The sequence below is a fragment of the Lepidochelys kempii genome, chromosome 4 (genome assembly GCF_965140265.1).
Source record: "Lepidochelys kempii isolate rLepKem1 chromosome 4, rLepKem1.hap2, whole genome shotgun sequence".
Classification (NCBI taxonomy): Eukaryota; Metazoa; Chordata; order Testudines; family Cheloniidae; genus Lepidochelys; species Lepidochelys kempii.
Genome location: NC_133259.1, coordinates 30,642,808 through 30,786,986, shown reverse-complemented (window position 1 = coordinate 30,786,986; position 144,179 = coordinate 30,642,808). Strand labels below are relative to the sequence as shown.

The following is a 144,179-nucleotide window of genomic DNA, read 5'->3' as shown; positions in this document are numbered from 1 at the left end:
AAACTTTCTATCAAAAGAAAACCAGCTAATAATTCAACTGGTCAAAATCCAGCTACGAATATAACATACCACCTGTTGACAGTTGCTTTGACAACAACTCTCTTTGTTTGTCTGTGTGTTTGTTTTAAATAGCGGTTCGGCATCTGTCATGGAGTCCCTGGGCGATGCTCTGGAACTGCTCCCTATGAAGCCAGTCAGGACTCTGGGGAAGTTTCCTTTCTGTGAGCAGACTGTCTGCAGGGCAAACAGCTCACACAGCTTCCACCTTCCTAGGTCTGACCTCGGAGCATTCAGCATCCTCTGCCCCTCCGTGCGCTTCCCACAGCAAGTCCGCTCAGACGGGGCTCCTGGGGAAGCCAGAGGGTCCTGCACCCCAACTTCGCAGTCAGACGTGACTCTCAGCCAGCCAGTAAAACAGAAGGTTTATTAGATGACAGGAACATGGTCTAAAACCAAGCTTGTAGGTGCAGAGAACAGGACCCCTCAGCTGGGTCCATTTTGGGGGGGCAGAGAGCCAGACAACCACGTCTGCACTTCACTTCATGTCCCCAGCCAGCCCCAAACTGGAACTCTCTCCAGCCCCTCCTCCTCTGGGCTTTGTCCCTTTCCCGGGCTAGGAGGTCACCTGATTCCTTTGTTCTCCAACCCTTTGCTCTCACCTTGCAGGGGGGAAGGGCCAGGCCATCAGTTGCCAGGAAACAGGGTGTTGGCCATTCTCTGTGTCCAGACCCCTGCACACACCTGCTCTCTAGGGCTCTGCAACGATCATACACCCTTATCCCACCACCTAGATACTTAAGAACTGCATAGGGGAAACTGAGGCACCCCCACACTATTCAGAGGAAACATTAAGAACAGTCCTGCTTCATCACAGCATCACAAAAGACTAAAATATCTCCTGATTAGAATGTTATTTTAGTTCCTGTTTGTTTTTTAAATAAAGAATGTCCCACTGAAAAGAACTAAAAGGAGAATGAAAAATTCTCTGTTTGCGGATTCACCATTCCTTCCTTCCTTCCTTCCTTCCTTCTACATACTCATTCTTATTATCAGCCTGAAGGGGGAACATATTAGGCAACAAGCCCACAGATCTTCACCTCTTACCATTCCAAACTCACCCACGGCTACTTATGACCTACCATGATACTCTTCTCCCTTCCACAAGCTCACATACTAAGAATATTCACCCAGGTTATAATAAGCCTTGCAAACTTTAATTAGACTTTATGTAGTTTATACGGGTTTTTCTGAATCACTCTGACCTATCATTTCTCTGTAGTAATTTTGAGACCTAAAATTACTATTTCTACATTCATAGACTTTAAGGTCAGAAGGGACCATTGTGATCACTTAGTTTGACCTCCTGCACATTGCAGGCCACAGAACCTCACCCACTCACTCCCAAAATAGACTCCTAACCTCTGGATGAGTTACTAAAATCCTCAAATCATGGTTTAAAGACTTATGTTACAGAGAATTCACCATTTACACTAGTTTAAACCTGCAAGTGACCTGTGTCCCATGCTGCAGTGAAAGGCAAAAAAGCCCCAGGGTCTCTGCCAATCTGACCATGGGGGAAATTCCTTCCCGGTCCCAAATATGGCAATCAGTTAGACTCTGAGCATGTGGGCAAGAGCTGCCAGGCAGATATCTGGGAAAGAATTCTCTGTAGTAACTCAGAGCCCTCCCCATCTAGTGTCCCATCTCCAGCAGTTGGGGATTTTTGCTACTGGTCATAGCTGGTGGGCCACATGAAATCTTCAGATCAGTGTCAGTTAATGAGAATTTTAGTAGCCTAGCCCTGAACATGATGAGGCTTTTGAGTGGTTGATAACTGCCTTCTTGCTGTTGTTTTGGTGCTTGTTGCCTTGGCCTCTGTTATAATAGAATCCAACTGGCTCTAAAAAAAATAAATTCTGTTCTCAGATTCAAATGAAGCCTTGCCAGCTCTTTACAAGTCTCTCAGGGATTTTATGGCTTTACATAGGACCCTTAAACTGTGTCTTTTAGAGGCAACTGCATTTGCCATAGTTAGCAACCATTCCTATAATTTCACTACTTGTGCCAAACTAAACTCAAACACCTCTGACACTTTTTCTGATTTTTCTTTCCACTCCAGATAAGGCCAATATGTATTTCTGGAAAAAATTTTTAGAGCGGTTGGTATAATTAGGCTGTCTTCCTTTTATTTATTTGTTTGGCAAAAGACCATTTTCCACATTGATCTGAGTTCTGAGAAAACAACATTCCATCTGGCCTTGGGCTCAGCATTCAGCCCTTTCATCAGATTTAGGGAATCTTTCACTGAATGTAAAAACTGAGCCCAGTTTTCCTCTTTCTTTATAAATAGCTGCTTTCCAGGCAGTGAGTAGCAGAAGAATATTTCTGGACACTTCACATACATGTACAAAAGATGACTTTATTGAGAAGCAGATTTATTATCAGCTCTTCTCCTACAAACCAGGTTATCCCTATTGTTTGCCCATTGGTGGCAAGGCGTTAGAGCAGGGTGAACTGATTAGTTGAGTTTCCATCTGGTGGTTGGACTCTGTGTGCGTGTGTCCTCAACAGTGCCTCAGCTAAGGCTCAAACCACAATCCCTCTAATCCAAAGGCTGTTCTGGGTGAGATAAAAAGGGGATTCCCAACAGCTAAAAAGGTAGGCGACAGCAAAGGCCACTACTGATGGCCTTTATAAAAACTCAGGGTTCAGTCCATGAGTCTTGTATAAGGGGCAATACATTCTTTCACTGTCCAGGAGCAGCCAAGAAAACCGACGGTGACTTTCTGAAACACAAACTGCCTACCAGTTTTCCTCTGTTCTGAGAATCCTTACACTCGGCCCAGTTCCCTGGTGCACCCATCACCCACACTCTGCCCTAGAGAGGAGTATGCCCTCTTACTCCTCTGCACAGGCACACAAGATGGGCCACCATCTAGCCCTAATTTGTGTTTCCCCACTCTGGGGAGCTAATATAGTACAATATGGAATATACTGACCACAGAAAAGCACAGAATCAAATGTGGTGAAGCCAGACAAAATTTGGCAACCAGGCCATCTTTTCTCAACTATGCTGACTGAAATAACTCATTGATCCCACTGTATGCTAATGAAATTTATTCTTTTTTCCCTGACTGTGCCACTCCATCTTTCCATAGTTCTGTGATTGTAAGTAATACCTTGCTATGTTCAATGACTACAGCCTGTTCCATTTTCTTCAGTGACTTTCTTTAAAAGCAGACAAGTCAACTGGGAATACTGAAGAGGATGGAGTGCCCAAACTGCTGCTGAACTGGCAGGTTGACACTTTGCAGGAGAGGGGAACTTTCCGCTTTTTTGCTCCGCCTCTAATTTTTTCCACTCCAAAGCTGCTTCTGTTTTCGCTAGGTCAGGCATTCAGATGCTGCACAAGATTTAAACAATAGTTAAACCACAGCCAGACTTAATTCCCAGAGGAATCAGCTACTCTTGAAACAAAAAGAGGCAAAAGAAAGTAACCTATAAAAGGAAAAGGTGGTGAGAAAAGGGAAGCCAAAATGGTGAGGGACGTACTGACCCAAATAGTATAAGGCCTTGCTGAACATACACAGGGTTCCAGAACTGAACTATCCCAGACTCTATTTAAATGGAACCTTGGCCAGAGAGCAAGAATAAGTCAGCTTATTTCCTTTACTTTGGAAGAACACTAGGGGAGAGGAGGTCACTCATATTTTGGTTCTAAATTACTAAGACTAACATTTTCAGACATGCTTAAAATTACAGACCTAAATAAATGGCCTTACTGGGAGCTTCAAGTACTCAACACCTTTGGAAGTCAGACCATTAATTAGGTGGCTAGTTGTGGATTTGGGTGCCTAACTTAGGCACATAGGTATGAACATTTTTGCAGATAAAACCCTTGGGCCAAACTTTAATTGAGTTCAGCTCAATGAAAACCAGCACAAAATGCCAAGGGAAGGTGTTATTAATTGCCAATAAGCAAATGGTAGCTTCATTTTTCAATTTCTGCAGCCTCTGGATCAATTTAAAGTGAAACCCAATTATAAATGAATTATAATAATCTAGCCTGGAGCTGACATAAATGACCATTGCAAAGTCTGTATTATATGGGAAAGGGCAGGCTTTCCAGAGAGCTTGGGAAAAGCCATTCAAGAGTACTATTGCTACATGGACTTCAAAAGGAAAACTTTCTATATGCATGGATAAAGAAAAGTGCACTTCAGGTATTGTGTATATAAATCTAAAATACAAAAGGTTTTGTTAATGTGGTGTTAAGGGCATGGAAAATAGGAAAGGTTCAGATAGGAATATTAGCTTGACCATGTTATTTATGTATCCATTGCCAAAGGTGTCAGGTCAAAACTAGAATCTTCTGGTCAAGTGGCTGCAATTTCATTAAATCTTAAATTTCAATTTCAAACAAAATAACTCCTAAAGATCTGCAGTTGACTCTACCCCTTCTCCCCCACTGTTGCCCAACAGATGCCCCGCACTGTAACCAGCCATCCTTCCCATCCATGCAAACTACTGCACAGGGCAGTTATTGAATCTTCCACAGGACTTTAGGCTTCTCTGTATACCCTACCATTGGTATACTCCCACTTCTATGGGAGTGCAAAGCAGGAAGAGGCCTGCTTCTACCCATTGGTCCCTTATATGGGCAGCTTCCCATCACCAGATGGCCAATCCCAGTATTTGTCAATCCCAGGGCTTCTAGCCAACAGCAGCTCTCTTAACTAGAGGTGGTGACCTTTGGGAGGTATTCACTATAATGCCACCTAAGGGTGTGACCCACTCCTTGTACCTGCCCTGCAACCTGGGGCCCCTTTGCCTTGATTTATTCATTTCCATTTTTAAAAATGTGCTGCTCCTCCGTCTAGGTACCTGTTATATGGCCTTTAAAATGTTGTTTAAAAGTGTCAGGAACTTTCATGGTGCTATATAACTCATAACAAAGTCTCAGAATAAGCTAATAGCTCTTACGAAAGTGCTGTAACATGAGGCAGGGACTATCATCCCCACAAGGATGCAGGGCTCTCCTTTTGACCCCTCATATTAGCAGGAGTTAAAACACTGCATAAGGCTTATGAGTGTATCTGCTTCTCCCCTGCCCTACTCTCCTCCCCCCACACCACACTGGCTATCTTCTGCTCATACCCCACCCTTTTTTCCCCCCTGCCCTGCACACCTTCCAACCATAATTCCTCACTGCTCAGCCTAGCTATTTCCCCTATCCTCTCTGCATGGCTCTTCTTCTTCCCCTATCTTCCTTCCTACATTCTTCCTTCCCTTTTTAATGCCCAATTCCACATGCTTCCTAATATCCACCTGCCCTGGCCTTCTCCTGCCTGCCTGCTTTCCTCATCCCCCAGCATTGTGGTGGTAGGAGTGTATGCATAGTTGGGGAATTGGGTACCCAGGCTGGGCAGCTCTGGGAATGGAAGCAGCTAGCAGAACTTGACAGTTTGGTCTGCGTGTCTTAGCAGAACTCAATTAGGTTATGATGAATAAGGAGAATAAATCATTACAGATCAGATGGGACCTAGACTAAAACCACTCATGGTTTGGTTTTCCAAAATCACAACACCACTGTGATGCCCTGGAACTGCAGGGATTAACTGGGTTGAGGAAGCCACACTCACACATCCCTACTGGGCATGTTTGAAGTGTAGTACCAGTATAAGAGGGAGCAGCCCAGCTCAGTCTGGGCTGACTGCTGGAGAGAAAGGAGATGTGTTATAGGCTCCTGCTGAAGGACTGCTAGTACTTCATGATGTGGAGGCCAGCCAGATGTCAGCGACCCACAGGCTTTGGACACCACAGAGTGAGAAGGGACCGGGGGAACTATGAGACCACAAGCCACAGAGAAGTGGGTAGGAAGTAACCCAGAGAGTCTTGGTGGGGAGTTGGTTGGAGAACTGGAAACTAGCTCGGTGTGTTTTGGCTGGATCCCTGCTATGCTGGTAACGGGCAACCCTACCACCAACAGGGCTCTGGGTTGGGATCTAGTGGAGAGGGAGGGCCTGGGTCCCCCTATGCTGGCTGCCGCCTGCCCTGGGGCAGCAGCCTGCCTCACCAGATCTGCTGACTGGCCACTTGGCCACACAGCCCTGATTGCGAGGGTGGCCCTACTGGCTCCAGCTGCTAAGCAGCACAGCCCTGATAGAGAGGGTGGTGATAGGGACTCTGTTAGGGCAGAGTGATCCAACAATCAGAGAAGGCAAGTAGATTGACTTTGGCTGTTAGGCCACATCACTCCAAGACCGAAAGGGGTCATGCAAACTTGACCCTTGGCCCACCCCAAAAAGGGATGGGGCATGCATGACCTGTGACAACCACCAACAATATTTAAAAAAAAACAAAATCAACCTGTTTTGTCCAGTTCTAATGTTCTTCATTTTCCCCTATATAACACATTCCTTTAACCACACCCCTTCATTGTCTAATTTATATTGAGACACAATAAAATAACAGTGTGTACTCACTTCTATTAAGTGGTATGGCTCTGATTTTTTTTTTAATGTTGGACAGTTGTTGGAGTCATGCTCAGTGTTTGATTATTTATTTTTGCACTTATGGCTTTGTTCTTTTCTTTGGTTAACTATTCTCGACATCACCCATTTACTAGTCTTTGCAGATTAATCCATTCAAAGAAGATGCTTTGTATTGTTATAGCAGCTGTTCTGCATATATACATTTGTCCTAGTCAGAATGAAAACTCCAGTAATGAGCAAATAACATGTAGCCAGATTATTTTACAGGCAACATGCATCTCTTTCATATATAGTGGTCATACAAATGATAGATAGACCTCATTATCCTGAAATACTGTTGTACTGTAATGTTACCAGATGGTATCCAATGGAGTGTCATGTTGTTACTAGGGGGAAGTATTCAGAAAATATCCTATGTCACTTGTTAATGTACTGTGCAATCAATGTTCTGATCTTGTGGTTTGGCTTTATTTAGAAAAGAATCTATCCATTCAAATAGATCTTTACTCGGCATGTTATATCACAGGCCTGCAGGCACCCCACTTCATTGTATTATCCCATCACATCTTGTTAGCTAAACAACATCAAACATGGTCAATACTCAGAGGGAAGAACATCAAGGAAAACACAGGCACTGCAGGAAATGTTCTTGGTGAATCAGTAGGTGGCACTCTTCCCTTTATTAGCGCTCAACCTGTGCTCCAGCATTGTGCTAAAATATATCCCGCTATCAGAGGTGCTTCCTTTTTTATGAAAAACAGCCATTGCCCTAACTTGTGGTTGTTAAGGATATCAACAGCTTGGTGTTTGTTTGTTTGTTTGTTTGTTTTTAAGTAGACTAGCCCTAGATACCATGGTAGTGATTGGCATATTGTACACAGACAACTGTGTTTCCAGACAGATTCTACTATGAGTCAAAGCAGACAGAGAGATGTTAACTAGAGCTATGTGAAAAATAGTGGTTTAGATCCAGAATGTGTGCTGTGATCTTTGTTTGTTTGCCCCCTCAGTTTTTGCTTTGAGTTTTGGTTTCAAATTAATTTATACTCAGCAGAAATTTATACTCTGCTTTCTTTGGTTTTGGACCATTCGGAAGCTCCGGATCCCAATGCAAAATCACAAACCCCAAATTCCCTTAAAATGCAGTGTTTTGCCAATTCTTGTGATTTTAACATAAGTCTGGTCATATTTAGTGTGTGGGGGAAGCTTTATTTTTTTTAAAGCTTCAGCTCCTGGTCTTTCCTTCCCCCCCAAAAGGAGTTTCTAGTTCCTATTTAGAGAAAGAAGTTTTAATCTTTGCTTGTGGCAAAAATTGAAAACATGACCTGTGTACCTTACAGAGTCAAACCAGAAGACAAAGAAAAAGAACCCAAAATGTATTTTGCAAATCTCTTTGAACATTTTGTAAATCTGGTGGTAATTTTAGACGATCTCATAATCATGGGGGCTTGACTCATGATTTTCAAATACTTGGGGTTGTCTACACTGAAAACAAGACCAGGAAATGTCTAAAATTCAATCTAGGTTTGTAGAGCTCTCGGTGACCCTTGCTTGAGGTTTGTAATAATCCTATGTTCTGAGTTTCTATGCTGTACATTAAAATATACAATAACATGTTCCAGTAACTGTCAATTCTGTGCCATCCATACTGAAATGCCATTGTTCAGAAATGCCACTGTTCAGAACTGAAAGTAGATTAGTATATTTCTTATAAGGATGCTTTATCATCTTCATTTACCACTTGGCTTAGCTTGCATCTGGCTCGGATTCACTGCTTTAGACTTTGGCATCTCTGGATAGGGCACCACTAAACAAAGGCATCCATTCATTTAACAACTGGACACATGATAGAAAGTTATTAACACTACAGGATTGATCGGATACTCTAATGGATTGGTGTAGACTTGCCATCCACCTTTGGATTAGCCCTGAATGGTTTTATGATGGTGCTGTTTTACCACAAAATTATAGTTACTAGAGATGACATCCTGACTCCATTGGGAGTTTTGCCATAGATTTCAAGGGGGCTGTGATTTCATCACGAGTTGAATAACACATGAGGACTATTGAAGCCCAAAGGCCCAAAATTATAGTTTGTAATTTTTCTGCTGCTGTGGAGGGTTTGTAATTCAAGGAATCTACAAGTAGTAGTTCATAATTATAATTAGTGTGAATTTTTTCATCAATTTGTTTTGTGTCACAATTTCTTATTGAGGCTACAGTGTCAATATAATAACTTGTGCCTCACAAGGTCTAAGAAATGTTTGGCTTATGTATGTTTCTTGGGATTATTAGCATAATTTAACTTGCTAGCACAAAAAGTTCCATCGAACTATAAACATTCTTCTTTCACTTGTTGCTCAGTATTATTATGAAATAATTTATTTGCAGCTTTCCATGCCATTGTGAAATTAATTAATTGATCATATTTTAGGTAGACCTTTTAAAGGGCACATTTCAGCTGTAGTCTGTCTTCCCTTATATTAGCAACTCAATTTATCTACTTTTGGGGGGGGAGGGGGAATTGCTGCAAGTGTTACTCTAGGTAGTTTTTGTCTGAACTGAGGGTTATAGTACTATTGAAATGAAAGTGTAGTAGAGAAAATATTTGTGAACTGGTGTGGCTGAGAGAAGTGATGATAATGGGGGAATTCTTGGAAATGTATATTGTTTACTTTTGTTTAGTTTGTGCTGTTGTGAGAAAATATACCCGAGAAAGCTTTAATTCTAAATTAAGAGGGTTTTTTTGTGAGGTAATAAAACTGAGAATAATGTGACTCAGATCACAAGTGAAATGTCTTAGGTGATCTTACCTAGAAGACGCATGTATGCATCAAACAAAACCCTGCAACATCTGGAAAACTTGTTTTGCTGGAAGTGGATAACTTTAAGATAATGGAAACTGATTACACAAGCTGAACTCAATAAATAGGATTTTAATTTATAATATTTCAATATTTGTGTTTTGAATATACTTCTGTGCGCACAAACTACTTCAAATTCCACATAAATTTTCTGCTTCATGAGACATTTCCCATTTCTTATTTCCTTAGAAGTTTCTTAAATTCAGAACTGCCTTTCCTCCTAACCAGTTGGGGACAGATGCTGATCTTATTTACACTGTTGTAATAAGATTGAATTGGCCTTGTTTTCTAATATTATTTTGAACTTAACTGGTATATTACATCTGTAACACAAAATGAATTTTGTGTGGTATTTCAGCATTTCCAGTATGGCTGAGATAACAAATAACTGATGTTTTTTAAAATTATTATTCAAACACTTCAGAATCTCAGAAAAGTTTCAGCTCAAGATCAGCTCTAAAAATGAGGGAGAACTTGTGTGGGGTTCTTATTTTATCCAAACTAGTTCACCTCTCACAAATGGATTGTTTTCTCCTGGACTGAGCCTTTAATACCTTTCTTAAGAAGGCTGCTGCTGGGTTGGTTGAATTCCCTCTCCATGGTCTTTATCTTTTCTGCTGCTGTCCGTGCCCTCTTCGGTTCTACCACTGGTTTCTGCGTTTGCAGTAGTACTGTAATATTTGTATCTTGGCAAAGGCAATATCTTTTCTCCCAGGCATACTGAGCTCTCTGATTCCCTCTGGAGCTAGTATGATCAAGTCTGGGAGCTGCATTGCAGCTGTTACTCTTTAAGAAATACTGAATATAAAGAATATGAGATAAAGAAATATGATTAACTACATTCTGGGTGGTGGCGGTGGTTTGTGATATACAGGAAGTCAGACTAGATGATTTAGCGGTCCCTTCAGGCCTTAACCTCTGAGTCTTACAGGTACAGAGTTCAAGAAATTAGATATAAAAATAGTAAGATGTTTAACAAAAAAGACTGCGTGTAATAAACTAGAACTTCAGGAAGAATACACTCTCCTCTCTCTTGGCCACTGACTATTTACAATTTATCATCTCACTGAGAAAAATAAATACACCAGTATCAATGGAATTTATCAAATCAGTGTAAATAGAGATCAGAATCAGGCACAAAGTTATTGTGATACATATTTTCCAGATAAGAGAGGCAAATAATAAATGTGAAAATACGTTTTAAAAGACTGATATTGTTTGCCAGTTAAGGCCATTTAATTTCCATGAGATGTAAGATTAGTTTATCCAGAATCATCTGTGTGGAAATATTTCCCCTTATTTTAGATTTCTTTTTAAGATAAGCAAAAATAATTGTTTGTTTCTAAATTCAACCATCCTTATCTCACATTTCTATTATTTGCTTGGGCTATGTCCTGTAGATGATCTTTTGTAATATTTTCCAAAAGAACAAAGGAGATACTCTTATTCAGGGATTAAAGAATACATATTCTGGGTGAAATCCTCTCCATCTGCAAAATACCTGAGTAATCAGGGTCTATGCAGGTGGAATGCAGAGGAATAGTGGGGATGCTGTAGGCTAGAATAGCAGCTGAAGATCATCTGGGCCTGTTGAGTCCCAAACATTTAAAAATGTGGATCCTGTGGCCCTTCTACTGGCCCACCCCCAGCTCACCCCTATCATGACTTTCTCCAATTGCTAATGTAGAGACTCTTTCTGCATCACATAGTGGGAATTCAGGTGCCTCTAATAGACTTTAAGACTAGAAAGAACCATTATGATGATTTAGTCTGAACCCCTGCACATTGCAGGCCACAGAACCTCACCCACCCACTCTCAGACCCATACCCTCCTGCTGAGCTACTGAAGTTCTCAAATCTTTAAATAAAGACTTCACGTTACAAAGAATCCACCGTTTACACTAGTTCAAACCAGCAAGTGACCCAGGCCCCATGCTGCAGAGGAAGGCAACCCCTTTCTCCCCACCCTCTACATCTCTGCCAATCTGACTGTGGGGAAAATTCCTTCTCAACCCCAATTATGGCAATCAGTTAGACCCCAAACATGTAGGTGAGACCCAGCAGTCAGATACCTAGGGAAGAATTCTCTGTAGTAACTCAGAGCCCTACCCCTCTAATATCTCATCTCTGGCAGTTGGAGATATTTGCAAGGAACAGTTGTGGAGAGTCCAGATGCCATTGTAGGTAACCTCATCATACCTTCCCCTCCATAAACTTATCTAGCTCAGTCCTCAGTCCTCAGTTTGTTTTAACTAGGATTTTTGCCCCATCATTCCCCTTGGAAGTCAGTTCCAGAACTTCACTCCTCTGATGGTTAGAAACCTTTATCTAATTTCAAGCCTAAACTTATTGATGACCAGTTTACATCATGTGTCCTTGTGCCAACATTGGCATTTAACTTAAATGACTCTTCTCCCTCCCTAGTGTTTATCCCTCTGATGTATTTATAGATAACAGTGATATCTCCCCTCATCCTTCATTTTGTTAGGCTTCGCCAAGCTCCTTAAGTCTCCTCTTGTAAGGTAGGTTCTCCAGTCCTCTGATCATCCTAGTCGATCTTCTCTGCACCTGTTCCAGTCTGAATTCATCTTTCTTAAACGTGGGAGACCAGAATTGCACACAGTATTTCAGATCTCACCAGTGCCTTGTATATATGGTATAACTCTTCCATATCTCTACTGGAAATACCTTGCCTGATGCCTCCTATGATTGCACTGCCTTTTTCACAGCTACATCACATTGGCAGCTCATAGTCCTCCTGTGGTTAATCAATACACTCAGGACTGTCTCCTCTTCTCTGGTGCTTGCAACTAATAAGTTCCCAGCTTATAGCAGAAATTCTTGTAGTTAATTCCTAATTACATGACCTTGCACTTTGCGCTATTGCATTTCATCCCATTTCTATTACTCCAGTTTTCAAAGTCATCCAAATCTTGAATGGTATTCTGATCCTCCTCTGTACTGGCAATACCTCCCAACTTTGTGTCATTCACAGACTTTATCAGCACACTCCCACTTTTTGTGCCATTCCACTCTTGTCTTCTTCCACAATGTATTCTGGAGAGTTTTTTTATTTTGGTGTCCTTCTTCTGAAACATCAGAGATGGCCACAACTGGAGATGGGACATTGGACATGGAGGCCTAGGGCTGTGAGGTGGCACTAAGCATTTGCTCTCAAAGTGCTTGGCTGGCTGATTCTTGCTCACGCACTCAAGGTCTAACTGATAGCCAAAAGTGGGGTCGGGAAAGACTGTTTCCTTAGGTCAGATTGGCAGTGACCTTGGGAAGTTTTTGCCTTCCTCTTCAGCTTGGGGTCCAGGTTGCTTGCCAGGTTGATCTGGGTATATCTCACAAGATCAATTTCCTGACATTGGAGGGGCCTTGAGCATTGGTGCACCTCAGTCTCTCCTATTCTTTGCCTGTGGCACATAAATAGTCTAGTCTTCTGTAGGCTGTAATAACTTTGGTCTAATTTTGGTAGTTGGGTTTAGTGTGGGGGAGCTGGGTGGTGATTGTGGCCTGTGATATACAGGAGTTCAGACTAGATGATTTGGTGGTCCCTTCTATCCTTAAACTTTGACTCTATGATACAACCCCTATGTGGGCCATAAGTGGTTTGAAGCACCTCTGAACTACGGCTAATTTTTCAATTTATTTGGCTCTTATTTAGCAAGGTACCATACTTTAAGCATATGTGTAACTTTAAGCACATGAACAGTCCCACTGAAGTCAATAGGACCAACTCACGCAAGTATTTAAGTACCGAGCTGAACTGGAGCCTTTGAAAGAGTACCTTATTGATGCAACCTTTTAATTACAATGTAAAGCACGTTTGCAATATTTATAGATATTTTTTCTTGCATGAGCAGAATTATCTGATTTCTAGACACTTACCTGAAGAATTATAATTGCATATATCTTGTTTAAAATATTTAAATAGAAAAACAAAAAAGCCCCCAAAACAATTCAGTAAAAGCCATTTAATTCCTATACAATAAAAAATATTTTGTGAAACAAATAATTGAGACCATTTTAGAATTGCTTGTGTAGCCCCTCCCCAGAGGTGTGGTTCAAACCTCTTCCTTGGTTCTTGCTTTTGGGAGTGAGTTTCTCCTCCCTCCTCACATAGGTTGTGTCCTAGGTTTTTGCAACACCTGATGCCTCCACCCAAAGTGACTACTCTCTCTGCCTGGGATACAAGGGATGCTGTCGCTTGAGAAAATAACTAATACTGCTTTTAACAAGGAGTATGATCCAGTACACAAGAAATAAGATTATTATACTATGACTGTAACAAATGAAACACCACACCTAAAATAACACTGTAACAAAGGGGGACTTTACTGGGGACAGAAAACAGAGGCTCTAGGGAAGGAAAAGGTTAAGGTCAACTAATAAATATTATAACATTAATATCAACAAATTCCCCTCCTCCACTATTCATAATTGTACCATAACCCCTGGTTCCCTCCTTGGCACTTTTTCAGGCAGATAGAATGCTTGGATGAGTCTGGAGATGGGTGTGGCAGTTCTGCAATTATTGCCCAGCTTCAAAAAAAAGAGAGGGTCTCCAGATGGGGCAGGATCCTCTCCTGGTTCCCTGGTTATGAGTCCTGTGGAAGTCTCATCTGGTAGTCAATGCCGGGTTGGATCTCTGCCTCTCTGGCTGCTAGTCTCTGCAGTGCTGGAACTGTCCAACCACATGCTAGATCCCACAGCAGTTCAAAGACCCCCTTTGAGGGGATTGGGAGTCAATCAGATTTCCTGAGCTGTTTTGCTTCAGGTTTTATTTTCCTAATCCCCTCTCATGTATTTTTGAGAACAATCACTGCTTGAGAGAGCCCCAAACATATAAACAAAGGGTGATATTTATGCTGTGACGAGGGCTAGAATGAATCTATGCAGCATTTCAACTTCACTTAAGCCCTGTATTGGGGGATTAAGTGCTGCAATATGCGGCATGCCTTAGATTGATTTTCTGTCCTTAGATGAATTTCACCCAGATTGAACAGGAACCTAATGCATTTACACATAACTAGCATAAACTAACAACATATCGTAGAGGTAAGGGAAGTAAGCAGAGGATATTGAACTTATTAATATGTAAGTTCGCTTTATCACAAAGTGAATTTATCTGGTTTCTTTTGAGGAATTTAAGCAACTTCTCTTTTGTTTCTCATTTAGTTGCAAAGAACTTTAATTTCTTTCAATGTGCAATGGAAGAACGAAGACCCTAGGCTTCAGATGTTGCCTTCTTTATTTCATTAATGTTAATACAGGAAGCCAAAAAAGATCACACAAACATTCAGTCTCATTATCAGGATGTTCCTTTTGATCCTGAATATACCAGGAAAAGAATGTTTGATCCAGCAACATCAAAAGCAAAAGTCAGTTGGGCTTAGTTGGTTTGCCTTCCAATTTTTTTGTGCAAAACAGAAGGATTTAGCTATTTTTTCCCTCAGTTGTACAGTTGCAGTCTCATGCTTACATCTTATTGTATCTGTACTTTATGAAAAAATATTATTTGGTGTTCAGCAGATGGACTCATTTTCATTAAGAGCGTGTTGACAACTTGTCTCTTAAATAGTGCTAGATTACACTACCTATACATTTATTAATTACAGGCTCTTGATACTAATTTTCCTGCATAGAAAAAGATGGTTGTCATCTGGGCTGGATTAATGCCTTCTCGGGATAAATGATTTTGCATTCAAATCGTACTCAGAGCCCTTTTCCCCAAGCTGCTGCTGCTGTTCTTATTTTCAAACATTTTGAAAACTCCCCATTGACTTTAAAGGGAGCAGAGTTAGGCTGTGTGCTATTGATAAACTATGTCCAGGCCCTCTCAGAGGTCCAGAGAGGCCCGGGCCACTTCCAGCTTTTGAGGCCCCAAGCCATAATAAATATAAAAAATGATGACACATGAAAACAAAATAAGGCACCAAAAAAAAAGAGTGATAATTTGAATATTTTTTATTTAACAAATGCTTTTCTAGCCTTTCTGTGCAAATGCACTAATTATTGAGGAAAAATCTAGCTTTTATGCAATGTCACAGTTGATATTAAGTATGGCAAGCCCATTCAAATGCTCTTGTCCCATAGTTGAATGGTGATAGTTCTTTACCTGCTTCAACATGTTGAAGTAGCCACTGATGCAGGCAAACTGACAAAAATACACAATGCAATTGTGATATTAGGAAACACCCCAGAGAGTCTGAGTTCGAGTATTTCTTGAAGCAATTCCTTTGGGTTGCAATCCAATTTAAAGTTTGTGGAATATATTCATTTGAGGAAGATGACCTCATCACTCAGATCTTTTGAGACGACTTTGTGGTACTGTTGCTGAAATTGTTTAGCTGCATGAAGTAGATCTTCATTACTCAGTCTGTTGAACTGCCAAAGAAACCCAAAAAGGGTACAAATTAGTCGCAGTGAGTCAAATCGATGTGTAAGGCCATCATTAGAGTCAATGATGACAAGGAAGACATTGACTGTATAATGCTGCTTGGCATCCAATTTAGTAGATAAGTTGCAATTGGTGGAGAACTCAGATAAAATGCCAATATTCTGTGCTACTAATTTGGGCTCAGTCAGGATCGCATCCCATTGTTCACAAATCTGTTGAATGTCATTGATAAGACTTTCAGTGTTATCCCTCTCAACATCAAGTGTAGCATTGCATGCTTCAGTTACCAGATTAGTTTGGTGGATCACTGTAAGTAGCTTCATCCACAAAGGTGACATCAGAATGCATTCAAATTTGGACATGTGCTTCTGAATAGACTGAAGTTCAGTTTGAGCCTGTGCAGTGAGATTGAGAGATTCAAGCTCATTTAAAGCCTTTCTCAATGAATTCAAATGCTCTGCAACTGGTTGAACTCCATCAATCCATGCAGACCATCTAGTTTTGGATATCCCATGCAGTGAAACAGGAAGATACTGCTTCAGAATTTCCCACCTTTGTACAATTGTTGAACAGTTCCGAAGTAATTGCCTCCTTGCATGGTTCAGCACAGTCAACACCTACAAGGTTTAATGTGTGGTTTCTATATCTGGAGAAAATACAGTTCGAATTATGCTCAAGCAAAACTGCTTGTACACTGTTGTACTTCCCAGCCATATTAGATCCATTGTCATAGGCTTGACCAATGCAGACTTGAAAATTTAACTTAATACCTTCTAGAATTGCTAGTACTCGAGCAGCAATTTCTTTTTCAGTTTTTCTCATGAAATTATCAAACAAAATAAACCTTTCTTCAATTGAAAATTTTGAGCTGTCTACAGTCTTAACATATCAAACAACCATAGTAGTCTGTTCCTTGCGAGAACAAACTGGAGTGGCATCAACAATAATTGAAAAATACTTGGGTTTTCGGATCTCATCAAAAATTGTTGTTTGTACAAATGACGCACATAGCTCAAACTTGTTTTGTATGCATTTGGAGAGATAATGGACTTGCATGTGCTTTTGACTCTCTTGCGATTCGTTTAACATGCTCTGATAAAAGTGGGTCACATTTGCTGAGGAGCTTAACTGTGCCTAAAGTTTCCATTTGCATGATCACCAATACATTGACTGGAACCAAGGAAAGCCAATCCCTGCTCAGAAAGAAAAAGGATGACATTCAGGATGTGTTCAAATTTTTTTCCAGTTATGAGTTTCTGTAGAGGGTTCAGTCAAGAGTAAATTCTCAACTGAACTTTCAGCTGATGCTGCCCTATTGGCTGATTTCCATGCAACATAGTTTTCTTTGTGTGACACTGAACTTTCATGTGATGGTATTCGGTCTTTCAACTTCCTCCAACCTCTGATGCTCCATCCTGATTGATCGGAGAGAACTGGTGCATTTGCAGCACTTTTGTTCAAAATGTGAAGCAGGGTGCACAGTACAGAGATTATTTTTTCATACTCCAGCATAACCAGTCTCTTGTGCAGGTCTCACCATTTGGAAGAGTTTTTGTCAGCAGACGAGTAGGGAAAGCATGATTATCAGCATCTTGTTGAATGTTACTTGGAATTTCAAAATAACTAATTTGAAGAAAAGATTGCATTTGGGCAGCATTGCTTTTGTCAATAATTCCAATGTCAGTCACAGTCAAACCTTTAGTACTCATGCATTGCTCTTGCTGTGTAAGATCTACATCTTCCTGTTGCTGTTGACTTTCTTGATCATACACAGGATCTTCTGCTGCATCTGTTACTGTTGACACGTCTCCTTGACTACTGTCCTCATGTTCAGGTATTGGCATTGAAATATCACCTGTTGCAGTTGCAGAGTCTTCATTATCTGTAACACTGTTTGTTGGGTAAGGTGTGCTTTCTGGTGGTTTGAGAAATGACGTTATTGGCTTTGAGCTCTTAGCTGCTGCTTCACCCAGTTGTTTTCTCAGTCTCTTGCTTGCACCACTTTCAAATCTCCTCTTCATAGTGATCTATCTGGTCAATATGTAGCCTATCCACGCTTGAAATATTCTGCTGTAAATAAGTAGCTTATCTACACGTGAAATCTTCTACTGTAAACATGTACACAAATGCTGAATGGTACACAAATGCTGAAAAGACTTAAAATGAAGGAATACTAATTAAGAACACAAAATGAAACAGTCAGACAGGTTATTATCTTGATCACTGAATCAAAACTCAAGCACGCAATGTATAATATAACAGGCTGAGCTGAAGACAAAGGGATGACATATATACATATAGTAAACACGGATACAGACCAAGGGATAATGTCCAAAATTTTCAGACGTGTGTCCTAACGAAACTCTCTGTACAAGATGGTCCTCACAAGTTTTCACCTTGAATCTGGGCCTATAGACTACGAAAGCCTATGATGATGGCAAAACTATCAAGCTAGGGTTCAACCAACCAATCAGTCACCTCTTTTAGCTACCATATGAAGATGATGATGAGGAATTCTCACACATAAAAAATTCCTTAGTCAACTAGATGTAAAACTATAAAGACATTAAAATGTAGTAATTCTCTACCTTTCAACATGCACTTGATCCAGCAGCAGCCACTAGTAGTAGTTTTTCTTTATGTAATCAGCTGATCTGAAAGGACACGTTCACAAGTCTAATCTTGTGCCATCAGAACTGATATATTTTTATTAATATTTATGAACATTTTTAACTCTTTAATATGACAAAATCTATATCAGTTAACAAAAAAATTGTCTTTTACCAAATCACATCTCTTATTTGCTTAAATTTGCAGCTCTAAACTGAGAGTGTGTCATATTTTGGTCAAATAGGGATGCACATAAAAACAAGTTGCGAAATATATCAAATGCCAAAAAATTAACAAGTGTCTAAATTTGAGGCCCCCTTTGAGCTTGAGGCCCGGGGCAAATAGCCCTTCTGCCCACCCCCCAACCCCCTCACGTGCGACCGGCCTTGGCTATGTCTGAGGGCTTTTAATATACTGGATCCTTTAATAAGAAAATTAAGACATATAAGGTCTGAGGAATCACCTATTTTTCTTCAATTTTCTCTTTTGACAACAATAATAACTATATTAGGCATAGATGCTGAATCTACTATGGGATTGAGTGGGGCCAAGGGGTGGTAATAGCTACTGTATTTCAAAGTTTGTCCAATTGACCTTACTTACAAAATTTGTTCCAGTGATTCTAGTAGCTCAGTAGCTGTCAAATTCCATATCAGGTTTCTGCCAATCCATACTCATTTTATTAAAACACAGAAGAAAGTACTCAAACTAGTACACTTAAATGTAAATTTCAGCAAAACCTGTGATGTACTTTAAAGCGGAAGCCAATGGTGGTGTTTCAATCTTCAGTCACGCAGCAATATTGGTATTACTGTAGCTGAAATATATTAGGCTTTTGCATACAAGGCATAAAATGTTTGAGATTCCAGTGTACAGATCTGATTGACAGTTTGCAACAAATTCATATCTCAGAAATGGGTTGATGGGTTTATCACTTCAAAAGGTTTATCACTTCAAAAGGTTTTCTCCCCCTACCCCACTCTCCTGCTGGTAATAGCTTATCTAAAGTGATCAAACACCCATTTTTTCATGGTCTGTGTGTATAAAAACATCCTCACTGCATTTTCCACTTTTATGCATCAGATAAAGTGAGCTGTAGCTCACGAAAGCTTATGCTCAAATAAATTGGTTAGTCTCTAAGGTGCCACAAGTACTCCATTTCTTTTTGCGAATACAGACTAACACGGCTGCTACTCTGAAACCTGTCATTATGCAAGGCATTGCATTTAGCCGTATGGAGTGGAAATCCATCAACTGCATGAAAAAACTTGTACAGATACAGACAGACATCATCTTCCTCTCCAAATGCAAACAGATGGACATCGTACCAAAAGGACTGAAGGTAAAAAATCCATTACAATCTACATACCACACAGACTATGCTGACAGCTTGTGCCACACGCTCTCAAAGAAACTGCAGAACCACCTGATCAATATCCTCTACAGCAAACAGGGAAAGATTAAGAATGAGCTCTCAAAACTGGATACTCTCATAAAAAAACAACCTTCCACACAAACTTCCTCATGGCTGGACTTTACTAAAACTAGACAAGCCATTTACAACACACACTTTGCTTCTCTACAAAAGAAAAAGGACACTAAACTTTCTAAACTACTACAAGCCACAAGGGGCCACAGCAATGGTTCCCTCAACCCACCCAGCAATATTGTTAATCTATCCAACTATACTCTTAGCCCAGCAGAAGAAGCTGTCCTATCTCAGGGCCTCTCCTTCTGCCCCTCCACCCCCACGAACATGATACAGTTCTGTGGTGACCTAGAATCCTATTTTCGACGTCTCCGACTCAAAGAATATTTCCAACACGCTTCTGAACAACATACTAATCCACAGAGACCTTCCTACCAACACTACAAAAAGAAGGATTCTAGGTGGACTCCTCCTGAAGGCCAAGACAGCAGACTGGACTTCTACATAGAGTGCTTCCGCCGACATGCACGGGCTGAAATTGTGGAAAAGCAGCATCACTTGCCCCACAACCTCAGCCGTGCAGAACACAATGCCATCCACAGCCTCAGAAACAACTCTGACATCATAATCAAAAAGGCTGACAAAGGAGGTGCTGTTGTCGTCATGAATAGGTCAGAATATGAACAAGAGGCTACTCGGCAGCTCTCCAACACCACTTTCTACAAGCCATTACCCTCTGATCCCACCAAGGGTTACCAAAAGAAATTACAGAATTTGCTCAAGAAACTCCCTGAAAAAGCACAAGATCAAATCCGCACAGACACACCCCTGGAACCCCGACCTCGGATATTCTATCTACTACCCAAGATCCATAAACCTGGAAATCCTGGGCGCCCCATCTCAGGCATTGGCACCCTGACAGCAGGATTGTCTGGCTATGTAGACTTCCTCCTCAGGCCCTACGTTACCAGCACTCCCAGCTACCTTTGAGACACCACTGACTTCCTAAGGAAACTACAATCCATCGGTGATCTTCCTGAAAATACCATCCTGGCCACTATGGATGTAGAAGCCCTCTACACCAACATTCCACACAAAGATGGACTACAAGCCATCAGGAACACTATCCCCGATAATGTCACGGCAAACCTGGTGGCTGAACTTTGTGACTTTGTCCTCACCCATAACTATTTCACATTTGGAGACAATGTATACCTTCAAATCAGCGGCACTGCTATGGGTACCCACATGGCCCCACAGTATGCCAACATTTTTATGGCTGACTTAGAACAACGCTTCCTCAGCTCTCGTCCCCTAATACCCCTACTCTACTTGCGCTATATTGATGACATCTTCATCATCTGGACCCATGGAAAAGAAACCCTTGAGGAATTCCACCATGATTTCAACAATTTCCATCCCACCATCAACCTCAGCCTGGACCAGTCCACACAAGAGATCCACTTCCTGGACACTACAGTGCTAATAAGCGATGGTCACATAAACACCACCCTGTACCAGAAACCTACTGACCGCTATTCCTACCTACATGCCTCCAGCTTTCACCCAGACCACACCACACGGTCCATTGTCTACAGCCAAGCTCTGCAATACAACCACATTTGCTCCAACCCCTCAGACAGACAAACACCTACAAGATCTCTATCAAGCATTCTTACAACTACAATACCCACCTGCGGAAGTGAAGAAACAGATTGGCAGAGCCAGAAGAGTACCCAGAAGTCACCTACTACAGGACAGGCCCAACAAAGAAAATAACAGAACACCACTAGCCGTCACCTTCAGCCCCCAACTAAAACCTCTCCAATGCATTATCAAGGATCTACAACGTATCCTGAAGGATGACCCATCACTCTCACAAATCTTGGGATACAGGCCAGTCCTTGCCTACAGACAGCCCCCCAACCTGAAGCAAATACTCACCAGCAACTACATACCACACAACAGAACCACTAACCCAGGAACCTATCCTTGCAACAAAGCCCATTGCCAACTGTGCCCACATCTATTCAGGGGACACCATCACAGAGCCTAATAACATCAGCCACACTATCAGAGGCTCGTTCACCTGCACATCTACCAATGTGATATATGCCATCAAGTGCAAGCAATGCCCCTCTGCCATGTACATTGGTGAAACTGGACAGTGTCTATTTAAAAGAAATAAATGGACACAAATCAGATGTCAAGATTTATAACATTCATAAACCAGTCAGAGAACACTCCAATCTCTCTGGTCACGCTATTACAGACATGAAAGTTGTGATATTCCAACAGAAAAACTTCAAAACCAGAGTCCAGCGAGAGACTGCTGAATTGGAATTCATTTGCAAATTGGATACAATTAACTTAGGTTACCTTGCATGATGACTTAGCCACTCCCAGTCTCTATTCAAAGCCTATTTCCCCTTGTTTTTTCTACACCCTTCCCCCCCTCCGTTCCTCAGACGTTCTTGTTAAACCCTCGATTTGTGCTGGAAATGGCTCACCTTGATTATCATACGCATTGTAAGGAGATTGATCACTTTAGATAAGCTATTACCAGCAAGAGAGTGGGGTAGGGGGAGAAAAACTTTTGAAGTGATAAACACCCATTTTTTCATGATCTGTGTGTATAGAAACATCCTCACTGCATTTTCCACTTTTATGCATTAGATGAAGTGAGCCATAGCTCATGAAAGCTTATGCTCAAATAAATTGGTTAGTCTCTAAGGTGCCACAAGTACTCCTTTTCTTTGTGCCTTATAAGATTCACTGAGGCCTAGATATAAGACTCTATTGGCTGCATATATTTCCTTCTACTAAAACATATTTTTATCACACTGTAAAGATATCAAAATTGTTTGGGCTTTTTCATTTGTGGTGGTTTTGACCCTGAATAAAGCTTTACATTTGTTTGATAGGATTACTGCAGCTAATGCTAAATCAGTGACCGGTGACAGTGAAATGGCATTGAGAGACACCTGAGGTCAAGTTAAGCGTGATGAAGTGTTTTGTATATTTTACCACTTTGGAAGTTTATAATTCACCTCATACAATTTTTTCCATAATATTCAATATTTCATGACAAATCCAAGGTGACAGTTGGAAGGCACCCTCTATTGTTGCATGCTTTTCAATATGGTATGAATGGATTAAACTGGTAATGAGTTCCAGAAAACCAAAGAGAATTTTCATTGTGCGCAGTATCAAAAGATCAGGCTTAACAAGAAATACAAAAATAATATAGCCTGTGGGACTGAATAGCACAGGGGATTCATAATAGGATATAGAGTGTATAGTTCACCTTTTAAAATCTAGTCCAGGTGAAGTAGTAACCAAAAGTTGACTGTTTAAATGCTATTGGGTGGCTTATGTGAAAAGAAATTAATCTCAGTCCTGTTTCCAGTGAACAAAAGTCCACATTAGAAAAAGCACTAATTGAAACCAATTCTTTGAAGTTAATGGGAGTTGATGAATCGGGCTCTTTAATTGCAATCTCAGCAAGAGGCTAAGGATTAAATCAGCCTACTCACAAAACTATCTTGTGTCTCCAAGAGGTAGTCCCTTCAGTTCAAGGTATGTAGGAGGGGCATGTACTGTACTGAATCTCTTTGGATAAAGATGTGGCTGCTCTGAAATCATTGTTTAAACCATCCATTGTTCATGGGGATATTCATTATGTTCTTATCAGCTAGGTGTTTGAAGTATATCATTATGTTTTATCATGTGTACTTTCAGTTTTTCAGGTCTCTTAGATCCTGGACTGAAGCCCATGGGAATCATTGGCAGTCATGTCATTAGTTGTTTGACATACACATTAATTTTGATCTACCAGAACAGTGGTGAACCTAACAAAATATAAGTGGGAATATCTTGGTGTTTTTTGAGAAGTACGGTATCCCTAAACATCTTACCATACTTGATGTCTTTTAAGATATCTGCCCTCCTCAGAGATTTTCCTGACATTGGCTGATCACTTATTTTATATCTGAATAAAAAAATTGCTTGAAAATATAAGGATATTTTAGTAACTGCTCTTATGGGATATGAAATTGTTGTTCCTTTTTCATGGAATTGCTTTCAAAGAAGCACACAGGAGAGGTAGTAAGTGCCCTACTATAGCATTACATGGACTCAATTGTTTACATCCACTAATTTAGGTGCCTTGGTTTTGGGGTGCACCACTTGAGATCTATAGGTGTGTATCCAAAATTAATAGAATACTTTTGAAAATTTAAGTCATAATTTTTAAAAAGCAATGCACCTTCTGTCTGTTTTCTTGGATATTTTGAGGATTTCACCTGAAGTTCTTTAGTTATGGGATATGTCTTTTTAAGCACAAGTTCATTGTAGCTAAAGAACTGACAAAGGAGCTAGTTTAAATAACAATATACCAAAATGCGGTGGGGGGCGGGGAGGGTAGAATTACTTCCTCTATGTAAGATTAGTTACAAGAGTTGAATGAATTATTCATAATGAAGTCTGAAACCAGGCTAGAGTCACCCTGAATTTGTTTTTAATTGTTTTTAATTACAAACTCAAATCTCAAACTAACTTTCTTAAAGTTCACTAAAGTTCCTGGGCAAACTTTATGGTTTTACATAAAATCAAGCTAAATTCACACTTTCCTGTGGTTGTGGCATCAGACCAAGTGAAATTCAGTATTTTGGATTGGTCAGGATTAAATACATAAGTGAAGCATTTATCCCTGTGGAGTCAGAACTAAAGAAAAACTAGGTTTGCCTGAACCCTTGTGATTTTTGCACAGTTCTGCTTGCTACAAAAAGGATGGGTGGCTTCGTTAGCCACAACTATTACACGTACAAATAGACTGAGTATATTTCTCTGAATATATTTCACAGAAATATACTATCAGAAACAGTAAATATAAGTTAGGGTTACAAACATCTCACCGTCCTATGATGGCTTTCCATGTAAAAGCAAATTTTAAAGAACTGCAGTGTGACAGGCTATCTTTTTTCCCCCTCCAAGTACAAATCTTTATGCCAACTTATCTTGTACCCCGCCGTTCCCTGGGGAACTTGGGTTCACTTAAATATTGCTGGACAAGAGATAAAAAGGATCTGTTGAACACATGTAGAGCAGCTGCTTAGGGAGAAAAACAATCTTCTTGTTCAATGGCTGTATTACTCATTTCCGCTGTCTCACTGTCCACGCAAGCACTGACCTATATGGAGCTAGTCTTTGGGATTTTCTCATGTCAGCAGCAAAAAGCCCACCCAGGAGATCATTGCTGTAAACATTCATGTGTCAAAGAAGTTGACACCTGCTTCCATATAGAAAGAGGGCTATGCAGAGAAACAAAATGTGAATAGAATCAAACAGTGAAAGGGGTCAATCCTGCAAGATACAGAATAGGGTGTGCGGCAGCACAGAGGTGAAAGGAGCACAGTTGCTCAGCACCAACATTGGCTCAGAAGGGCGCTCGGAGTGGTATGCATCTAGGTGCACCATGCTGAGCAAGACTTGCTGTTGCTTACTGCTACACAGGAGAGTACAGGGTTGCTCAGCAGCCAAAGTGGACATTCCAGTGGGTGGAGTTGGGAAAGGGTTAGGAGTCACATACTTATGTGATGATCTTAGGCATGCATGTAAGGTGCTCAGCATTGGCCTAAAAATAACTTATTTTTTCAATGCACAGTGACTTCTTAGGCAAGTGTCCTCAGCTACAGGACTTAGTGATTCTGAAGAGCACAGGCAATACTTCCTTACAGAAAAAAGTAATTAGGATGTGAAATACCTGAAGGTTAGTGAGGGATTGTCAAGTGGGAGGGGGTCTTCTTGCTTGGTATTATGAGGGAGGAAGTATACTGCTAGATACAGTTTTGTAGTTTGCCTCAAGGTCCTTATTTGAGAGGCCAACTGCAGCATCTGTGGCTCTTTAATAGCTATCTCAGTAGGGCTTAGATGGTGGAACAAAACTGGCGTGCATTGGTATATGGAAACATGGATTACAATTGGTTATGAGGACTGTGATCTCTGGGGTAATAAAGATGAGGCGAGAAGGCAGGAAGAAATTTTATGAGGCATAAATGAAGACTGAGATCTTGCATTTTGATTACATTGGTTTCATCTGTACACTCCTGCAATAATGACTGAAAAGCAGAGTTTGGCCAATTTCTGCTGCTAATTAACGTATAGAAAACAATATTTAATTTATTGTGTCACCTCAGCCAAAGCAGCAAATACTCTCTCCACTGCAAAGCACTATAGTATCAAAAACTAAATCCAAATGAAAACACAACCCACTGTTACATATCATTGGTTCCTAGGCACAACTCACACACCTAATCAGTGGAGCAAACAGTCAAACCAAAAAGATGGTGAAGAAGCCGAACCACTACCTAAAATAGCAATATATGAATCACTTGGAAGAACTAATCAAAAACATCAACGAGTAGACTGCTATAGATCCCACTGCAAAACTATCGTATTAGCAGACTACTGACCAGAGTGGAATATGCAAAACTAAGGTTCTAACCAAATACAGAACCTGGGAGGCACAAAGCAAAGATTAAATCCAGGAAAAGTAACTATCTACTCAATGTGACAAAGGAGACTATACAAATGAGGTCTCAAAGACTCAAGTATGAAGTCACCTGATTTCTCTCAGGAGGGCGAGATGTTAGTGGACAAGATATCTGGTCTTTGGTCCATGTTGGTAAATGTAAGGTTACTAGTTAATTTTATTTAACCATGATTTTATTTAAAGGCAAGACCCTTAATTCTGCAGATATAACCAAGATCTAATTGGATAGCACTATGGTATGAGGTTTGGCACCATTGCCCCAGCTGGGTATTTGTGCAGCATGATACATAGCAGCCATGTGACTCCTGCCCCAAAGATAGATCTAATAAAGTGTCTGTCTTGTGTTTATCTTGTATGTGAGTAGTCCTGTTAAGTATGTGAGTAATCCATAAAGGTTTAGTAGGACTACTTTGTCCTCAGCAATTGACACAGTGGACAGCTTTTTCCCCTGATGTAGCTTTCACAGTTCATCCTGACTCATGGATGACCTATGGCAGCTGAAGCAAGCAGAAAGATGGCTGGATAGCTGGTAGCTAAATTTTTGTGTTGAAGCTGATTGATGGTAGCACAATTATTTCTTGAGGAGTTATGCTGTGTAAAGAGGTAAGGAAAAGTTCTGGATCCTTTTCTGGTGGGGGTTGCCAATGCCTGTTTGAAGGAGAGTAGTGTCCCGGTTAGGTTTGAGGAAGTACTTGTTTGGTCTTTACTTTGCAGTTAATAACTTGTCCAGTTTTTGCCCTATCTCTAATACTGTATTATATTTTTGGTTACAATGATAGAGAAGGATGAGTCAAGACAGCTTCCTCAATATTTGCATACCTTGGAATTCCATGACCCATGTCAATCTGGGTTCAGGTTTGCGTAACTCACACAGACTGCACTCCTTGTGGAGCTTGAGAGACGCTTCCTGCCAATGGATAATCAGATGTCCGTACTGTAACTGTTAGCTCTATCTGCTGACTTTGTTACTGTAGGTCACAAGATGGTGTTGACTTATAGTGATCTAGATGGGAGTAAGTGAGAATACTTTCAGGCAGTTGCATTCCTCTCTTTCTGAGATATCCTAAAAAGTAATGTTGGATTGCAGGTCTCCTATCCCAGTCATGTTCTCATGTGCCACTAGATTCCATCTTGTTGCCAAAAGGGCCATGTTAGGTGCTGAAGATTTCTGGGGAGAGGGAAAGTCCTGGCCATATTTCCTTTCCCCAGTGACAAAGGCAGCAGGGAGAGGCATTAGCACGTAAGGTGCTTTGCTGGCACAAAATCCTTAGAAGATCCCTTTGTGCTCATGTGGCCAGTTACCCAAGCTTTCTAGCTACCTTGCACTAGCAGCACCTTGCAAAGAGGTCTCAATGCAGGGGAAGTTTTGGGTCATATATTTTGCATGCAAACAGCATTTTAAATAACGCACCAGCAGATCAGGTAGCTGTCTTAGTCAATTAGCTTGTCAGAATAGTAGTTGACATGTGCAATTTTTGCTTTTTGTGGGCACAAATATGGACAAAATTGCAGGCATAAGTGACAGTCCTTCAAAGTGTGACCATAGTAATCTGGTGTATTCAGTAGCAGTGAAATAGTTTAAAAGAAGCTGTATGTCTTCAGATGAATGATGTAGTCCAACAAATATGCCATACTGCATGGCTGAACATCATATTTTATTGCTTCCTGTTAAGTGACTTACATTTGCTTGTCTCAAGAAAATGAAATGTATAGTAGCTATAATGTTGTGATGAAGATCTTAAATATAATATGAATAGTTCCCAAATCAAGTGACCAAATGGCAAAATAGTCCAGGTTCAGACATGAACACATTACTGATGACTTTGGTATCTTTTTCTCTCCTTCCCTCACTGGCACTGAAATTGCTTACTGCTTATCACTGAAAATGTTAGTTACTAAGTTGAGTTTATTTCCTAAAACCATTTCAAAAATAAACTTGTTTGTTTCTACAGACATCTCTACATCACTGGCTATCATCAACCTTTTCAGACTAATGTACACCTTTCAGGAGTCTGATTTGTCTTGCTTAGCCCCAAGTTACACCACACTTAAACTATGTGCTTACAAAATCAGACCTAAAAATACAAGTGTCCCAGCACTCTGTTACTGAAAAATTGCTTACTTTCTCCTTTTTACCATATAATTATAAAATCATGTGGAATATAAATATTATACTTACATTTCAGTGTATAGTATACAGAACAGTATAAAGAAGTCATTGTATGAAATTTTAGTTTGTATTGAATTCACTAGTGCTTTTTATGTAGCCTGTTGTAAAATTAGACAAATATCTAGATGAGTTGATGTACCCCTAGGGGTCTGCGTATGCCTGGTTGAGAACCACTGGTAAAAGAAAATAATAGTAAGGAGATAATGACAACTGCAACAGACATGGCTAACGAAAATGGAAAGAAAAGCTGTAATATGTCAAGAAACACAGGTTGCAACACCCACATTTTGTTGAACACAAAGGAACCTTATAAACTCATGGCATAGATGTATATACATGTGCATTTTTCTGAAGACACTTGCATGGAATAAATAACATGGTCAAGTGGCTTTACTTTTTTAATAGTTTCCAAAACGATTGCTATTTTAGAGAGAATAGTTCCACTTAAGTCCCAAGTTTCCTGTTTTTATTATCCACACTTCACATGGTGGTTTAAAGTAAATTACCCATTGCAGACTTTGGAAAGCATTCTCTTCAGCCCAGTGTAGTGTATTGCTACTTTTCATAAAAATCTCTCTGGGTTTACATTTTGAGAGCAGTTATTTAGAAACATAGGTTTTAGATCAGTCTGTTCTTCTGTGCATATACATTCAGATGCTGCTTTTTGCTACATCCTGGAATCGTAGAGCTATTCATTTCATAATGTCTAATTCAGCTTTGTTTTCAAAAAGAAAGTAACCTCAAGCACAATCATTTGAATACAGAACTTGGTCCAGATTGAACAAGGTACTTAAAAGAATACGCCTAACTTTAAGCATACGACTATTCTCCTTGACTTCAATGGGGGTACTCACATGCTTAAAGTTAGACATATTCTTAAGACCAGAATTGGGGACCTCTGTTGTGTTCCTAGACATTTCACAAACTTCATATGCTACAAAATTTTCAGATATTTAATATCAGTTATTCTTTTCTATGGTTATGAGTACTCATATATCACCTACCTTTTTATAGTATATTAGTTAATTTAATGCAATGAAAATATATATCTCAAAGAACCCTGTTCATACACGGAGATTCTAGACAGTCAATATTTTTAGTACATTGTGGGGGGGGGGAAGAGGAGGTTAGCATAATTTCCTTTGTTCTTTCCTGCACTCCTGCTGTATTGTAAGTGGATAGTAATGCACGATAAAAATGTAAAAAGAAAAGGAGTACTTGTGGCACGTTAGAGACTAACAAATTTATTTGAGCATAAGCTTTTGTGAGCTACAGCTCACTTGACTGAATGCATCCGATGAAGTGAGCTGTAGCTCACGAAAGCTTATGCTCAAATAAATGTGTTCATCTCTAAGGTGCCACAAGTCCTCCTTTTCTTTTTGCGAATACAGACTAACACGGCTGCTACTCTGAAACCTGTTTAAAATGTAGGAATTGTTAGAGATCTGAATATATTTTCTTTAGTATGGCTGTGAAAATCCCTCCCTCACCACCCTCTTACCTCAAGGATTAAAAAAAGGTTAATCTGAACCTAAAAATCTAAATGAGATTAAAAGAAAGAGATGGATTATCCTATCATCTACAAAAGCACTACAATATATGAGCTGTTATGCTGTTTAATGGGAATGCTGTGGAAATGATAATGTGTGCCATCAAACACTGAACACAGATGGTCATCAATATTTTTTTCCCACAATGAGATGGTGAACTATCAATGACTTTTACACATTTGATGTTCGTGTTTAGGTAGGGCTGAGACTGAATTTTCTGTATGCATTTTGTCTTCCCATTTCTTATTGTTTTTGTTCAGTAACAAGTGAGGCATCCTTGTTTTAATAGGTAACAAAAAGAGAAATGGCACAGAATAAGATAAAACCCATTTTTAGACTCGTTTTATTTCTAAGTCTCTTAACATAACAATTTTTCTCAAATTTATACCCCTCTTGTATGGCCATCCCAAATTTGGTTTATTTAGTGAATGTTCTTCAGCTATCATGCCCTTTCTCTTCAAGAACCTCTGCTCATTTTCTCTTGAGACCCAGTTCTCTGTTTTCTGGGTGATGTCTCTCTCTCTCTCTCTCCTCCTCCTCCTCTCCTTTCAGGTTATTGTCTCTTTATTTCCTTCTCTTTCTGACTCAGTCCCAGATGGTGGTTCCAGTCTTGCCTTTCTTTTCCCCAGTGAAGACTCTCCATTCAGCTGTGAGAGGATGTATCTTGTTAACCTTAGTTTGCTGCTAGGTTTTAGTGAAAGTAGCATGGCTTTAATGGTATGATGGAACCTCTCAAATGATGTGATCATATAATCTATAGACTGAGCATTTCAAAGTCATAGCGCCAAATTGTTGCCCCCATGGTTTGTCAAGTCAGTGGGGTTAGATAAATGCAGCAGGGGGAAGGAAACATTTTATGTGGGTGCACAATGTACTACTATTCTGACATCCTTGTGTTTTATACAACAGTCTGTACCATTCTGTAGTGCAATAACAGTGTATAATTACCTACACTAATATAATTCTTGGGGTCTAGATCAAGTAATGATTTATCTTTCTCTTGATGGTTAAAAATCCTTATCATGCACCTCAGCATATGGTAATATTCTTCCCAGATTCTCTTACACGTTTTCTTTTCATGCATTTATCATAGTATTATACATATATTCTTACAACAGGTATTACTCTTAAAAATAATTTCAACTCCAGCCAAGGGTGTCCCTCTCCTCCTGTATATATTTCCATCTACTTGTTACACACATAGAAGTGCTCATTGGTTCTTCACCAAATTTTGATTTCACCTCAGATTACATAAGCAATGTGAAATCTCGTCCATTTCGGGGGTTAGGGTATATTTAACAACAAAAATCACAAACTGGATAAATGTAGCAGTTTACATTAATTTAATATCTGAATTTAATCATTTAATTTAATATCTGGGGCTGTCTCCTGATTGGCAAAAATGTTAATCTTCATCTGTATACATTCACACCAACTTAAATCTAGAGTTGGTAGAAATGTTGTGAATTTCAAAGTTTCAGTGAAAAATTTTATCCATGTTTTAATGAAAAAATGACAAGAGTTTAACACAATTTTCTCAGTCCTCTCTATATGTTCGACCAGTTCTACGTAAATCTTCTCCACCTCCGTTCAAAACTGTCACCGGATGTCTGCTATCTGAACAAGACAGAAGGAGGGAATTTAAGAGCACTTTTCATCCAGACTTGTAGATGGTATTCCATTGCACAAATGTGCATGTATTGGCACAATGCAAATTTATGTCACAGAGAAGGTGATGTAATATGTGGAAATGTAACTTAGTTTATATATCCGTAAGTGATCTCAGTATATGCTGTGATTTTGGTACCCCTGCTAGATATCCTGCAGTCATGTTCTTGATATAATAGAGACCGGTGAAGTGCATTAAAAGGGAGGTGGACATTTTCATTAATAACATTTGTCTTTATAACGTAACTTTCGGGTTTGAAAGAAAAGCACTGAATCTTTTTCATCTTATTAGTCTTTGTAGTAAGCTTTGCTGTCAAAATTGTTCAATTTTGAATTTTATTTTTTAAATGGGCTGTTTGCCTTCAGTCCAGATATTAAATATAGCTTGATCAAACTCTTGTTAAGTATGTGTCTCAAAAATAGTTCTCTGCTTGCTTTATATTAGGATATAGAGACATGTCTCCCCAAGTAAGCCCAGACACAGTCATAGAAAGCTCTATATTATACCAGGATTTGACTTACTAGGAGAACGACGTTATTAATAGAAATAGAAGAAAAATGAGGGGGACAAGCTATGCTTCTAATGGACAGAAGAAGAAAGAAAGAGAACTTTGATTTAATCTATTGATTTGCTGTTAAGTAACAGAACAGATGTTTTCTGTTATGTCCCTGGCTAAAATTCAGTAGGTGCCAGTAATACTTTTGGACTGGTGGCTTCTGATAAGACTGAAAATTGACATCTGTTCTATTGTTACTAAATGGATATGGCAGGTTACTCTGCTGTAGGTGGCTCATTTCATGGTATTTTTAATAAAGAAACAATATCTCTCTTTTCCTAGACCAAGACAAAACGAAAGAATATTTAGCCAGGAGTTTTTTCACTCCAAAGACATGTCAGACAGGATTTGAAGTCTTCCCATGAAAAGTTTAACATTTACAGTATGTAGTTTCACACACAAATTTGTTTTGCTCTAAGGCTGCATCATTCCTGGTGCCTAGAGAAAGAATAGCTTATCTTTGTTTGCCTTATTTCTACCTGTCAGCTACCTCTTTGAATGTCGAATTCAATAATTATCTATAGTGGTTCCCAAGGTTACATGATTGAAATGCTAAGGTGTTAGAATGAGGTTGTATTAACATTGTCTTAGTTTAACCAACTTCCTCTCCTTCCTTCATACCCAAACATTAACCAGATCACCATTTAATGGAAGTTCAAAGGCTTCCCCAAAAGGTTCGGAAGGCTCTGTGATCTCTAAAAATACATGAGTTTTGTTCACCTTGGAAACCACTTGAAGCAACGTAATTCCAGAACTCAGACTGTTTCCTGGTGCTTATGTTTGGGCCTGATGTAATGGGCTTTAGACTGAGCCCTATGGGGAAAAAATTAAGCTGAATCATCCATGTACACATGAATGAGACACAGAATACAAATGCTTATATATATTTACACATATAATTGATACAAAGAGGATGAATTTGTGTTTTAAGTGCAAAATACAACTCAGTCATAACTCCATCATTCCAGTCTGTCAGTATGTATCTAGTGTGGGTAACCTTGCTGAGGTGTCACAAGTGACTCTATAATGAAAAAATATATATATTATAATTAATATAATACAAAAGCAACCTTAAAGCAGGATTAAAATTCCTGTTTCGTGTATTGATGACAAAAATTAGCTCCCACATTTGGTAAATTTTCATAGGTAAACTGAATTTTCGCTGTAACTCTTTAGTAAAGAATTTTCTAACTTTTTTCAGAGGAAACATTTGAACATATTCCCAATGTTAAGTTTGGCCCCATTTTCATCACTTTTTCTTTGAGTGCCTGTTGCTAAACAGTCCCAGTCCCCAGAAATTGCAAATTTTAAAACACACATTCTTGTATCACCTAGGAAATTGGCCACTTTTGAAATTTTGAACTTAAATGCATAAAGAATTATGCTCCTCATTCATGATAACCTAAATGAGCTATGTAAAGAATATCCTTGAGAATAGCTGATAAAACTAGAACTCGAAGAGGAGTGAAGTAGTAAGGTGGTTTGCTCCCGTAGCACAAAGGGGCATAAAGCTGCCCTCAGTGGGCTGCTGCTGGTTCCCCTGCTGGCATTCCCTGACTGATACAAGGCTAGGATATCCAGCTCTGCATGACTGGGTAATTGTATAGTTGAGGATAAACTGAGTTTAACCACTTCTGATTTGGGGAATATGGAGTTTAGTTTTTTTAAAACCACTATATGACTGGATCGCTACTGTACTCCAGTACTCCCAAATTTACATAATGGTCCTTTGAGGGCCTTTATAAACTGTCATACTTTAGAATAGCCCTGGACTTGCTCTAACTTACGTTGAGGGCAGAACCAGTCTATGGATATCATGGGGATCAGGGAAGCTCTTTCCATCCAATAGGCCCTCAAAACCCATTCCCCATCACTTCTATCTTGTTGCTTTCTTTCAGGGAAGGACTAGAGGCCCACTTCTCCTTCGTTGATGTTAGGTGAGTGTCCCACTTCCCATACCTGTCAGAGCAAGACAGGAGGAGGGGAAGATTTGTGCCTTAGATGGGAGTCTCTAAGTCACAATGCCTCCCAAGGCTACTCCAGAGTCAATGCAACGTATACACCAGCAATTGCTCAGGGCTGTGCACAATGAAGGCACAATCAAACCTTGTATCTAGGTAAAAGGCAACACATAAAATCACATTGTGAGGCAAACCTTGAGACATGGTAAGAATGGCAATGGAAGGAGTTAATTTTGAACTAAACGAGGAGGAACCACTTGGGCAACCTTGTCTGTGCAAAGCTGGAATTTGAATAAATTCAAATGCAAATTCAAGCAATTTTAATTTCACCGAGATTAAAAAGTTAGTCTATGAAAGAGCCCCAAAGTACTACAATTAGATTTCTAATAAATATCAGAAATTTTCATTTTTTAAAGGAAACTAAATTTATCCCTGATTTTAGCTGAAACAACCCAGTTAAATCTTGGAGTGCTGACACCTGGGATTTTTCCACACTGTACTATCACCATCTATAATGTTACAAAAATTTAAGAGGAAAAACTATGCATAAAACAGTGGTATTTCACCTATTTTTTTAACATACTGTGAGTTGTCTGATTCTCAATATGGAAAATAAGCATGTTGTGTAATGTCTTTTGTGGTATTGGAAAGAACAGATTTTTCCCAGATGTGGTGATGTGTAGCAAGCAATTAATAGGCTCCCTATTTTACATGTTATCATAAGGTCATTTTGTCCTATGCTGAAAGCACAGCTAATTCCATATATTGTACTATATTCAGAAAAAAACTCAGGATGATGAAGAACTTAGCAATAAGAACTGGGCTAAAATACAAATACTATACTTGGAATGCAGCCTTGACACTGTAGTTACTCCCTGTGGGTGAAGTTCATGGCAGTGCAGACAGCTCGTGAAAGGTCCTGCACACTACCTTAACCCCTTGATGGAGGATTTAAGTGGCAAGACAAGAACTACTTTCCATTCTTGGAAAGAAGAAAAGAGACTGCAAGCAGAACAATACAACGTTTGAAACCGTAGCTTGTTCATGATCTTGTTTGTGTAACCATCACTGATGATGCATTAGGGCAAAAATTATTTGGCCTCCTATGCCATATTATTGGGCCCACCTGAGTTGCCTCATTTAAGTCACTGAGATTAGTGAATGGAGATCTATATTTCTAGATTTCAAGGCCAGAAGGAAACTACTGTGGTGATCTTGTCTAATTTTATCCATAATTCAGGCCACACAATTTCACCCAGTAATTCATGCATTTAACTCAGCTCTTGTTGAGCCAGACCATATCTTTAAAGAAGATATCCAATCTTGATTTAAAGACTTCAAATTATGGAGAATCCACCACATCCTTAGAATAGTTGTTGTACTGGTTAACCCTCACTGTTAAAAATTTGGCATCTTATATCTAGTCTGAATTTGTCTATCTTCAGCTTCCAGTCACTGAATTTCGTTATGCTGTCATCTGCTAGATTAAACAGACCTATTCTATCAGAACTCATTTCCCCATGTAGGTATTTATAAACCAGGATTAAAACATCTCTAATCTTCTTAGTAAATAGACTAACCATTTTAAATCTCCAATGGTAAGGCTGGACTTCCAGACCTTGAACATTTCTTGTAGCTCTATTCTCTATTCTTTCCAGTTTTTCAACACTTACATATACTTAAGTGCTTTTCTGAATTGGAGCCATTCTGCCTAATCTGAATCAGCAAACTTTCTAAAATGGTAGCACCCTATCAAGCCTCAGAATGTTCAAAAATTTGATTTGGCTAAGAACCCAAAAGTCTGGTTTCTTAATCAACCTTATCCAAACTTTCCACGCATTTTAAGTCTGGAAAGCCAGGCTAGAAATGCTCAAGTGAACAGATTTTTTTTTTTAACATAAGATTTGTGATGCTTCAGGGGAGACCTTGGAAAATGTCAATGGAAAATGTTATGGGAGAAAAATAAATATATCAGAATGTCTAAAGTCACACACATACATCCTCTTTTTGTAAAAGAATAAATTAAGGTTCCTGCCCTAGATGTGGTTAAATCCCATCAACTTTCATTGACATCAGGAGAGATTGAGGGCATACAGCAGCTTGCAAACTGTGCCCTAGGACAGCAACAGATCTAAAAGAAAAAGTGGTTGCTTTAAGGACTGGGATAGGAATCCATTAAAAATGTGCATGCTAATCTGTAAGCATTTGTTTACTACCTATATCTGTGTAAACAATATTGCTGAAATGAACTCAGTCACGTAACTTTGTTTTGGTATGCAAGGTTAACGTGGGACAAATCGAACTATCAGCATCCAGATTCCAGAATGGAGATTTCAACATGCAGACATCCAGGCAATCCTTACTATCTTTAGAGTTTTTTCCGTGGAGGTCACTTAGACTATTTATATCACATTTTCACTAGGCACTAGTTGAACTGACTCTGCATGGTAGAAATATAAATAGATTATCATTAAGGCTATTAATGTTCCAACCAATGGTCACAATTATAGATTTGCTTATCTGACCAGCTGAGGTTCATCTTTAAATCAGTATCAACCTGGTATATTCCTTGGGACAGCTACAAAAATATACAGTGGTGATTCACCTAACCTACCACTGGATGTCAGTGTTTACTGTACACAAATACAAGTGTATTAAAGTCTACAGTCTGGCAGTAAAAAAATGAACTCTTAAAGAAATCAGCTGAAATGTTAAAGTTTAATTCATTTAGTCGGTGGTAAGAATTTGATACTTTCATGATGATTAAGATCAGACCTTATGGTAGTGCTTTGTGTCAGAGTAGCATCATCTGTGATACATGCAAGGTGAACATAAATCTCCCTATCCCGTTATTCCTCGCATGAAAAGCTGCAGATCCATGTCATCAAATCAAAGAGTCACATTATAATGATGTCATCATGACATAATGGTGGTTGGTAGTGTGATGTTGCATCAGCAACAACTCAATATTGTCTCATGCTGATTGAGCCTTAAGCATCAGAATGCAGATACCAAAGGGACAAAGCCTTTGAAACATCTAAAGATGTTTAGGTAGATAATGTTAGGAAGTTGTGCCATGACTGTTTTGTAGCTCTAGGTCCAGGACAATATCTCCCACCCTCTCTCCCCATCTTTCCTACTCCTCCTAGCTTCTGGGAGGGAATTAGGGGAGGTGTTTCTTTTCTGTCTTCCTTCTGGTTTTCCCATCTCCTTAATTAGCTGCTGGGAAAGATAAGAAGGGTTTCTGGATGTCCTACTCTTTTTTTACTCAGCACTTCTTTCACAGCCAGGCAAATCAAGAGTAGCTCTTTTTGGATCCACAGATTCATGAAAATGGCACGTGAGACCTCAGCGAGCTACATGGCCAGCTCTACAGTCAACAGGTTGAGTATTGAAGCTCTAGCAAATGTACTGGCCTATAACTTATTCTTGTTTAATTCATTCTGTAAATGTCTGGAGACAAAATCTGCAATGATTTTAGAAAGATTACAGAATGACAATATTCTGCTGGGAAATTAAGAGGCTCAATTCCATGAATGCTCTCTTTGATTGAAGAAAAATCTTAAATTGGGGTGGAATGAATCATTTAGGAAAAACAAGTCCAGTGGCAGTCATCTAGTTTGAGACTGACGAATCCCTGAAGAGGACTCAAAGAATTACTGTGTATAGGCTAGACTGGGAACATACTACCCTAATGAAGTATTTACAGACTCCCTAACATTTAGTTGGTGATTTTAAAATACAATCTTTAATTTCTTGATTTCTATGTATTTTGGTTTTAATTAAAATGTTTTACCAGAAATCTATGCAAAAACTTCTTAACTATCTTAAAGTTCTTACTCTGGGAATTTCTGTATTGTTTCCAAAAAGGAAAGTAAAACATAAAATGTTTTATTTATATGTCTGATCATGGAATGCTGGATACGGTTACCTTAACTACAGTCTGTACTATAGCTCATGTTATTTTTTTACCGTTAGTTTCATGGTATAAACCATTAAGAGTTTATTAATGCCCATTTTGCACTTGGTGACATAGTTTGTAATTTTTCATAGGGAGAAGCCCCCTTTGGTTTATGTGAACAATAAGTTATATGTGTGCATTTTTCAATAAAATTATCATTTCAATTCCCCCTTTAAGACAATCCAGGAACTTTTTGGAAAGTGTATGGGACAATTTCCTGGTGCAAGTGCTGGAGGAATCAACTAGGGGCAGAACTCTTCTTGACCTGCTGCTCACAAACCAGGAAGAATTAGTAGGGGGAGCTGAAGTGGATGGGAACCTGGGAGGCAGTGACCATGAGATGGTCGAGTTCAGGATCCTGACACGGGGAAGAAAGGAGAGCAGCAAAAACGGACCCTGGACTTCAGAAAAGCAGACTTTGACTCCGTCAGGGAACTGATGGGCAGGATCCCCTGGCAGAATAACATGAGGGGGAAAGGAGTCCAGGAGAGCTGGCTGTGTTTTAAAGAATCCTTATTGAGGTTACAGGGACAAACCATCCTGATGTGTAGAAAGAATAGTAAATATGGCAGGCGACCAGCTTGGCTCAACAGTGAAATCCTTGCTGATCTTAAAACAAAAAAGAAGCTTACAAGAAGTGGAAGATTGGACAAATGACCAGGGAAGAGTATAAAAATACTGCTCAGGCATGCAGGAGTGAAATCAGGAAGGCCAAATCACACTTGGAGTTGCAGCTAGCAAGAGATGTTAAGAGTAACAAGAAGGGCTTCTTCAGGTATGTTAGCAACAAGAAGAAGGTCAAGAAAAGTGTGGGCCCCTTACTGAATGAGGGAGGCAACCTAGTGACAGAGGATGTGGAAAAAGCTAATGTACTCAATGCTTTTTTTGCCTCTGTCTTCATGAACAAGGTCAGCTCCCAGACTACTGCACTGGGCAGCACAGCATGGGGAGGAGGTGACCAGCCCTCTGAGGAGAAAGAAGTGGTTCGGGACTATTTAGAAAAGCTGGACAAGCACAAGTCCATGGGGCCGGATGCACTGCGTCCGAGAGTGCTAAAAAGGAGTTGGCGGATGTGATTGCAGAGCCATTGGCCATTATCTTTGAAAACTCATGGCAATCCAGGGAAGTCCCGGACGACTGGAAAAAGGCTAATGTAGTGCCCATCTTTAAAAAAGGGAAGAAGGAGGATCTTGGGAACTACAGGCCAGTCAACCTCACCTCAGTCCCTGGAAAAATCATGGAGCAGGTCCTCAAGGAATCAATTCTGAGCCTCTTAGAGGAGAGGAAAGTGATCAGGAACAGTCAGCATGGATTCACCAAGGGCAAGTTATGTCTGACTAATCTAATTGCCTTCTATGACGAGATAACTGTCTCTGTGGATGAGGGGAAAGCAGTGGATGTGTTCCTTGACTTTAGCAAAGCTTTTGACACTGTCTCCCACAGTATTCTTGCCAGCAAGTTAAAGTATGGGCTGGATGAATGGACTATAAGGTGGATAGAAAGTTAGCTAGATTGTCGGGCTCAACGGGTAGTGATCAATGGCTCCATGTCTAGTTGGCAGCCGGTATCAAGTGGAGTGCCCCAAGGGTCGGTCCTGGGGCTGGTTTTGTTCAATATCTTCATAAATGATCTGGAGGATGGTGTGGATTGCACCCTCAGCAAGTTTGCAGATGACACTAAACTGGGAGGAGAGGTAGATACGCTGGAGGGATAGGATACAGAGGGCCCTAGACAAATTAGAGGATTGGGCCAAAAGAAATCTGATGAGGTTCAACAAGGACAAGTCCAGTGTCCTGCACTTAGGATGGAAGAATCCCATGCACTGCTACAAACTAGGGACCGAATGGCTCGGCAGCACTTCTGCAGAAAAGGACCTAGGGGTTACAGTGGACGAGAAGCTGGATATGAGTCAACAGTGTCCCCTTGTTCCCAAGAAGGCCAATGGCATTTTGGAATGTATATGTAGGGGCATTGCCAGCAGGTCGAGGGACGTGATCATTCCCCTCTATTCGACAATGGTGAGGCCTCATCTGGAGTACTGTGTCCAGTTTTGGGCCCCACACTACAAGAAGGATGTGGAAAAATTGGAAAGAGTCCAGCAGAGGGCAACAAAAATGATTAGGGGACTGGAACGTATGACTTATGAGGAGAGGCTGAGGGAACTGGGATTGTTTAGTCTATGGAAGAGAAGAATGAGGGAGGATTTGATAGCTGCTTTCAACTACCTGAAAGGGGATTCCAAAGAGGATGGATCTATACTGTTCTCAGTGGTAGCTGATGACAGAACAAGGAGTAATGGTCTCAAGTTGCAGTGGGGGGAGGTTTAGGTTGGATATTAGGAAACACTTTTTCACTAGGAGGGTGGTGAAACACTGGAATGCGTTACCTAGGGAGGTGGTGGAATCTCCTTCCTTAGATATTTTTAAGGTTAGGCTTGACAAAGGCCTGGCTGGGATGATTTAGTTGGGGATTTGTCCTGCTTTGAGCAGAGGGTTGGACTAGATGACCTCCTGAGGTCCCTTCCAACCCTGGTATTCTATGATTCTATTATTTGGCTGTTCCTTACTGGGACAGTGTGTACATGTCCCAAAAATGTAACTGAGCATGCTGATTTTAGGTGTAAAATTGCACAAGTATTTTTGCATGTGCACCTTGGGCCTTTCTGAAAATTTGAACTGCTTTATTCAGAATTTAGCTGGCAATTTTGCTGGGGTGATATACAAGGCAGAATAGAATTCAGTTATCTTTTTCATACCTGTATTTACACTTCAGGGCTAAAGTTAGTAAAAATACTTAGCTCCTAACAGGTAGGGCCCTACCAATTTCACAGATGTTGAAATAAGCCCTTCCCTGTGAAATCCGATGTCCCTTTGTTCCTAGTAGCGCCCAAGCAAAGGAGGCTCCTAGCTCCAGCTGGGCAGGGGAGGGATTGGACTTGTCTATCTCCTACACTGCTACTCTGGAGGAACGGAGGAAGGAGATCAGACCCACTTCCATCTCCAGGAACCTCCTGCGGCTGCAGGAAGCTCTGCGGTTGCTGCTTTCGGAGTCCCGCTCTGAAGGCAGCACAGAAGTCAGGGTGGCAATTCCATGACTCCCCTACAAAGGTTTGCAACACCCTACCCACCCTCAATCCCCTTTTATATGGGACCCCCATGGTTACAACAATGAGAAATTTCAGAATTAAACATCTGAAAATGTGAAATTTACCAATTTTCAAATCCTATGGACATGAAATTGATCATAGTGGACCATGAATTTGGTAGGGCTGTGTCTCTGAACTGACTTCTTGTCAGCAACATAAGAAAATATGAGTAGAAGACATACGAAAAGCAGATGTGCTAAATATTAAAGTGCCAATTTTACACAGACATTTTCCTGACCATAACACACTAGAAAAATATTTAACGCATTGAGTTTGTGGGGAAAACTTTTCAAAAAGAATGCAGAACATATACTGACAAATTTAGAAGGCTGGCTAAAGCTGCTTTGAAAATTTGGCCCACAATCTTTTTTGAAGTCAAAGTGGGATATTTCTATTTGCTTTAATTTCAAAATCCCCAAGATACTTAAAATATAAAAATAAATCTTTTCCCTCTTCCATTTTTAAATACCATATTGAATCAATTTTAGTTAGTTGCAAAATCTTATAAGGAGGATGTCCTTAGATCTCCCTTGAATTAGTTAACATGTGAATCATGCCAACATTTGGTTTCAGTTGTGTAAGCCATTTGATGAAAGCTAATGAGTAAAAGGAGAAAACTGAAAATTCAGATGCATTTCTTAACACTATTGTGAGTAATTAAAACTGGGAATAAAGTAATGATTATCATGAGAATCAAATGCTCAGAAACAGTTTATTCTCTTTGTACTTTTGAGCACTCAGTAAATTAAATGATACATTCCATTTTAATATGCATTTAATTTAGTTGCAGTTCACACTTGTAATAAAAATATTTGAAATTGAACTAAATGTTTTTGTTGTCTCATCACCTCTATAGATTTGTTATGTCTGAGTGAAAGACTGTCATGTTGCACGGTTTGCCTTAGCCTGTTCTAACCAACATATGTGTGATTCATTTAGGGTCCAATCCAAGTAGGGTAGTAAGTAAGAATAGATAAACTATTTGGATAAAATAAGAATCCATCCTACCCTTAACTTTTGTTGAAAACCTCTCTGAGGCTTTTTGAGTGTCAAAAATTTGGCTCTCTTCCTAATACAAATTTTTAGCAATACTTAAATAATAAACCATTTGTTCATACAACTCTTATTAACTCACCCTTAACTAAAGAGGTAAGATATATTAAATACACCTGTCTAATGCCAGAATTTATTTAATGGATAACAAAATTATTACCACAGATATATGCATGGGAACCTTATTGAAGGACTATCATAAATCACATCTTAAAGGATGGTATGGCCTACACAGTTCCCATACACACTGGCCTTTTAGGGGAGATATGATTCTTCGTTGCTCCTTCCTGGTCCAGGGGTTAAATTACATACTTTGGTCCATTGTGACCATGGTTGCTGGGAGACACCACTCTGAGAATGCCCAATCAGGGCAAACTGCCAAAATAGGGCAGATGATCCCCAAAAATGGTGGTTTATTCTATAATTAGATTCACCAAGCCAGTAACAAAACAGCTTCTGGAATACCTTACTGGTTACCAAGAAGTTAAAATACAGTTCCCATTAAGCAATCCAGCCTTTGGCTACCATCCAGACAGCCAGTCTAATATAGTGAGGATTACTTAAAATCTTATTTATCATATATAAAATTTGACCAGTCTCAAGAGATCAGACACATTACCCACCAGATCAATGAATATTTTGGATCTTACCCGAATGCAGACTTACAGCCAATTCTTATTAACTAATTTAAGTTTTATTTTAAAAAGAAAAGAGTTACTATGGTTAAAAGATCATTATACATACAGGTATGAATAAAGTTCTTGGATCAGTTCCTAACAGAGATGGTGAACTGATTTTATAAAAGTCCTTTCAGAATCAGCTTCACAGGTTATAGTCCATGTGAAGAGTTTATTCAAATTCTTCCATGAGAAATAGCAGGGATACTCCACATGGACCTGCAGACCTCAGTCTTGTGGCTTGAACTTCCCCTGACAAAATTTAAGCAGATCTGAGATAAAAAAGGATCAGGCCCTTTATAGTTCTTAAGCAAGCTATGCTAGCCTCTCGACAACAGACATCACAGCAGGCATTCCTTGGATGAAGACTAGGTAACCTACATTGTTGCTTTGAAGTAAATCTCTGTTTCCTAGGCACTCACCAGTAACTAGCTGCATTCATTAGCATATGGTAATTAACCATTCAAGCGGTTCATAGAGAGTTTACTACAAACTTCAAAGAGAAAAATAGACAATGATATTATTACATCCCAAGTTTCATCAAGATGTTAATATTCCCTTTTGATCTCTGAATCAATAGAATATAGTAACAGGAACAGAAGTTTATCAATGCAATCTAACAGATATAGGTAAACACAGACTAATACAATTAGTATCTACTTGTTGTTCTCTGACAATACAGGTTTAGATTTCAAAGAATGTAGTGTACTTAATATGGCTTCAATAACTCTACTAGAAATGGTCCTGTTTACCATTTCAATACTTCTCTAATGTCTTTAAAGGTTGATTTTGGGTCACTTAGCCTGCTGGCTCAATGTCACACCTATAATGGAGCATACTGTTAGAACCAGTAAAATCACAGAGCTCTATAGAAGGTAGACTCTTTAAAGGAACCCACTGTTGATGCTTCAATACCATTGTGAAGGGCACTGTAGAAGAGGCAAGATAGACAGGCATGGCACTGCTAAAGATGCACATTCTTAATTGGCCATGTTAGGATCTGAAACTGCTGACACATGTTACTAGTTTCATTCTTTATTATTTCTACTGAAAACAATAGCTTCTAATTACCACAGCATGAAATATCATGTAACATCTTGTGCCAGCTCAGATTAGTTATGGAAAGGGGATCAAATAAAGAGAGAGTACATAGTTCAGTCAACAACATTTGATGTTATTAGTCTCTCTTAATTCTTCACTCATCTTTGTTTCTCTTCTCTTTCGTTGTCATTTGGAAGTGGTACTGAATGCTGATAAGACCATTTATTTTGCTTTGTCAAATCCCAGCCAATCATTTTTAGGCAATTAATTTAGTTACCAAGTATTTTCTGAGGTACCAGATGTTAGCTGCCAATAGGACAATAACATATTACAAGGCTGGGTGCTATTTCCTTCCTGCTGTGTGAGGTTGGGCAAGTCACTGTGTGCCTCTTTCTCGCTCTCTCATGTCTAAACTGCAAGTTCTTCAGGGCACAATTTATGTCTTTATTGTATAGTTTGTTCAGGGCCTAATGCAATGAGGTCCTGACCTTGACTGGAGTCTCCAGGTGTTACAGTAATACAAATAATAATAATTACTTACATGTATTCTATTTTTGACTCTAGCCCATATTGAATTATTGATCCTTTAGCGATCATCAGTTTGACTGACGTATATCAGCTTTGTTCTGATAGGAATTTCAGTGCAGGCTTGTTATTTTAAGTATCTTCATTGAGTTTCAGTTTCCAAAACATCATTACAAGTGCATTTAGTCACCCACCTCTTGCTGTACTTACATGTTTCTTAGCCTTCTGTATGGCTGAATATATTTTTCAGGACCACATAAAAATGCTACTGTAAACTCATTTGCCCTTCAGCTCATAGTTTATGCAGACTAAGCAAGACTTAAGGCATCCAGAGTGTTGAGGTGGGTTTTTCTAAAGCATTTTTTAAACATTCAAGTACTGTTCCATCTTTAGCTCTGTTAGAGACAGCATGTTGTTTAAATAAAACAGACAAATTTAGAAAGCGGGATTTTTGCTCTGGAGAGAGCTAATTTGATCAGACAGCTTCGCATATTGTAATCGGTATTCAGTTTTTCCAGCTGTCAGACATGTTATCCCTTTGAATTTAACCTAAATTTAAAGATATTTTTCCCAAAATTAATCATACCAAAATAGCTAAATTTCTGAATTAAGTCTTATAGAACCTTAAGCATAAAAGGAGAGTGATAGGATGTCGTGCATGAAGTTATTTCCTAATGAAAGACACATTGCTTGTATGATGGAGTGATGGTTAACGTTTAAGACAATTTAATATTTCTGTTACTAACAAGTACCACCTATACCAATTACATTAGTTTGATCCCCTAGCTTACTATTAAGTGTACTATTTAGCCACAGTGTCAATGTACAAATTACTAATACTCTGAATTTCAGTCTAGTCTTAAATGTTTGGATCTGGAATTTTGATTCTGCCTCATAAAAAGCCCATAGGCAAACTTTCGATCTGTTGCAGGTTCAGATGTAGAACACTTGATGTAGGATTTAAATTTGGGCCTGTCTCTATTTATTTGGGCCAAATCTAATTAACTGTAGCATATACTATCTCTTTGAAGTGAATAGAAAAAAATGCTATAAAACTGCTTAAATCAACCTACCAGTGATTTTTTCAGCTGTGTGTATAGGCTGACTGAGTCTGGAGAATGATTCCAATATAGACAAATCACATTGCTCTCCCTCCCATTAATTTATGAGAATTTAAGATTTTATTTAGCTTTTCTCTACACATCAAAGTTAATTTTATTGTGAAGTGGTCCCCTGGATTAACTCTGCCAATGACATCCACCTTGATCACCCATTTTCCCCACAAGCATCTGAGTGCTTTTTCCTATGCCAGCCCCTCTGGGAGAAAGTAAAAAGCTGCTTTTGGTACAAGTCCTTTTTGATTTTGCTTATTGAAATTAGACAGTTTTATTTGGAAATAACTGTCCACACAGACACTTTCAGTAAGATACAAAAGATGTGGATGAAATCTGATTTAGATATTTCAGTGCGAATTTGCGTGTGGACCAGCCTTGAATATGTTGAGACTTGGTTACCTCAGAAGCCACCTCATTCCTTGAGTGAAGTGGCTGCTATTGTGATGTCAGGATGAAGGTGTGGTTGAAAAGACCAAAGACCAACCTCCATTTTGGAAGGTGGGCTCTAAACTACAGGGAGCCCTACAGTCAACACGAGGCTCTGGTTGCTGTTATGTTATATAATATTTAAATAAAAGTAATTTAGGTGCTAAATACAAGGTCTCCCTACGTTAATATGAATAGCAATACACTCTTTGTATGATAATGAGGAAGCTTGAGATCATCTCCAGTGCTGAGCTAATTAGGAGGGGGCTGGAAGCAGGACATACTCAGTGAGGAGGCCTTTAGTTGTGGAAATTGCATCATTCATCATTTTGTCAAAGCCCATGTTGTCCTTTGGGTCACTGCAAGGCCAATTTGTTATCCAAAGCTTTTCCTGGAAGGGAAAACATAGTTACATTTTGAATGTGGAGATGTGGTAGATTTCAGAGGGTTCCATTGGTTACTGATTGGACGTAGCTATTTATAATTTATATTTATAGTGAATACACTCAGAACTCCTAACTGGACACACATTTATAAACTGAAATAAATATGCTTCTATTTCCTTAACATAGGAAATCTCTGTTTTAGCCCTAAGAACTTCTTCATCAGAAGGTTTGCAACAGCATGCATGCTCCCTCCCTCCCCAAACCTAAGGGCTTGTCTCCACAGCGATTTAGTGGAGCAAGCGGGTGTGCTATTTGAAACCGGAGTACATCAAAGTGCACTACAGAATTTTTAATGCACTGTAGCAGTGTCCACATGTTGAGTTAGCATATGGCAAGCTAGTGCACTGTACAATTATACTCTGGCTTGTCATGCACTAACAGTAACCTGATGTGTAAACAAGCCCTAAGAAGGCTTTTCTCGTGTATATCATGAGACACCTATGGAATTAGTGGCAGCTTTGCTTATAGACGTGTTATTTCACATATATAGAAATTTCCTCCATGAGCCCTATATGCCTTTTTCTGGCTTCACCATTGCTTCCTGGATATTGAGCTGAAACATATGAAATGTAACTAGATATGGCATTTTATTTCTAAATATATATAACTATATTGGTCACACTTTATCTTAAGGTTCCATGCATAAACAGTTTATAAAGGATTTATAAATGGTTAATCAATTGTTATAGATTCTAGCAAGTCAATAGGTTGTTTATAACCATAGTTTATAATCATCTATAGCAGTGGTTCTCAACCTTTCCAGACTACTGTACCCCTTTCAGGAGGCTGATTTGTCTTGCATACCTTAAGTTTCTCCTCACTTAAAAAAGACTTGCTTACAAAATCAGCTGTAAAAATACAAGTGTCACAGCACACTATTACTGAAAAATTGCTGACTTTCTCATTTTTATCATATAATTATAAAATAAATCATGAACCCACCCCCAGGTTGACAAACACTGATAGAGCATTGACAAAACATGTCATTGTATGAAATTTTAGTTTGTACTGATTTCACTAGTGCTTTTCATGTAGCCTGTTGTAAAACCAGGCAAATATCTAGATGAGTTGACGTACCCCATGGAAGACCTCTGTGTACCCACAGTGTACACATACCCCGGTTGAGAACCACTGATCTATAGCACCTTTAACTGATCTACTTCTAACCATCTGTAATACATACTACTCATGTCAATAACATGCTTAAAACAGCTGTTGATAATTTATTAATTAATTTATAAACCATTTATTAATGGAACTTAATATGAAGTTTGGCTGATATATAATTATAGCTGCATCATTTATATTAAAACATAGTGTTTATATGTTGAACTTTATGAGCTATTGTCTATATTGTGTCTTGTAAGAATTCAGTAAAAATACTATTAAAAATAAGGCTATTGCAGTATGGATAAGTTTTGTTGCAGAAATATATAGGGGATGCTTGACTGGCATCTCAGTCACATCATGTGCTCTGAAATCAGCCTTTGAATGGACAATCAGTGGGTCCAATAGTTTCTGAACAACAAACCACAGTGATGGAGAATGGGGAGTATTTGGCCTGTCAAATATTTTCTCAATGAATGTCAAGCAAAGGTATTCTTAATCCCATTCTTCAGCTATCACCACTTAACAGGTGTTGCAGAGAATTAGAATGACTGTATATAGCAGCATGTTTGTTCATTTATGCCCAGATGCTATATTCACACACTATATGCAATGGCAAAACTCCAATTGGCTTCAGCAGAAAGGGATCAGGGCTATATTACCATTAATTCTACAGACAAACACGTTACCTTAGGCCAGATTTTATCCATATATCTGGATGTGATTTGAGGCCTGTAATTGGTGCTATGAAAGTTTATACATAAAAGGCAAATAATATTTATTATGTGAGTAGCTGAATGAATGAATTTTGTTATGCAACATAATGTGTACTGGGTATGTTCTTTTGCTGGTTCCATTTTGACAGAGGTATAATGAGTCAGGGAACTCTGTTAGATAGAGTGCAGCACTGTTTAGTGATATTGAAGATTTAGGATTTGATCTTGCATTGAGAACTGTGCTGACATATCCCTGTGCCCACTTAGTTCTCAATGCTGGATAGAGGCCTATAGACAGTACTTGATTACATAATTATCCATTAAGTCACATGAAAGGCATTTTATGATACTGGAAAATGAGAAGACTGAAATCATTTATCCTAAATTAATGTTTTGTACCAGCTCGGTCCTGCAAAGTACGGAGAACTCTGGTCCCAACTGACCAAAGCACTTAAGTATGAGTTTAGCTTTAGGTACGCTGGCTCTGCCTAGGCATACCCTGTGCCTGTTCAGATGCCCATTGAAGTCCACAGAACACCACACGAGTGCAGCCGTCCATCAGCATGAAGATCATTGCAAGATCCAGATGTAAATCTAAAGAAACCAAGCTAAGTTCATGTTCCATGCTTCAGAAATGTTGTCCTTATACCCCCCAAGCAAGTGTGTTACCCTTGTCTTCAAGCAGGAATTTTCCATTTTGAGAGAGCTGAAAGAGATGATTGTACTTCTCTGGCATATTTTCCCCAAATGCCATGCTAGGAATGTATTAATATCTCTTTGATACCACAGAGGAATGTGGAATGTGAATTCTGACAGGATTTCCTGTGCTCATTGGAGGAGAGGGCAAATGGGGAGAGAAGCTGGAGTGATGGAATCTCTGCTCCCTGTGGGAAGTAGAAATGGAATTTACTTCATGCCACACTTTCATGCTGGGACTCCTCACAGTTCTGCCAGTGGCATCACGGCATGATATTAAATCATCTGTTCCTAACCATAAGCCAATGCTCACATCTTTCAAATGACCTTGGGACAGTTATGAGTAAAAGACAACCAGGATTTGAAGATATGATGCTCATAATAAATAATAAAAATAGAGCAAATATCACATCAGTTTGGGGTTAGTATTAGGTATGTTCATTTTAACTATGAGCATAGCTTTCATCTAATCTTGCTTAAAACCTCATTGTATGATCACATTTTCTTACTGGTAATTTTGAGCTTCTTAAATATTATGGTCCAGCTAATCATGTCAATTATATGCCACTGCAAAACCCAAAGGTTTCCATTTTTGCCAAAGGAAAATTCAAGTTGTGCTTTGTAATCATGACCCTTTATGACTGGCAAAACAGAGATTTTATGACTGCCTGAGTTGCAGGGGTATTGACCATTGACCTCAGTGGGAGCTGAGGTACCAGTGCCTTTGAAAATCAGGTTATTTTAAAATGTGTATCTCTTATTTTGCTGACTGTGGCAATCCTTGAATTTCAGTTGGGTGAGTGCTATGGGGTGAAAGGTCCTATAAAAGTTTGATTATTATTATTTTGTTTATTATGACTGTCACACAACTGGACAATTTAGCAATTACCTTAATTCTTGCCCTTTCCTTCCCAGGACCCTCTTGTGCTCCCATTCCTTCTTTGTGTATCCTTCTCTACTCCCAGGGTAAACTCACATGCGTATGCACAAATACACACATATACATATACAAACACATATGCATGCTCTCTCTTTCTATCTAGCTTTATTAACACTTACCAAGTACTGACATTTCTATTTATAAGAATCAATCTCTGTGACTATGTTTATAGTCTCCATTAATTCTAGCTCTTGGTGCTTGTCCTTTGCTTCTTTCTTTAGTGTACAGACACTGTAGTAAATTAATACTCTTCCTATTCTTTGTCTTTTGTTTCATATGTGGCTCTGTGCTGTACCTTATTTTGTATGTTGAAAGCATGCATTAGTTTTGAGTGAAGTGAAAGCTCCCTTTTCCCTTCTTTCCTACTTAAACAAGCCATTTCAGTTTTAGATAATGACAGGTTTCAGAGTAGCGGCCATGTTAGTCTGTATCCGCAAAAAGCTGTAGCTCATGAAAGCTTGTGCTCAAATAAATTTGTTAGTCTCTAAGGTGCCACAAGCACTCCTTTTCTTTTTCCAGTTTTAGTATAATTCTAGATCCTTCTGCTTCGGTGGAGTCTGTCTCTGAGATGAAGACGTAGCTGTACATACAATAAGAAATAACTAGGGTGCCTTAGTAGTTATGTCATGCTCACTGTCAGTAAATATTTACTTTTTAATGTAGATAAATAATACAGCAGGGGAGATGGCTTTTCAATATATGTAAACATGTAACAGTGTAGATGGCATCACTCATGACTAGATGTGGGCACATTTGTCTTTGTCAGAGGGCTTCCACTAGAACCCATCTTAAATACTGTGGAAACCTCTTAAAATGAATTTTAATGGAGTTCCCATTAGCAATATCATTGTGGCCCTATTTCAGCCAGGCATTTAAATGCATGCTTAATTTTAAATAATGGGGTTACCCATGTGCTTATTGATGTCAGTGGGACTGCTTGCGTGCTTAAAGATAAGCATATGCTTAAATGCCTTGCTGAACTTGGGCCTAAATCGGGATTTGTTGCAGTATAACTCTGAAGAGGAATGGTTTTTACACTTCATTTTAAAACATGAGAAAAACATAACAGATTCATGAGCCCATATGCAGTATTTGGTTTGCTGGAGTCTGTCCCCAGACTTTCCTGAGCGGCAGTGCACTTTTTCCAGTAATAATACATCAGCTGAAGCCTTTACTAAAACCTTTCCTCAGGTAAAATCCCATTGACATCAATGGGATTTTTCATTAAAAAGGAATTTTCAGGATGTGGCCTTATGACAGTATTTGTGAACCAGTGGTCCCTTTATTCCAAACTTGAATGCTGCCTAATTTCATAATTTTCATTCCCCTCTGAGAATAATGGGTACTAGAAACTTTATATACTGTTATAATATAATTTATCCAAAATTTTGGACGGTCACAAACCTTGTGAAGCCAATTCAGTATCTCATCTTTCCGCAACATGACTTTGATGCTATTACTCTCATGTTATTACCTTTCAGCATAACTCAAGCTCCTTAATGCACCCACCCCTCTCTGCTTTTTGGAACACACCTCAACTCCTCAGACCTGTGAGTCCCTCTATCCCACCTACCTTGGAAGAACTGCTTTGAAATAAATTTTCTACATTCTGGCCTGTTCTGGGGCTTCCAGGCTGAGATGTCTCCCCCGACTACACTACTACATACAAAGTTTGAAATTTGAAAATTGTAGTTCCCAAGAACCCAGGAGAAGGCAGCCAGATTGTGAAATGGATCCTCAAGTATAGAAGCTACAAGCTTTAGGTAGGCCTGGTCAAAATTTTTCCATCTAAAACTGTTTGACAGAAAATTGGGTTTTCGGCTGAATGATAGATGGCATGTTAGAGGGATTGTCTGACGGAGAAGCAACCCACAGCGTAGCTGAGAAGAACTTTTTGTTCTCTGGGGAAGGAGGCTTGGGGCTGGGTTGTTGTGGCAAGAAACTCTCAGCATGTTGAGAAGTCACATGATAGGAAGCTGGCACATAGACAAGTTCTCCTTGACCAAACTGGCCCTTAGGAAGGTTTGATTTGGAGAAAGAAATGAGGTTTGAGCTAGCTACTGTATGATAACAGATTAGCTATCCTTAGAATTCTTTTCCCTTCTCCTGCCATGGGAGAGGGGTTGGTGAGGGGGGAGAGACAAAGGCAGCATTTTCCTTTTAAGTTTGAAATTATAAAAGAAACTTTTGAATGAGGAATTTTAAGCTGTTGGCTTCACCCACATTAGTGGTACAGGAGACATAACTGTAAGTGACTGCTGGCCAGCTGAATGCTGTTTGTTTGTTTTTACAGCACTGGAAGCTCTTTGAAAACTCTAGGAGTAGGGATGTTTCTGAAGTTTTATTTCATTGTTTAGCTATCTATCTGTCATCCAGAAGTGCAGTGTTTACTTAAACATTACAAGTTCAGTGTTGTAAATTAACAAATCCTGTTGTAAATTAGAAGTCTTGGCTTTAAACTGTTGGACTATTAATATTATAATTGAAAACAGCTCAACAAATGTTTAGCTTTTGAGAACTAACTTTACAGAAATACCTATGCTTTATAAAAGAAATATGTTCCAAAGGAAGTTTTCAAAGTGTGTAAAACCATATATATTTATATATATATACATATATATATATATAGTCCCTCTAGCCAAGTATGCTGTCTTCCAACAGTGGCCAGTGTAAGATGCTTCAGAGGGAATGAACAGAACAGAGCAATTTATTTAGGGATCCATCCCTGCTGTCCAGTGCCAGCTACTTTAGTGATCAGAGAAATTTGCCACGTAAAGGTTTGGGATATCCAGAAAATCAAGGCTTTGATGTCAATCATCCTCTTGAGCTTCTGTCTATGCTGCTCAAACATAGGGTTTTGTTAATACTATTAAATGTTGACATGTTTCCAAGAATTAGACTGCAATTTACAGAGTATAGTTAAAACATATTCTCTGCTCCAAGGAGCTTATGAGGAAGGCAGATTAATTGTGTGCTAGTCCTCAAGAGCTGGGCAGGGACTTAATGGTCACTCTGACAGTCGCAGTTCAGGTCACATTTCTCCCTTGTTCCATGAGAGAAGAACCCAATCTAAATAAGACAAGGCAAACTCATGGAATGTCAATTTGGGAACAACAGGTCTTGGGTTAACCAGTACAGAGAAGAAGGGAGGAGGGACTTTCTGAAAAGGTTTTTTAAAAGCAGGGACTTGAAGGAGGAGAGGGCGCTTGGCAGATCAGAACAGTGAGACTGTTCCAGGCATTATAATAGAGGGCACTTGAAGAGCGGAGACAAAAAAAAATGACTAAGGTAAGAAGATTGGGAAATGCTTAGGAAGTGGGAAAGGAATAATGGGAAATGAGTAGGAATTTAGACGAAAATGAGCTTATGTATTGATGTATGGATGAGCAGTTTTATGCATAACCAATAGAGGGATTTATGGAGGGTGGTAATGAAGTATGGAGCAATGAGAGTGAAAATGATATTAGCAGTAGCAGGACACACAGGAGTTTCACCACGTGGACACCTCTGCTGCAGTACAGACAGAGTAGCAGCTGTTAAGAACTGACACTTCAGGCAGGCGGTTATCAGGGGATGCAATGAGTCCATCATACATGAAGAATAATACCTCAAAACAGGTACCTCCTCCATCCTGTTGCGCAGGTCACTTAAACAAGCAGCATCACTGCTAGGTAGGTCTTGTTAGGGAGAAGGGACTCCTCTAGGTATATGTCTGATGGGGTTGACAGACCCCATACTAAGATAAATGGGGTGGTGGAACAGTGTGGGGCCAAGAAGGCCCTGCCCCTCAGCAGCTGCCAGGCATGCTCTCTATGGAGGGCCTGCTTAAAAGGAACTCTGGCAGTCTTGTGGGAGGAGCATGGAGGAGATAGTGGCTGCAAGAAGGCAGGCAGCACAGTCTACAGAGGAAGTATTGGGACTGTAAGTAAGGCTTGGCTGGTATCCCCCCTTGCACCTGACTAAGGGAGTTTGGGAAAATGGACACGGAGGGTGGGTAGGTAAGCATTCTTCACCCCAGCTGAAGCCCTGAACTACTGAGACTGTGTAAGCAGAAGGCTCAGGCCACTCCCCAAACTGAAGGAAAACCGGGAAGATAGGAAGTGGCTCAGGAGAGGCTGATCTGGAATGGCAGCCACAAGGGACTGAGCTACCCCGTTGCCTCTCGCTTCTTGAGCTGTGGGCTGAAAGTCAGAGGGCAGGGAGGGCCTGGATCTCCATATCCTTCCCCTTTTCCCCCAACCTACTGAGAGATTCTAAAGGACTCCACGGGGGCAATGAATGATGGACTGGCTGCCAGGGCTCCGAACTGCCCAGAAGAGCGGTGTCCAAGCCCAGAGACAGTATTTGGCTGTGGCCTGACAACGAGGCATGCTGGCCCCAGAGCAAAGCTTGCAACAGGTGGGTTTTATATTTTATCCTTTCCTCCTGAAGAAATGAGTTCCATATCCATGGCCCCATGTGCTCTGTGGCAAGCTGGAGGTAAGTTCTGGGGCAAGAGTCCAAGCTTCTAGTATTGTCAACCGGAACATCTGCAACATCAAAAATCATGAGATAGACAAAAAAAATGTTTTAAAATCCCATTACTTTTTGGTTAGTTTTTTGATATTTGAACTCTCAGGGGGAATTGACTCTTTTTTGGGGGTAGGGGGAGGATGTATTTCAAGAAACTCAACCAGAAATGTATAGAACATACACATAGGGTGTGACGGGGATCACCTCTTTTTTTACTTTTCACCGATGGGAAGGACACTTTCCCAGCACCTCCCAGGGTCTAACACCTCTCTTCTGGCTGCATCTCAGTCACTGTCCCCACCTTCCATGCCTGAAAACTGGGTAGTTGCTGTCAGTCTCAGAGCAGGAAGTGGCTTTTGATATAGGTCAGGCCAAATCCACTGATGGTTTTGAACGTCGGGATCAGGACTTGGACGCAATTGGCACAGATATTGCCTAACTATAGCAGGAAAAAATGGTTCTCACTAAACGTTGGCAAATGTTGATTTTTTTTAATGGTGAATATTTGCACATTGGAAATTCTGATTCATGACCATAAATAAATAACAATAACTACAAATAACCAATTTTTCAGTTTGGTTTGGTGCAAAGCAATATTTTTGAACTTTTTGGTGAAAAGCAAAAGTAAAAAAAAAATTCATTTTAGATCAAATGTAACATTTAGTTCAATCCAAAACGAAACATTTCATTTTGATTTTGAAATTTTAAAAAGTTATTTATTTATTTTAATAAAATCAAGAGGAATTCCCAAGTGAAATATGTTTCAACTTTTCATTTTTCAAAAGATTTGAGCATTTCTGATTTTTTTCCCAACTGAAACAATTTGTCAAAATTGACCCAAATTCACGACCTGTTTCAGTTAAGCCAAATCTTCCATTTTCAGTGCAAAAAGTATTTACACACAAATTTTTTCCTGGTTCTACTGAGGACCTCAAAGTGATACAGAATTTTTATACTGTTCCCAAGCAAGCTACTCTTACATCATTTCTGACTTTCTTGTTTTTCTTTGTGTCGTGCTTGGGCCTTAGGAGACTGAGAAATTCAGTTTTCAAAAGCTGTTCATTGTACTGTGGTTTGATATATTATGCAGCATTTATGTGACCTCTTACATTAATAGATCTGCTGGTGACTTTATTCCACGGCCAAGGACGCTTTTAACTTCTTGGATGCTAGTGTTTACACCACGGTTGACCTTTTTAGACCACCATAAACATTTCCATTGCCTTAATTCTGGTTAGCAAAAGGGGATAGCATGTTATGGAATAGATTAAAGGGCAAGAGTATGAATTTTGCTCAACCTGAGTCTAAACTTTAATTAGGTAGAAAGATTACGACCATTATAAAGCTGTTACACTGTTCTTGGTATTTTAAGGGTTTATTTTAATTGCTTTTGACTTTTCTGAGACAGTGTTGTAAGTAGCCCTCTTGCTAAAAAGTGATGTCATTGCAGTAAGGGACACTAGTAATCAAGTGAATCTGCTTTTAATGTTTTAATAGTGAGAAAAAAACATTTAAATATTATACATGTTGATTGTTAAATCCTTACTAAAGCAGGTTGGAAAACTGTTTGTAATGCTGGCTCCACAAACTTAGATTTCCTTATTCTCATACTAGGCTAACAAACACTACAGAATGAATTTTTAAAAAGTGTTTCTTACTGTATGGGCTGCTTTGCTGATCAAAATGGGTTTTATTTTCCTATACTCAGTTACTGAAATATATGCACTGTTGATATACATGCCCAGATTGATTGTACTTGGGGCCTGATCTAGAAAAACACTGTATGTGCTTATCTGTGGTCAATGGGATTACTCGTGTGCTTTAATTTGAGCCTGTGCTTAAATGCTTTACTGGATCAGGGTTTTAGAGCCTGAATTTCAGAAGTACTGACCACTCACCACACTAATTGAAGTCAATGGGAGTGGTGGTTGCTGATCACCTAGAGTTTCATCCTGCAAGGTGTGCCTTTTGGGAGGCGCTGAGCATCAAAACGTCACAATACTCTCAGACCTGCTTTCGGGCCCTGATCCTGGAAAGCACATGGGTTTTGATTCAGCATGTGCTTTGCTGAATCAGCGCCATAAATCAAGTAATAGCATTCTGTGCATTGACACTTCATTTTTCTTAACCACGTACAAGCTCAAAGCTGTAACACATTGAATGCCCTGGCAGCGACTGTCACCCTCATCTCTCAATGACTCCAAGGATCTGCTCCTGGAATAGGTAGTACCTGTCTCACTAGGAATCACTAGGATACCGTTTTCCAGTGTTATTGGTGGCTGAGCTCGTGACAGTACTTACACCTTACAGTGAGTGAGTGTAGCACTTTAAATTGATCTGCAGGCCCCCCACCCACCCTCACCTTGTGTGCATCTTTCTGATTTGACTTTTCTGTCTTATATCAGGCTCATATAGATCTTGAAATTTAAGTGAGACACATTACAGACACCCTCTGTTATTGTACGTTGCAATAATATAGGTGGGCACTTGATTTATAGTTCTGGTGCACCTCTACTCTACTGTTTTGAGCTGTTGGTTTACTAGTGTTTGTACTTTTATCTAAGGGTTAGAAAGTTCATGTATATTTTGTTGAAAAACAATCTAGTTTCTAACCTAATACTAGGTATTGACATTGACCATTTCAGCTCTTTGACATTGCCCAGCTTTGTTTATAGCTGAGGAACAGCCTATGTATGGGTGGAGGATCTTACATTTCTGAATGCTTATATTAACCATTGGCTCCAAATCAGGAAACATGTGAACAACATTTTCTAAATCTGATCAACTGCAGACGCATAAGTTCATGTCACTTATATGAACATTCTTCCATTTAAACTTAGTTCTCCCTCTTGTGAGTCAGGATCTATAAGATATCATAACCCTCTAGCATTTGTATATTTATGATATTAAAGAGATTTGGGACTGCTTAGGGTACAGATGGTCTCAGACCAGCTCAGGAGATCCCAGCCTGTCCAACCCATGAACAATGAGGGCATTCAAATCACGAGATGAACTTTGTGGTTGGGATCATTTTATAGTAGGCTGAACTAGATCATCCCTGCTATTTTGGATAACTCAAGCCCATCTCTAGTTTAAAGAACTATGGAAAACTTTATAAATTCTTCTCTGTAGAGTCAGTTCTCCTTAGATATCTATCTTCTTGTACTTTCTGGATCTCTCTCCATTTATTACTAGAAATGTCTTCATGGAAACAGGATCTTTGTGTCTTCAGGTGAGGACTAAACAGAAGGAAAAGAACTTTGAAGTCATAACCCTCTCTACAGCAGCTAGTAGTGATTTCACAAAAAGTTATACGGCTTCATGTGAGGAAAAAGCCAGTGAAAGCAACAAACTTTTAAACCAAACAAAAAATGTAGAGCCCAGATAGTGCTTGGGTATAATGTGGGTGGATGTGCCAGGGGAGCAAGGACACAAGTCCCTCTGCCACCCATCCATCCCATGAAGAGCAGCTGGGCACAGCTGCAGTCACTTTTTGTGCTCTCAGAGTATAAGACATCCCAAAGGAGACTGAGAGAGGCAGAGTCAAGGCAGAACTAGCCAGAGGTACAGATGTCAGTGGTTTGAGCATTGGCCTGCTAAACGCAGGGTTGTGAGTTCAATCCTTGAGGGGGCTGTTTAGGGATCTGGGGCAAAAATTGGGGATTGGTCCTGCTTTGAGCAGGGGGTTGGACTAGATGACCTCCTGAGGTCCCTTCCAACCCTGATATTCTATGATTCTATGATTCTATGTGAATGCTGCATTCTCCCAAAGGGATGATGTAGTGGGTGCGCTTCCCCTGTAAGCCAGAGACAAAGCCCCGTTGGGTAGCATGGCTCTGCACTGCCCTCCATGTGGGCCAGTCGCTAACATTCACAACAGAAACTATAACATACAGTCAAATGCTTTTTTAATTTTTCAAATTCTCCAGAAGGTGTTGGCTGCTCTTTTAGCTCAAACAATGTTGACAGGTCAGTAATGAGAGACAAAGGACAAATTCCTTTAAAAAAAATCCAGATAATTTAATACAAATAAAGAACCAGAAACATCAGAGCAAGCTGTATACATTGCACAAAGCATCAGGAGTTTCTGGTCTCTTTTCAGAATTTTGACACGTTATATAGTTCGGTTACAGCTATTAAGAAAATACAGTGCAGAGATATTTCCAAGCAGTCCTCTTGCCATTTAAGACAATCATTTATGTCTTTTTGAAGCTGCACATGCACATGCAGCATGGGTCTCAGTACAGGTAGGAAGGATGCTTCTGCCTTGTACTAGATTACACTAAGTAATAGTGAGGCTACCTCTGAGGACTAGGCACGGACTAGACATAGGTGCAGTGAGAACTTTGTGTATGTAGTAAACTTTCTATTTCTAATTCAGTATGCCTAAAACTGAGAGAAAAACACATTGACTGATAATAACAATGGAAAAGAACTAGAACTTATTTCAAAAACAAAATGATGGAAACAAACACAGGATCATAGGTAGGGCTGGGAATAGTTCTAGGAAGTCACAGGTGCATAATCAGGCTGTTCTGTGGTTATGTATGTTAAGGTAAGAACTTAATTCAGGTATATTCTTGTAGGTTTGTTGGCTAGAAAGTATGGAAAGGCCTGTAGTTATGTGGTATATTGCTTTAAAGCTGGTAGTATAAAATAATATACATTCTATGACAATCACTTGGACTCCATATCTTGGATGCAATTTTTTCTCATTTGTCACAAACATTTCAATTAACATTTCAAAAAGGCATTTTATGTTTTCTCATATGAGACAGAGTCATATTTTAATTTTCAGCTTGGCTGTCAGAAGCTAATTTGAGTCTGATGTATTGTACAGTTTTCTGAGCCAATCAAGAGAAACCAGGATAAGATTTAGACTTTCTGTATCTTTGTTGGTTTCAATAGACTAATAATGCATTTATTGATTCTTTATATACAGAAATGTAGTGTTTTGTATGAGTTTATCACAAAATACTGAACAAGTGCCATTGATGTTTACTCTGAGTAACAGAGTAACTTTCATAGTCCCAGTGTTTCTCTTCACTCCAGATACTGTTCATCACACTGAACACTCATTCCACTGAATGTATAGGCCAGAACATATGATCATTTAACTTAAACCTGCAAAATAAAGCTTTCCTGGGATTTAAGTGATGCATAGGACTTCTGCTTAACATGCATGAAAGAAAACTGTCTGTGAGAGTAAAGAAAGAAAATGTTTCTTTGTAAATATGCACCTCTTCAATTTTTAGAAATGTGTTTAAAATTCTTCATATGACAAGGTGCAGTTGCTAATTAGTCACTAAAGGGCATTTGACTGTCTTGTAACTAAAGCTGTGGAAGGTCTAGCTAAAGTGAATGCAGCAGAGAAGGCTGACGTAGCTGCATTGTAATCAAGAAATGTTAAAATTACACTGTTTATGATCCTAACTCACTCACTTGGCATACCATACAGTGGAAGGGAGCTTCAGCCCAAACTCATTGGTGAGGCAGAGAGGTATTCTTTGTAATTCATTCGGAATTAATTTTCTCCAGGTCTTCATTGCACATCAGTTTTTCTTAATGTTTTTGAGATCTTTCAAAGCAAAACAGATGCCATACTGATCCCGTCCCTATGAAAGCTGCCAAAACAAGCAGCCCAGCTATTATGAAATATCAAGCATTTCTATTTGTAACCACTTAATCTTACACACATGTTAAATGAAATTAGTTCTTGAACAGTTATTTTAGATTTAGTTATTTTAGATTTCCATTTTCCATAGGCAACAGAGCCTAGAGAACTTGTTTATTTTTAATATAATAACTATTCCACTTCTATAGTGCTTTAAAATATACAGGTATGCTTGTCTAATGCTACTGTCTTCACCTGCTCTGGAAACAAGCAAGAAATTCTCCGCATTTAAAGTATTTTCTCTGCTTTCATTTGCCAAAAGCTTTTGGGATTAAAAAATTTAAATATCAGCATGGATTTCTTTTTCCAGTTTTCTGTTGCATTTTCTCATACTATGCCTGAATGTATCAGTCATTTATAAATATCTAACATCCTAATATAACCTCCAACAAGAACACTCCGATACTACCATGATTGGTACAGCATAAAAAAGAGAATGGAATAGAATCAAAGATTCCAGATTTCCTTGAATTGAAAGTTCTGGGTCAAATGAAGAGGTGATTAATCCAAACTCTCATTGATGTTAATAGGATTTACCCAAGCTTTGGTATTTTATTTTTTTAAATCACCGTCATAATATATGTTGAGGTTAGTCTCAATTACATTCTAGTTCCACCAGTTTCATCTAAAATACTGTGCTGGAAAACACTTGGATGACCTTGCAAGCCCATGGCAGCTCCAGCTACAATGGAAATTCTGTGTTGCTAGTGTACTTTTGGACTAGGCAGTGTAGAACCCATGCAGAGGGACTCGATGCCTTGGATGATGTCACATCTCTTCTTAGTTTGTAAAGAGGCATGGAGTGAAATGACTGTATGTAAAGTTGTCCATGATGGATGAGTGGCCAGTTAGTCATGGCATTTTTATATTATCCAAGAACCACCCCCCAAAAAAAAAGTTTGACAAATACCTAAATAAGTAGGAGTACAATTTTTTCAAATTCTGATATTTCAAAGGATAATTCTTTTTGAGTACTGGATAACATCTTAGGCATAGTTTTTATAAAAGAGCTTATAATGCAAGTGCCTGCTCAACTCGTCCATAATAATTATTAAAGCTAACAAAAAGAATATTGGAAAGGAGATAAAGCCTTATGTTTTAAGGCTTAAGACAAACTCCATTAGGATTTAGGATGAGAGATTCATGGGACAGAACACCCCAAATCTGCCTAAAAAGGGGTTTCTTGCATCTTTCTCTGAAGCATCTGGTGCTGGCCGCTGTGGGAGGCAGGATACTAGACTAGATGGACCTTGCGTCTGATCCAGTCTGAAATTAGTGTGTTCCTATATTGCATTGCTAGATGAGAACTAACTGTGTTAAATTTACAAAGGCAAATGTATAGATTGTACCTTTACTAGCTACCTACCTTTAGATTACAGTTGCTCATCTTGGAGATACAAAGCCTGATCTTGCAATCCTTGCCCACTTTAAACTTCCACTAACATCTCAATGGGAGTTTTGAGTACCAAAGGAATATCTGTTTAAACACACAAATCTTTTTACCTGTTTAAAGATTAATATAATAAAGGTTCATAGGTTTTTAAAAGAGTGTTATCATAGTGGACCTTTATGATAAATGGCCAAATACAAGGGTCTACTCCATTCTACTCCTTCTTGACTTCTCGGTTTCTTCTGATGATCTCAATCACACACTCCTTAAAATATTGTCTTTTCTTGGCTTTTGTGACTCCATCCTCTCCTGTCTCTCTTCCTACTCCTTTGAATGCTACCTCTGCATCTCTATCAATCATTTCTTTTTCTCCTCTCTCCTATTTAGTTATTGATTCTCTCCTTGAGTCCTTACTTGCCTTCTTCCATTTCTTCCTTTACAATCTCATCTAACATTTCTACTCCCATGACCCACAAATCTACCTCTCCATTCTTGACCTCCATCCACTATCCATTCTCTCCATACCATCCTCCATCTCAGCTAAACTCTCTGGCATCTCTTCCTGGATGCCTTACTAGAGACTCAAACCTTAGATGCAATGATTGTTGACAACATTATGAAACGCATTGGTGCAGCCAGCAATGGCTTTGGAGAACTTCAGCATTGACACAGTGTTCATTCCAGAAACAGACAGAAAACAAAAATTGATGTTTACCATGCCATTGTTATAACCACACTCCTCTAAGATGGTGATATGTGGACTACTGACCAATGCCACATAGAGTGCTTGGACCAATTCCACCTGTGATGTCTATGGTGGATAAAGGGAATTAAATGGCAAGATTTTGTTCCAAACACAGTGGTCCTTGAGTGATGCACCATCACAGGTACTGACACCTTTACAGTGAGAGTGCAGCTGAGATGGTGCAGTCATGTGGTCTGTATGTCTGAGAGTAGCATACCAAAGGTCGTCTCTTTTTATGGAGAATTGAGGGCTGGAATTGCTTTAGGGGCAGACCAAGAAAACATCATAAACTCAACACCTGGGAGTTCCTAGCCTGTGACAAGATCCAATGGCAGCAGCTCTGCCATCTTGGAGTGAAAGATTTTGAGAACTTGTACATTCTTGTAATCAAGAAGATATGTGAGGTGTAAAGCTAAACCCAGTGCACATTCATCTACAATTGTCTTTACTCATGGCACTTGCAGATGGGGCTGCAAGTCCAAAATTTGTCTTTGGTCTCATCTCAAGACTCAGAATAAGTGATTGACTGTAGATTATCTGTTGAACTCAATGGGTTACTCCATCATCAAACCTTACAAAACTAAAATCCTATTCTTTCCTCTAACACACTTTTTACTCCCCCATTCTCTGCCACTTATGAAAACACCATCTTCTCTCAGGCATGTTAACTAGGATTTACTTTTGATTCCTTCCTCTCTTTTGTTCCACACATCCAGGTTGTGTGTAAATCTTTCCAATTCTCTTTCTCTGTAACATTTCTATGAGCTATCCTTTTTACTTTCTCTATGGGGAGTCAAAACTCTTGTCCAGACACTCATTGCTTCCCATTTTGATTAACATAACCTCTTCCTCTCTGGCATCCTTCACAAGCACATTCCCCTTCTACTCCAGTTGAAACACAGCGGCTAAGGGCATCATCCTTGCTTGCCTCTCTGATCACATCACTGCCCACATTGAATCTTTCCACTTTCCCCTCCCCTCCCAAGTTACACCACATCAAGTTCAAGCTCCTTGTCTGGACCTTCAAAGCCTTTGCTTTGCCCCCCCTGTACTTTTCTGCTCATGTGTCTTCTGTGTTTCCCAGACCCAAACTCCTCTGTTCCACCAATGGTGCAAGCCTTATCCATCCATTTGATGGCTTCTCACACAACCTTCTCTGTGCTTTCTTCTGTGCGGCCTCATATACATGAATTTCCTTCCCTGACCTGATACCTGTAGGGCCATTACCTTCTTCTCCTTTAAATCTCTCCTCAAGACTCACCTCTGCCACAATGCCTATAAAAATCAGATAATTAATGAGGGTGAGCCTTAGAGGCAGATGGGGATAGATGATACTTTGTCTATTTATTATCATTTAAAAAACTGAAAATGAATATCTAAGAAAAATGACTATATATGATATATATATATCCCTTCCCCCATCTTTCTTGTGTCATTTGTCTTTTTAAGCTTTGCAAGCTCCTTGGGAAAGAGACTGTGTTTCTATATGTGCCTACCACAAGTGGGGCCCAGTCCTGATTGACACTTGTGGACACCATGGCAATATGAATATTAAATAATCTGATACAGAAGACAAAGATTTTTGTTAGGCCACATCTCAGAAGTGTTTGTAAAATTCATTCACTAAATTAAATCCTTTGAAAAAATTACTTGACAAGTCTTGCTTGTATTGAAAAGGAAAACAGCTGTTTTTAAAGCTGAAACCCTTCAAAACCATATTCTATGGCAAACGATTACATTGAGGGACATGACACCAACCTTCTCCCAAAGTCACTTGATAAACCCAACAAACTGAAATCTGTTCAATCAGGATTAAGCAGACAGACTTCCTTCTACAGAGAAAAAAACAAACTTGGGGTATTGAACTAACAAGCTTTTTTTTTAGATTGTTTTCTTTATTTAAAAATACATCTGATATTCAAGTTTGGTGGCTTAAGACCACAATAAAAGTCAGGGTGGGCTTCATTAGAAAGTCACATTTCACAGAACATTTGTTATTGATATGTTGGAAAAGTGTCAGACTTGTGAGGGGATGGGAGAGGACTTGCATGATCTAGTAATAAGAAACAGTTTAGTGTACTAGATTACTAAAGCATGGTTAATTTTGAAGCCAAAACCCAAACATTCTTAACTGTGTTTCTCTGCTTTAGAGCCAGTATCTGCATACACTGTACAGGATTATTCTTTGAAAGCAAACCCAGTGTTTAGCAAATCTGAAATTGAACGAACAGCACAATGTATTGTTTTAAGTGGTAATATAGCAGAATCATAGAATCATAGAAGATTAGGGTTGGAAGAGACCTCAGAAGATCTAGTCCAAAACAGGTTATATGTATTCTTGCTTTAAAGTTCTGCATTACTTGGATGTTTAATTTGTCTTGGGAAGTTCAAGGTCTCTCAAACTGACAGGAGTTATATTAAAGATCCTTTGGAGCTCTGACAATGACGAATGTACTGTGTTTTCTCCCAGTTTACATTCTTCCCAGAGATCTGCTGTTGAGAGTGAAGTTTTGATAATCTCAAGAACATCCTGAAAGGACAAGTTAATTTCTATGAACTCCATACAGTTGAACTCAAACTGCTGTACAACATTCCAAGTTATCATTCTTGCCTTCCAGAAACATTCATCTTCTTCCTATATATTAAAAAGAACAGTAGTACAATACATAAAATTGGGTGGGTCAGAAAGGGTGCTATCCAGAGGTAATTGTAATTGGGGTTGAGTAGTTATTCCTATATATTCCCAGGTTTCAGAGTAACAGCCGTGTTAGTCTGTATTCGCAAAAAGAAAAGGAGTACTTGTGGCACCTTAGAGACTAACCAATTTATTTGAGCATGAGCTTTCGTGAGCTACAGCTCACTTCATCACTTCATCACATCATATTCCCAGTTATTCCCAGTACAGAATACAGTAATATACTTCTGTTCTGCTCTGTCTAAATGGGCTGTCGCATTCTGTACCAGATGAAGCTTTTGGATGGCTTTCAAAGTTAGCTATGAATGGATCAGATTTCAGAAGTTAAGCCTTGAGATGTCAAAGATATGGGTTACCATAGTATAGTACTTCATAACTGAGAGGCGTTAGGAAGGAATAGTAGTTGCATAATACTACTTTCTGTGACGTCTCTAAAAGGAACAGGAGAAAACACTTTAAGGCAAGTCGTTCCAACCCACTACTGTCAAGTAAGTAACAGCAGATGTTCCAGGGCACTGAAGGTTGCACGTAGATGTAGCAATATCAGCCTAGATGACTGATCTCTATGCATTGTCCTGACTATGTCAACAACCACCAAGATAATGCATCTTCCATGTCATAGCCTGATTGAAATCTGAGTGACTGGAACATAAAAATTTGAGGATATCAGATGTTGTAATTAACTAGCCACCAATTTCTCAGTGATCATCCCCAAAATGGTAAGTTTAAAAACTGAGTAGCAATGTAATGAATTTGTTAAAGTCAAGCATTTTCTACAGCCTGTTATATAGGAAGTCAGCCCAGATGATCACATATGTCCCTTGGTCTTGGAATTTATGAAAAAAGACAGTCATTACTTTTTTTTTCCCCCTGAGGGTCTTGACTCTTGGCCTTCCCTCAGTGAGACACTTTTTATCTCCCTTAATAATGAATGCAGACAATATCGAATGGCTTTAACTACAAGAAGCTGAGCTCTACCTCTTCGATACCTGCATAGAAATCTCCCTGTGCATATAGAATCTTTTGATGACTGAAATTGGGCAAAAGGAGGAAGGTGCATTTGTTCTTTTCTGTGGTAGTGTTGCCTCCATTGGTCCAGTGAGATTTTTTCTAAATCTCACCAATCTCCTCTTTTTTTTTTCCTTTTTTCATTTTTACACTCAGCTCTGGAACTGAGATGGTCTGGAACCTTATGGTAGATGGTCCACCACTCTCAAGAGTTTACTGGTTAGATGCAATAGCAGAAGAAAATAAACCTCTCTTAGTCTTCACTACAGCCACAAATAGCTTCACAAAAAACTCCATGCAGGGAAGTAAATTCAAATCTTCAGCAGTCCACCACCATGAACACTCTCCTTTCCTTTCCTCTCAATAGTTGATAGTCATTTGTAAACTTGGGTATGGTCATCTGTAAGGGGATGGTGAGAAGGAAAGGGTTCTGGAACAGCCTTCCAAGGGAAGCAGTGGGGGCAAAAGACCTATCTGGCTTCAAGATTAAACTCAATAAGTTTATGGAGGAGATGGTATGATGGGATAACATGATTTTGGCAATTAATTGATCTTTAACTATTCATGGTAAATAGGCCCAATGGCCTGTGATAGGATGTTAGATGGGGCGGGATCTGAGTTACTACAGGGAATTCCTTCCTAGATATCTGGCTGGGGAATCTTGCCCACATGCTCAGGGTTCAGCTGATCGCCATATTTGGGGTCGGGAAGGAATTTTCCTCCAGGGCAGATTGGAAGAGGTCCTGGGGGTTTTTCGCCTTCCTCTGCAGCATGGGGCACGGGTCACTTGCTGCAGGATTCTCTGCACCTTGAAGTCTTTAAACCATGATTTGAGGACTTCAATAGCTCAGACATAGGTGAGAGTGGATGGGTGAGATTCTGTGGCCTGCATTGTGCAGGAAGTCAGACTAGATGTTCATAATGGTCACTTCTGACCTTAATATCTAGGAGTCTATGAATCTAGGGGAAAGGGCATATACGATTTGATGAATAGGCTCTGTAAAAAGAAGGCAAATACTGGTAAGCAAATATTAGAGCAGTAAACATCCTTTTTATTTCCTTTAGGGCCAATGTAGAAAAACTAAGTCTTTTTCAGGTAAAGCAATACAGTTAAAATGGAATGATACACATTTGTGATACTTAAGGATGATACATGTGTATAGGACTCTGACAGGCTAGACTGGGCTCTGAGGCCCCCTGCTAGAGGCCTTGTGGCCCTGCCACACCCTGCTTCAGAAAAGGGCAGTAGAGGGGTCCTCCAAGCTGCCTAAAGTGGCTGTGTGGGAAGCAACCAATCAGGGCCCAGCAGGCTAGTATAAGAAGAACTGTAGGGCCAGACTTAAATCAGTTCCCTGCTAGAGCTGGAGGAGAGTGGATGGTGCTGTGGGCTGGCTGCTAGGACTCAACTGGACAAGGCCCTGAGGTAAGGGTGAAGAATGTGTTAGAGCCATGGGGAAGTGGCCCAGGGAATTGTAGCAGCAACACAGTTTATTTAAAGGGATATGGCAGACAGCTATATCCATAGGGTCCCTGGGCTGGGACCAAGAGTAAAGGATGGGCCTGGTTGTCCCCTCTCTGCCACTAGGAAAGTGATTGGACCTTGGATGCATCCCAGAAAGGGGACTGAACTCTTTTAGTGGCCCATCTGAAGAGCTGTGACCAGAAAGGCTCAGAGGGAAATGGTCTCCAGGGAGGGAGCACTGGGGAATATGCCCCATACTAGGACTACTTGAAGAGCAGGGACAGTTTGAGAAGGCCCAGAAGGGGCTGAGACAGTTCAAATAAGGGTACTGTGATAGGCCCTTCTGGACTGATTGAGGAGTGAGCTCAAAGATAGGGCTGTAGATCAAGAGACATTACTGACATAGGCCCAGTTGGACTTGTACCCTGGAAAGGGTTTGCTTTGTTTGTATTTCACATACAGACTGTGTGTGACTCGGCCAGAGGGCCGAGTCAGCAAAGACCCTCCACAAACAGGTAGAGAGTCTGCAGGCCCACAGTCTTAGCCAGGTGAGTGCAAGATGTGAGTGCAACTCCATTACGAAGACTTTTGATGTAATTTACAAGGAATTGCAAAATTATCAAACATCATTTATCTGCAATAGGAAATGGATCACACTCAGTCTTTCTTCTTTCTTTGCAATATTTCAGTATCGGTGACCCTTTAACCTCAATCTGCAAGAAATTCTTTGAGTTAATGGCAGAAGAAACATGAAAGACCATTCTAATGGTATATCATCAACAACTTATTTACATATAGTTGGGGTGAAAGTAATATAAAATTCTTACTGGTACGGGGGCCCAGAGCAGGCCCTGGAAGGGGTGGGGCCTTGAGTGGACGTGGCGGGGCTGGGGATCTGCATCCCCCAGCCAGCCTATTCGCGCTGTCTGGTCCGCACTGCCCGTGGCTCCGGCTTCAATTTTAAAAGGGCCTGGGGCTGCTGCCACAGTAGCAGTGGCCTGGAGCCCCAGGCCCTTTTAAATCGCCGGCCTTGGGGGCAGCTGCCCCTTTTATGTCCCTATGGGGGCAGCGAGGTTATCGGCTGCGTATGGGCCAGTACTGGTTTCTTACCGGTACACTGTACCGGCCCACTTTCACCCCTGCATATAGTCAATAAAACATTGGGTGGATTCTATGGTTCAGGTGTGTGTGTATGTCTGTGTTAAAAAATGAAAGTGCTAAATGCTCTTCATATATTGGCGGCCAAGGCTCAGTTCGAATAGTGAGCTATCAACATTTTGGAAAAAAACAACCACAACCACCAAGGGTAATACTTGGCATCTAAAAGGGATCAGATCTGGCTTGTGAAAATGTTCAGAGTTTTGTCTGGGTTTTTTTAATTGTAAAGCCTAATACATAATTAAATACCCCTCCCCAATTCTTATTACAATATTTTTTCTTTTTTTCCTGTGCTGTTTATCTTATTTCTTGATGCATATTTGTTCATCAAAATCCTTAATTTTTTGCTCCCCAGATTTCCTTTCTCCATTCTTGGGGCTTTATAATTGTGTAGGTAGGTAACAAAGCTCTAACGCCTTGCTAGTGCCAGATACTTCTGTGATGATTCAAAGTCAACCAGGGTTGAAATGAATTGGATTGTCTGAGTGATTTGAGTGCCTACCCTGTGGGATACAAGTTAATTTTTTGGACTTTGAACTAAAGTTCCAAAACTTCAGGGAAGCCAAAGAAGATCTAACAGGAGCTGAAAGAATCAAAAACATAAACTGGAAATAGTCTTTAAAACTAATTTCAATGTTTTCATTAATACATTATTTTGCTTTAAAAAAATTAGAAAATCAAAGTCAAAGATCAAAGTCTCCATAGCCATCTAAACAAAAGTTAACATTTCTTCTAGATTAAATGTGTAAATATACTTGCACTTTCTCCTAGGACTAAAAAGCATGGGTCAAATGATGGAAATAAAGGGAAAAACATGTAAATCTGTTTGTTCTGCATTTCTTGGCAGCTGTAATGTTTCAGTATTCTGGTACTTGTTAGGCAGAAGCATGGAGCTGCCCATGGTGATATTAGTGAAAAAGGCAAGGGACCAAATGCACCCTGTTGTAATTCCACTGATTTCAGTGGAGTTCTCCAGAGATGAATTTGGAAGAGCTCTTCCATCAAGTGACCCTAGGAGAGAAGGAAACTGGGCAGGGGAAGAGTGGGGAGGGCGGTGGAGAGGAGAGAAGGGACTGGATAAACAAATCAGATGAGATATAGCAATTGCACCTTCCCCACCTCTTAGACTAGCCAGGCATTAGTTGACCCTGTTTGAAAGACAAGCTCTTCTCCTTACTGCCCTCCCATCCACAGCCACAGGGTGATACAGACAGAAGAAAGTAGCTGTGGAAATAGTGGGGAATGGAGCAGAAATAGCTCATTGTGTTGGTATCCTGTATTTGGACCCTCTGCCTAGAAGATAAAAACAAACAATCTAAAGTAAGACCAAAGTTGGAATTTTTGGACCCCCTTTTACTTGCTTCATCTGGACACTGCAGATAAATCCGTTAAAAATATATATATAGTTTGACATTACTGTCTGGTGCCCTCTTGTAACTGCCCATCTAGCTGACTTTCAAGCAAGGATGAAAGAAGTTTTTGGGTTGAATGAGAACCAGCTTGAACCTTCTCCACAATCTTGAACCAAACCCAAACTGAGCCATTGTTCATACTTCTATTTTTCTTGGTTTCATTATGAACAATTATGTTTTTTTCCTCATTCACATCAAACAAGTTCCTCCACAGTGACCCGATCTACACCTATATGGGTCTCACAAGGCAGTCTAACAAATTATAAATAACAAGTAGTTTTAGCAAATCTAGTATAGAGATTAAATATCTGCATGGGATGGATGGATTAAACCTATTTTATCTATTTAATGAGCTCATGACTGTAGTATCTACGCACCAAGGAATTTTCACACTTTGCTTTTGATTTCATTAAAATATATTTAATGTGAAAACATGTTAACACATTTTAGATAGTTACGCTCACTACAATATCAATTTAGTCCTATCTTTAAAGAAAAATAGGAAACAGAATTGAGCATGATCATGCAGAAAGACTAGAGAACTGCGTGGCAAAAAAGAGACACTGCTAGATCTCTATACCTGAGATGTTTCCAGATTACACACTCTTTAGATATAATGTACTACGTCCAAAAATTGCTGCAATTTATTTCAAAGCCTTGTCAGAGTTTTGAATGCTGGGCTTTTAACCTAGTATTTTTCATTCATTTTATATTTCCTAGTTTCATCTTGGAGAGGATGGGGAAGAGCCAAAAATCCTAAGGATGACATTATCTCTCTACCTCCCCCGAAGTCCCTCCTTAAGTCCTAAGAACCAAAAATAGGACTTAAATGGTGCATAGATAAACCTCGTGCTGGCTTTCTGCACAACAGCAAGTTTATCCCTATAAGAATGGCTGTCCTTACAGTATTGTTGGCCTTCCAAGTACAAGAAATAGTGGAAACATCATAGGAGAACCTATTTTCATAGCCTTGTTTTGCAGAACTCAGGACAGTCTGGTAAGGTGTAAATAAGCATTTACACGTTTTTCAGAACCTTTTTGAGATGGCAGCACAACTTTTAAGTTAATTTTTCTGACGTGCCCTGGGCAGTCCTACTTTTCTATTTACTCTGAACTGTTAATCCTGCCTATACTCCCCACCCCTGAGTTCTGGATTTGTTCTTGAAACTGACTTGACATCTTACTGCATTCAGTAGTTCTGTGAAAATATTGGGGGACTATTTTTTTCACTGTTAATTTTTTCCCCCCCTATTTTCACATTTTGCATTTGACTCCCAAAATTATATAAAGAAAAATCTTTTGCCCCATCTAGTTTTAGGTAGAAAACATAATGACCTTATGAGTTTACTTGATGTAAAAATGTTCAGATCTGATTCCACATATATCAGAAAAAGTGTGAAAATAACAGTTTTCTTAGTTTGTATTATAGCTAGTTTCCTTCTAACCCCTGTTTTCCACCCCTCATAACTTTCTGAAGTTTTCATCCTTGAGGTTTGAGTTTTATTTAAGGTTATTTTTCTTTGGGAATTTTGAGCAAAAATGGTTTAGCTGCTTGAGTATAAGGAAAGTTGGGGTATTTAGACTTTCCCAACTATAAATAATTATTCAAACCTTTTTGAGCAACTTTGCAGCTGGGGATAGACAGTTACCTTTTGGTAAGGAAACAGTCATTGTTGAGAAGTGGCTTTGAGTGTTACAGCAAAATTAAGTTTTGGTTTGACTGTTATGATCTTTGAAAATTGCATGTGGCACATAAATACCATATTTTGCTGTTAAAGTGCTGCTCAGGCATTCTCTGAGCACAGAAGAACATCAGTTCAGCCATAGTCCTGCAGAGGGGCTTCTGTAAGGTCAGGGGAGAAGCAGAACATGACACAGAACCACTGCTTCTTCCCTTCTGCTGTTCCTGGTCCTAGTCTGTTGCCTCTTTCTTCTCTCTCCAATAGAGATAGATGAGAGAATCCACTCTATGGTGATTCCAAGAGACCAAGGATGAATTTCTGACCCCACTGAAGTCAATGGGAGTTTTGCCATTTACTCAGAGCCAGGATTTCATCTCAAGTTTATCCCAAGTTTTTATCCCAAGTTTAAGTATTTAGGCTGGGATCCATCAACATGCTTCAGCTGCCACCAGGTCAGCAATGCCAAACAGCTGTAAACATGGCTGACTGGTCAATTTAGCCAGATTTATAGATTTTTTTTTTTATTATTATTTTCAGGCCAGAAAGTACTACTGTGATGACTAGCCTGACCTCTGTATGGTTACTTTCCATCACTGGTGCAGCATAAAGCAAAAATCTGGTCCTTTAATAGTGAGAAATACACGTTCTGCATCAAATTCATCCCTGATGTAACTCCATGGACTTCAGCGGAGTTGTAATTATTTGACTTGTAACAATATTGCCTGATCTTTACATTTAATTACCATAGCATAGTTTTCTTTGCCACACAGTACAATAAACTTTTAGGGAATAGAAACCTTTCTTTTTCTCTGACTGGTTATGTCACTAAATAAAAGTGACTGAATCTTCCTTTCATGTAAATTATAAACTTCTACTGATCAAGTTCATCTTTGGCTGATCAAAATGCCAAATCTTAAATAGTTTCCATGTATGAGTAATGCTTGTCCTGGAAAAGATCAGTGATAGCCACAGGGTGGACATTAACACACCCTTTTATCTGCTGCTTTCCTCTGATACCTAATGATTACTGTTAGAGTAAATAAGACCTTTCAGTTTTGCATCCCCAACAATGGAATGGAACTAGCTTGTTCTGTACCAAAATCTTTCCTTTTGGTTCCTCATGCTGTCTGATAGGATCTGAGATAAACAGAGTAGTGGAAAGGGTAATCAATTCAACTTGGATTCCACTTTTAATTCAATGAATGGGTGAAAGTATATTTAAGAATATTTTGGGATAATTTTATTTAAATTAATTGGGAACCCAATTTTAGTTTCTTAAAGCAATATTTGTCGATACTGATCATTTATTTTGTGTGTGGGATGGGGTATAGTTAGAAGCATTTCCTTGTGATTAGTCATAGATTCATGGTTCGTGACCAGGAATGATAATACTCCATGACTGGCTTAATTGTCCTGACCTTCCTTTCATGTAAATTATAAACTTCTACTGACCAAGTTCACCTTTGGCTGATCAAAATGCCAAATCTTAAATAGTTTCCATGTATGAGTAATGCTTGTCCTGGAAAAGATCAGTGATAGCCACAGGGTGGACATTAACACACCCTGTTTCTGGCATATTCCTGGCCAACAATTTTTGCCCCAGGGAAATTGTGATTCCCAACCCTGAAAGGTTAACAACTATTAACAAATGAGCTATGTAAATCCTGAATTGTGATTGGCCAAGCCCGTCAGGCTACCATGCAGTTAGTTAATACTGCTACACTGTTCTGTACCGTTTTTAATCAAGGAGGTGAACTCATGTAATGACCAACAAGAATAAAACTCAGAACACCCCTGTCTGAATAAGTCAACATGGATTTTTAACCCATTTTATAAATTACTGCATCCTTTGCCTCCATTCCAATGTGGAATGAGGTGCTAGAAATTAGGCAGAACTATCAGAGAACATGACATCTCCTGTTCCTTTTCCAGGAGCTACATTCTGTAGCTAGGGCACTCTTGTGGCAGAGAGGGGAATGGAACTAGGATCTCCCACAACCCATGTGCATGCTCTGACTACAGGGCTAGAAGTTAAAAGGCATGAGCCGCCGCCACCACCTCCTCCTTTTACTGCCTTTTGAATAGGCCCTGACCTAATAGGCATATGCTAAGCACACCTATTGAATTAGGCCCTAGAGGCAAGATAGGTGTTACCCCACCTACCTTCACCTAGTTTGAGGATTCCTGATGTAGGGTTGGTCTGGAGTCTCCGGGAGTTAATCTTTAATTCCAAGACTGTCATGTGACTAACTCTCCAGGAATATGTCCAACCAAAATTGGCAACTCTACTCTGAAGGGCAGTCCTGTAATAGGTCTCCAGACACCTATTATGTACAGGCAGAAACATAGGCACTTTTACAGCAACGCTTTAGCTGTAACGTTAGGTGACAGCCAAGTGGGGGTTTTGTGAATTGCAGTGGTATCTGTGATTTAGGTGCCTGTGTCCTGTCTCTGGATCTGAGCCCCAGTTCTATAAACACTGAGGGCCCAATTCAAAGCTTACTGAAGATGGTGGGAGTTTTTCCATTGACTTCAGTGGACTTTGGATCAGACCCTTCATGCTAGTCTGCCATGAGTATTTCTATTGGCGTTAATATAGAAAGTGAAAGTGCGCAGCTATGTTCAAGTATAAAATGTTCCTAGGCAGCAAAGGTACTAAGGCAGCAGGGGCATTTGGAAGTCAGTTTATTTTCCTTCCTTTTTGGTATCCAAGTATTACCTCTTACTTAACACTCTTCAGTGAGTCCAAACACAAGTCTGGCACAGCTACAGACTAGGGACCGAATGGCTAGGCAGCAGTTCTGCAGAAAAGGACCTAGGGGTGACAGTGGACGAGAAGCTGGATATGAGTCAGCAGTGTGCCCTTGTTGCCAAGAAGGCCAATGGCATTTTGGGATGTATAAGTAGGGGCATAGCGAGCAGATCGAGGGACGTGATCGTTCCCCTCTATTCGACATTGGTGAGGCCTCATCTGGAGTACTGTGTCCAGTTTTGGGCCCCACACTTCAAGAAGGATGTGGATAAATTGGAGAGAGTCCAGCGAAGGGCAACAAAAATGATTAGGGGACTGGAACACATGAGTTATGAGGAGAGGCTGAGGGAGCTGGGATTGTTTAGCCTGCAGAAGAGAAGAATGAGGGGGCATTTGATAGCTGCTTTCAGCTACCTGAAAGGGGGTTCCAAAGAGGATGGCTCTAGACTGTTCTCAATGGTAGCAGATGACAGAACGAGGAGTAATGGTCTCAAGTTGCAGTGGGGGAGGTTTAGATTGGATATTAGGAAAAACTTTTTCACTAAGAGGGTGGTGAAACACTGGAATGCGTTACCTAGGGAGGTGGTAGAATCTCCTTCCTTAGAGGTTTTTAAGGTCAGGCTTGACAAAGCCCTGGCTGGGATGATTTAACTGGGAATTGGTCCTGCTTTGAGCAGGGGGTTGGACTAGATGACCTTCTGGGGTCCCTTCCAACCCTGATATTCTATGATTCTATGATTCTATGAAAACTGGGAACGGCTTAATGACCATGATTGTCTTTTTCAGTAAGAAATTAAACTGCTGAGTTGGCCCTAGTGGGAGTGCTAAGGGAGGCACTGGCTATATCTGGGCTGCGAGAGCTGTTGCATGGAGTGGTGGAAATTCAGTGCAGCTGGAGAATCTAAAAAAAAAGCACAAACAATACACCTTTATTTTATATAATGTCTTTCATATAATCTGTATCCCACAATGCTTTACACAGAATTAAAAGCAGATTAGAACAGGTAATTTTGTTTGTTTAAGGGAAATAAAAACCTAGGACCGGAAACTGAACTCAAGCTGGTATAAATCAGGAATAGCTCAATTGAAGTCAGTTGAGTTATGGTGTAACTAGTGTAAAATGTGTGAGATTAGAATCTGGCCTGTAATATTTTTCACATATAGGTTGTTACCTTAGCCAGTCAAATGCTCTTTGAGATCCTTTCACTCAAAAAGTTTGCAACATCCTTGAAAGAGCTATTTTCCACTTTTGAACTAATATATATCAGAAAAGACTACATCAGCTGTCAAAATATGGACCAAATATTAATACCTGTAACTAAGCAAAATGAGTGTTTAAAAACTTTTCCTTTTTGTCATTGAGTAAAATGATTTCCAGGATTTTTTAAAAAAATTTTCCTTCCTTCTTTCCAATTTTCCTTCTGCCAGTCTAACTTTTTCAGAACATCCTCATCTCTTAGTTTCAGAGTGACAAAAGGAAAAATGAAAAGGAAAGACATGGAAAAAGTGGACAAACAAATTGGCCATAATTAATGCATTCTGTGACACAAAGAGGAAGAAGGAGGGGGGAATTCAAAATTATGAAAAACTAACATTTTAAAATACATATAGTTGAAAATTCATTTCTTTGAAGTTTTGGGGAAAAAATCATAAAACTGGACTCTTTTTTTCAAGTTTCTAGGTTTTAAAAAAAGCCCATTTGTTGGTAGGGGAAAAATGTGTTGAATGAAAAATACACGACCAGCTGTAATGAAATAAAACACCCTGATATATTTCTAGAACAAGTCTAAAGTATTTATTTTTTTATGTGCAACAGTATGTTTAAAAACCTTCATACAACTAAAATGGTTTCCTAGTACCCAGAGAATGAGAGGCTCAGTGAAAGTTGCAAACGTTAATGTCCAGAGACAAACTTGAGGGATAAATCCATCAAGGAGATACCTTCATACTTCTTTAGAAATAAGAGAGCTTTAGTTAATCACATTTCAACTTCTGAAGCTGTCCTCTTCCCGAAGGGGAAAATGGAAGCTTACTTTCCCCTCACTACTGTTTTATTTTTGTTTGCTTGTTTTTTGTTTTAAGGTTTGCTGACTGAATCGAAAAGCAAAACGTGTGTTTCGGGTCAGCCCAAAACAAAGTGTGTTTGCTTTCTTGGTGAAACAAGAACATTCATGGGGCAAGAGAAAGTGAGAATGACTCCATAGCCTGATCCATTAGGGAACTCTAAATTTTCTGTGGAAAATAGAAATGGTGAAAAAAATTATTTGAAAATCCAATTTACTGTCAAAAATAGCTTTGGAAAAATTTTGACCAGCCCTATTGTTACCTCTCAGCCTAACTTGCATCTTGCTGGGATTCACTATTTGAGTTTTCAGCTGTTTCTGTGTAGAGCAATGTTCTTAGTATTATAGGTGGCACTAGCAGTCTATACTTAATGTTCTCCCAACACTTTCCATTGTGAAACCCTATTTCAGTTGCTTATAAGTTTGCCAGACTTGTCCCATTTGGGCAGAAATTTTCCGTGACCTGTTTGCTGCATGCTGATTTAGTTTTTTGTGTGGAGGAGTGTAAGATAAATCAGTTCAACTGTTTAGAAAATACATTGTTTTCTGCATGTTTTTAAAACAAAAAGTACAACTGTTTAATTGAGAAGCTTTAGCACCTCCATGCTTTGAGCAGGGACTTGACAGGGGTATGTGGGAAGTGGCATGTCAGAAGGGTTCCTTTTGCTGTCCCTGTGAAAATTTCCTCAAATTTGGTCAAGGTATAAGCTTTTGAAAAATCTGTTTGCACATGCTCAGTAGAGATCTTAGTTTGGCTTGTAAATTATCTGAAGATTCCATTCATATTGAGCGTGCCCCATCTTCTGACTAGACTGTATATGTACCATCCCCAGAGAGCAAGTGAGCATGCTCTAGCCTCTGTGTGCAGGGGCTGAACAGAGCTTTCCCTGCAGTTGTTCCTCCTGTCTGCTGTAGCAAGATTCTGGAACTCTGCAGGAAGATTGCAGCCTCCCCACCCCCTGCTGCACTGCTGCAGCAACCAGCTGTACTGAATGCAGTGGAGGAAGGAATGAAGTGGCGAGATCAATGCAGGAGCCAGAGGATGAGGGAGACAGCAGGTGAGGGGGCAGGAGACTGTATGTGGGGTGGATATAAGCAGAGGAGGCTGGAGATGGTAAATAAGTGCAGATGGTGAGTGAAACAGGAGTTGGTGCGCTTGGAGAGGAGAGGGAGAAAGGACCTAGGAGCAGAGAGGGGGACAGGAGCTCTGGGAAGGGTGGGGTAGGAGCAAAAGATGCACCCTGAGCAAGTGGAGAAATCCTTAGCCCTCCTGCACTTATAGTGAAACCCAGAACTTGCATCTTCAGTCCTCAAGGAGAAAATCAAATGTCAAGGAGACAATGCAGACCTTTTCTCCAAATCCTGCAAGGCAATCCTCACTCCAAAGAATCTCATGTAAGAAACATATCATAAAATAGGTTCTAGCCTTTTGGACTGCTGGATTCTCAGTTGGTTTCCCCCATCCTCTGAGCAATGCTTATTCTAGGTCACATTTATTTCTGATTCATCCCTTCACTGAACTCCACCAAATACATCCTATTACCATTCTACTATCTATTGTATCACCTTTGGACCCCCACATTTTTCTCTCTCCTTTGAACCTATACCCAGGGGCATAGAAGCTACTGGGAATTTTGTCCCGTGGTTTGTGTTCAGGCTATGTACATGATATATGCTTCTTTTTTTTTTTAATTTAAGGACAAATAATCAGATTTAGAGTGCAATCCAGCTAGGTGCTCAGTGCCTCCTCTGAGATGTTCAGCACCCTCAATGGCCACTGATTTCAGTGAGAGCTGTTGTTGCTTGGAACAGGTCATTAGATTGTAGCTTTTATTTTCATGGACTCTCTCTGTATTTCTCTCTCTCAGCCACTGTTTTATAATCCCATAAGAAGCAATATCCCAAACAGACTTGCTCATCATTGATTTGTCTATTTCTGTTGATATTTACTTCAAATAAATGGAAAACATAAATATTAGTGAGTGCTAATATGGGGTTTGATCCTGCCGCCCTAGCTCAGCCAAAAAATCAGGTTGAAGTCAGTGGGAATGTTTCCTAATTGAGGACAACAGAACCAGATCCACAGTCCCAATAAATTCTTGTAGGGCCTCATTCTCTTCCCTCTGTAGTTAGTAGGCAAACTCACATGTACTTCAATGGGAGAAGGTTCTGACTCTTATTGAGTGCTTGCAGTGTGTTCCTAGTTATACAAAGCATAGAGGAGACACTGTCTGTCCCTAAAGGTACTTATGAAATAATTAAACTGTCAATGAAGGATCACATTTTCCATCCCACATAGCTGTCTAGTATAATCACCCACAGCTTTCTGATCAATAAGCCAAAAATCTGGTCGAAGTTGTGCCATCAATTTAAGTAAGGGGGGAGAAGGTTTGTTTAACTAAGCAGAGTACTAAACTGATCTTGTATACCATGGGGGAGTGATAACTGAGATGGGAAGCAGAGCCTGCAAAACCTTGCCACTTTATCCTTCTGCTCCTTTATCACAAGCCAATGAGCGCTGCACACTGAGGCTAAGGGAAGGCTGCTTTGTGAAATCCACTGTGAAGACTGGAAAGAGACGTGATTTCCATGGTAGTAGTTCTCTGTAATACCTCAGCTCCTGGTTTGAGAACTCTTCTGACTACAGGAAAGAAACGCAGGACGTCTCTCACTGCAGCGATAAACCAGTGAGCTGCGTGTCTGTCCATCTCAGTACGATTTATGTTTGAATTTGGTGGCTGGTGTGCCTGTGTGTGTGCCTCCAGGGGTATCAGAGCTGATTGGGTGTTTCTACCTGGCAGTGTTTTAGGGATCTTTCTGCGTGCAGTCTGTTCAGATCTCACTTCACTAGTTTTCTGTGAAGCTCAAGTGATTTGAAATTATTACGGAGAAGGATCTTTTCAACACATTAAATTGCCACCGAGTTCCCAGTCAGACTGGTGGTGGTATAAGTGAAAGGCTCATCCATATGTGAACTGATGAGAGGTAGCCTTTTGCTTTTGTCCTGATAGATGATTGCCCTTGCTTTCTCTCACAGGTTTCCGATGAACCAGATCACATGGGGGAAAGGTGTGTGAACAAAAGCGGGTGGGTGGGGGAGATTATTTTCTCCTTCCTAAGGAAATTTCAAAGCACTTTCCTGTAGAAATGCCTTCCATGATTATACACAGATGCAAATGCAAAAACCATCCTTCATTTCCTAACCTGATCCTGGCTCCACAAAGGGGCAAAAGACAAATGCTGTTAGCAAGAAAAACTGTCAGATTGTCAATGAAGTTTCATTTCACATTCATTCCCTCTCTGCTCAAAGGCTAGCATAGGAAAAATGTGAAACTTATAAACCTTTGTACTGACCATAATAAAGTCAATTTCATCTTTAAAACAAGGACTTATCTGACCCTGAAATCAGACTCTAAACTACTCAACACAATTTATTTTAGGACCCTATGGATTTAAGATCCAAGCTCTATAGTTGATCTGCCACTTCTGAGAAATGAAACTAATTTTAAATCCATCCATACTAAAAATGAGCACTGAAGCTGATAACCTCCTTGGATAAGAAAAAAGAGATTTTTAAAGAATTCCTCCATGTAAAATTGGGTTTTTAAAAAAAAAAATATCAAAGGCTTGAGTTGAACTTTTTATAGGTTCACTTCCCCGTTACCAGGAGCTCCTTCTAGATTACCACAAAGCCTAAAATTGGGACACGTTGACAGAAACAGTCCTCTGTGTTCTTTTAAAAGACTGTAAAAGGCAATGTTTCATATGAGGTCATTGCTGGAGACACAGCTCCTTATCTCCTTAAAAAGGATCTAGCCAGGCAAGAGAGCTCACAGAATCTAGCTTCGCAGCCAGGCAAGAGAGCTCACAGAATCAGAAGAATAAAGGATGCTGGTTCAAGGGGCTTTCGTCTCTCTGCCCTCCCTCCTCCATGCATGCCTTAGTGATTTCCTCTCACACAACTGCTGATTTAACAGGGAAAAGGGAAATGAAGTTTAATTTATTCCTCCCCATTACCCATGTAAAGGGCTATAATAAGTAGAAGTGATTGATTCTATTTCAGATGAGTAGCCCTGTGGAAGGAAAAGAACCCGTGAAGACCCAGTTACTGAACTCCTCACCTCCCAAAATGTTGTTGCTTACACTTACATGTGTAAATAAGCAACTTATAAGAAAAACTGTTCTCTCCCCTCCTGTCACTCACTATACATACATACAACACTCACTAAGGAATCAAGGGTTTGTAACTAGTCTGCAGCAGTACAGACACTGATCCAGGGTGAGCCTTTTGCAGTGAGTCCCTTGCAGTTAATAGGTAAAAGCCAGATCTAGACAGATCCTGCCAGATCTTGCTGATTTTTGCACCCAAGTCCCCAGTTCCATTGCCTGTCTCCAGTTGTTTGCAGTGCTGAGATGTGCCATGCACCTTTTTTTAGCACACTGGTAGCAGTTGGATGGGTTCTTAGGTGGTGGGATTTGGAGAAGCGGCATGCCAAAATTACTGGAATCCACATCCCAGATCCAGAAGTTTGTGGCACTGCAGTACCAAGATGTGCTGTATTCAGGACTTTTTTTTGGTATACTGATAGTAGTTGGATGTGTTCTTTATTTGGATAATGGAATTTAGAGGCTTGGGCACAAAAATTGGTGGGATATAGAAGGATTCATGTCCTGGATCTGTGTTTTTGTGGAGCTACAGTGCCAAGATGTCTCATTGTGGAATTTTTCTGCACACTACTAATGATTGGACATTTTTTATTTAGACAGTGGAATTTTGGGGGCCTGGGTATAAACATTGGCAGGATCTAGCAGAATGCACTATTTTCTGGCAGGATCCAACTTTTACTCTCATCCTAGATAATTAAAGCTACGATTTATTTATTTATTTTATGTAAATTTCACAGCAGAGGTGGGTGGAGGAAGTCACAGAATGGTCACCCAGTGACCCTCCTAGAGCTCTTGAGGGAGCCTCTCCCACCAGCCTGACCCTGCTGGAGCCCTAGCCCATCTTCCCTACAGCTCCTTATCAGCAAGAACAAGACCTCAAGTAACTGGTCCATCCTGTATCCCAGACCTGGCTGGTCCCTGGTGCTAAGAGGAGCTACTTCTGCAGTTCCAGCTGCTGGCAGTTGAGTTCTGCTGCACAGTGCAGAGCAGGACATGGCCAGCATGTTACACACAGTAGGACCTGGGTGCGGGCTAGCTGGCTGGACCACGCTGCAGTATATATATATATAAGAAAAAAAATTATATATATATAATATAATATATAATATATATATATATATATATTTTTTCTTGTCCAGGTTTTTATAAGTGGGGCACATGGCCCCTTGCCCCCTCATCTCTGTCTCAAGTGCCTATGGAGCTAGGCCCAAACCTGCAGGAGGGAGCCACCACTGCAGCACAAACTCATCATGGACTTCATTGAAATTCCTGATTTATTCTGAACACCATACCTTGGTGCCAACATCTGAGCCTTACAGATAGTCCAGTAAAAAGGGATATGTGTCCTCGAGTATGCTGATCCCTGAAACACTGTGTGTATGTACATGTGTTCAGGAGGTGTGCTGGTCACTCAGGGGGATACAGACAGACACAGCCCCTGTGTTCCTAAAGACAGGGGATACTTCCATCTCCCAGCCAAAATGGGAAGAAAGATCTGCTGTTGGTAAGGTGGGTGCAAGGGGGGAATGAGAAGAGTCAGTTTCACTCTTTGTCACTCTGAACTGGGGGCGGAGGAAAGAGAAATCCATTGTGGAAAGCTATAAAAAGTAAAGGGGGCAGTGGGAGACGAGAGCAAAGTGAGAGACTGTCAGAGAACAGTGAGTGTGTAGAGATCTGTGCTAAGGAGTTTGTCAGTGAGTTTGTCTAGATGTCTGTCTGTTTCTGCCTGTGTGATCCTTACTCCAGGTCTTCAGTCCCCAGGACTCGCCTTGTCTGCCGGATGCCTGGAGCCCCTCACCCCAGCACCAGCTCGTCTGTAGGAGGAGAACGTGTCCTTTTCACAAACACTGGCTACAGAGACTGAGGCAAAAGAAAGAAAGAAGAAGGGAGGGGAATAAAAAGGAGGGAGAGAGAAACAAAACTAATCCCAGCCCTTGACAGTGCTGCTTGGATTGGATCTGGTTTGAGTTTTCTCCCTGCTGACTTGTGTAGCAAGAGAGGAGGAGTGGGGGGAAATAAGTAACTGACTCTTCGTCTGAAGTTTGAGCAAACCTGCAGGGTGACTCCACTGGTGGGAAGCTTTCCTGGGTGCAATTGCCTCAGTTTATTGCTCCCAGTCACTAAAAAAATTTCCTGAACTTCTCAAGAATCTGGAGAAAAAAGCCGTCACTTCACTTGATCTGAATGTTGCTCATTTCTTTTAGACTGTACTTTTTTTAGGGGATTCTTTTTCCTGTCTCTCCCAGGACAGCAGTTTCCTGAGCGTGTGGCATTGAAATCTATTGAGTTGTTTTGTTAACAAACTTTGGGAGAATTTTTTTTTCTTTTTATCCCTCTGCTGTTTTTTAAATCCCTTTTTTGGTGGGGAGGGGGAGATGATGCTGCTGATATGGAATAAGTGCTCCTGCTGTCTCCTCTTACTAGCTGTGATCCTGATGGTGGAGAGCTCCCAGCTAGACAGCTCCAGCTCCAAGGTGAACTCGATCAAGTCCACCCTGATGGGGGAGGCTCCAACGCAGGCAACCAACAGATCTGCAGGCATCCACCAGGGACTGGCACTTGGGAGCAGTAAGAAGGGCAAAATCCAAGGGCAGATGGGAAAACCTCCAAAGCACCATCATCGGCAAGGAGAGGTAGGACACAGTTCATATACACATCTCTTTTTCTCTCCCTAATGTGTAAATGATGATTTTTTATGTGATCTCTCTCCCTCCCTACTTCACATAGGTCTAAAATTCAACTTTATTATATTTAAAAAAGTCAGATTTGTAGTTCCTCTCTTCTTGACAGAGCTTTCCTTCCAAAATGAAATGAATTCACTTCTCCAAGACTCTCAAAGACAACACTGTTTTTAGAGGAGTAGATGTAAGGGGGATTGATATGGTTTTAAACCTTAAGAAAAATAAAGTATCAAAAATTGACTGAGGGAGTCAGTAATCTTAAACGATTGCCTTGTGCATTTCTCTGCTGGATTTGCTCATAAAGATGGCTGGAAATAAAACCATTATTAATAATAATATTAATAATGATGATAAAATGATTTAATGAATAAAGGATGTAGCTGCTTGCTATTTATTTTAGTTAGTCAAGTTTGAACAGAAGTCAAATTAGAGCTCAAAGTGAAAACGATGTTGCTAGTGATAAAATGAAACCCTTCATAAAAATCACAAGTAGGAGACTGAGCAGGAGAAATCCTCTTGTGTGAAAGTGTACTAATGAGGGTCAGAAGGCTTGCTAGTCTAATATTTTAGCAAAATTCTTGCGCATAGTTTTGTGCTGAGAGTGAAGTAGGAAAAGATTTGCATATTTCACTCTGGGACACCCAACAATGTTTGCAGATGTTTTCTTTGGTCATGGCCATGCTAGGCTGGGGTCAGAATGACAGCCCTCAGGATGGGGAGGGCAAAGTTGAGCTGAAATAAAAAGGAGTTACAGTTAAAGTAGGAAGGGAACCTGATTTGGCTGTGAACAACAACTCCTTCCTCCCCCTGCTTTGGAGATTATATATATATATATACACACACACACACATCTGACTGAAACATTTCTGCATTCATGTTTCCTGGAAGGCAAATGATAAAGTAGCGTTTTAAGTCATCAGCCCTCTATCATCTCTTAGGTCTCCACTTGAATGGCACATTATAGTGATTGTATAAATGACATAGCTAGAACATGCATTATTCTGCTTTGGAAAATATTGGTTTTCATACAATCAGACACTAGTAGCACCTCCAGATACAGCTGCTTTTCATAAGCAACAGACAGTGTTGCGGCAAGGGAGCTGCCAACATTCAGGCACTCAGTATGTTTCCTTTCCAGTGCTGAAGGGTTCCTGTCCTGTTCACATCTTTCTTTAAAGCAAGAAAGAAGCTGCAAATTCAAGTGATTCATTGAATTCATTGAATTATTTCACTGCAGCTTCCTAATAACTGGATGTAGCTATTTTGTTCTGAGTGCATGCAAAACTAGCAATATGTGATTAGGGTTTTATTTTAAGCTAATTATATGATTTTTGAATCTCTGTAGCTTCTCTTCTCAGACCCCACAATTGTTTTATAATTCACACAGAATTCCTTACCTCTGAGCAAAAGTTTAATAGCAGGTGCTGTAGCAAAGTCTCATATTACTAAGATTATTGCATTCTTTTACTACTTTTACATTTACTAGGAAACAATGGAGTATGGCTTATAACTCGCCATTGACAAAATAAAGGAGCAATGTACATTTTTATTCATTCGCCTTGCTTTCTTCACTGTGTTTAATCACAAAGTCAAATTTTGCCACCCATGCTTGCACCCCATAATATCTTGCTCTCTGAGCAGTCCCTTAATTTCTGTGCTGCTGCTCCCACAGTAATGTATTATACAACAAGAGTATGGAAGACAGAATCTGGCTATTTGGTATTAACATGGCCATCCTTATTCAGGATAAGATGTCTTTAGCGCTAAAGACATGATGATACAATTCACTTAATCCCAGTGAAGTCAGTGGAACTACTCAGGAGTAAGATTTACAGGAGTGGGCCCTTATTTGCTAATTTGAACTATTCATTAATTTATAATGGCTCTCACTCACTAGCACGAATTAATGATGCTCTACTGCAAAGCACACTGAGACATCTATATATAATTATAAATGTCCTTAGTGGGAAAGAAGATGCCACTTAGTTTACAGATCCTGTTTTCATATAATTTGCACTACAAATATCACTTCAGCCAAAATCCTGCTCAGTTTACTAGTGTGAATAGTGTCAATATTTAATGGATTACATGGCTGAGAAAGGCAAACAAGATTTAGCTCAAGGAGCCCCATTCCTGCACTCTTTACTCAGGAAAAACTCCCATTAGAATCAATGGCTGTTTATCCTGAGCAGGGAATACAGGATTGGCTCCTGTTGAGAGGGTAATGTATTCATTATATTCTCATTAATGAAGCTTCATCTTCATTTGTGGCTACATTGTTAGGTGTGGGGTTGGATAGCCATGAAAATAGCTGAGATTTACAACCAATAATTCTTAGACATTATTTTTCTCTCATTCTTTAAGATAATTAACACAACACTTCAGTAAAAAAAAAAAAACAAATCTTGTCATGATCATTTTTTGTTGACATGTATGGTTTCAGAGTTGGTAAGCTGCTGAATTTCTAAACAGTGGTATCGTATATCACAAACCAATTAAGACATTTTAATAATTTTCATAAAATAGAGCTTTATTAAATTAGTACTCTTCCTTGATTTGTTTAGACAATCGGACATTGTAGTGGGAACTCGATATGTATGTTAAAAGAGCATCGCTTCCTACATCTTTCTCGTTGATGTTTTTTCCATAGCGGGATTGTTAGTCTGATAAAAATAGCAGTACCTTTTAATACCAAAGAAATAAAATGTTGAGACTTCTATTTTACGTAGAAATAGAAAATGGCTTTCCTAATAATTAGGGCATAAAGTGGGGAAAAAAAACTAATAAAATTTACCTTCAGAGCTAAACTGAAGTCAACAGAACTCTTCCAGCTAAGAATTTGGTTCATGCTGAACAAGAGAACGATAGCCAACAATTAGTTGTTTGTGGGTGGGTATGTGGTTTTGTGTTAGACCAGTATGCTGTTGGTGCATTTCTTACATTTATTTACATCCTATGATGATCTGCGACATCAAGATTACGGTTGACTCTAATTTAGTCAATTAAAGAAATGGATATTAATTCATGATTTCTCTGGAATATTGATATGTTTTCTCTAGCAATTGACACTTCATAATGCTTTCATTTTGAAAGGGATGATCTTGCACATCCTTCTCAGGCAAAGCTCCTATTGAAGTCCATGGGAATATTTGTATGAGTAAAGCAAGCAGAATCTGGTCTCGGATTACATTTACGCAGCAACTAAATACCTACAGCTGGCCTGGGTTCGCTGACTTGGGCTCGCAGGGCTTCGGCTGCGGGGTTGTAAAATTGCGGTATAGATGTTCGGGCTCGGCTAGATCTCTTGCTCTGGACCCCAGGAACGAGGAGGATCCCAGAGCCTGGGCTCCAGCCTGAGACAGCAATTTTTATCCTGCACAGCAAAGCCCTGAGAGCCCACGTCAGCTGACCCAGGCCAGTCCTGGGTATGCCTCAGGTCTTTTACTCCAGCGTAGACATACGCATACAGGGGCAATCAGGAGGAATACGATTTTGAATACTACTTGAACACAAGTATGCCTATACAATAAGCATTATTTCTTTAAAAATAGCCATAACATAATTTAGCAGTTTTTCAATAGCCAAGAGCAAGTATTCATAGAATTGCTAAATTATTTGGATTTTGGCTGTCCCTTCATCCCTGTCACTCCTTCTCATTTTATGGTTGTTTATCCACTTCTACAAAAATGTAAAATGTACTAGCAGTCACACTAGGGAAAATATATACACCTATGGGGCCATACACGCCTCCATTTACTCAGTAAGGGCCTGATTCTGTGTTACTGACTCACATAAGTAATCCCACAAGGAAAGGTGGCAGAATCAGGCCCCAGGTTAGTTGTTGCTCCATGAGGCTCAGTGAAATCAATGGACTCTTTTCCTGAGCAGGAATAGTGTAAGAATGTGCTATTCTAAGAGGGCCTTGACATGCCATCACCTCCTCTCACTTTTCTTTTTAATTTTGATTTAGATGTGTGAATTCTAGGAACAGCTACTATTTTGGCCTCTTGAGAGAGTGATTATGGATTTAGAATCTTTAAAAACAAAACAAAGAAACCATTTAAGGTTAATGAAAAATGCCAGATTAGCAGTACTGCCAATTGAATTTCTAGCCACGTATCATGCGTAGTTTACACAGTGGCCGGGCAAGCTTTCCTTTGTCCCCCACTGTTCTAAAATTATCACTTCTATGGGCAAAATTCTTACTCCTGGTTGAAAGTAATGAAGATTCCCTTGAATTCAGTGAGACTATTTGTATGCTGCCTCCATACCTCACTTCACCACAATTTGCATTTACCCCTCTGTTTTTTGGAGACTCTCCACTCTCTGTGCTTCAGCCTTGCTGAGTACTACCCACTACTGTAGGTAAAGGTCCTTCCCGTCTTCTGACTCTATCCTCTCTGCTGTGCTCTATCCACCTACTAGCTCCAACTACTTTCCTTCATTAATGCATAGGTCTTAGTAGCCCCGCCCCAACTTTTCCCTAACCCCAGCTACAGGTCCCTCCTTCCTTCCTACTTCTACCGAGTCCAGTCACTTCCCCCACTGCAGATGGCCAAAAGAGCAGATGCTGAGAAGCTGAACTGGATCGCCGTTCTTCAATGGACCTAACCTTTTGTGGTGGTGGTGGGAGTTGTTGAGGGAGTGGGCAATAGCTCTGAGCTGGGGAAGAGAAAAGAACCAAGGGGTTAAGAGGTTAGAGGAAAGAGCAAGTGAGAAACTGAGAGGGTAAAAAAGGCTAGTTAAGGGAGAAACAGGCGAGGAAAGTGGAGAAGAGGTTGAAACCAAGCAAACCTTTGAGTTCAGATGGTGGGTTTTTTGTGTGTGTTTTGACTATATAAGCATTATGTGAGCTGAATCAAAATGGCAGAGCTTTGCATACCTCTAATATTCACCAGCTCATTTACATACTAGTGTTTCCCAACTGGACATAATTACCAGCATTAACACTGTGACATCCTAGAAAATGCTAAGATGAGATTTTTTTTTAGTAGCAGGCAAGTAAAACAGCATGAGATTCAGTAATTGACCACAGTATCCTAAGAACACAGCAATAAAAGGTACCAAACACACCAAAAATGTAACCACAGTCTCTTGAATTGCTAACAAGCAAGACAGCACCAATTATTTAACCACAGGATCAAGAATAATTTAACTACAGTACCCAGAACTATATCCAGCCACAATAATTTTATGTAAGTAACCAGAATTGCTAGCATCTATAAAGGCCACCAAAAAAATTATTATTTGCCCTCCTCTTTAGCTGTCTGGAATCTGGACACTTAGATTGTTAGCAATCTTGTTAAGTGGCTGAGGAAACTTTCTTTCTTTTCCTGTTAGAGAACTGGGCGGGAATTATTTCCTTTCAGTGTCTCACTTTGAGTCCACTTTAATGTTTTTTCTTAACATCTTACTATTTTATGGGAGTTCTTCTCTAAATTATTTATATTACAATTTATGACTGTTCATATAACAGTAGCATCTAGAGGCCTTCAGCTGAAATTGGAGTGCCACTGTGCTAGAAGCTGTATAAACACATCTCAAAGGCTATCCCTATCCTGAAGATCTAACAGTCTCAGTAGACTACACAGACAAATGGTGGAGAAAGCATTTGATAACATTTTTTCCCTCTGAAAATGGTTTTTTAGCATCTACCTGAGCTCAGTTAAGCTGAAGCTTTGTATGTGCAAATGATGTACAGTTTTAATTTTAGATAAAACTAAGCATTTGTGTCTGGCCGTATGCTACATCTCTATCATATTCTGTTAGTTGATTAAGCATTCTGGGTCTTATTACTGACTGCCTTACAACTACGCATCCCAGGACATATAGTACAGTAGGTATTTAATTCTGCCCAAAAGGGGCCCCTTGAAACCAGTTCCTGAGTTTGTTTTTTCATGTGTCCCTTTATTATTTTAAGCTTTGCCACATCAAGAATTAAGGTTTTATCCAAAAGATTTTTTTTTTAAAGGCAGAGGCCTGGCCTCCTCTGTGTGGACATTAAAGATCTCTGGCCAGATCCCAGGGCACTCTTTATAAGTAGGCTTTGCCCTGGTGACCTTCACCAAACTTTCCTGATCCCACAGTAAGTGTACCATTTGGTTGATGCTTTACATGCCTAATACTGTGCTTCATGTCCATGGCAGAAGTGTCAGATGTGTAGAGATTGTAAATTGTCTAAGGATCCTTAAGCATGAAAGGAACTATCGAAGAAAGTAAAGTCCTGTGTACATTTAAACTGTTAATCCTAAAGCCTCATGGGGTCCTTTGAAAATTCTTTAAGGGCTAGATTGTGCCTTTGGCACCCTTCAATTGAAGCTAGCTTCACTGAGCTGTGACTCCAGTGACATGGAAAGCCCCACACAGCAGCCAAAGTCCTTAGGAGAAAAACTTTCATAATTTTGTTCCAGGTGATGTTTTGTCTGCAAAATTTGCCTTTAACTTTTACAGTGAAAACATGAAGTTTCATGTCTTCACTGCAGATCCATCCTTGATCAAAAATTGGCTTAATTTTCCTCAATGACACCTGCTTTGAACGAAATTTTATTAGGTTTGTAGATTGCAATTTACTTACACGATTAACTCAAAAAAATGAACTGCAATTTAAAAAAATTAATTGTGATTAATTGCACAGTTAAACAATGGAATACCAATTGAAATGTATTACATATTTTTGGATATTCTACATTTTCAAATATGTTGATGGCTATTACAACACAGAATACAAAGTGTACAGTGCTTACTTTATATTTATCACTTTTACAGTGCAAATATTTGTAATAAAAAGAAATAGTATTTTTCAATTCCCCTCATACAAGTACTGTAGTGCAATCTCGTCATCGTGAAAGTATAACTTACAAACGTAGATTTTTGTTACATAACTGCACTCAAAAACAACACAGTGTAAAACTTTAGCGCCTATAAGTCCAGTCAGTCCTACTTCTTGTTCAGCTAATTGCTAAAACAAACAAGTTTGTTTACATTTACAGGAGATACTGCTGACTGCTTCTTATTTACAATGTCACCTGAAAGTGAGAACAGGCTCACACGGCACTTTTGTAGCCAGCATTGCAAGGTATTTACATGTCAGATGCTAAACATTCATATGCTAAACATTCATATGTCCCTTCATGCTTTGGCCACTATTCCAGAGGACATGCTTCCACGCTGACGATGCTTGTTAAAAAAAAAAAATAGTGTTAATTACATTTGTGACTGAAGTCTTTGGGGGCGAATTGTAGTCTCCTGTTCGTTTTTTTTTACCCACATTCTGCCATATACTTCATGTTATAGCAGTCTTGGATGATGACCCAGCACACTTTTTAAGAACACTTTCATAGCAGATTTAACAAAATGCAAAGAAGGTACCAATGTGAGATTTCTAAGGATAGATACAGCACTTGACCCAAGGCTTAAGAATCTGAAGTGCCTTCCAAAATCTGAGAGGGACGAGGTGTGGAGAATGCTTTCAGATGTCTTAAAAGAGCAACACTCCGATATGGAAACTACAGAACCTGAACTACCAGAAAAGAAAATCAACCTTCTGCTGGTGGCATCTGATTCAGATGATGGAAATGAACGTGTCAGGCTGCTCTGCTTTGGATCGTTCTCAAGCAGAACCCATCATCGGCATGGACACCATGTCTTCTGGAGTGGTGGTTGAAGCATGAAGGGACATATGAATCTTTAATGATCAGGCACGTAAATATCTTGCGATGCCAGCTACAACAGTGACTTGTGAACACCTGTTCTCACTTTCAGGTGACATTGTAAACAAGACGTGGGCAGCATTATTTCCTGCAAATTGTAACCGAACTTGTTTGTCTGAGCGATTTGGCTGAAGTAGGACTGAGTGGACTTGTAGGTTCTAAAGTTTTACATAGTTTTATTTTTAATACAGGTTTTTTGTACATAATTCTACATTTGTAAGTTCAACTTTGTTTTTTACAGTGCAAATATTTGTAATAAATATAAAGTGAGCACCTTACATTTTATATTCTGTGTTGTAATTGAAATTACTACATTTGAAAATGTAGAAAGCATCCAAAATATTTAAATAAATGGTATTCTATTGTTTAACCGTGCAATTAATCAGAATTTTTTTTAATCACTTGACAGCCCTAAATGTTCTCTCTTTGCTGCAAATAAAGATCCACTTTCCCTCAAAATTTCATGAAAACAGAGCCGTTTTCAAAATGAAACTTGAAAACAATGACATTTCAGGTTTTCAGCTTCACAGTGAAAATTCCACACAGCTCTAGAACTAGCTACAAAAATTCATGTTACAAATACACAATGTGTCCTTACATTCTACCTTGGGGAAGGAGACATAAATGGACATATACAATTATACCAAATGGCCGAAGTACAAATCAACAGTGATTTCATAGTTATGGTTCTCACAATAATCATTGTTCTTGTGGCAAGCCCCATACCCATCTATGATTTATTAGTTCCTTTAGGCAAATAGACACAGAAGTCATTGATTCTGAAATAAGCATATCTAAAATCATGAATGAAAATAAAAAGCTTCCTCATTTAACAACTGCTTTGGACTTCCTATGAGTAAAGACTGGAGGAAAGGAAGATAACATTGTTTAAGCCCTTTGTCAAGAAATCACTTAAGCACTTGCTTCAGTCCCATGGGATTTGCCTTCACTCTTTGATATGATAGTGTTCATATGACAGTTATTAATCTTTGAAAACTGCACTTTGCACATATGTAGTGCAAATAGTACAACTTTTAATACATTTTAGCACATGACAAAGGTGGACTGTTCTGCAAATGCTCAGGGTATGAGGTGTTACTCAACTCCACAGGAATTCTGCTTCATTCTCTCCACATAATGTAAGTGTTAACCAGGCTGTGTATGTTTTTACAAGTAGACACATCAGTCCAGTGAATGAAAGTATAGGCTTCAGTTCCATGCACTTTATAAAGTTTGCATTGAATGAGCCAGTCGTCTGCAGGGCTTGTGACTGCCGAACTGACATTTTGACTTTTTTTTTAAGTAGGGATATTTTTAAATGGAATGATAAAGAATACCAGTGGGGTGGGTGTGTATGTGTGTGTATATATATGTATATACATACTCTGACCTGCAGTAGCCAGCTTACATCCCTAAAACCTCATATTCATCCATGCTGTTTCCTGTATATCATTAGGACCACAACCCTGGAAGTAACAAACTTTATGGGAAAAGATTCCTTAGATGATGCTCTTTTTGACACAGAATTCTGAGCAGGGTAATCTCCAGACACCCTTCTTTTAATACATCATGTTAGACTTTGACGGTTTCCCCAATTCTTTTCAGTTTAATGAAATTCCCAAAGAAACTAAAATTACATGGGTTGAACGGACTGCACAAATCTCATCTGCCACTTGTCTTCTCCTCTTCTGGGTTGAAGATTGGGGAGAACATGCCAGTTTCTATCCAGCTTCTCTTCATTATGGGGATAGGGAAATGAAGAGGCTCTCACATTTTCTCTTGACAGAGTGGTGAAAGGCATGTTATTAGAAAAGCTAGTTTCCCTCCCACTTCTCTTCATGTGGGGGGAAGACTCCATGGAGTAAATATTGAGCCAAGATCATCATGTTTCCTCTCTTCATAATGGGTAGAATCAGGCTTAGTAAATCTGCTGTTCCCTCCTCACCCACCTCTCTACAGACTGCTTCTCTTCATGAGAGTAGTGCTAAACGAATTGGCGGCTGTGATTGCAGAGCCATTGGCCATTATCTTTGAAAACTCATGGCGAACGGGGGAAGTCCCGGATGACTGGAAAAAGGCTAATGTAGTGCCCATCTTTAAAAAAGGGAAGAAGGAGGATCCTGGGAACTACAGGCCAGTCAGCCTCACCTCAGTCCCTGGAAAAATCATGGAGCAGGTCCTCAAAGAATCAATCCTGAAGCACTTACATGAGAGGAAAGTGATCAGGAACAGTCAGCATGGATTCACCAAGGGAAGGTCATGCCTGACTAATCTAATCGCCTTCTATGATGAGATTACTGGCTCTGTGGATGAAGGGAAAGCAGTGGATATATTGTTTCTTGACTTTAGCAAAGCTTTTGACACGGTCTCCCACAGTATTCTTGTCAGCAAGCTAAAGAAGTATGGGCTGGATGAATGCACTATAAGGTGGGTAGAAAGTTGGCTAGATTGTCAGGCTCAACGGGTAGTGATCAATGGCTCCATGTCTAGTTGGCAGCCGGTGTCAAGTGGAGTGTTCCAGGGGTCGGTCCTGGGGCAGGTTTTGTTCAATATCTTCATAAATGATCTGGAGGATGGTGTGGATTGCACTCTCAGTAAATTTGCGGATGATACTAAACTGGGAGGAGTGGTAGATACGCTGGAGGGGAGGGATAGGATACAGAGGGACCTAGAAAAATTGGAGGATTGGGCCAAAAGAACTCTGATGAGGTTCAATAAGGATAAGTGCAGGGTCCTGCACTTAGGACGGAAGAACCCAATGCACCTCTACAGACTAGGGACCGAATGGCTAGGCAGCAGTTCTGCGGAAAAGGACCTAGGGGTGATAGTGTACAAGAAGCTGGATATGAGTCAGCAGTGTGCCCTTGTTGCCAAGAAGGCCAATGGCATTTTGGGATGTATAAGTAGGGGCATAGCGAGCAGATCGAGGGACGTGATTGCTCCCCTCTATTCGACATTGGTGAGGCCTCATCTGGAGTACTGTGTCCAGTTTTGGGCCCCACACTACAAGAAGGATGTGGATAAATTGGAGAGAGTCCAGCGAAGGGCAACAAAAATGATTAGGGGTCTGGAACACATGACTTATGAGGAGAGGCTGAGGGAACTGGGATTGTTTAGTCTGCAGAAGAGAAGAATGAGGGAGGATTTGATAGCTGCTTTCAACTACCTGAGAGGTGGTTCCAGAGAGGATGGTTCTAGACTATTCTCAGTGGTAGAAGAGGACAGGACAAGGAGTAATGATCTCAAGTTGCAGTGGGGGAGGTTTAGATTGGATATTAGGAAAAACTTTTTCACTAGGAGGGTGGTGAAACACTGGAATGCGTTACCTAGGGAGGTGGTAGAATCTCCTTCCTTAGAAGTTTTTAAGGTCAGGCTTGACAAAGCCCTGGCTGGAATGATTTAATTGGGGATTGGTCCTGCTTTGAGCAGGGGGGTTGGACTAGATGACCTCCTGAGGTCCCTTCCAACCCTGATATTCTATGATTCTATGATCAGATGGAGAGAATCTGGTGTCAGTCCAGTCTTCTTTAGGGGGAGTGGCTCTGAGGACAGGACTGTGAGTTTACTCTCCTCCTGGTTCTCCTTCTTGTGGAAGTGTAAATGATTAGATAGTGGATTCTGCCTTCTTTCCAATTGGGCAAAGGGGTTAGGTTTTGGGAGGTCATTCACATGCATTTCCTTCACATGAAGAGTCAGTGCCCCATCCATCTCTCAGAGGGGAGATGATAGCTCATGGAGTGAGGAGAGAGTTGTCCCTTGGATAGGGGGATCTTGCAAGGAAGGATGCTTGTCTCATGTACGGAAGGGAGCACACTGAAGTGACTTAGAGAGGGGAAGAGTAAATTGTGCATTGCAAAGGAGGTAACCCACATGGGAACTGTGTACTTCACCAGTGGAAGAGGTCTCTGTCTTGGGTCAGAAAATACATTCACCCCAATTATGTATCTGGGGCATGGTTATAGGGTGACATACATGAGAGGCAGGCCTCTTGCAGGAGAAAGAAGGTAGTATTGGTAGAGATAAATAGTATTAAACAAGGTCATTCAGAAGTAAACAGACCAACTTCATTGTACTACTGTACGTGAGGTCATATTAGTTATTTGTGAATATGTGGTTGGCCACTAAGTAGAAGTAGCAATTACTCTGGAATCCTAGACGTTTCCACATTTTAGCACAGACAGTCTGAAAAGCCATATTGGAGTGGTATGCAGTGTTGGTGAAGCTGTGTGGGTCCCAGGATATTAGAAATATGGTGAGAGCTAATATTTTTTTTTTATTGGACCAACTTCTGTTGGTGGTTGAGACAAGCTTTCAAACTTACACAGAGCTGTTCTTCAGGTCTGTGTAAACTTGAAAGCTTGTCTCTCTCACCAACAGAAGTTGGTCCAATAAAATATATTACCTCACCCATCTGGTCTCTCTCGTATTGGAGTTTTGTCATTCTTTCTCTTCAGTTTATCACCCAGTCAGGGCGCAGGAATGATACTATGAGTTTTACGTAACCAAACACATGGTGCAGAATGAAGTAAACAGTTTGTGATCAGCTAATGGAGCTGAAATTGTTCATCCAGACTACTGAATGAATACTTATGAATAGCAAACAAATTAGTAGCAATCAGGATCAGTTTATGAATGACTCAAAGAATATTATTCACCATGAAATAACTCAGCCAGCTCTTGTGAGGGAGCCAAGACTGGGCAACACATGGGAGTTGTATCTGTATGGAAACAGTGCATTCTGATGTCTCTGGAAGGGGCCAGGGAAAAAAGGTGGGCTGCTATTCTCTCTCCCAACAAACTCCAAAGCAGAGCTGGGTGGCATACACAACATCATGTGCATCTTGTTAAGGATAATGTGTTCACTGAGGCCAAAGTTCTGTCAAAACTTATTTTTAAAAATCCACTTTTAATATAAAGTTTTAGTGGAAGGGTTAAACTGTTTAACTTGGTAAAAATGTATCTGCAATTGTTTAAATTAATACAGTGCTTTCAAAATGCTTTTCAGGAATGCTTGTAAATTTCTGTGCTTGCTTTTTTTTTCCCCCTCTCCCTATTGCTATCTTCCAGAACCCCCTTCACAAGGAAATGGCTTTTTAACAAGAAGAATCCTCTTGAAATTACATTTCCAAGGGGGTCCTTGCCACAGCAGCTGCAACAAATTGCAACTGAACTTTAGTCTCCGTTGGTTCTCGTTGTTAAAAGGATAGGTGACCAAACAAATATTTGTATTATAACTTATTTATTAAGCAATGTTTTGCACGATGCCAAATTAATTGTCTAACCAGAAAATCAAGCTTTCTGCACAAAAATAAGTATTTCCAAGCCCTTACACCAGTGTTTGAATTGAAGGGACCTGAGTAAATATTCCTGACACTAATTTTATTTGGTTCTGTTTGATTTAGGTTCTTATATCATGGCCATCAATTACTGTGGCATCTGAGTGCCTTTCCGTGGCCAGATTCCCATACCCATACTCATGCTGGTGCAGCATCTTATTCCTTGAGTATTTCCATCCATTTCGGAGGGGCGGGGGCTGTCTGAGAGGTAAGATACAACTCCGCATGAGTAAGGGTGGCACAAACCGTCCCAGAGTGAGGAAACTAAACAAAAGACTGTCTATCATTCAGCTCCCCACTGCTGAACCATCCCAGCCAGGGAAAATTATAAGAGCAAGATGCTTCTGAAAAGCAATGCTTTTACCTTTGGGATACCAAATTACATTAAATGGGAAGCATTTTCAGAACACTTTTTCCAGGATCCCCTACAAAAGTTTTATGCCTTGTCTTCGTGTTGCTCTGTTAGAATACTTACATGGAAATTTTCTTCCTTTTTGAGCTTCCCAGAACACTTTGCATTCACAAGCTAATTAAGCCTCACAAATGCCTGTGAGAGGGGTAACCCCCATTGTTCCCATTATGCAGATGGGAGAGAGCCTTAATCTTATTGACCCTCCGTTTCCCCATATGTACTTTAGTTTCTTCCCAGGGATGTTGTAAGAGTACATTTTTATGAGGACTAGATACTGGCATTTAGATTCTGCCCTATTCATGTCTGTCACATTGCCCTAGGGGACCTCAAGAAAATACTGTGGAAAACCTTGGATTGATACAGGCTGATTCCCCAGTGCTCCTAGCCAGTTCTGTTACCTGGTGTGTGGATAGAGCCATGGCAGAGCCTGCTTCTCCTCCCTGCTACCACCCCCACCCCACCTGCCCCCAATTTTGGGGCAATTTACATATATGAGTCACAAGGCAGGAACAACCCCTGTGCTTCCCTAAGGCATGTGATTGACTTGGCCCTTGCACGGAGTGCACAAGGGATGGGGGAGAAGAGCGCTTGCTAGAACTAGGGACCATGTGAACTATAAACATTTGACTTGCTCAAAGGGATAAAAGGTACCACATATGACAAAGCATTATTATTGTTTCAGGTGGAGCTGTGGATATGTAAAACTCTCAAAATGACTTATTTAGTTGCCTAAATCCACATAAGTGTCTAACATTAGGCACCCAAGTTTGAAACTGTTGGTCTAGTTACCATCCTCCCCATGTCAGTAGCAAAGCCAGAAATAACCCCCCAAATTGCTGCACAGCTGTTGCCGGTCAGAATTTAATTGGCAGAACTGTATATGAAGGAAGCCTACATTTTATATACCTAAATCTGTTTCACACTTTAAAATAAAATATATAATCCTAAATTAAAAGACAACATAATAAATATAGAACAATATAAGAGTTTTCTTTATCACTGGATTACAGTTCAAAAATAGGAGAAACAAACTATGGAATGCTGAGGGGCAGACAGTTTCTGGTGGTTAAAGAAGGAATGAGTAGGTAAGGCTCCTGGGTTCTTTTTCCCACTCAGCTCTTTTTTGCTGTGAAACTTTAGGTATATCAGGAAATCATGCTTTGTCTCAGTTTACTCCTCTGTAAAATGGATATAATCATTTATACTTGGCAGAGATGTTGTAAGGCTTAATTAATATTTGTAATGTGCTTGTAGAGACTCATGGGAAAGGCACCTTGTAAATAGAAAGTCTTATTTTGAAATGTACATTAATTGCTTTACTGAAGACAGCTAAATAGGAGTTTACACACCATAATTCAAAACTAGAGATTCCCATTAACAGTGGGGAAGTTTTTAATCTGTATCCAAACTTTGCAGCTCAGGCCCATCTCTACTTGCAACATGTTTGCTTTAAAAATAATGCTCTTATGATATTACAGTGAAATGGACAAGTGCCTTTGTATAAACACTGTTCTCATTAGTTATCAATGAGGGATTGATAGGAGAGTCTTTAACAGAGGCAGACATGTGCATTGCAGGTGTGAAGGGAATGCTCAAACTGTTTATGAGCACACAAGTCCTATGAACAAAAAGGGCTGAAAAGGATGTTGTAATTTTAAGGGGAAATATGTTTTAAGGGCCCATTAAAAATAAAGTGAAAAGGGAATAGCAAATGAGCTGCAGATTGTCTCTGTAACAGGGATTGTCATTAAGAAAATCCTTTATTATTTTAAACAGACATGTGCTAGAGAGAGGTCAAAATAGTTTAGATACCATTGGACACTGGGGTATCCACTAAGTCATTCAGCCTGTTGTCTGAACTGAAGCAGTTACTCATAACATTCCCATTGAAATAAACAGAGACAGTGTAAGATAATACTGTCCTAACACTTCTAAACTGTGTGTGTGTATATACATACATATATATTTATATATACACATAAAAAATGGGATCCAACATACAAACAGGTACCCAGAGGTACATAGTCTCCACATATAGGGTGAAACCCTGGCCACATTGAAGTCAATGGGAATTTTGCCATTGACTTCAGTGAGCCCAGGATTTCACCCCTGACATTTGGCCTCATTTAAAAAAAGCAAAAGCAGGCATAATGCTTCCAGGCATAAAAGTAAATGTCAAGAAATTAAGGTAAATTTCTGATATTTGAAGAATTTCGGATATGTTCACCCTGATTACAGTTTACTTTCACAATATGTTTCACCACAAATATTTGGCAGAGCAAAATAACCCAGACATTTCCTTCTTCCTTCCTGTCTGTCTCAAGTGCCCTACGTAACAGTGTTTTAAGGTTTACCCTTAATCATAACCCTAAAGGGATCATTAGGTCTGGCAAGAAAGATGACCCTGCAAATGGCAGAGTATAACCACAGTGAACCAAAACATTTTTATCTCTGGAAAACTGTTTGCCACAACTCTACAAAATACTAATGTCAATGGAACCAGAATGCAGATGCTAAAACTAATAATGAGGGCCTTAATTTAGCAAGTGTAAAGTTAAGCATTTGCCTAACTTTAAGCATGACCATAGTCTCACTTACTTCAGTGGGAATATTCATTTGCTTGGAGTTAGGCATGTTCTCAAGTACTTTGCTGAACTGAAGCCTAGGATGTTGGTATCCTGTTATATGAATATTTTGATATCAAGTCCATTTGGGGCCTGCTCTCACTTCCATTGAAATCAATGACAAAACTCTCATGGACTTGATATCAAAATATGGACCTCAGTAGGGGCTTGTTATCCAAAGAGGTTGCTTAGCTCCTAAATGAGATAAGATTACTGCAGGGGATGGGAAAAATGAGCATGGCTCAAAAAAAAAAATCAGTGGAAAGAGAGAGAAAGAGAGTAATAGGTTTAGGGCCAAATTTGCAGAAGTGTACAGCACACACAGCTGGGACTGGGTCTTCAGAAGAGTTCTGCTCCTCTGTAGGCAGTTAAGGAAATGATAAGATTTTCAAAAGCACTCAGATTTTCAAGTCATTCAACGATGGGAGCTGTAGTCTTTTAAAAATCTCTCCCTGCAACTTCCTGTGATGTTCGCTGTAAGTAGTGAAGCTCTTCCTCCCAAAAAATTCCCGTAATAATTTCTGATTACAGGTGAGGATAAATAAACTTTCACAAAATAAAAAGATCATAAACAGGTCCTGTAACTTTCATTCCGAGAATGCACAGTAAATTATTTGCTGCTCTGAGATGCAGCTATTAAGCCTTTTTTTGCCCCCAGAAAAGATTTCACATTCTTTGTGCGGCTCTTGCAGCCCTTCTATGTACATAACTCCCTTTGAAGTCATTCAGAGTTCTCCATGGACAATAGCTGCAAAATCAGGCCTTACAGCAGAATAAGCATAGCTTACTTATATGTAAATAGTAGAGGTGGTTAGCACTTTCCCCTGTTTTTGATGACCCAACCAGTAGCTATGAAACATTTTTGAGGAAATGTTTGTAAAGTAGTACACATTTCATTCACCCATTCACTGACTACCATATTAGTGCAAATTATGTTTCTTTACCACTTCTCTTTTGCAACCAGTTTGTCCCCAATATAAAGGTTACACCATTGTTTAATTCACTGCTTAATTTGACCCAGATACTCCCTGGGTGTTGCACCCACTTAACCCAGGGATGAATTTGGGTCATTATCCCATTTTTCAGAGGGAAGAAAAGAGAGACTGAGAACAGAGGCCAGATAGCAATTCAGTATCAGAGTCAGGAATAGAACTCAAGGGGGCTTTCTTCCAGACTCATATTAAATTTACTAGATGAGGGACTGAGGGAACCTAATAAAAGTTACTTTGTATTTTAAATGAGGTCTTTGCCCATTTTGATGTTGACTCAGGTAAGTCCCCTTCCAACACTGTGTGCAGGCAAGAGATTGCATGTGATCTGAAAAATATTGTGTTCCCTTTGCACCCTCTCCCAGCTGCAGTTTCCTGTTACACGTTACTTAATAAATATATTTAATAATAAAAATATTTCCCCCCCTTTGCCTTACCCTTCCAGCTGTAAACTCCCACCCTGTTTGGAGCCATGATGAATACATATGTTTAAAATATTAAAAGCAAAACAAAAAATAATCTTCTGCCCCCCGTCTTCTACCTCCCAGCAGCCGTTTCTCAGCCCCATGGCAGTTTCTCAGCCCTTAGATTGCAGAAATACTTCATTGAGAAGTCCAAACTGTACCAGTGCTTCTCCCAAGTTGACTGCTGTTGCTTCCGTACACTGCTTCCAACTGCTTCCAAAATAAACCAGCTGTGAAAAATGATGAAGACAATGAGTCAAAGGGAGCCTGATGGAGCAGTTTAAACTGGGTGCAAGTGTAATGGGAAAACTGATTTGAAAGTAATCCTCTAATGAGCCTGGCTGTATTTTTGTCACAGGCTCTGACAAATGTGACAAAACCCATGACTTCTAGGTTGTTTGATCAAAATCCATGATGTCTGTCACCCCATCTGGCTTGCTTTGAAGACATTAAGCTCTGGGTTCCCCGCCCCCACAGCACAGTGAAGAGCATGCCAGCTGGCTTAGCAGACCAACCAGCCATTTGTTGGGGCTCTGCTCCAGAGCACGTCGAACACTCTGTGACTTGGTGATTTACCTGGTGATTATTAGAAGGCTCTCAGAATAATCCATGATTCTTGATAAAAAGTGACAGAAACATATATACAGTCTTCTCTATGGCATAGATTTAAAGGAGCTTGTCTCCAGAACTGGACTGTCTAGTGAATGGCTCCTAGCAGCCCTACTTTTACCATGTGCTGAAACACTGACAAATGATGTGTGTGTTTTCTGCTGCTTTTTCATTAAATGTATTGATGACCATAGCTTAACTCCCTCTTCTCTCCCCGCCCCCCCCCCCGAGCCTTCCTTTTCACTGGCATGCCATACCATATGGACACAGACTAAGATTTAACAAAATGGGTGCCTAAATTTAGGTTCATAAGTCCATATTGGGGCAACTAAATAAGTGGCCTGATTTTCAAAATGAGCTCCCTGCAGCTTCCAGTGACTTCAGTGTTTTTTTAGGTGCCTAGCTAAGGACTTAGGAGCCTAAGGCTATGTCTACACTACAGTGGAGATCTTGCAGTGGCACGGCTGTACCGCTGCTGCTGCGCTGCTGTAAGGTCTCCCATGTAGCCGCTCTATGGTGATGCAAGAGACCTCTCCTACTGCCGGCATAATTAAACCACCACCGCCAACAAGTGGCGGTAGCTGTGTTGGTGGGAGAGCATCTTCCGCCAACATACCACTGTCCACACTGGTGTTTTTGTTGGTGAAACTTTTATGTCTGTCAGGGGGTGGTTTTTTTCAGCCCCCCGACCGTCAAAAGTTTTACCGACAAAAGTACTAGTGTAAACAAAGCCTAACTTCAGGCACCTGTGTTCAAAATCTCAGCCATACATCAGCACTCACCATGAGAGCCTCAGAAGCAACATTTACTAAGTTCTTTTCTTGTGATGAGTTATACTAAACTGAGCTACAGAATGGCTTGGGGGCGTGAGAGTTCTAACTGTAAAATACTAAGGACATCACATTATCTCCACAGTAAGATGGGACACTGTTAGCTGCAGGGGCATATCAAAGCTGGATCTTATCTGACTGTGCAGCCCAGCCCAAAATGGTGCAGATGGAACTATGAGTGAGAGTCAGTAGCCCGCAGTAGCTCAGCCCACAGCTGATTGTTGCTGGCCGACTGCAGGCCGGGCTGCCTGGGAGACAGATCAAGGACTCAGAAGTGGGAGGAAGACAAAAATCCATCTCAGAGATATGGGGGTAGCTTAGAAGAGACGTCTGTCTGGGGTGGGAACCAGAATTCTTATGGATTCAGGCTCCATTTAGCCTTCATCCAGTCCAATTAGCTGTGTGGGTCATTTCTCATTTTTGAAGGGATTTCTTGCTTTTGCTCTCAATGGATTTTTAAATCTATAGATCTATAAATGTACAGTTCCAAATAAGAACAGTGGCCTAAACCTATCCTCGTGTAACTCCACTGTCTTCAGTGGTGTTACACAAGGGATGAATATGGCCCAGTATTTTTTTAAAAAGTCACAATTGTTGCCAAATAAATTACAAAATTAGTCTGCTGGCTATTTTCACTGACCAAGGCCCCGGAATCGCAGTCAGGAGGTGAGGCATTCAAGAAAAATAGCACCAGTGACAGGCCCATTAAATCCATTATCCTATGTCAAACCCTTTTCCCTCTTTGCACTAGTTAGCAAATTAAAATGATGGAGTTGGTTTGAATTTTCAGGATTTTGTGTGGATCAGAGATTGGCTTGAATACCTCAATATGGCAGTTTGCGTGGGGTGCACATGAAGAAAGTAAACACAATTCCAACTGGTGAGCAAAGGAAATAGCCACATTTGAAAAACAAATAAATTTCTAAAAAGGGTCTCCTTTAGTTATATCTAATACAGTGAAACTTGCACCAAGGGCCTGTTTTAAGTGATCACTTTAAAAGTAGCACTTTAACTAAAGACCACTTGACTAGGCATTTAATGTCTGCTGGTCTCTTAGGTGAGCTGTTAAGATAGATTTTACTATATTAATTCCAGTAATTGGTTATGTTATCCTTACCTGATGTTCTTCAGCAACGCAAACAATTATCACCCAGTAAGATTGCATGTACTGTAACACTATACATATTATACTATACCTTGCTATTTCCATGTGTATTATATATATATTATAATATTGTAAGCAATCTTCTTGTTCTCACGGTAGTGCCTAGAGGCCTCCACTTAGGTTGGGGCCCTATTGTGCCATGAAGAGTTTACATTCCAAAGCCCATTGAAGAATTTGAGACTCCTTCCATTGATTTCAGTGGGCTCTGGATAAGGCCCAAATAAACTAGACAGACAAAGAGTGAGAGAAAGGAAGTATTGTCATCATTTTACCCATGGGGAACTGAGGCACAGAAATACTAAGTGACTTACCTGAGGTTACACAGGAAATTGGTTACAGACCCAGCAGATAAACCACATTTCTTGAGTTGTAGTCCAGTGTTTTAACCACAAGACCATCTTTCCTCTCAGTTCTAGACATAAGGAGATATGCTACTATATAATAGTGATTTTACATCTCCAGACAGCTAGTGTATTATGGCTGCAATTTTTTTCTGCATGACAATTATGGGATTTTTTTTTTCTTTTTTGGATATGAAATAAATATTAGGAGGATAATAAAAGAGAAGATCAAACTGGAGAGATATAGGAAAAGACTGGAGTAGAATCAGAGAGGATTCAAGTGAAAAAATATACAGAAAATGAGCTGTTTGAAAATTATTTGTATGCATTTTTTTAACAGTGCGATTTTTCCTAAATGATCGACTTATATTTTTGGATTTTTCTATGGGAAAACAAAACCAAATATAATTTCAATTTTTGAACCCATTTTTGTCAAACCTCTCCCCCCCGAACACCACCACCACCACCATTTTAAAACAAAGATTTAGTTTTCAAATACCAAAACCCCCGTAGTTTAACCAAAAACAAAAAGTTGTAACTGAAAAATTTTACTGCAAATTTCAGTTTTCAGACCAGAAAAATTCAACCAAAATGAAAATTTTCCACACAAATTTATTGTGATTCAAAGCCATTTTCATCAACAAAATGTTTTGATGGAAAACTTTTGCCCTCATCTACTACCTATAGCCTTGTAAATCACCCTATAGAATTCTGTAGGAAGAATATCATTCTTCTCTGTTAACTATGTGGTATATTATGGATTAAAAATATTGTAGAAAGAGTATCACTTTGTATTTACTTTCTAATCAATTCCCTAGTCCTGCTGTACATGCACAATTAACATTCTCCATCTTGTCAGTTTGGCTCAAGCCACAATAGAGAATCCAACATGTATCCTGAATAATTTTTGAAATGTCCATGCAATAGCTGTGATCAATCCGAAGCGGGTGAGCATCAATTTGAGGAGGATCAGAGCAATAGTTTGAGCCCTAAGTGTGTGCAAAACACATGATAAGAACCATAAAATTTTCATATCACATGATATTTTTAGATGGGGGCTATGTCTCAGGAACCCTCTGCTCAGACCTCAAATTTGGACCCTAACCCTACCATGGGCCCCAGAAAGTACAGCAATTTTCAAGACAATCTGAATAAGTATGTGGATTTAAACAGTAAGCTAGTCTCAACTTTTATATTATTATAGTGCTATGCTACCACACTGTTATAATTTTATTGTATGGAGGGCAGTTCTGTCCCTTATACAAAAACACCATTTTTTTTAAAAAAAGTGCCATTATAAGGCAGCTGTTGATGCTGATTTCAATTAACTTATATTTTAAGTATTAGGGGATAGTTTAATTCATTGCTACTGCTATTGTTCCTTTTAAAAAAGTATGACGTGATTTAATAGGCAAACAAGGAGTTTGTTAATTTTTTCCTTGTCTACAGAGATGTGCATGTTGTATAACCCTTGAGGATTTTTCCACTTTAACCCCGTTTCCTCACATTAACACTCTCCCCGTGTGTTACCACTGCCTCACTAAGCAAGATATCCTTTGCATCCCATTGACAATACAGCACCAGGACAGACTGCTGTTCCGTGACACAAGGCTCTTCTTTTCCACTAGGGCCTGAGTGGATATTTTGACTCCACAGATTTCAAACCTCTGTCACCCCAGGACTTGGAATCAAATTCAGGATTCCTCTGTCACAGGATGCATTGGAATGAACTGGAGAGAGTTGAGAAACTATGTGGGACTTGTATTGCTTTCTGAGAAGTAAATCTAGTTACAACCTCTACATAGCCCTTCACTAGAGTACCACGCCTGAGCAAGGAACTCCAGCTAACGTTTTCAAAAGCACCCAAGTCCCGTTTTCAAAAGTGAGGTAGGCACGTAGGAGTCTAAATCACACTGACTTTCAATTAGACTTGGGTTTCTAAGTGCCTAACTGCCTTTTCAGAATGGAAGTTAGGCTTACAAGTCATTTTAGAAAATTTTACCCTCATTCTTGCCTTAACATCCATAAAGACACACATATTTGCTGACCAGTTGCTTTTTTGGCAGTATAAGTCACTTAACCTTTAAATCAGAAGCATGTGATTACTCCTCTAGCAGACAAAGATTTTCCATCAACTTTTTGAAGAGAATAAAAACCTAAATAAATAACCTCCAAGGTTGAAAAGAATCTATACACCAAAGATTGGTAAAGTCATTCCACAGTAAAATAAATGTTCAGCAAAGGGATCTTTCATTTGAAAATTGGATCCAGATTTTGCATACTGGGAAGGGTGAGCAACTCTGTCAAACGCAGGAGCAGCACTCTAGGTCTGCAAGCAGCATTGTCACAAAGTGATACTGAGTGTTCTGAACATGCAGCAACCCAGTCCTGAAAAAATTAAGCAATCTGTTTGTATATCAAAATTGTGGTATTATATAAAATATAGCGTCTTCCAGCTAGTTCAGAATGATATAATTCAGGACAGATTTATTTGGCAACACATGGTTTTGAAATTGAAGATTTCTTTGCTTTGAAGAAAGATGGAAAAGTCATTATGGACCAAGTGCATAAAATTAAGCACGCAATGAGATTTTCATGAAATCAGACATTCTGTTCCCTGTGTATCTTTTATTCTAACATCACTTTTGCTTCACTGAATTCACTATTTTATTTCTTGTAAATTGAATTTTCAATTTGAAAAGCATTTGCAATTTCAAGTTGAAAAGCATTTGCAATTTCAATTTGAAAAGCATTTGCAATTTCAAGTTGAAAAGCATTTGCTTCTAAAAGGAATCCAAGCTTCTTTATACTAATTACTATTCCTGACATAGTATCCAGTCTAGAGAAAAGGAAGGAAATGTAGAGTGTTCTTTTATAACTGTAAAACCAAATGTAGTGGATAATAAACAATTAAAAACCAATGGTAAACCAGGTGCAGGAAGAACATTCAAGCACACGTATCTATTTTAAAGCTATGTATCCATATATCTAAATTGCCAAAAACAAAGTTACATTATTGAAAATCCAAGAATCTGATTCCTTCTGATTTATGCCAGTTTCATTCCAGTGTGAGTCTACTGATTTCAAAAGCGTAATTCTCAGTTTATACCACGTAAGTGAAAAATGGTTGAATATGAGCAAACAAATATACATTTGGAATTAGTGAAATTCCTAAGAACTGAACCCAAGCCTTGATGCTTCAGATTGAGGTGAATTACATATTGAAATAGAGTTAGCAAATGTTCATTTAAACTGCAGAATGATAGATAGAAGAGGAGACAAATAAATTCCTGATTAGAAAAGTATTCAATGTTTATGAAGAGGGAGAAAATAACTTAAGAGTAGGCGTGAGGGGAGAATTTTCCCACTACAGTAACTCACCTTTTTTTCAGTCTAAATTCTTTTGTATTAATAATGACACATGCACCATAATTTCAGCCAAAGAATTTACATTTTATCTGGCTTACAAAACTGTAATCCTAGTATGTAAGTAGATCTACATCGTTTGATTTTAATTGGCTTACAAGGTGATTAAGAAATTTGTCTGAGCTCCCTGTTGAGACATATTTCACTTACCAATATGTTGTACTTTTAATATTGTATTTCAAAATATCTTTGGAAGGGAATTTAGAACTTTAGCATTATAATACAACTATATTCTGAATAGGACTTTGTAAAAATGGCATCCTGGGTTTTCATGTTTATTGTCTTTCAGTCACTCCATATAAAATGTGCTCAGTTTACAAATAAAGAGATGCTAAATCTAACTGCTGGAGCTTCACATTCACCCTGGGAACAGAAAGTCAAGCTGCATTCATTTTGGCTCACACATCATCACCAGTAATAAAGATTCTACAGTTGGAATTTGGTCAACAATTCTGTTGATGATGCACAAGTCGGAAGAGAATCCAGTTCACTCTATCTGTATCCAGCTGTATTGGCTCTGCTGAGCTAACAGGAGTAAAAAGTAGTAAAACATTTATTTTAGTCAGAAAAGTCCAGAATCCATATGATTCCAGACACAGGGAGCAGATCTACTGAGTATGCATCTGACACATCTATACAATCACTTGTCTCAGCAATCCACAGTTTCAGATAGGCAGACTGAATAGCACTGAAGTCTGTGTAGCAGAAAACAGTTGCTCCTCAGGTTGAAAATTTTTTAGCAATTACTTTTTCAACTCATGAGGCAATAGGTTTTCCTTTAAATTGAAAACTCCTGTTCTTATCATCCCTCTTTCAAATCCAAGAATGAAGCAAAACACCTCCCTTAAGCAACTATTTTTCTCTTTTGCTGGCTCTTCCATTTGATTTGTGCTGAACTGTTTGCCCAAAGTGGAGTTTCTGCTGGGCCCCAAGTAGCATCTTCAAGGCTATGAGGCATCCCAGGGTTTTCTTTGACAGCAGCAAAAGGTTTCCATATGAAGTGCCACTTACACCAGTATCCTCAGGGGTCAGAGGTCATGCTGCCATTTAGTCTCCTTTGAAGAACAACCGAAGCAGGAAAAGAAGATCTTGGGGCAACGCTGAGACAGAATATGCCTGTTACGGTACCTGTAGCTCAGCAGGCTATCTACTTCAGAGGAGCAAGACGAGCACATATTAGACAGAACTAACTACCAAGGCACAGAGAGAGTCTGAGTCAAAGCCCATTGAAGTCAGTGGGAGTCTTTCCGTTGACTTCAACGGGTTTTGCATTAGGCTCCAAAACAGAAGTAATAATAATTCGTAATATAATACATAGAGATTTGTACTTGTATAACTATAAACAAATACTACTTCACTCTTAGGGCAAGATACTCGGCTGGTGTAAGCTGGCATAGTTCTATTGAAGTCAGTGATACTTTGCCAGTTTCCACCAGCAGAGAATCTGGCCCTAAATATATAACTTTAACTTCCCTTCTTGCTCCCCAGCTTAAATTAAAAAATGAACTACTCTGTCACAACCTCAACCCATCTAAGCTGTTTTACATTTAAAAACTCAATAAAATATCAATTATCCTAGAGCAACATAGGTCCTCAGATAGTATAAGTTTAGGCTGTACATGGAAAGATGCCCACTGACTTCAATGGGCTTTGAATCAGACCCTTTCTGTATAAGGCTGTACAGGTAGATAAATAGACACACAATTGTAATCAATAGTACCCACCAAGCTTCAGTGACGAGTTTAATAAAATTGGAGGTGGAGGTCTGTTGAAATTTGCCTTAAGTATATTCGCCCACAAACAAACTTTGGAGCCAAATTTTGAAATCAGGATATAATGGATGTGCTTATAAAAACGCAACTGCACATCTCAGCCTAACCTGTTGCTAAATTTGTGAGTGCAAATGCCCCATGTTTGAAAATGTGGCCCTCAATTACAATACCCCTTCCCTATCATCTTCCTATTCAATAAGACAAGGATGGCAACAGTCTAACAGTTACAGAAAAGTGTCTAGGCCTGCACTTATCTTTTTTTTTCATGGTCATTCATAGTATGTTGTTGTAACCCAGGGATCGGCAACCTTTGGCATGCGACGCATCAGGGAAATCTACTGGTGGGCCGGGACGATTTGTTTATCTGGAGCATCCGCAGGTTCGGCCGATCGCAGCTCCCACTGGCCGTGGTTTGCCATTCCAGGCCGATGTGGGCTGCGGGAAGCAGTGGCCAGCACATTCCTTAGCCCTTGCCACTTCCCGCAGCCCCCATTGACCTGGAACAGCGAACTGCGGCCAGTGGGAGCTGCAATCGGCCGAACCTGCGGACGCTGCAGGTAAACAAACTATCCCGGCCCGCCAGCGGATTTCCCAGATGGGCCGCATGCTAAAGGTTGCCAATCCCTGTTGTAACCAAATGACCAAATCTATGCAGAATATCACATGCAGTTTTTAAAAATAATTTAAGGAGGTAGTCATCTGTACAGCATCTTTTGTGACACTAGAATAATTTGATAAACAACTGTGGGGAAATATTCTTCCAGGAGAAATCAAAGATCCTATTTTCCAGTGGTGTGAATGCTACTATATTTGGAGAGTAAAACAGTATAGATTACAGTGCATATGGTAGAGATCTGAAGAAAAAAATGGCTAATTTCTTCTGTGGAAATGGAGGACAGCTTGAGTTATTGTGGGGCGTAGAAGGAAATCATGACCTTTTACAGGGACACTTTAAAATCCCTACACCATTTGCTAGTTTTCTCCTGTCGCACCTACTTAAATTTTCAAAAAGGCTTTTTAATGTATTGAGTGTGCTCTGGATCATACTTTTTCTTGAGCACTTTTGACAGCTTTCAGAGATTGCTGGTGGCTCCCAGCAGATTGTAATTCTAGAAACAGGAGCCTGATGCTAAGCATCCCCACCTGTTCTCCATTATTTTTCTTCAGAAGAAAACAATGCTTGGATAAGATTACATACTAATGGAACCCATTTTCACTAAATAGGTACATTTGGTCATATGTAATTTGGTGAACCATAAAAGAAATATATATATATAGTAAGCTGTTTTCAAAAGAGAGAAGCAAATAAAATGAAAAGTTTCCTAACTAAACATGTTAGATCAAACCAAGTCTTATGTGCAGTGTATACAGATGTGCAGTACATACAGATCCCCTGCTGGAATAAATGAATTTTCAGTCTGATGCATTGACATATCCTGGAAAGACCTTGGTTGGACCCAGTTCATCTCTGTGTAAATCCACTGCAATCAATGGACTTCTATATCAGAGATGGATGTGACCTCTTCAGGCACTTAATGGAAAATACTGAAATACATGTTTGTACAATGCCTAGACAATGCAGCCCTCTTCCATCCTGGGGCTCTTAGGCTAAAAGAGAAATATTAATAGAATCATAATACTAGTTAGAAACAAATATACTCTTATGATATATGTATTGTTCTTCAGGATTATTTGTTATTTCTAATATGCCAGTACAGCGTAGCATGATTATATGAAACTTTAGTATAAAACCATGGTAAGCAACAAGGTGTCAGAAATTTTTAATATCAATGGTAAGAGTCTGTATTGTTTTCAGCGTCCCCGCACATACACACACAATCTGTAGGAGATCAATTTTCAGATATGGGCACAAAAAGCATGCCCAGAAAAATAAATCACTATATTACTCTGTGATGTTTTGAGGTTCACGCAGGCCAGTAAGGGTTTCGATCAACATCTGCAACTCTGGGTGTCTGGTGGCTATGAAGCTTTGCCTCATCCCAACTTGGATAGTCTTTGCAGTCTGACCTTCGTACCCTTCCAGTCCCCTTCCAGTCCCGATCATTGGACCCTCCCAGAAAAAGTATTAGGTTCACTGCCTATATACAAACAGTATAACATTGTAACATATTAGCTTACTAGATGCCCACACTTTACTTAACTTACCCAGCACTGATAAGTTATCATGAAAGCAAAACAAGTGTATTAACAAAAGAGTGAGGATTAAGTGATACCAAGTAAAAGAAATAAAGGTAGCGATGGTTAACAAGCAAATAAAAAGTGAAAACATGCATCTAAAAGTCTAGAACTTAATCTAGCAAGGTAGTCTTTGTTCAAGATGGTTTTTCTATCACCAACAGTCTTCTTTCCAGCTTTTTACTGGCCAGCCTGGCTCACAGAAATCAAATTGCTTGGTTCCTTTGTCTTCTTAAGGTAAAGGGTAACTTAGGGGTTCACTTCGCCTATCTTTATGGTTCAGTGAACCTTCGAATACATTCTTCTGAAGGGTACCTTTTATCAACTCCCCCTGACATGCCCAGTTTATACACCTTTTAGTCACAGGGCTAGTCTACACTAGAAGGCTACATCTGCACCGCTGTGATGTGTCTGGTGAAGACATTCTAAGTCGATGGAAGAGAGCTCTCCCATCAACTTATTTACTCCACCTCTGTGAGAGGTGGTGGCTATGTCAGTGGGAGAAGCTCTCCTGCCGACATAGTGCTGTCCATACTTGTGCTTGGGTCAGTGTAATTTACGTCACTCAAGGATGTGGATTATTTGCACCCCAAGTGATGTATATTATACCAAAAAGAAAAGGAGTACTTGTGGTACCTTAGAGACTAACAAATTTATTTGAGCATAAGCTTTCACGAGCTACAGCTCACTTCATCGGATGCATTTTCCACTGAATGCATCCGATGAAGTGAGCTGTAGCTCACGAAAGCTTATACTCAAATAAATTTGTTAGTCCCTAAGGTGCCACAAGTACTCCTTTTCTTTTTGCAAATACAGACTAACACAGCTGCTACTCTGAAACCTGTCATATTATACCAAAGTAAGTAGTAGTGTAGACAAGCTCACAGACTTTAAAACATAATATTAGTGAGTGTCCATAATTTCAAATACAGTGTTTTTACACATATTTTACAATGATAATATTGACCAGTGTGGTGTTAGTTTTCAGATGATACCTCACAAGGCATATTTTGTACAAAAATCACTGCAGGGGTGTGTAGGGGTGTCTAGAGTCATATACTCAGGACCCGCTTATGAGCGCCTCACTCACATTGAATAGCACTTTACTCAGCGAGTAATCCCATTATGGTCAATGGGACTACTGATGGATTAAGACTTTAATAAACATGATACAAGAGGTATCAGAATCTGGGCTTAATTGTGTTTCCTGTTTTTCCTCCCCTCAGTATGTTATCACTAGGTCTGGTTGCATAGAAGTAGGATCTTTGTCTGAAACAATTAATCTGCTCCTGATGCTTATTGGTTCTACTGTAAGATACCACAACACACTTGCCATACTCTCAGTCTGTGAGCAATGCTGTTTATTAGTTGTCTCTGGGACAAGCACTGAAGCTTCTGTTGTTACTGTTTGTCAAAAAAGTACAAAAAAGTAGCTGTTCCAAAAAACGCTAATAAAATAAAAAGTATTGATACTTCCTAAAACGTATTGAAATCCTGAGCATTGAAAATGAAAAGAAAATAATAGTCTGCCTAATAAATTCTTTAAAATGAAATTACCATTTCCCCATCACTCCCAATACTCAACTACACAAAGACAGACAAAGTCTGCTGAATTGTAATAGTGGCCATGTCTTTGATGAGACTGAGGTTATTTATGTTTATCAGCCCCTGTCTGGTTTGTAAAGCATTGGGGATGGTATGTTAGTGATGTGCCTCATTAAGGTGACCATATGAATGCCACAGAGAACCCCAGCATGGCGAACATGTAGTTTTGTATGTGAGTTGTTGAGGTATGGAGCTTGCTACTAGAGTGCTGTTATTAACATCCAGGTTTTTTCTGGCTCACATTTATGGCCTGATTTTCAAAAGTGCTGAGTTCCCAATATCTCCTATTTAGGGTCCAGATCCATTAAAGCACATAAGTGCATGAATAGTCCCATTGAAGTCAGTGGGTTCATTCATATACTTAAAGCTAAGTATGTGCCTAAATTCTTTACTGGAATAGATCATAGTGGAGGGGTGGGGAAACTTTTTGGCCCGAGGGCCACATCTGGGAATAGAAATTGTATGGCTGGCCATGAATACCCACAAAATTGGGGTTGAGGTGCGGGAGGGGGTGAGGGCTCTGGTTGTGGGTATTGGCTCCAGGGGCCAGAAATGAGGAGTTCAGGGTGCAAGAGTGGGCTCCAGGCTGGGGCAGGGAAATAGGATGCAGGGTGGGGAGGTGGGCTTGGGGATGCGGGCTGGGAATGAGGAGTTTGGGGTGTAGAAGGGTGCTCCAGGCTGGGACTGAGAGGTTCGGAGGGCGGGAGGGGCATCAGGGCTGGGGCAGGGGGTTGGGGCACAGGGAGAGGCTCAGGGGTGCAAGCTCCAGGTGGAGCTTACCTCAATTGGCTCCCAGAAGCAGCAGCCATGTCCTTACTCCAGCTCCTATGCAGAGCCACAGCCAGGTGGCTCTGCGCGCTGCCCCATCTGTAGGCGCCACGCCTGCAGCTCCCATTGGCCGCAGTTTCCAGCCAATGGAAGTTGCGGAAGTGGCACTTGGGCGGGGGCAGTGTGCAGAGTAGAGCCCCCTGGCTGCCCCTACACATAGGAGCTGGAGCGGTCCATGACCCTGCTCCCTGCCTGGAGTGCTGGAGCAGGGCAAGCCCCAAACCCCCCTCGAGGGCTGGCTTAAAATTGCTGGTGGTCCAGATTCGCCCTGCAGGCCATAGTTTGCCCACTCCTGTCATAGTGCCTAAATATGGATTTGGAGGCTAACCTTAAGCACCCTTTTTTGAAAATGTTGGCCACAAATACCCCACAATAAAAAGATTCAGGGGTCAGAATATAGTTAACGATTCAGTGGATGATGCATGATCCAAAATTGCTCCATCTCACTCTCAGTTGTGTTTACTCCACAGTACTAAATAGGAGAAAAGTAGGAACACTTCAGTCTGAAATAAAGGTAGATCTATGCTGAATATACATGTGGAGCAGTTCCAGTGAGTCTGAAGGTGCCGTTCGGACAGTGACTTTCCTGAATGCAATCACACTTTAAAAAACATTTGTAGAGTTATAAATATCAGTTCTTAAATGTTTATAAACCCAGTTGAGTTACAGAAGTGACTGCTTTTTTAGCTCTGGAAGGTTTATTTTGGATGGAAGAGATGGGCTTGTTCTGATAGTGTCAGATTATGAATGACAGCTCTGTAGCTTCCCCTGCTGTATGCAGTAGGACCCAGCCCTTTTGCAGAGATTAATGGATGTGTTATTTCAGAGAAATTAATTGTTAGGAGCAAGTTTTCCTGTATACAGAACTGCTTCTAAAGAGAATGTTGTTCAGTGTTTTCCATGAGTCATCTACTGTTCTGAAATAACTCCTTAGAACTGAACTGTTCCAACCAGTAAATAAGGTTAATAATTTCCTGGCATTCTTACGTTGCAGCATAATCTACGCTATAGGCCTTTGCTCATGTGAAAGATCTTTACAGGGTAAATCCATTGAGACTCCCATTGAAGCCAGTGGGATTCTTTACATCAGTTAGAGCAACTCACATGAGTAAGGGATTGCAATATCTTGCCTTTAGCCTTTTTATTTTCAAAATAAATTCATATTTTTGTTCTGATTCTGGCTGGGGAAAATGCTTTGTTGGCCTGATAGAGTAGGATTAGCCTAAGGACAACTCACTGCTCTGTGGAAGGGTGCGGGGGAGTATAGAAGGAGGGGCAAAAAAACCCAGGAGCTCAGAGGGGTGAGATTTCTCCCCACCTCTCACCCTGTGCCTAGCGAGTAGGTTAAAACTTGGGGAAAGCTTTATGCTGTGGGGACACAAACTTGTTGAAGACCTTGTAAATAAAGCACACTGTATTGAACCTACACGGGAGTGTGTGAGGACTGCTTGCAAAGTGAAACACACGGGGAGGGGGAACCCACCCTGTGACAGCTGGGCAGCCACAAAATTTCCATTCATTTGTATCAATTTTCTCCAAACAGGACGGATAACAGTAGTGCTGGATATAACATCTAAAATAAGCCATTTTCCCAGAGTTTCGGCATTTATCCACAAAAAGAAAAGGAGGACTTGTGGCACCTTAGAGACTAGCAAATTTATTTGAGCGTAAGTCTTCGTGAGCTACACGAAGGCTTATGCTCAAATAAATTTGCTAGTCTCTAAGGTGCCACAAGTCCTCCTTTTCTTTTTGTGGATACAAACTAACACAGCTGCTACTCTGAAACCTGGCATTTACCCAGTCATTGAGTAGTGAATAACTTTACTATTATTCATGAAGCACGATAAAAAAAACCAATGATTTGGAAGACTTATGAACAAAGTTTAAGTCTAATGGATTATCATTAAAACAATTGTTTGTTGCTCTTCTTTAGAACTTTTCAAAAGCCTTCCTTGAGTTACATCTGATATAACTGATAAGGGTAATACTGCACATTCCTCAGTAAATCTGTAACAGACAGCTGTGTGTGTGTGTGTGTGTGGGGAGAGCATTTGAAATAAACGGATAGGTCCTTAAATATTGTGGTTCAGGCTCATCTCTGTTAGAAAATCATAGTATTTGAAATTGTAACAGGAGAAAAAAGAGAAAACACATGGGGTTTGTGTGTGTACATACAGACAAGGTATTACGAGAGAACATGAAAACCAGGAGTGAAATCCTGGAACCACTGAAGTCAATGGCAAAACTCCCGTTGACTTTCAACTGAGCCAGGATTTCACCATAGGTCTGTATAAATGACAGAAAGAAGACAGAACTGCATCCAGTCATTTCTGTTTTGTTACCAGACCACCATATCCTCAGTCCCATTATTCTACATAGTAGGTCAGTGTTCTTGGTGTGATATAGTGCTGCCAGTCATACTGCCAAAAGTCAGCAGTACTATATATATCTACGTCTATATCTATATTTAATACTATTCACAGGGTTTCCTAACTAGGTCCTAAAAATACACCCAGCAGGGGAAATAATATTCAGGTTAATGATTTTGAGGCCTTTGTTTTTATCTTTTTTTTTTTGTCTTTCCTATGCCAGCATTTACTAGTCTATAATGTCAATTAATACTTTTAGGATTTCTGGAGAAACATAAAATTAAGTTATTTCATTTAGGGCCAGATTCTGTTACCCTTATTCACACTGTAGTATCCCATGCCGTGAAAAAGTCCCACTGATTTCCATGTGAATTCTCATGGTGTAAAGTATTACTCTATGTATGCCTTTAGAAAATGTGGACCTGACTCTCCACTACCTTGCAACTTGTGTAGTCATTTAGGTCTATTCACATGCTACCATCCTGGTCTGGTAATGTTTTGCATCCCCTTTGCACAATTGCAAACGAATATACAAGGTGAATGGCAGCGAGGAATCAGGTCCTTGCTTTTCTGCTCATACTATCAAATTTCACACAGATTAGTATGCAAGATTCATGTGTCCATCTGGCAAAATAATTAACATAACATAGAGCTGTTAAATTCTGTTGGGTCTGAAGAACAATATCAAATATAGTATCACAGTTTAATATCTAATATGTCATCTTGGGGGACTTTGTCCGGTATTTTCAAACTAGGCAGCCTGGGCATCCTCAGTGCTACTCTGACGTGAGTAAGGGTTTGCAGGATGAAGATCAGTGTTTGTAATGCACCATGTAAACATATGATACAATATAAATGTTTTGCAATAATAAAAATTAGTAATGGAATATGGTATCAGAAATGCCACGTGGAGAAAAAGGATTTATGACACTATTCTCAGCAGTACCTTTCTGCACTAGGAAGTCCGATTTTGTAGGGACTCTTCTCTTTCATGGAGGCATCACAAAGGGGGAATATTCCTGCTTCCTTTGGACTTTATGTGCATATTTATAGGATGCAGAATTAGCACAAAGTAGGTTACAGTCTGAATTTGTGCTATCATGACTGAGGGTGAAATATTAATGTGTCCCCAGGGTTCCCATGAATCAACTCAAGTCATGTTCAGTTGTATCAGAAAAGCCTCCCCTGTAACAAAAGTAAGATACATGGGAGGGCTGGTAGGAGACTGGCCCATAAAGCCATGGGGGTGCACTGGATTTTCAAAAATGCCTAAGAAAGTTTGGCACCTAACGTCCATTGATTTACTTGACCCTCCGATATGGGCAGGGGGCGGGGGGGAGAAAGCCATGAGCAGAGGACCCCCTCCACACACAGGTTTGGAGGTATGATGCTGGGACTGTGTTGCTATATATGGTAGTTTAGGATTGCAGGAGCACACACTGTACCCGCTGTGTGACATTTACTATGCTAGATTCACTCAAAGGTTTTACTGTATCCATTTTGTAATACTCCATTTGTTTGAATGCAAATTATCCTGTGGTTTTTGTATTCACCTGGGCTATTTCATGGGCACATGTAAGAAAGAGAACTGGTTGAGATGGAGAAATATCATTCTCATAGCTGAGGAAAGGCATCTATCATTTCTTCACTGCTCCTCACTGAAAGGCTAATGTCATTTCAGTCTTCATCTGTCCTCTTTCTTTGCCTCCTTACAATGTAATTACAGGGAAATAGTCCATCTCTCCAGAAGGTAGACTATAGAGTACAATGTAATACTGTAATAAAAGATTACTATTACAAAGATTATTATTACTGTAATAAAAGATTACTTTTACTGTAATAAAAGATTATGAACAGATTTATGCTATGATCCAGTACATAAGTTCATGTTTAATTTTAAGCATGCAAATAGTTCCATTGCACTCAAATGTTTACGTGCTTTGGTGGATTGGACGCTTATTGTAAAACACATATTTCCTTTTTGCATGTATGGAAAAAATATTTTATTTTTAAGAGCAATCTAATTTACGTATATAAAGTCTTGTCAACATTAGGATTTCTAGCTATTCAAGTTTTAACAATTACAGCATGGTATGGGGACAGCGAACACATTATTAGAACATAGTGTATAGACCACAGCACAGGTTTGGCCAGCAGGATTGTGAAATGCAAGAAATGACACCCCCACTCTATGGTATGCTACAACCATGATTGCAACAAGTATCCAAGCTTTGCTTGCCATGCGTAGTGCTCCCGGAGCCATGGTTGACAGCTGGTTTTGAACAGGCTTACCTAACACAATGTAAGCAATTTAATAATACTTGCTTTCTCCTTCCTTGTCTATTCTGTTTTAAACTGTTCGGGGCAGAGATGGTCTCTTACTTTGTGCGTGTGCAGCCCCTAGCACTAGGCACTGCTATATACTACAAATAATCATCATCATTACTATTTATGGTTATTAATAGGAGTTTAAATATGGATTTGCCGCAGGTGCCAACAGTAAGGCACCCAAGTTTGGAAAAAATTGCATTAAATGTTTGCTAACGTATATGGTGTGGTCGAGAATTTGATACTTGCAGAATAGCAGTTGTCAAGGAGGGGGTGCACTATTACCAGAGTTCCTGCTTCTTGTAGGATCTAACTCGTATTAGAGAGGATTAAACGTTTCATGACAGAAGATTTACATGGGCTAAAAAAGTCAGTACCAGGTTGCTGCATTTGGCTTAGTTTCAGAGGTAGAAAATATACTAATGGGAATAACGACTAGGCCACCCACTATAAAATGTGGGTGACCTGTAGTACGTAAAAACAACAACAAATCTTCAATGATATTTACGCCAAAAGAGGCCACAGAGAAACTGCTCACAGGCTGATATTTTGCCAAGCATAGGGGATTAAACACTGTAATTAATTTATGTGGATTAGCATCCAAGACATCCAGAAACAAAGAAGAGATTTTTTTAACTAAAGAGATCAAGAATATTGTTTTCAGACGGGTTGTAAAAATGGATCAAATGAATGTTGTAAAATATGTCAGGGAAAAGGATAGAGAGAAGGATTAGCAGAACTTGAGGTTAAGGGTGAGTCATCATATAGTATAGGTACAGTAATGTCACTATTATGTAAAAGGGCAGCTTTCTATGTATTTGCACACCAACTGTCATTGGGTTACAGTGTAACAGCCGTGTTAGTCTGTATTCGCAAAAAGAAAAGGAGTACTTGTGGCACCTTAGAGACTAACCAATTTATTTGAGCATGAGCTTTCGTGAGCTACAGCTCACTTCATTGGATGCATACTGTGGAAAATACAGAAGATGTTCTTATACATACAAACCATGAAAAAATGGGTGTTTACCACTACAAAAGGTTTTCTCTCCCCCCACCCCACTCTCCTGTTGGTAATAGCTTATCTAAAGTGATCACTCTCCTTACAATGTGTCATTGGGTTAGAACAGAGCACATGCTTGGCTTCCCAAATGCATATGGTTTCTCTCTCCCCTTGACATATATTTTGCAAGGTTCTTTCTGGAGTTACAGACTTTGGGTCTGGTTTGCATTCTGGTCCCTTCTGACCATTCCTATGGCATTAAACAAGCCAGAGAGCATTGAGATCTCCCTGTCTGGCAGTGTAGGACTGTCCATTCCTTTTCCTTTAGACTCTAGTGTAGGGGGATGCTAGGACAAGCCTGAAAGTGGGAGGGGACCTGTCAGAGGGAGAAGAGGGTATGGCCAGAGCTCATCCTGAGAGGTGCAGCTCAGAATCAGGTCCAAGCTTTGCCTGAGTCTATAATAAGTCTGCAAAATGCCATATAAATATGTTAGTGTTCATCTGTTTTTATTCACATTTTTGCCTTGCTGTATTATTTTTGTTTTCTTGTTTATACAAAACTAAACAAGAACAATTTAAAAGAAAAAAAATGAAAAGTTTATACATTGTTGAAAAAATTAAGAGCTATATTGTTTACCACAGGCTGGAATAGTTCGGGTAGTTCCAGGTTAGTCATACAACACCATCATCGTGGTTTTTCTGTTGCTGTGAAGGGTCCAGGGTTTTTGGTATAGTGCCCCGTTAGTCTTAATTGGCTTCGGGTAGAGATTGATTATTGTCCTTAATGTTGTAGTACTGTGACATGGACTTCACTGATGTTAGTGCTGAATGAACCAGAGACCAAGGTGATACCATCATGTGACATTTCAAGGGCCTCTACCTTCAACTCTTACCTACATATAGTCCTTCTTCATGCAGGTAGTCCTGTTTGAAGTCAGTGGGACTATCCATGCCTAAGTATTGCTGCATTGGGCCCCAATATTATACTTCACACTGTAGTAATAAAAATGAAAGCCCAGAGTTGCAGTCAGTGACTTAATTTTGAGTTCCATTCTGCAACCCTTACTCGTGATGACCAACACTGAGTCACTTGTAAGGACTGCAGAAGTGGAATCTGTTTTAACATATATTGAAGTCCCCATCTATGTCTAGATCCTGAATTCTGCAATGATTGTGCAACAAACTGCTAATTCTTTGATATCTTGCTTGAAGTATAAAAATTGGTATTTTAATAATCATAAAAATGAAAATGATTAATACAATCTGTGTAAGTGCCCTATGTTATTTATTTTAATATTAAAATAAGACTGATTCCTGCTGTCCAGTGTTTTCAGTTTTTGATACACATCTGTGCTTTGGAGATTAATATCGGAGATTCAGTCCCTGACAACTCTCTAGCCAGAAGAATAGTACAGATTTCACATAATAGATTTTGCACTGTAAAGTAGAATGTAACAGAGAAGGTGAAGGATTTTGAAACCTTGGGTGATGACAGTTGTGGCCTTTGACACCTGGGAAAGCACTTTGGGATTGTGATGTAAGCATGTTAGTCAGCTGTTCCTGCTAAAATGTTCAGCAGGGAAGTAAATAACAATGCTTCCATATATTGACATCTTTATGTTTCAGAGTTAACAGCCAATTGAGATAAATAGCACAGGTCATGCCTTTCAGTGCTGTTGTTTCTGGCTGTCTCAGTTTGGCACTGAGTTCACATTTTCAAGAAACATGTATGAAACATGTAAACATGAGGGCTAGAAACGTATTTTAAAAAAAAGAAATTATAGATGCGGTAGCATAATTCTGCAGCAATTTGTAGGAACGGGATGGCGTCCATGGTCAAGTCCACAGACATGGAATTGCAGAATATGTGGAACCTTGCATATCTTTTTATAAACGTGCAGTATTCTCTATAGGTAAAATCCTGGCTTCATTTAAATCAGTGGGAGGTTTACCAATGACTTCAGTGGAGCCAGGATTTCACCCTATTAATTAATTGCTTTCTCTATGTTTTTGTGGACTTCTTAGTACAAAGTAGGTGCATTTCTTGAGCAGCAGTTTGAATCCACAGGGAAAGGCTATAACCGCCTCTTGTTTCCATGTTCTTGGTGCATTTATAATTTCTCCTGGTCATGACTGCTGATGACTATTATGTAGAGATGGGATCAAACCAAAACCCCAGATCAAAATACCCTCTTACTTCAGGAAAGTTCAGATCTGGATCCAACCTTTGTGACTTGGGCCCATTTCTACCACTATGAGATATTCTGTTTGGACAGGGTAAATTAAATATTGCAAGAAATGACCGGATCTATTTAGGGCTGGCACCAGTACCACTCTCTCATTAATCATTTGCAAGGGGGATGCCCCCAGACTGAAGATGCTGTCACAGATTACAGATGAGATAGTTCAGTACCATGACACCAAGCTTCCAGAAATCCATCTAAAAGATAAAATGGCAGTGATTTCACTCTGTTGTATATTCACCTCAAATAGACACTGACACAGGAGTAACCGCTGGTCAAAAATGTTCCAAATTTAAATTTTTTCATAGAAATTTCCAATTTTGACTTTGAAAAAAGAGAGGGGGAATTTTTTCAACATTTCCCCCCTGATTTTTGACCTTCTCTACATTGTGAGTAAAGATTTAGATAATATTTTCCCCTGCACTCATGGTAGGACTCTGAACTAGATGACCTCTTGAGGTCCCTTCCAGTCATATGATTCTATGATTTTCCAAAAACTTTCATCCTTAATTCTAGAGAGGGATCAGAATATTGAGTGATAGGGGATGGGATGGAGAAGCAATATGTAATGTGTTGAAACATTAACTTCTTCCCGGGTTCCTGTCTACATTAATAAACTCCTTACTATAATGTGTGAGTACCTACCTGAAGTTTAATTCTTGGTGCTCTGTGTGCCATAGACTCTGCTACCTATTTCCATCTGGATAGTATTCTTAAATAAAAAAAATGCATACTTCCAGCGTTAATAGATCATGTATGAACATTATTTTTGGGAACCCACTGTTCAGCCATACCAGTTAATGTGCTGATCAAAAAGCCAGAAAGATCTTATTCTGGAACAGATTATCAATAGCCAATTAGAGACCAAATTGAAAAGTAAAACCAGCAGAAATGGGTGAGAAGAAAGGAGAGATAAAAGGACAAACAGACTGTTGAAAGGGTTGGATTCATCTTCATCTTTCAAGAAGACTTTGGTGAGGCCTTCCAAAGATGACTTAAAATCAAGAGGTAGAAGCTTTTAGTCACAACTGATTTAGTTCTGTATGGCTGCTTTCAAAAATTATCTCATGTTACTTTGGTGCCCTCCATTATAATGCTGCTGCTGGTAGTTCATCAACCAATATGAGCCACTCAGGGGGAGCTAAAGCCAGTAAAGGTTGGGTCACTCTGACTGCTCCCCAATCTTGGAACATTTTTAACCTGTCTCATCAAACATATTAATTTTAAAGTGCAATAAGGGACCCGCATTCAAAATCGATGCACACAAATTAAGCCTGGATCCAGGGTTTCACAGATCCAGGCCCTGAGCTTGGAGGGTGCCATGGACCCAAAAAATTTACACCCAAAGTTTGAAAGGGAGGCATTGCCATATAGTGCTGGGGTCCACCAGGCAAGATGGAGCCAGGAATGCCACAGAGTGCTTTTGTTGTGTGTGCTCTTTGGTTGGATTCGATCTGGAGCCCACTGGATGTATTTAGCTACTGATAGACCAACGCAGCACTGAAGCTTTTAAGAAAGCATCCTTTTTTCCCCGGAGGTATCATATATATAAACTCAGGAGATTATTGTTAAATATGCAGAATAGCTAAAAGAGACTAGTTATTTATTTATAGTCTAATAGCTAGAATTTGTCACAAGGATACACGGGATACAAAGTGCCGGCCAGTAGCTGCATTCCACTGGGAACCACAGTTCCTTCCCTACTCTCTAGCGATAGTATTTTAGGACTGGCCTATAGTACCAGCATAAAATTGTTAACTTCCTAGCCTGCATGCCGGCTCAGATGCACTGGCCTCTCAGTAGTGTAGGGGTGAAAACAAGGTTCCATCCATTCCCTGCCCCTCCTATCCGCTCCTCGTCCACTTACTCCAGGGAAAGAGTAAATGTGTATGTGGTCTGCTTATCCTTATCCATCCAGCCCAAAGGTCCAGAGAGTAATGTAGGGAGGGTCCTTATATTCTCTCACACCTCTGGATAGGTGTGTAATCGAAACCCTAACAAGCCAGTTGAAACATGACACCTAACCTAGGGCCAGAAAATGAGCGGGTGTGCAAAGGGAGAAAGCACTAGGAGCCCATTCTTCCAAAATGAAGCAGGGACTGGTCACAATCGCTGTCCCTATGCATGGCGGATGCACACTGCACCCAATTCTTGGTAATGTAAATGCACCAACCCTTCTTGTTCCTGAGGCCTCCTGAGACACAGTGTCTCCAATAGCCCACCTAAACGGCATTGGCTACACACTGCTCCTACTACAACTCACATGCAGTGTTGCCCATAGCATTATAGTAAGAACTGGGAAAACCTGGTTTGGCAAATTCAGAATCCACTGAATACTTACATACTCTCGATTCAGAAGAGAGCTCAAAACTTTTACAGTCCGAGTTTTATTTGGCTCTGGCAAAGCATGAGGTCTGGACTGCTGCATATTTTTAAAATTTTATTCCCCTGGTAGTCCTAGAAACAAGCTGAGAATTACTCTCAAACATGAATATTTATTTTCTGCTTAACACAGGTTTTCATTTAGTAAGAAATACATGGTTTTAAAAATTAAGTTTCCCTGGGCTAAAAAATGCTTTAAATTAAGGGGAAGAAGGTTTTATGTAACTCAATAAGTTTCATGAAACCCAAAACTTTTTTTGAAAAGTTCTAGAGGTTTCATGTAACTCCTTTCCCCAATTTGGAGCAATTTTTTTTCTAATTTATAATCATGAACCTCATTATCAGGAAGTTATTCACCCACAGAAGTAGATGCATTCATATAAGTCCCATTTAATGCTAATGATAATTAAACAACTACAGTGATTTCCATTCACAGCACAGCAGGAATGTGATTTTTCCCTGTACATAGAACAGGAAATGACTGTAGTTTATCAGATACTCTGGTGTCTTGTGATATGGACAAATGTCCACTAGGGATTAAGCTGAGATCACCAAACTCATTTTCACTTGTGACCTAATCAAGATTTTAACCCTGGTCTCCAGAGCTGAAGCCCTAGTGCAACACCTGCATACAGCTCTGTCCATGCATAGCATGCAATTTGTTAGTTTGTTAAGATTATCTTGAGCGATGGGCAAATTTGTGCTCTTGAAAGTTCAACTCAAAGCCAAATGCTATTGTGCACATGTTCTGCTTAGAAAAGGCAGTGAAAAAAGGAGCAGAAAAGGGGGAAAGAATAACTATAAAGATGCTACCTCGGATACCCTGGGTAGCACAGGCTTCCCTTTAGCCAAAAAAGCATAGGTGTTTTTGTGTTTAATTAACCATGAAAAATGAAGATTAGAATGTGACTGGACTGCACATCCACATGGGGGACTGTGAGGAGGTATGAACAATCACACCTGTGTGAGAGCTACCTTAACATTGGAGTCTGGGGCACAGAGTTAAGAAAGTGCATAGCTCTCCCCTGAAGCAGGTGAGTGAGGAGGGATGAGGAATTAGTGGACACTTGGCTCCAACCCCCCCACCCCCCATCATATCAGCCAATACACGAGGTGCCATTATCAGAATAAGACAGAAGTAAATTACTATTCCCTGGGGCAAGGAGAAAGCCAGGGGGGAAATTGTGCCTCAGAGGGCTGTCTCTGAAACACAATGCCTGCTGAGGCTATTCTTGAGTCACTGCAATTTATTCACAGTCCCTTGCTAAGGTCCAAATCTAACCCTAATTGTTTACATTACAGGTGAAATATGGGTTGAGGACGTGGAACTAATTTTGTGAACCCAGAGAATAATTTGAGAAGTTTGAAAAACCTCAAACTCAAGTACATTTACTCATATATAATTATCTGTAATGAAAATGTCTTCAAGGACAATAAAACTGCTAATTTTACAGTGCAGTATTGCTGTACTTTAACAGAAACATTCACACAGATAACAGAGAGAGAGAGAGGTAACCTGCAGTCCACATAATCAGTGAGTTACTGGTATGTGCCAGTTTTGGATTCAGTTACCGTCAACTCGCCCCTCCAACCTTGTAACTCGCTATTTATTTCTTATTAGGATTGAATCCAGGAAAGAGCCAGTTGCTGCTTCTACTACTACTGAATACTCTGGTATGGAGTTGCTGTGGTGTGTCACTTGAAATCAGTATGACAGAACAGTAGTTGGAGAGGGGGAAAAAAACACCAGGGATGGTTAGACTTTTAGGATTCTTTCCTGCAATATTAGAGATGGAACAGAGTCAAAATTTGCACCAGTCCATGAGGAAGATTTGAGAATATATAGGGGCAATCCAACTTGCTTGGTATCAAAAAAGCTTGGTTACACAGGCAGTTTGCTTGAATGACTTTTGGGGCGTGCCTTCTACACTAATGCCATAGCAAGGAGCCGGGAAAGCAGAAAACTGAAGGGAAAAGGAGATACAAGTGGACTAGTGTGGTGAAAACAGATGCTGCATTGTTTGATGACCGTATTGTCTGACAGGAAGACCGTCTCCCCGAAAGCACAGGCATGGAATTATATCCTGCTAGCTCACTTCCCCCAAAACTGGCTTGCTTGCTGATATGGTACCTTTCTCCAGAACTGAGTGAGAAAATGCTGTGAATGGAATCAGACAGTGCAGACAGGAGCATCATGTTCACAGCTGCCAGCAAGTTGTGCACAGTTGTTGGGTTTTTTTATTTTTTATTCTTGTTATCTTAAAAGAAATCCTAGATAGCAGATCAAGTTGGCAACTAATTACTACGTGCCCATGAAGGAGAGTAAGGGTATGGGGAGGGGATAAGAACCCACTTATTCTCCCACATGGGCTACATGGAGTTGTGGCCTCGCTTACAGTCCCTTCACCCAGAATGGATGGGCAGAGAGTAGGTGGGGAAGGATGAGAAATAAGGAGAGTTTTGGCTCCACCCCTCAGCACACTGTCCAACACAGCTGAGCTAGCATAGAGGACTGTGGGAGGGGAGGTTGCAATATTCTGGCCCAGCAATGGGGTGGGGGAACAGGGAGGAACTGTGACTTAGATGGTTGTCTGTGAGGCACAAGGCTTGTGGGGTTATGGGTTGGAGGCAGCATCTGCCCTCACTCAGGGACACATCAACACACACAATCTGGCCCTGTATGTGTTGGCTGTACTGCCATTTTCACAGCATTATAAACAGCTGCAGAGAGGGCAAGCTGAAAAGTTAAGGGGGTTATTGGTGCAGGAAAAGAATGAGAGCAAGTGCCCCACTTCATGGCGTAGCACACTCAGCCCCCTTGGCTGAAGGGGGCTTGCTTCTGCTGGCCCATCTCTTAATCCTGACAACACTGCAGAGAGGTGGGTAAGTGTTGTTACACCATTTTACAAACTGGGGAAGAGAGGCTACGTGGCTGAGCTTGTGACTACTCACCAAAGGCCCAATCTGGCTTCCACTGAAGTCAGTGAGTGTTCCGCTTCAGTGAGAGCAGTAATGGTCAATTCCGCAGCCAAGATTAGCGCTCGAGAAATTCCTGGCTACACCCAGCCTCTCACTGAACCCATGGCTTCTCTCTTTCTCTCACTTTCAAATTAAGGAAGAAAATGAGAGCTGAACAAATGATTCGCAGCCAATAATTTTCTCAGTGGAATAAGCCTCATTTTCTTCTTGCAAACATCTGAGAGCAAATCATGATTTCCACAGTGGAGGAGCTGATTCCTTGTCTGCTTGCACACACCGCTCAGCTTTAGCAGAAGCGTCAACTCTAGCATTGTTCACCAGCAACTGTGCTTATGTGACGTTGAGAACTGGTAGTACAGTGAAGAAGCTGCATTGTCAATGAAGAGTTGTGACAAGCTCCTCTCTCATCCACAGATTTTGTGGCCTCAGACAATAGGGAACACTAAGGAAAGCGGTACATAATGGCCATTTCCCACCTGTATCCCGTTTCTCATGTGGCCCAGCCTGTTAGCCAGTGCCTAATTTGAAATGAAAGAATTGCTGGGGCTCAAGCAATTTTTTTTACTTTCATAACTGATACAAGCCTAGAGGTGCCAGGGCAATGAACTACCAAGCCTAGAGGTGCCAAGGCTCAGCCCTGGCACAAATTAAGCACTGCTGTTAGCAATAGTTATTCCACAGCAATGAGAATACTCTCAACCCACTCTGGCCACTTCGGCTAGCTTCATACAGTTTTCTTAAGGAACTTCAAGTGGAGGATCTGCTTACTGCCCTCAGAGGAAGCAGCAAATAGTGATATAATGGAATTCCACATATGATATGCTGGATTAACTCTATGAGCAGCATGTAGCCACACGGTAGTCCTACCTGCAATGCTCCATTCATTCCTAGAAAGACAGCAGCTTGAACTTGACAGGGGCAGAGTGGCTGCTTATTTGCCTCTTGTTTGAGCTTCCTTCACACACAGGAACTCACATTCATTTAGCGGTAAGGAAGGAGTTGGGCAGAGAGGGGGCAGTTCAGGGCAAAACTGTTCAGAAAAATGTATGTCCTCTAAAGGTATTTCTTATTGGTTGTGTGATGGGGTGTTCACCCCATACCAGTCCTGAAGAGGTTCAGGTCACAGGGTAGGCAAATTAACCATATAGGCGCACCATCTGAAAAGACAGTCTTTGCTCACCCAACTGGCAGAGCAATGTAAGAGCCTGCAAGGCTTTATAAAGGAGCAATTGCACATGAAGGAGCAGCTGCTCCTAAGTATGGTGAGTCCTGTGACAGGGAACCAGTCACCAGCCACAGGGAACACATAAGACAGGCCCTGTGGATGATCCACATGCATTCATAGGCAGCTTTTGAGAGGGTAGCTGTGGGTGCGGGCTGGGACAAGGAGACCTGGGCCGAATGTCTAGTCCCCTATTTGACTGGGAAGGCACCGGTGGCTTATGTGGCTTTAACAAATGTGCAAGTGAGAGACTGAGTTGGTAAAGGTGGCCATCTTGGATGGGGTAGGCCAACCCACTGAAGAATAGATGGATGTGGGAGTCCAACCCTGGGCTTTTGCCCAGAGACTGCGGGACTGGACCACCCATTGGCTGAGGGAGATTGTGAACACTCTGATCCTTGAACAGTTTCTACAGAGCCTCCCCAAGAACACACAAGTATGGGTCAGATGACATCAGCCTGCCACACTGGACATGGCTGTTAAACTGACAGAAGAATGCATAGAGGTGGACCTCCCCAGGAAAGATGGCTCACCCTCTATAGGGGGTCAAACCAGGATAGTAGAGAGATTGCATCAACTTGTGACATTGGGCACAGATTGGAGCCCGTTGCAATTTGAGATGCGGTCTGGTACCAGGGGGCCCAAGCAGTGGAAAATGTAACCCAAGCTGGAGGAAATAAAAGCTATGGGGAGGAATACTGAAACTGGAAGGATATGGATTGGTAAACACTGTACCTAGGATAAGAAGCCATCAGGAAGGGAAAGAAAGTGGAGTCTCCTGAGAAACAGGGGAAGGATAAGAAAAATGTGGAAATAGAGGCAGAAGAAACAAATACCTCAAGCCTGGTAGCCAGGGTCGAGAAGTCATCAGGTCCTCCCCCCTGCCACACACACACCAGAAGGAAAGAGACAAGACATAAATTGGAGGGTTGGGAGAAACAGGGATCCTGAGCAACCAGGTGGAGGAAGGTAGGCTCTATGCCCCACCACAAAGTAAAGAGGTTGAGAATAGAGAGGCTGATCCCATAGTTTGCCCAATGATCCGAGGACCTATGGGCAGAAGCAGAATTGTGCGGGTGACCTCTGCCCATCAAATAAAATTTCTGTTCATGAAGAATGGGTGGATTCCACAAAGGGACCCCAGATGACCATCCTGGGAGTGAGTAGAGACTCCGGCAGAGTAACACCTCAGGCAAGGGAGAAAGACCTGAGGAAAGAAAAAGACAGCGCCAGCAGGCAAGAAGGGAAGAGCAGTGACAGAGAGTTGAGAACTAACAACTAAGTCAGCATTCTTTTCACTTGAACACCAATTAATTCCCCTCAGGCTGGACCTGACCAGGCCTAATTAGTGGATTAGAATGGACTGGGAGACCACTAGTGAGCAAATTGCCCCATTAATGAAGGAGGTATAAGAAGGCTCAATAAGGAAGCACAAAGAAGAGAGGCAAGCTAGTAGAACCAGAGCTAGGAAGGATCTCTGGGGTAGAGAGAGATCTTTTCCCTCTCCCTTGGCAGAGAACTGAGGAAAAATTGAAACTGTAAATGCCTATGGTGTATGAATCAGTAAGGTGGTGGCATGTTTAACAATTGAAGGTCTCTGAGTCTGTGTACACAGAGCAGAAGATAGAAGAGAGACATTGCCCTGTCACAGCTTGTACAAAAAGTGGAAAAATAAGGATTAGTTTTGCCGCAAACTATGTCCTGATGCTTTCAGCCAATACTGCTGATGTTTTCAAAACTAAAAATAATCCACTTTTGAGGTTTTATTCCATGGCTGCTTTGTGATTTCCCCTGAATATTCCCATGACTCATTCACAGCCCTTGGCATTAGGAGTGCACAAAATCACTGTTTCAGGGGGGGGGTCTCTTTTTAGAGTTTACATCCATACCTCTCCATGACTTGGCTGAAACAGGATAGCCTTTGAGGACTGATCCACCTGATGCCATGACACAAACTGAGAGATGTACTTTCCAGAGACACCCCTTGGAAAGCAAAATTCAAACTATCTTGTTGCAGAGTCCTCTACCCCAGCAGTAATTTAACAAGTATTTGAAATGTGTTTTCTTGCCACCAAAATCAGCAATATCTATTATGAATTGGCTCACAGCAGACTGAAACTAGGGGCAGGGGTGGAGCAGCAAACCGTGTAAAAACAAAGGATCTCTTATTAGATTTAATAATGCAATTTGAGCTTCCAACTCCATGTCATAGATCCAATCTGCATTATTCTATAGTTTTATTGAAATGACCAAGTCTAATTTTGGGCTGAAGACATGAAATGAGTGTATCTAAATGAAGCTGCAGTGAGTGCTAAATATTATCTTTCAGTTTCATTGAGGTTCCTTTATAATCAGAGCTGTGCTTAGTGGATAAACAGTTAGAGCCATTGAGAGCGACATGTTGCCCCATGGCTGAGGAGTCTCAAGAGCTCTTTGTGCAGCGGGCCTCTCTCTGCTGGCCTCATTGGAGAAGGAAGACTTGAAGGGTGAATTATGGCCCTGCCTCTTCCCTGACCCTTTTGGATTAATTTACACCCCCAAGGATGCGTGGGGGAAGCAGTCCTTCCAGTTCCCCAAATGCAGGAGCTGTGCTCGTCCCATGTCCTTGTGTGGTGTGGAAGGATCCTGGCTGTCTGCCCGCTGCATGCCCATGCAAGGACAGGTACAGGCAATCTACCCCTGAACTGTTACTTGGTTACCTAATCCCAGCAGTCAGTGTAGTGAACCATACTCAAGCTCCGTCAAGATCACAACTTGAATAAGTTTCAGCCTTTACATTTTCCACAACAAATGAACTCAGCACGGGATAGTAGAGCAGCTGTGCTAATTTTTACTGTGTGAAAAAATACATTTGCCATGATTTGTACAATTTGATGGTTTAAAGCTTTATTTATAAACTGGCTCAGCCACTGTTGATAATGGTACATTTCGTAACACAGTGAAAAATTCCATCTCAGGCTTTAAATTATTCCCACTCGTTTGACACATCACTGGTGAACAGCTGGCTCTCTCAAAACCAGTATCTACAGGCAGATTGTTACAATGAAGACAAAACTCTACCCATAAAAAAGGATAAAGCTGTGAAGTGAAGCAAACCAACAGAACCTGGATGTGGAAAAATTGGAAAGCATCCAGCAGAGGGCAACAGAAATGATTAGGAGACTGGAACACATGACTTATGAGAAGAGGCTGAGGGAAATAGGATTGTTTAGTCTGCAGAAGAGAAGAATGAGGGGGGATTGATAGCTGCTTTCAACTACCTGAAAGGGGGTTCCAAAGAGGATGGATCTAGACTGTTCTCAGTGGTAGCAAAGGACAGAACAAGGAGTAATGGTCTCAAGTTGCAGTAGGGGAGTTTTACGTCGGATATTAGGAAAAACTTTTTCACTAGGAGGGTGGTGAAGTGCTGGACTGTGTTACCTAGGGAGGTGGTGGAATCTCCTTCTTTTGAGGTTTTTAAGGTCAGGCTTGATAAAGCCCTGGCTGGGAAGATTTAGTTGGGGATTGGTCCTGCTTTGAGCAGGGGGTTGGACTAGATGACCTCCTGAGGTCCCTTCCAACCCTAATATTCTATGATTCTATGAACCCAGGAAACTGAAAGCTGAGGCTGATGCTCTGTTCATTTCCCTCACTGTTATATTTTAAAAAAAAATTAGACGCAAAAAGTTTTGGTTAACTTTTTAATTAAAAAGTTACTCTTTGGATTACCTTTGCACTCCATAGTGGCATTTCCTGCTTAACTGAAATCAGGAAGTACCCAATTGGAAATCTCACAAGAAAACCAGTTAGTTCTTTAGGGCTGTCAAGATTCCTTCCCCACTCTGAACTCTAGGGTACAGATGTGGGGACCTGCATGAAAAACCCCCTAAGCTTATTTTTACCAGCTTAGGTTAAAACTTCCCCAAGGTACAAACTATTTTACCTTTTGCCCTTGGACTTTATTGCTGCCACCATCAAGCGTCTAACAAATATAGAACAGGGAAAAAGCCCATTTGGAAACGTCTTTCCCCCCAAAATCCTCCCAAACCCTACACCCCCTTTCCTGGGGAAGGCTTGATAAAAATCCTCACCAACTTGCATAGGCGAACAAAGTCCCAAAACCTTGGATCTTAAGAACAATGAAGAAGCAATCAGGTTCTTAAAAGAAGAATTTTAATTGAAGAAAAGTAAAAGAATCACCTCTGTAAAATCAGGATGGTAAATACCTTACAGGGTAATCAGATTAAAAACATAGAGCATCCCTCTAGGCAAAATCTTAAGTTACAAAAAGACACAAAAACAGGAATATACATTGCATTCAGCACCGCTTATTTTATCAGCCATTTAAACAAAACAGAATCTAATGCATATCTAGTTAGATTACTTACTAAGTTCTAAGACTCCATTCCTTTTGTGTTCCCAGCGAAAGCATCACACAGACAGAGAGAGCCTTTGTTTCTCTCCCTCTCCAGCTTTGAAAGTATCTTTTCTCCTCAATGGTCATTTTGGTCAGGTGCCAGCGAGGTTATCCTGGCTTCTTAACACTTTACAGGTGAAAGGGTTTTTCCTGTGGCCAGGAGGGATTTAAAGGTGTTTACCCTTCCCTTTATATTTGTGACAAGGGCTTTCTAGCCAAATTCCTAGATCAAAGGGGCTGGGATAACTTCAGATAAGTACTTAGACTTTATTAAGTTTTGCCAAACCAAATCATGACATTGCCTGGCGGAGGGGCTGATTTATGGGGGAATTATAGCATGATTAAGCAATGACTAAAGGGAGCATAATTGTTTACAAATACTGAAGAGGGTAAACACCAAAGGAGAGATTTCCCCTAGTCCTTGAGTAGGAAAGTGGACACAAAGGAATCCTCTACTTTCCTCTGCAATTCCCATGGAAAGGCAATGGACAGTTGCAGTTCCAGTGCTCAATAAGCATGATCCAGAATCCACTGAGGTCAAGTTGGAGTTTTCCATGACTTAATAGGCATTGGATTATATCCAGTAAGCCCAGAGATTGCTCTCCTCATATATCCTTAAAAACAAGTGTGTGGAGATAAGAAGGGGGCCATGGCTCCATCCCCCTCATTGCACCAGCTTGTAGAGCTAGATATGCTTATTGAAGTATAGGCTGCATACTTCTCCTGCATGCTGGGATCTCCGAGAGGGATTGTGCTCCTTGAGATTCCTATGCACTTGAAAGCCAAGGCAGGTTGGTTTAGGTAAATCAGATGTAGATACCCCTACGGTAAGGTGTAGGATGAGGACGCTCCTGATTAAATTCATCCTCCTCATTTAAATTACCAAATTCCAGTCAGCCAAACCACCTTCTCTCCCTCCACTATCCATGAGGCAGCAGTGTCAGCTTCTGAGGCAACTACAAAGGAGAAGGAGTAAATGCCACTGAGTGAAGACTGGTAAATTTAAATTTTCAAAAATAGCCAAGTGTTTATTTGTATTACTGCATGTTCATATGTGAGAAAATGGCTTTTTTAAATACTGCATATTGTGCAGGGAGAAGATTCTTTGGTTGGGAAACAGGTTTTGGGAATGTCTACACTGAAATCAAAGGTGTGATTTGCAGCTCAGGGAGGCATAACTGAGCTAGCCGTAATCTAGCTAGTATGGCTAAAAATAGCAATGAAAACAGCTACACAAGCCCAACAAGGCCCTCTGTGGTAAACAAATAATTCCATTAATCATTTTGACTGTTTTCAGTAACAATTTTGGGGGGGCAATTATGTAAAAAATTCCTCAACATTTTTTGACAGTTGTTGGGAAACTAATTTTTCTCTCAGCACTAGTTCTGAGAGACATGTTAGCATCCCAAATCCAAAAAGTTAAATAGAAAACTAAATAAAACACTGAATATAATTTTAAAGCACGTGTGTGGAAAGTCTTGAATTAATTAATGTGAGATAACATAACAATATATATTTGCTTGTGTAAGTGAAAGGATAATTTAATATGCACTAGTCAGATACAGCAGTGATGCACAATTACAGCTGCTTGGGAGCCAGTGGTAGGATTTCGGGAATGATCTGGGGTCCTTATGTGGATCTCATGGCATTATGTCTGATCTGGAAGGACAAAGCCTCTTTTTCTCTCTCCTTAGGGCCATCTTCTGCTATTCGCACATGAAAAAGGGAGGTCTTAGTGGAAGAGAATTGTGGTTTTGATGAATACAGGAGTGTTCCATGTGTTCCTTCCTTAGTGGCAGTAAGGCTAGGAGGATGTTGATACTGTTTGCTTTCAAAGGATCCCACTGATAGGTGTCAGTGGGAACAGTGTGCATGCAAAAGAAGAATTTGTACCAATGTGGGAGTATTCAGTGTAAATATCATGGGCTAATGGGAAAGGTCTCTTCATCCATGTTCTTGACATGAATTTGGAACCTTTCAAAGTAAAGATGCCACCTAAGTATTTAGCCCATTTTTAGACAAGATCCAGTGCAGAGGACACTTTGGGAGTTTTACTCACTTCCAGGTAGATCTCCACCAAAGATAAAACTGCTCATTCCTTACTTTGGATTACTGAGGTTTTATGTATTAATTACTTGGAATGCGTTAAAAAATACAGGCCAGATTCTCTCTTGCACCAAGATATGCTTGATATAAGAAGGAATACGGCTATTAAGGATCTGGTTATGGCTTCCTGATTCTTAAGTTGCCACAGCTCCAACATCAGCTAGAGCAGCCTATGGGCTGCTCGAACTTATGAAAGCTGGCCATAGTCCCTGAATGACCTCTCTGGCAACTGTAAATTGCCATAGAGAAGCACACCTTAATTTCACCCCCTTGTGGCCCCTTCTTGGATCTGATAAATTCTTCCCCCTTCCCCCCTTCCCTCTGAACATACCTCTCACATTTTGTTTTTCTTGTTTTGGTTTTGCTAATATGATGTGAACTATATGAATTAAGAATTATTGTGCATTACTACTTTATTTTAAATCCTTCTTTTTTCTTGACCAGGCATACCCTTGCACTAATGATAAAGAATGTGAAGTTGGGAGATACTGCCATAGTCCTCATCAAGCTACTTCTGCCTGCATGATCTGCAGAAGGAAAAAGAAGCGTTGCCACAGAGACGGCATGTGCTGCCCTGGGAACCGCTGTAACAATGGTACTTAAGCAACTCTTCTTGTTTTCCTTTTATATATGACAGTGACTGGTTTAATGGCATATATTGAGAATATATGTAAGCAGAGGACATGTGTAGTAGTATTTCTGTTTGGGTTACCACAATTCCTTCTTCAGAGGAAACATCTCAAAAAACTTATAGCACAGGGATTGTATAAGTATGTCATATTCTTTCTTCCTTATGATTAGAAGAGATTCTGTGATTTTGCTCTGCTAGTAAGAAACATGATTTTCAAAACTGTGTAGGCAACTGTATGCCTTATTTGTGGATGCAGTCATTTTGATTGCATGCTCAAACTGTATTTGCATGTGGCAATAGGAAGTTCGATGCATAACTAACCATTTAGAGTGTAGTCATGCAGTGACTGGTCAGATTCGTGATTCTTGTGTTAATGCAGTGCAGTTGTGTTTCACACTAATACAATGTCAAACACACCAGGGGAATGTTTACTATTTTTTTAAATCCCCCTTTTCATTGAATTTTCTGCAACATCATAGTACATTTCTGTTCATTTAAGGTACTGTGAACCACCTCTCTGACCCCCCCATTCTTTTAGGTGTTTAGGTTTTTTTTAACAAAACCTGTATTTCATGATTAAACTATGGGTGGCTGACAGATTACTTAAAATATGGATTAATTCACTGATTCAATAGCAAATTGGACAACCATTCTTTTTCAATAAATGTAAAGAACCAAATTCATCCTGGTCTTACTCCACTAAAATGACGCCTTGGAAGTTATAACTTATTCTTGTTATTGTTTATATTGCTGATGCCCCACCTGAGATTGAAGCTCCTGTTATAAGAGGATTTGAAGTCCCTGCTCCAAAGTGCCTTGAATCCAAATAAACAAGACAGACATATGGTGGGAGGGGAAATACACAGGCACAGAGAGATGCAGTGATTTGCTCAAGGTCACTAGCAGAGCCATGAATAGAACCCAGGCCTCCTGAATTTCAGTTCAGTTCCCTATTGACTGGACAACACTGCCTCTCAGCCTCTACCACAACCTTCAAATAGGCCTTCCCATTTCTAACATCTCATTCCCATAGGTATTTGCATACCAGTAACTGAAAGCATCCTTACTCCACACATCCCTGCGCTGGAAGGACCACGCAACAAAAAAAACGGTCTTTATTCTAGCAAGGACTTGGGATGGCAGAATCTAGGGAGACCACAGTCCAAGCTGTCACACATAAAAGGTAGGATTGCTTTTGCAATATAGTCCAGTTCATTCACCTCGCTGTAGAAAGACAAGATACAGCAACGCAGACCAGGCTGACTTACAGTAATCTGCTATGAAATGTTGGGAGGTCTGGAATTGTCATCATCTGTATATCTCAGGAATTCACAGACCACAAATCAGTTATACTAATTTGCTTGTATGTGTCACTCATAGCCTCTGTGCTTGGAATAGCATTTGTTCCTTTACTGTAAGCCATGTGTCAGATGTGGTGTGAAAGTGTATTTTCCAGTTGTGCAATCTGTTCAGGCCACACCTTACTTATCTTGTAATGGTCATGCAATATGTAACACATGCCTTTGTGACCATGAGACTTCATTAGTTGAACTTCTCCTTATTAGGCCTTACAGTAGATTGTATTGATATCCTCCTTGCATCTAACTCCCGCCACGCATTGGTGTTTATGCACTTCATATACCAGCCGATAAGTATCATATCCTCTGTTTCTTAGTCAGCGTCAAGCCAGACCATTCTGAATCTATACTTTCACTCTGTCTCAGGCACTGAAATATTTTGGTTGCTTTTCTTAGGGCATGAAGGAGACCCCTGCTTACGATCATCAGACTGCATTGAGGGGTACTGCTGTGCTCGCCATTTCTGGACCAAAATTTGCAAACCTGTGTTGCATCAGGGGGAGGTGTGTACAAAACAGCGCAAGAAAGGCTCTCACGGCTTGGAGATTTTCCAGCGATGTGACTGTGCTAAAGGGCTGTCTTGCAAAGTATGGAAAGATGCCACTTATTCTTCTAAATCAAGACTTCATGTATGTCAAAAAATCTGAATGAGGACTGGAAAAATGTTACGAACAGACTGTGAATTTGTGTATTTGCATTGCAGCATGGTCGGAAATGAGGACTGTAAATAAACACAGAATGGTTAAAGTAATGACTATGGTAGGAATAGAAATCACCCCAAACTGCATTTGTTTTGAACGGGAGGTGAATGCGATGGCGGCGGTAGTTTTTCCATTATGCAACTTCTTTGTGTAAATAATTTTGACAGTTTGTGGAAAATGCTATTATAAAAAAGCACAATGGAAATTATTGACATTTATCAAGCTGCATGGTCCCATGACTTTTCAAGAGTTCAGTGTTAGGCGTGGGATAGGTTTCCACCATGGTAATAGACTGTTAAATAAATTGTATACAGCATATTCCAACTCAAAGCAGTGCTTTACAGGAAGACTTTTTCTGTCAACACATTATTGGCTACTAAAATATTAGTGATAAATCGCAGCTGTTAGAGATGGGAATAAAAGTTACTGTGAATGTCCACACACCTTGTTAATCAGGGCTGTCACTTGAAAAAGGAAAGCACTCCTGCAGGGCAAGAGCGCTGGATTTTGCAGGCCCCAGTGGGAGTGGCAAAATCTCACCACATAGTGATTTCAAAACACCAGTGGCAGCTCTTCTGATCAGAGGCATTTAAACAGGGTTTTTTGTTTGAAATATATATATATAATTCTATAAATATTTAAACTGAAATGCCTTAATCGGTTCGTCTTCAGTTACTATAATTAATAGCTTGTATTCGTCTCAGTATACTGCTAGCATACATGGGCTGAGCAGAAAAAGCAAAATATGTGCATGATGCATCCAGAATGATACCCATTCAGTTGCTCATTGAGCTACTAAATATAGTTTTCTTCTCAGAACATGCCTGCATTATAGATAGTTCCATAAAGATGATATTTGGAAAAGTTATGAACATCTGAATATGGAAGGTGATAACAGAAATTGTTTTGCAACCTTAACTATAAGAGATGCTGCATGCATCTGCTACAATTAGATTGCATGCTAATAAATTAAAAGTTTTATACTATAACAGTAACAATCGGCTGTTAGTGTAAATCTGGTTCTTCTATGGTTTGGAGAGGCTAAAATGGATTGGATTCACCTTACACAATCAGCAAAAAAATTAAAAAGTTGACTTTTGCAAGCATTTCATCGCCTCTCCTAAAGAACAGACAGTGACATGTGATGCTATCATCTATGACATGCTGCGAATCATCATGAGATCTGACACAACAGCTCAGACTGAAAAGAGAACAGGTTCTGGTTGAATGCATGCTAACAGTTTGGATATTGTTGTGAACAGTGGATTCACATTGACTACAATGGCTAAAGAAATCTGTTAACATAACTACCCTGTTCGTGAACTGGCTAAAACGAAGGATGTCCACCATCTGACTTCTCTCTTAATGCCTTTGCACCTCCTCTTACTTTGTTCACTTATTTTAAAGAATGTTATCTGTGTAAATGTAAGTAAAGAGACCGGAATTTCTTTAAAAAACATCTGATTATATAATTAACTTACTGAAATATCTGTTTCCACATTTTATAAGACAATGGCTCTCCCCTTTGGTTAATCAGTTCCAAACAGCTTGGGTACAGCAGAGTAGTTGACTTTAATTGTGAAGACCAACTTTTGACCCCTCCCCCCGCCCTTTATGGCACCTTTCCCCACCCTTGCATTTCTGCACCTGTGCCTTTTGTACAAATAATGGTTCAGATACATCTTCTGACTCAAACTTTCTTACTGGAAATCAGATCTGAACTACACTTCCTGTATCTCTGATAAGAATCTAAATTCCAACGTATATACCGGATTAAAGAGAATGATTTATAGGATAATATTTTTCATATGCAAGCCAGTTTTTATTGTTATAAAGGGAATGGTCTGTAGAAATAGGCTCTCATATTCCTTAAAAAGTGATGATCTGATTCCAATCTCACTGTCACAAGTGCTATATTACTGCAACTCCAGTGACTTCAATGGAGTTTCTTCAGTGCAACTGAGAACAGAAATAAGGTCTGTAAAGTGAATCATTTCAGCAGAACAACTGAAATATAGAGGTCAATTCTGAAACCCGTACACCATAACAGCACATACATATAAGAGCAGTCTCACTCACTTCAGTGTGTCTACTCAATGTGAGTAGGAGGTTGCGGAATTGGCCTCCCCAGTGATTTGCATCTTATGTCCTGACTTCTGCATAACCTCCCCTTCTCGCCACAAAACTAGTATTTGGAGTAATTTATTTACAGGAAATGTTTAATGAGATGTATTTTCTTATAGAGATATTTCTTACAAAAAGCTTTGTAGCAGAATATATGTGCTGCCTGATGACTTTGTAATTTAGAAAAATAATGTATAATAAGATGAAATATATTAAATGTCCTTTTTCCCAAAAATATTTACCCACATTCCTTGCCTGCTGTTTAAGTGTAGGTCTTTATTGAATGGGGTGGATTGAAAGATATACTTAGTATTGCCAAGACATCATGAGTCAGGCCGCAAAATAAGTAGATTGGCTTAAAAATCATTAGATATTTTTTAAAAATTGGGATTCTTTTGAGTTGCCATCTGGCTTCTGGATTTTTAGGGTGCTTTTGTTTCATATTTTCATATTTTTTACAGCACTGAGAGGGCTAGAAACTTTTTTTAAAAGCTGAGGTTTTCAGGCAGTCTCTTGACTGTAGGGGTTTTTAAAAAAACACAAGAAAAAAAGCCTACCAAATATTATGAAACTTTCCATAAAAATCACAAGAGTTGGCAACACTGTATACTGTACAGGCTGGATGTTGAAGTCAATAGGAGTTTTGCCATTTACTTTAATACATGTGCCTAAAGAACAAAAAAACATTTATTTTAGCTGCTCATTCAGGAAGCAGAGATACTTTTCAGTTAATGGTATCTGTTCACTATGATATGGTGGAACCTGTAGTCAATTTCCTCTCAGATATCTGTAGTGTCATTTATGCAACACTGACTTAAATGAGAACTGTGTATATGCAACTGAGAGGAGAATTTTCCCCATTGGTTTTCAAGAATAACTACTTTTAAAATAAAAATACCCCCATCTGCATGCATATAATATTCAGAGTCTAGGAAATCAAATAGAACAGCTGTTCAGATACCCAATGGTAAGAGAACACAGATAGAAAATAGCCAGAGATTGTACTCAAACAATATGGCATATTTATATTAATCACAGCATGTAAGTGCTGGTTAACTGAAATGTAGTCACAAAGATAGGCAACATCTTAGACCAGTCAAATGCTACCATAATGAAACAACAGATATGACAAAATCAAAGACTTCTACTGACAAATTGCTAATAAAGGGTCAAAGTCTGCTCTCAGGCAGAGCTGGTCAAATACTGCAAATGCCATGTCTGTGAACGTTTGTTCCAGTTTTGAACAGCTGATCAGTTCCACTATGTCTGTATCCCTTTTATTTGTTATTTGCAACCATTTGTGTGAATGGGTTTTCATTCACATGAATTCTTGGAGAATGGAATGTTCTCTTGTGAACAGTGGTGTACGTACAAAACCAAAAGGATTTGCTATCTATTATTTGCTATTAATTGTCTGGTATATGCCCTTTGTTAAACTCTTATTGAAAAAAGATTCATGGCCTGCTTTTCAAGACTGTGAACATCTGCTGCTCCCCATTACTTAAGTGGGAGTTGGCTTGCTCAATACAAGCCATCAATCATCCAATCAGGGAGCAGAAACACTGGCCACAGAAAACCATCACATACCACAAATAATAAATAGCATATAGCTGAAGTGAACAGCATGCGAAGAGCTCATAGGCTAAAATTTGTTTGTATAGAAACTGTTCAGTCAATATTTTGAATCAGAAATAAATGTTCTGAAATCAAAATTGGGTTGTGAACATTTAGAAAAAGAAGAAGAAGAAAAAAGAACTGACTTTATTGAGTTGCTACCGGAATAAACTGAAGGCTGAATTTGGCTCCACCATGAAACAAGAGTTGAAGAAACTGTTGCTAAGCAACTGGGGTGTTCTAGTTATTGCCCCCAAATAGCTGCAGAGATGCAATCTCCTTTCAGAAATACTCATTAACTTCTCTAAAATGAATACATTTTTACCACATAATGGCATAACAGCATAGAAACATACATCACATCATATTACATACATAGTATATGAATTGTTGCATCACCCACCTTTGTCTTGAGTGCATTGTATTGCATCCTATGGTATTTATGGATTTTAAACATTTTAAATGACAGCAATTAAAATATTTCTATGCACTTATTCCCATAACTTCTGATATTGCAATATGGAGCACAGACCCTCCAAATGTGGCATCTGACTCCTAAAACATGGGTCAACATTTCACCCTGGTTTCTTATGTCCCTTACCATCCTTTTTCTATCCTGCCTTCCCTGCTCTTCACCTCACCTGCAAAAACTGCAAAATTTTGTTTTTCAGGTTTTCAAGATTTTTTTCTTGAAAACCTAAAAAACCTGTGTGGAAAAAAGTACAGAAAACAGACATTTACCAAGGAAAGTTCTGTTTCAGCAAAAAAACCAAAACATTTTCCATCAAATTTTTTCGTTGATTTTTTTTTTCCACCAGCTCTAGTCAGCAGATGAGGTTGGGAGAAGGGAAAAAATTTTCCTCAACAGTTTTGCTCTTTTCTGTTGGCCATTGTCACAGTTGCTGAGTAGCAGAATATTTCCTCTCATTCTCCTTGTGCCCTCTCACTGCTCTGCCAGCCGGCTGCTTACCTGCTCAGTGCAGCATAGTAGGAGATGAGAGAGAGGCATAGGGAGTGATTGAAGGGAGGAGGGACAGGACAGAGGTTATCAGGTGCTTGGGGTATGGATTCCTCTGCTGACACTCCCTACACAAAGGCCTAAGGACAGGGGAGAAAGGGAGCTGCTCTGGTTGCAAAGCCCCAGTCTCACCTCCACCCTCCGGGAATGGGCAGAAGAGAATCTGCTGTGTGAGATCCCTGCAGATTACCCTTAAGGGCTTTCAATACAATACGAATGGAGTGAGATGGAAGTAAAGCCCAGAGAGGGAAACAGCGATTTCCTGGGTGGGAGGCACAAACTAGGAAAAAATCGTTTTAAAAATGTAAAGTCGACATTTCCCCCCAGCAGCACCAGGCATGGCTTTCTGGCCTATTCAAACCTCAGTGTTTCTACAGGTCTTGGATGTGTCAAAACTTTTAAGAAAAACACTCCGTTTGGGCCGTTAGCATAGACAACAGCCTGTTGGTGACCTTGGATTCCCAGTCCACCTCCTTCTGCTGAAAGGCAGCTGCAAAGGAAGGAAGAGAAGAAAGCAGGAGGTGGCTGCTGCTGTGCTACAGAACTCCATCTGTTCCCTTCGCTATTACTCTCAGCACCACTGCTGTGACTGACCCTGTTGGAGATGAACGTACGGTGGATCTCATTGGAAACTTGTTTATGCTGGCAGTTCTGTGTTATTTTTGGAGCTGCTATTGTTGTTGCACAAGTGTCAATGACTTATTTGCAAATGTCTGGTACAAATAAACTTCTTGTTGTGTACAGTACCAGCTTGCTCTATGACTGTTTAGAAGTTTGGTGCATGATGCATTTCCAGCTTGCTCTATGACTGTTTAGAAGTTTGGTGCATGATGCATTTCCTAAAGCAGAGGAATGAATCTTTAAGTAGAAATTAACCTTTTGAAATGTACCAAGATCATTTTTAAAGAAAAAGACAATTTAGAAACTTAGATGCTAGCAAAAAATCCCCTACCCCACAATTAACCGTAAAAATACTTTTCAAAATGATAGGTAGATTACAAATGTTAGTCCTGGGCTCCCAGGTACACAAATTCCCCATTGTTATTGTCAAAGCAGCTCAAATGGTGATTAACAAACCAAAAATGTTATGAATTTAGGCCCCCCTTTTTTTCTGGTGATCAATTCACAAAGCCTTTCTGAGATTGCATATGTTTTTCATCCATATTTGCTGACTAGTTTGGGCTAGTGATTTTTACACTGTGGATGGTTTGCAAACAGATTGGTAACTGTTCACAACAACTAACCAGAAATCACAAATTGTGAATAGCCTGGTACTGGTTCTGCTCCCTAACTGAGTGACTGACATTTTCACAGGAGAATAACAAATGTAAACAGTCATGAATAACACACTATATACACAACACAAATACATTCATGAATGCCAATGACAGGTCAAATATTTGGAAATAACAACCCCATGAGTGGCAGCAAATTCAGATCAAGCCATCTAGTTGCAAATATGTTTAAACCTATTTTCCTCATTATTTGAGCAGTTCTAGCTATTGTAGTAATATAGTTATATTTAAGATGGAATAAAAAATTCAATGTATGTGCTTTAAAAATGTGTTCAGTCCATTTGTTGGGGGGAAGATGAAAAGTGGCTGAATTTTAACCTTTCAAATATGGCATGCAGCTAGCCAATTGTCAGGGAGGAAGAGTTGCTTTGCGTGGTCCAATAAACTAGTGGTTTAAGCCATTTAAAAGTTATTATTGTTTGACAGTCAGTGCTGATTACCATTGCTACTGAATATAATGGCCATGCCTTTAAACTGGGTGGGGATGGGTGTTCATACAAAAAGTGATGTAAAGGACAATAAATCCTATGACTTCACTAAAGACAATGAAATTACACTAATTTGTGTGTGTGTAATTCAGTGGAGAATGAAATGAG

General features: G+C 40.0%; 1 protein-coding gene across 2 annotated transcripts; it reads left to right on the top strand.

Annotated features, from left to right (window-relative positions):
- Nucleotides 1-82,714: 82,714 nt before the first annotated feature.
- On the top strand, nucleotides 82,715-139,868 carry DKK2 (dickkopf WNT signaling pathway inhibitor 2). 2 transcript variants are annotated; one of them, XM_073340041.1, is made up of 4 exons: nucleotides 82,715-83,463; nucleotides 135,287-135,437; nucleotides 136,507-136,656; nucleotides 137,228-139,868. In XM_073340041.1, the coding sequence occupies exons 1-4, from the start codon at nucleotides 83,206-83,208 to the stop codon at nucleotides 137,476-137,478; spliced, it is 810 nt and encodes a 269-aa protein (XP_073196142.1). In that variant the 5' UTR covers nucleotides 82,715-83,205; the 3' UTR covers nucleotides 137,479-139,868. The 2 variants fall into 2 exon arrangements, with proteins under 2 accessions (XP_073196142.1, XP_073196143.1); XM_073340042.1 differs by lacking the exon at nucleotides 136,507-136,656.
- The last annotated feature ends 4,311 nt before the right edge of the window (nucleotides 139,869-144,179 follow it).

What these genes read in the sequence shown, in the direction of transcription:
- DKK2 (XM_073340041.1), top strand. Translation starts at nt 83,206, where the DNA reads ATGATGCTGCTGATATGGAATAAGTGCTCCTGCTGTCTCCTCTTACTA. An exon ending in TGGGAACCGCTGTAACAATG is followed by an intron (nt 135,438 to 136,506) that starts GTACTTAAGCAA and finishes TCATTCCCATAG; the next exon opens with GTATTTGCATACCAGTAACT. An exon ending in CAAGCTGTCACACATAAAAG is followed by an intron (nt 136,657 to 137,227) that starts GTAGGATTGCTT and finishes TGCTTTTCTTAG; the next exon opens with GGCATGAAGGAGACCCCTGC.